Source organism: Oncorhynchus kisutch, linkage group LG18 (genome assembly GCF_002021735.2).
Source record: "Oncorhynchus kisutch isolate 150728-3 linkage group LG18, Okis_V2, whole genome shotgun sequence".
Taxonomy (NCBI): Eukaryota; Metazoa; Chordata; class Actinopteri; order Salmoniformes; family Salmonidae; genus Oncorhynchus; species Oncorhynchus kisutch.
The window spans coordinates 39,642,331-39,748,700 of record NC_034191.2 but is presented as its reverse complement, the minus strand read 5'-3'; the positions used below and the strand labels follow the sequence as shown (position 1 = coordinate 39,748,700).

Below are 106,370 nucleotides of genomic sequence, written 5' to 3'. Positions count from 1 at the left end.
AAAGAAAAGGGCTGGGTTTGTGTGAAAGAGCGGGAAGACTGAGGGACACGGGGAGAAGCTGTGCTATCGTAAATAAAGTATCTTATGCATTCTAAATTACCGCCCATTTGGAAAAGGAAAATGCAATAAATATTTACTCTGAGCTGCGCTTCAGTGGGTTGGTGGTAGATGGAAGGCCGTGTTGCCAAACCGAGTCCTTTATCCTTTGAAGAATGTCTCTGGTGGTCGATTGGATACGTTGTAGTAACATTGTTGTGTGGTAGATGGGATACTCTGTCTGTTCCTTCCTAACCCTCGTTTGCAGCGGCTGTTGCTAATTCAACGGCTAGGAGTTATGACTTCTGTAGTGAATAAGAGTTCAAAGTTCATACCATTCGCAACCAAAGCTCACGCTGATTCTGACATCGTCCTCATGTCCTCGGGAACAGGAGGTTCTATTGTCGTCAAGGGCTTATATAGGAAGGGAGAGGAGGGCGTGTTTGAAAAGTTTTATAGTCCATGTCCCTTCACAGGGCGGGCCACTGATTGAGCAGCCCTATCTTGTGAAAATCCAAATCTCTCATTTTAGAAGCTAAAATCACATTTCATCCCATCACAAATAATTTCATATTCAAACATTTAAATTTAACAACAATTCCATGTGAATCCGATAACTCTGATGTGTAGACTTTCCACTATAGAGTTTGTCATCTTATCCTTGATGAGAATGTCTCAGATGACAACCGAACTGACATCATATTCATTAAGTACCACCGCATATGTTCAATTGTTCAGATTACCAGAATATGGTTCATTTCCCCCCCACCTACTGATGTTCCCAGAATCTCTATGTTAACCAAGGGTTTTGCAAATGTAACCTCAGTAGGGTAGAGAGAGGAAAAAGGGGGGAAGAGGTATTTATGACTGTCATAAACCTATCCCCCAGGCCAACGTCATGACAGCCGAATACAGCTCATTCAATGCCATCTTGGTGCCAGCCTCTGACTGTGGTGGTGTGGAAACAGCTACCAAGAATATAGACACAACCTTTCTCTGTAGGTAATGTGGTCTGCTGCTTATCATGAGAAACTCTACATCCGGCGAGCAATGGCTCAAGACTTCCTTTGAGATCTGCACCAGTTGTTGTTTACAAAAATACATAGACCGCCACCCTGTCCCGTGAAGCATAAGATGTTACAGTTTTTAATGTCCCGTTGGTAGTTTAATCTTCCTAATAACTCATCCATTTTATTGTACAAAGATTGCATGTTTGCGAGCAGAATTGAGGGGAGTTCTTTTTTCGCCTCCTACTCCTCAGAAGGCAGTCCGCCCTCCGGCCTCTCTGTCTCCGGCAGATCACTCGGGTTGGGGCCTGTTCGCGAGGGAGCCAACCGTATGTCCTCCGCCTCGGGCTCGTCAGAGTAGTGAAAGAAGAAAAAGGATTCTGCTAGTCCATGGTGAGTAATCGCAGTCCTGATGTCTAGAAGTTATTTTCGGTCATAAGAGACAGTAGCGGCAACATTATGTACAAAAATAAGTGACAAACATCGCAGATAAACGAACCAAAAAACACAAATGGTTGGGGGCACGTAAAACCATTTTAGGTGGAGTTTCAGTGATCTCAATGTACGTTATGCAAAAATAGCAATAGACAAAACACTAAGTCAATCACACATGTTTTATACTACAGTATATGCAATCATTTGATATACAATTGCGTTGTTTATCTCAGTAAAAAGCTGTGGCTCCCGTCCGTACAGCAGGCGATAGGGTGAGTACTCTGGAGACCTGGACGCTGCCTGTCCTCCCACCATTCCTGGTACCCGTCAAGGCCAAGCTAACTAGTGCTTAAATTTGGTTAGCATCAAATTAGCGAACTGATAAACACTATTTTCGTGAATTCAGATGACATCTTAATCTCTTCTCTTAAAACGTTAATGTTACATGTAAACCATTAGCAATCTAGCCAAACTCCATTACTTACAATGGGGAAAATACCAAACAGTTTTTCACATCACATTAAAACTCCCTTCAATGGCCTTCAAACATCACCAACCTCATGAACTATGTAGTTAACCATGCTGCCTCAATATTTTGAGAGTCATATTGAACTTTTGTACATTACATACCTGAATTAATAGGTCAAATGTATAGTTAGTTTTCAGTAGTAGTCATTCTCCAAGACTGAAGAAGAAACCTCCAAGACCTGACAATCTCACTAACGATCTCACTATTGCATTTCTCACTAACGCATTTCAATTGATGTCACAGCTCCCCCTTAGTGACAGTAATCATATACATACATCAAATGTAAATACCTAGGAGGCCTAGAAAATGATACAAGGGTAATCTGAGAATTTACTCAAAATCAAGCAACGTTCCAACAAGGAAGAACACTAATATCGAGAGCACAAAATAACAAAACCACTTGACAACGACAATCACGCACAAAACAAAAAGGGAAGCCAGAGGGTTAAATAAGGAATGTTGATTATGGAATGGAAACCAGGTGTGTATAATGAAGACAAAACAAAACGAAAATGAAACATGGATCGGTGGTGAATAGAAAGCCGGTGACGCCGAACGCCGCCCGAACAAGGAGAGGGACCAACTTCGGCGGAAGTCGTAACAAAGGGATGGCTCCATAAAATAACAAACAAAATAAAACATAAAAAATATGACCATACATATTTGTGTGTGTCACATATACACATGGCATATGCTTGGGTACCACCTTGACATCTCTGATATGCTTGCTCAATAAATGAATGCTAGAACAGCCAGGATTAGCTGTTTGTATCTAGTCTCTTGCTGCTCTAGTCGCTCTTGCTGCTGGTGAGTCCCTGATCCACCTTTACGCAGACGACACCATTCTGTATACTTCTGGCCCTTCTTTGGACACTGTGTTAACAACCCTCCAGACAAGCTTCAATGACATACAACTCTCCTTCCGTGGACTCCAATTGCTCTTAAATACAAGTCAAACTAAATGCATGCTCTTCAACCGATCGCTGCCTGCAACTGCCCGCCCGCCCGCCCAACATCACTACTCTGGACGGTTCTGACTTAGAATATGTGGACAACTACAAATACCTAGGTGTCTGGTTAGACTGTAAACTCTCCTTCCAGACTCACATCAAACATCTCCAATCCAAAGTTTAATCTAGAATTGGCTTCCTATTTCGCAACAAAGCATCCTTCACTCGTGCTGCCAAACATACCTTTGTAAAACTGACCAGCCTACCGATCCTAGACTTCGGCGATGTCATTTACAAAATAGCCTCCAATACCCTACTCAATAAATTGGATGCAGTCTATCACAGTGCCATCAGTTTTGTCACCAAAGCCCCATATACTACCCACCACTGCGACCTGTACGCTCTCGTTGGCTGGCCCTCGCTTCATACTCGTCGCCAAATCCACTGGCTCCAGGTCATCTACAAGCCCCTGCTAGGTAAAGTCCCCCCTTATCTTAGCTTGCTGGTCAACATAGCAGCACCCACCTGTGGCACGCGCTTCAGCAGGTATATCTCTCTGGTCACCCCAAAATAATTTCTTCCTTTGGCCGCCTCTCCTTCCAGTTCTCTGCTGCCAATGACTGGAACAAACTACAAAAATCTCTGAAACTGGAAACACTTATCTCCCTCATTAGCTTTAAGCACCAGCTGTCAGAGCAGCTCACAGATGACTGCACCTGTACATAGCCCATCTATAATTTAGCCCAAACAACTACCTCCCCCCTACTGTATTTATTTATTTGGCTCCTTTGCACCCCATTATTTGAGCTAAACGACTACCGCAGCACTCACTTCCGTCATCATGAAGTGCTTTGAGAGACTAGTCAAGGACCATATCACCTCCACCCTACCCGACACCCTAGACCCACTCCAATTTGCTTACCGCCCAAATAGGTCCACAGACGATGCAATCTCAACCACACTGCACTAACCCATCTGGACAAGAGGAATACCTATGTGAGAATGCTGTTCATCGACTACAGCTCGGCATTTAACACCATAGTGCCCTCCAAGCTCGTCATCAAGCTCGAGACCCTGTGCAACTGGGTACTGGATAGGGTAGGCAACCACATTTCCACCCCGCTGATCCTCAACACTGGGGCCCCACAAGGGTGCGTTCTGAGCCCTCTCCTGTACTCCCTGTTCACCCACGACTGCGTGGCCACGCACGCCTCCAACTCAATCATCAAGTTTGCGGACGCCACAACAGTGGTAGGCTTGATTACCAACAACGATGAGACGGCCTACAGGGAGGAGGTGAGGGCCCTCGGAGTGTGGTGTCAGGAAAATAACCTCACACTCAACGTCAACAAAACTAAGGAGATGATTATGGACTTCAGGAAACAGCAGAGGGAACAACCCCCTATCCACATCGATGGAACAGTAGTGGAGAGGGTAGTAAGTTTTAAGTTCCTCGGCGTACACATCACAGACAAACTGAATTGGTCCACCCACACAGACAGCATCGTGAAGAAGGCGCAGCAGCGCCTCTTCAACCTCAGGAGGCCGAAGAAATTCGGCTTGTCACCATAAGCACTCACAAACTTCTACAGATGCACAATCGAGAGCATCCTGTCGGGCTGTATCACCGCCTGGTACGGCAACTGCTCCGCCCACAACCGTAAGGCTCTCCAGAGGGTAGTGAGGTCTGCACAACGCACCACCGGGGGCAAACTACCTGCCCTCCAGGACACCTACACCACCCGATGTCACAGGAAGGCCATAAAGATCATCAAGGACAACAACCACCCGAGCCACTGCCTGTTCACCCCGCTATCATCCAGAAGGCGAGGTCAGTACAGGTGCATCAAAGCTGGGACTGGGACTGAAAAACAGCTTCTATCTCAAGGCCATCAGACTGTTAAACAGCCACCACTAACATTGAGTGGCTGCTGCCAACACACTGACTCAACTCCAGCCACTTTAATAATGGGAATTGATGGGAATTATGTAAAATATATCACTAGCCACTTTAAACAATGCTACCTAATATAATGTTTACATACCCTACATTATTCATCTCATATGTATATACTGTACTCTATATCATCTACTGCATCTTTATGTAATACATGTATCACTAGCCACTTTAACTATGCCATTTTGTTTACATACTCATCTCATATGTATATACTGCACTCAATACCATCTACTGTATCTTGCCTATGCCGCTCTGTACCATCACTCATTCATTTATCTTATGTACATATTCTTTATCCCCTTACACTTGTGTCTATAAGGTAGTAGTTTTGGAATTGTTAGCTAGATTACTTGTTGGTTATTACTGCATTGTCGGAACTAGAAGCACAAGCATTTCGCTACACTCGCATTAACATCTGCTAACCATGTGTATGTGACAAATAAAATTTTATTTTATTTTTATTTCTATCTCTACCTTGCACATTCTTCCACTGCAAATCTACGATTCCAGTGTTTTACTTTCTATATTGTATTTACTTCGCCACCATGGCCTTTTTTTGCCTTTACCTCCCTTATCTTACCTCATTTGCTCACATTGTATATAGACTTACTTTTCTGCTGCATTATTGACTGTATGTTTGTTTTATTCCATGTGTAACTCTGTGTCGTTGTACGTGTCAAACTGCTTTGCTTTATCTTGGCCAGGTCAAAATTGTAAATGAGAACTTGTTCTCAACTTGCCTACCTGGTTAAATAAAGGTTAAATAAATTAAATAAATAAATAAAAATACAAAGAAGGTTACTTTGCCAGCTTGCAAATGTGTGCTAAAAGTGGGGATATTTTCGATTATCTTATCTCCCCACCACCAAAGAACAATTTTTTTAAATTTTGTTTTTACAGAAAACCACAGAACCACCACTGCAATATAGGCCTACACTCAGATAAAAAGGTGCAACCTAAAACAATTATTCCACTGTCCCCATAGGAGACCCCTTTTTAGTTCCAGGTAGAACCCATTCTGTGTCTAGGTAGAACCCTTTTGGGCTCCATTCCACAGAGGGTTCTACATAGAACCAAATAGACCTTTGAAGGTTTTGTCAACTTCTACTCAGACTTAAATAGCAGTGTTCCAAGAACCTCCACCAGGGGTGACTGTAGTGTCCTCAAACGGACAAAAAGGAGACACGAGGGCATATCACACTCATTTTAGATCCCAACGGGTCTTTATTTTCATACTATATGCCCTCACTCTCATCACTATCTCCATTTGCCATCTTCTAATGTATTTTCTTAGTTTGTCCTTGCCATATTTCAACAGCTGAAAAGCCTTTGTTAACATACTTCCAGAGATAGGCAGAGTTGCAAAGAAAAGCCATATCTTAGACTGGCCAAAGAAAAGATTAAGATGGGCAAAAAAAGCAAAAAAAACACAGACACTGGACAGAGGAACTCCCAGAGTCTCCTCTTCACTGTTGACGTTGAGACTGGTGTTTTGCGGGTACTATTTAATGAAGCTGCCAGTTGAGGACTTGTGAGGTGTCTGTTTCTCAAACTAGACACTCTAATGTACTTGTCCTGTTGCTCTGTTGTGCACTGGGGCCTCCCACTCCTCTTTCTATTATGGTTAGAGCCAGTTTACGCTGTTCTGTGAAGGGAGTAGTACACAGCGTTGTACGAGATCTTCAGTTTCTTGGCAATTTGTCACATGGAATAGTCTTCATTTCTCAGAGCAAGAATAGACTGACGAGTTTCAGAAGAAAGGTCTTTGTTTCTGGCCATTTTGAGCCTGTAATCGAACCCACAAATGCTGATTCTCCAGATACTCAACTAGTCTAAAGAAGGACAGTTTTATTGCTTCTTTAATCAGAACAACAGTTTTCAGCTGTGCTAACATAATTACCTCGTGAAGCTGGTTGAGAGAATGGCAAAATTGTGCAAAGCTGTCATCAAGGCAAAGGGTGGCTACTTTTAAGAATCTCAAAGATAAAATATATTTAGACTTCTAAAAACACTTTTTTGGTTACTACATGATTCCATATGTGTAATTTCATAGTTTTGATGTCTACACTGTTATTCTACAATGTAGAAAATGGTTCAAATAAATAAATAAAAACCCTTGAATGAGTAGGTGTGTCCAAACTTTTGACTGGTACTGTACGTGTTTGGTCTCATTGGTTTTTCTCTCCTGTTATGTCCGTGTGCAGGTTTCCCTCTCAACGACCAGCTCTTCCAGTTGATCGTTCGCAGGTACAGTGACGAACAGGGCAACATGGACTTTGACAACTTCATTGGGTGCCTGGTCAGACTGGACGCCATGCGTCATAAATGACTCCTCCTCAATACTCCCCTCAGTCCGATTATTTTCTTGTTTTCAGACGATTTACTTTTCATTACACTTCAGTAATAGTGTTTTGTGCATTTTCAGGAGCCTTCAAGACTCTGGACAAAGATGATAATGGAAGGATCAAAGTCAACATCCAGGAGGTAAATTCATTTTCACTATTTCCTCTATATTTAAATGGTGTGTTTAGGTTTAGGGACCATTTTTAAGATTAATGACTGGATATAGGGACTGAAATTAAACCTAAATAACCACACCACTTATTGTGTTCTGCTTTCTCCGCAGTGGCTTCACTTGACCATGCACTCATAAAGCATCAGGGAAAGCCTACAAAAAGACTGCATTCATCTCTTCATTCATCTCTCTCTCTCTCATTTAAAATGTGTATTTCATATTACCATTGTTAATATTGTTTACGTCATTCAGTTGTAAGATGGCATCGATAGAGATGGCAGCTTCTCTTCAAGTCCTTGGGAAACTGTGCAGTATTTTTTTATTTTATGTATTATTTCTTACATTGTTAGCCCAGAAAACCTTAAGTGTTATTTCATACAGGTAGAAACTAAAACAGGAAGCGCCCGTGCCTAGGTCTATCCAACGCTGGTCTGACAAATCGGATTCCACGCTTCAAGATTGCTTCGATCACATGGACTGGGATATGTTACGGGTAGCCTCAGACAATAACTTTGACATATATGCTGACTCGGTGAGCGAGTTTATAAGGAAGTGTATAGGAGATGTTGTACCCACTGTGACTATTAAAACCTTCCCTAACCAGAAACCGTGGATTGATGGCAGCATTTGCGCAAAACTGAAAGCACATACCGCATTTAATTATGGCAAGGCACCTGGTAAAATGGCAGAATACAAACAGTGTAATTATTCCCTCTGTTAGGCAATCAAACAAGCAAAGCGTCAGCATAGATACAAAGTGGAGTCGCAATTCAACAGCTCAAACAAAATATGTAGCAGGGTCTACAGACAATCACGGATTACAAAAGGAAAACCAGCCCTCTCGCAGACATTGACATCTTGCTCCCAGACAAATTAAACAACTTCTTTGCGCGCTTTGAGGACAATAAAGTGCCACCGACATAGCCCTCTACCAAAGACTGTGGGCTCTCCTTCTCAGTGGCTGACTTCAGTAAAGCATTTAAACGTGTTCACCCTCGCAAGGCTGCTGGCATAGGGCGGCATCCCTTGCCGCGTCCTCAGAGCATGTACAGACCAGCTGACTGGTGTGTTTACCAGCCCATCAATCCCAGCCAATCAATCCCTATCCCTGCTGTCCCCACATGCTTCAAGATGGTCACCATTGTTTCTGTTCCCAAGAAAGCAAAGGTAACTGAACTAAACGAATATCGCCCCTTAGCACTCACTTCTTCATTAAGTGATATCACCTCCACCCTACCTGTCACCCTAGACCCACTCCAATTTGCTTACCATCCGAATAGATCCACAGACGATGCAATCGCCATCACACTGCACACTGCCCTATACCATCTGGACAAGAGGAATACCTATTTAAGAATGCTTTTCATTGACTACAGCTCAGCATTCAACACCATGTACCCTCCAAACTCATCATTAAGCTTGAGACCCTGGGTCTCGACCCCGCCCTGTGCAACTGAGTCCTGGACTTCCTAACGGGCCGCCCCCAGGTGGTGAAGGTAGGAAACAACATCTCCACTCCGCTGATCCTCAACACTGGGGTCCCAGAATGTTTACATATCTCGCATTACTCATCTCATATCTATATACTGTATACTGTATCCTTCATTATCTATTGCATCTTCACGGCTCTGTCACTCCTCGTCCATATATTTTGCACAAACATATCCTCATCCCATTCCTTGTGTGTATTATGTTTTGTTGTAGAATTTGTTAGACATTACCTGTTAGATACTGCTGCACTGTCATTTCGCTACACTCGCAGTAACATCTGCTAACCGTGTGTATGTGACCAATAAGATTTGATTTGAATGTTAATTAAATTCATCACTAGATGGCAGAATTGTAGCAACACAGGGAAAACACAAAACGACTTTCTCTACAATAGGCCAAACTCAACTCCCTTTTTAGATTCCAAATATTTTAAAGTTTTGTGTTTTCCTTTTTTCCGGCAACACGCTTTTGGTCAAACATTCCATACTGCTATGTAATGTAATGTAAGATATAAATTATAGTGCTCAATATTGGCGTAATATTACCTAATACTTAAAGCTGTCATTTATTATAATTTAATAAAAGAAATGTTCTGTCATATGTTTGTAAATAACTTTAATATTTCTGTTTTATTGTACTTATTTGATTGAATTTTACAAACCAAGTCAATAATAAAGCTGATTGTTATTCAGTTGTTCATCAGCACCACTCTTGACTTCCTCCTCTGCCGACTAATAGCAAATCTTGGCTGCCTGTTAACTTTATTTACACACTGCATGGGAAAAAGGAGAAGGACACTGAAGAACAGCGGCTGATGATTTGCACAGGTACCAGGGCCGTTTCCAGAGCAACGAGAGAACGGCTGTTCAAAAGGGCGTGATCGAAGAAGGAGGACTTGGAGCAGAGCCAAGAGAATTAGAGAGTCCCTTGTCGGGGTGTAAAGTCGTAGACAGGGCCACCAATTGGGTGAGCGGATGGTAATCGGGGCGTGTCATTGGACTTACCTCCGGGCAGAGCCGACTTGGAAGGAAGGAACAAAAACCTCAGAGATGATGCTGAGGGACCTTGTAGATCAATGAACAAACAGGTGACGGATGTTCCAGTTGATTGTTGGGCAAATTCGAGGCCAACACGACCTCTCATTTAAGTGAAAGGTAAGTTTAGAGGTGTGTTTAACTGTGTTTATCACTTTATAGACTTTATAGTTTTGCGTGATTTTATATTATAATATAGGCTATGTGGAGGCTAAGCTTGACCCATCGCATTGACACTGTTTAGCTATTTATTTATAGCCTAAAATTGTTACAACAAAGTAATGGCAAAATCTATTGTTTGATAAATTTGATAAAGGGAAAATCATATAGAAAATCAAAAATATCAGTATCTAGTATTGATGTAAACAAACATGCAGGTTACTTGATACTATGTAAACATTACAGTAATAGGTCTTGCACAAGACAATGTGCTGAATCCTCCCATGCCTTGTAGCTGCACACCATCCTGTTATCAATGCTCTTCCTGAAAAAACAGGTTTTGATAACATAATATTCTCTTATTAGTGTTTTAGTATAGGGGGTAGATTATTAGTCTAGTTGAGATGTACAATGAATGGTATTTACTCATCAGTGGTAATTACTGTGGCAGAGCATTTTCAATGCGCCCTCCACTGGCAGTCCTCTTCAGTGGGTAACCATGATCCATGATGTCAGAAAACAGGTCATGCTGTGACCAATCATCTCTGCCCTTTTCAGGGGCCATGCAGGTTGACATTTACAGCAGGTTAACGTTGGATGACTATATCTCTCCGAGCGTGTCGGCAAACACACATGTTGGCAAACAAACACACACGTTGTGATCAGAATCAGACACGGTATGATACTTTCACAAGTGTGTCAGCTGTTGAATTTGAGGGAAATCAAATATTCCGATACGTCCCTTCTGATAGGTTATGCGCTGGTTATGTAATGTTCATTGGCTATGCATCCATAGTTGTCACTCAGTTTATAGAGCATGGCTAGGGGTCTCCCTGGGTGTAGGTTACAGGAGGATGGTGGGTGGTATGACATCTTGCACTTCATCAAGCAACTGTGCACTCATGGAAGATGATAGTACACGCTACACCACCAATGAATCAGCCTTTTAAAAAGCATCAAAAGCGTGCCCTCCGAATGGTAGCAATTTTCCACATTTCCCCATATGAATCGGCGTGCTTGTCTCATTTCAATCCTTCTGTTGTATTCATTCGTCAAACGTGTTATGAGAACACGCTAACTTTACACACTGTGCTGTTGTCTGTGCCCAATCATGTTTGTACCATGTTTTGTTTTTTTGCCGCTACCACGTTGTGTTGCTACCATGTTGTTGTCATGTGTTGCTGCCGTGCTATGTTGTTGTCTTAGGTCTCTCAATACATTTGTATTTTTAACCCCAGCCCCCGTCCCACAGGAGGCCTGTTGCCCTTTGATAAGCCATCATTGTAAATAAGAATTTGATCTTAACTGACTTGTCTAGTTAAATAAGGTTAAATAAATCTAATTTAAAAAAGAACTACCTCTGCTTGTCATATAACTGTGCTGCTTGTGACTGTGACTTTTCTTTTATATTCGTTATTTTCTTCTATTAAAGGCATACAAAAACAGGCACGTTACACCCAATACGTCCCAGCTTATTTAATGGAGTAAGTTCTGTGTCTGAAAGATAGGCAACCCCGTTATGTCTCCTTCATGAGTTGTGGAAATGGCTGCCATTACCATCAACGATGTGATGCGTAGGTGGTGCAGTAGGAGTGCAACGGGAAAGCCTTTGATTAAGATGTATTGTATGTCTCACTCTCATCTGTCTATCTGGTACAGCAGATAGCGTTCTCATTGAATCGTGGCAGGAGACGGGGAATCTGCGTCGAGATAAAAGAGCTCTGGTTTTTCTTTGGCAATGAAGTTCTTAAAGTCTCATTCCAGGTGTGACTCCCCAGAAAACCAGCTTTTCCTGTGGGTCTCCTTATACAACAACTTCTAGCCGTCATCATATATACAGTACGTGTTGCAATCTTTACAGCCCTTCATTCCCAGACAAAACATACTGTTGTTAGTTCTGGTTGTCTCTTTTCTTTCCTTCGGTCTTTCTTCCTCCCCCACATCTCTCCCTCTTCTTCTCTCTCCATTTCTTTCCCTCCCTCTCCTCTTGCCTCTCAGCGTGTTGCCTGGGTGAGGCAGGTGGTGATTAATGGTAATTATAAGGATGCTGCTCCGTGGTGCACTGTCAACTCCCTCACAACAGAATGGAAGGAGTGTAGGTGGGATGCATGTAGGTGTGAGGGTCTGAGGAACAAGAGAGGTTTTGTGAAATGAGCAGTAATTATGTTCAGCAATGAATGGAATATGATCTGAAAGGATAGGCAATAGAGGCACAGGGTCGAGTAGGGATGGGAGGGGTGAGGAGAAAACAAGCAGGGTAGAAAATTCAGTAATCAAACTGATATGCCAGGTGAAAATGTTCAGGTTTTCAGAACTATGGGGCTCCAATTGAGCCTGACAGAAAGACTGTGTAGCCACAGGGTTGAACCAACAGACCATGTTGAAATCATGATTGATCCCATGTGTCCTTAATAGTACTGTTCCATGTCCCCGAGCTCACTCAAAGAGCAATGGGTAATTAGAGGGCAAATTTCATTCAGTTAACGGCATTCCCTTCCTGAGTCAATGTTAAACCACATTACTGGGTGTAAGTTTCTGGATAATACTGCCTAGATCTTCTATTTACTGCACTCTGTACTGTTGCACTATTTTCATTGTCTTAACCAGGACTGTTGTCAAAGCCACCTGATGCACTAGCCTTGCCTCTTGGGAAAGAGGCTACTGAGCAAACCAGACTGTGCTGTCCTCCCGCGGCTGCTGTAGATGTCAGGCAAGATGGCTGCCGACTCACCCGTGAGGACAGAGCATGAGGAGCTGCAGAGGAGGGCCAACCAGGTGGCAGATGAGGTACTGTCACATATCGTCTAAAGAGCACAAACTCATTTAACTTTGAAATATCAACAACAGAAGGTTCAGTTGAACTTTTAAGATCAATACACAATGTCCCCATAGCCGTTGGATGTTGACCATTGGCCCCCACAATAAAGGGTAAATCATGCCAGGAGCTATAGAAAAGGTTACCTGCCATTACCGGGCATTGTTTTCAGAGTTGGAACATTCAGAGATTACACAGTGACATCACCCTAAGCCTCTCTCCCAGAGGGTTTCCCCTTGGGTAAAGGTTACATACTGCACGTCACAGCCATTTTCCCAGTCCCATTACCTCAGCATCAGGAAATACCGTAGAGAAAGTCCCCAGCTATCTGTACAAACACATTCTTGGCACACAGACCACTGAAATTAGTATGTTTGTTTATAGCGTAAGCCTTGTTGTGTGGAAATATAACAGGCCATTGGATCAGTACAGGATGTTTCAATCTCCATTGCAGTTCTATGAAAAACAGCGGAAGGGGCAGAATTCAATGAGATGATGTCACCGTGTGTCTTCTAAGATGGATTACCACTGGAAATAGTTTCACAGAGAGAATAGTGTTGTAATTTGTTTACTGTTCCATATTTGGGCAATACAAATACTGTTGTACCTATAAAGACAGAGCCCTAAGACAGTGCAACATGTATAGTATTAAACATGACACACACTGAGTGATCTTGATTAGTGCCTTTCATCTGTGGAAGTGGACAGGTTTTCAGCCTCACCCTCAGGATTTGAAATGTTTTCCGTCCTGTATCTAAGGTAACTCAATCCCCTAATGGTGTCCTGTCTCTCTGTCCCTTCTCATCCAGTCCCTGGAGAGTACCCGTCGTATGATGCAGCTAGTAGAGGAGGTATGGGAGTCTCAGCACCTGCCACTCACTCTGCCTCTGTTGACCAAATCCCTAATAATGACACGTCATCGTCATTATAATCACATTATCTCTGGTTGATTTTTGTTGTTGTTGTTGTTGGGGGGGGGGGGGCTGCCTATTGATAATGAACTACATTTTAACTGAAGAGTCTTCATTTGATTCAGTTGAAATTCAAAATCATGAACAGCAACATTATGGTGAATCTAATGCCATTTCTGACCCCAACAGAGCAAAGATTCAGGAATCCGGGCCCTGGTCATGCTGGATGAACAAGGAGGTAATGGAATGGACGTTATATAATAGTTTTCTCTCATTGGAAGATGTGGACATAACATCAAGGTCAATCATACAACAGCAACCTTAGATGGTCCTTGTTCTTGTATATATATCCATAAGTGAGTGCTCATGTTTTTGTCAGTATACTAGATGTGCGTAAGCTATGTGTGTGTATGTACTGTATGTGTGTGTTCCCTTCTGTGTCTCTCCTATCCACCCTGCTCATGCTCCCCACCTTCCCCATATGGCCAGAGCAACTGGACCGCATCGATGAGGGAATGGATCAAATCAACAATGATATGAAAGAGGCTGACATGGCCAAATGTTGTGTCCTGTGCATCTGGCCCCGCATCAAGTAGGTCTGGCCTGCTCGGGGGACATCTGTCATCTGTGTGTCACCTGAGTGCCCGCCAGGCCAACCGGCAACTAGACCGCCTGTCTGTCTGTCCATCCATCCATCCGGCCTCTGGTCCAGGCCATGTTTTATTTTGTTTTGTGTTTTGCTCCATTGTGAGATTGGGTGACTAGAAGTCTGCACCAAAGTTAACCACAGGAAAATGATGGTCATGTCCCAAAATATGTGTGTTTTACAAACGGTTCATCTTCTACCCACACAATACCAGGCATTTTATGGACTTGTGCGGACCATTATTAAATCATTTGTGTCCTGTTCTCAGTTTTGGGGTTTGCACCATATTTGCTCAATTGCATTATATTTGACCGGCGGCTTTTGTCAGTTGGGGGCTTTGGTGATAGAACAGTTTTATGTTATATTACGTTCTCCCTCATTCTCCTGACTTTCCTCCACCTCTCCCATTCCTACCCTTCCCTCACGTTTTGCGTTGTCCAGAGCAACTGGAGCGGATTGAGGAGGGCCTGGACCAGATCAACTCGGATATGAAGGAGGCTGAGAAGAACCTCACAGACCTGGGCCAATGCTGCGGTCTGTGCTCCTGTGATAAGTAGGTGTTGGCAGGTGGGAGGGGTCATGAGTGTCAGGAGCAGATTGGGAATCCATGGTTCCTTCCTCAAGTATTAATGCGCATGTTAGTGTGCCAGTCTTTACACTTTGTTTGCCAGTTGCCACGCATCAGACTCCTACTCGCTTTCCTTCCTCAACATACCAGGCCTTAGGTCAAGAGTTTGTTTATTTCATGCAGGTGACCCTTTGCTGTACTCTGAGTTAACACAATGTACTGTGATATGAAGCTCTGTGTGATGTGCTCTATCCTGTCTGCCTCTGCCTCTGCATAGGCTGAAGGACTTTGAGGAGAGTGGGGCCTATAAGAAGGTGTGGGGGAACAACCAGGATGGGGTGGTGTCCGGCCAGCCGTCCTCACGCGTGGTGGATGAGAGAGAGCAGATGATCATGAGCGGAGGCTACATACGCAAGTAATAATGGTCAATGGCATGACGAACCCAACAGCAAGGCAACAAATCCCAACCAATGGAATATACTCAGAGACGTGCTCGTGCCCTCACAATTCCTAAGAGAACGACAGCTTATTGTTGTTGTGCACACACAGTAGGCATATATCACACCATTATGGATATGGGCTAATAATTCCTGGGTTTCTTTGCATAGAAAAGCCTTTTTTGGGACGCTAATTCCAAACCGTGTTTAAAAAAGTAATCTAGACAAAAACAATGAATTCAGGAGTATTGATTTTTTTTTGTAATGTTTGAGCATAAGAACACACAAATGTGCTTTAAATCTGCTAAATTTCTCTCAAGTCCACGGAAAAATGTGTAGAATCGCTGGAGAGTGGCTTTTAAAACACCAAAATCCTTTCCGCCACAAAGATAGCCTAACAACAATTCTTGCACAGGGCCTTGACCGATCGGCTGACCGCACCCATTGCCATGCCCCACCATACCCACCACCAAAGCCCCTTTTTGATGCAGAAAAAACCCTGAACTGTCTGCACATATTTATTTGGTTTACAAATATTTTATGATGAATCTGGCCATTGCATTGATTTGAGATAATCCAGCTATGCCCAAAACAGGTTTGAATCTCTGAAACTACTACTTGCTCATTTTACTGTATAGCTTCAATGACTATGTACATAACAGAGGCTGTGTGTGGCAGCCAGGGGATATTTACTCTTGTCTATAACACATTGGCATGTAGAACCAATCACTGGTCATGTTTTGTAGGAGCACCTGGCCAAACAGAGGACATTTATAAAAACCTAGCGCACCTCCCTGGATGCAGGGAGAATACTCGTTGCAAAAACAACGTCCCTTAAACTTTTGTTAAATGTACAAACTGATGACTGCAAATTATACATTCTGTTGATGTGTTTTCTCTTTATCTATATCTATATCTGTCTGTCTGTCTATCTATCTATCAGGGTGACAAATGATGCATGTGAGGGTGAGATGGAGGAGAATCTGGGACATGTAGGCAGCATCATAGGCAACCTGAAGAGCATGGCACTGGACATGGGCAATGAGATCGACACTCAGAATGTCCAGATTAACCGTATTCAGGGCAAGGTCAGTCCTATAGTACCTGCCATACAGCCATTTATTCAATAACAGTAGATGACCAATTCTGTATTGAACATTAATCGAATGTGTTGTTTTTACAGGCCATCCACAATGTATACCGCATTGATGCTGCCAATCAGAAAGCTAACAATCTAATGAAAAGATAAAGAGGAAGATTGTCCTTCTCTGCTGTGCGATCTTATCTACTCCCTGTCTGTCTTTCTGTGCCAATATGCGTCCAGTGACCATCCACCCACATAGAAAACCTGCCAAATGATTGTGTATGCCGTATCATAAATCCGGAGCAGCAGGGTACACATCATTATTCATACCTGGCTCTAGATTGACCCTAGCCTGTTTGCCAGTCTCTGCCACATGACGAAGAGTACAAGGAGTGGAATGCTACCGAGACTTGTACCCAGATAGCCTGGAGACCACACTGCTGCCATCTGTTGGCTAGATTGTTTTCTGAAAACTAGAAGCACACCCTCTCCGCTCTTTCACCATCCTCCGCTATCCTTCCTCCTTCGATGGAGAATGGAGCACCAGTGGAATTGGGTTGCTATGCTTGTTGTCACCAGGAAGACTAAAGTAAATAGGAAAGGAATCAACATTCGGTGTCTGCTTTGCTTTTAACACGTGAATGAGGTTTGCCTGTCAATGATGACTATAGTTTTTAAAACTGCACTTTATAGCTCAGTTTTCGTTTTTATTTATTTAACTCAACAGTTGCATGACGGTAAACATATTCTCCCATGTAGGCTGTGTTGAGATTGTTAACTGGATTTAACATCTACATGTGTCTAGCAATTGATATGTTTTAGTTTTGATTAGACTATATTAGCGCTTCAATATAGCTGATGTCAAACTTGGTTTCCATCACACAATTTCCTAATTGTCATAACATCAAGTAGACTCACACCCCCTCCCCCTATTACATCCCTCTGATGTTGTGGTGTTCAACTATATAATTTTGTATACAAGATAATATGGACTTATATTGTAATTCTGTACATAAAATATTAAAATGCATAATTATTTATGTTAACACAGGTATGTTTTTGTTACATAGCTAGCTACGGTTAATTTGAGAGTAAAGAAACCAGATTACATAGACCGCGTGGCCTAATGGATAAGGCGTCTGACTTCGAATCAGAAGATTGAGGGTTCGAGTCCCTTCGTGGTCGTTTAATTTCTTAAGTCTTACTTATTGAAACAGGTTCCCAATGTGATTACATAGGTAACGTGTCGTGTTTCTTGTAGCCCAGGAAAGGAAGTATCTCTGACATATAACGTATACTTTGTTTTAGATTGACTAGTATACGATTTCCGCTCCTGTACGCTATTTTCTTATAATTAAGTAGCCTAGTATTGAAAGCCGTCGTGTGTTTTAGTAGCAACATGACTTGGTTGAGAAATGTCACCACGGGTTGTGTACTCGTTCAACCCATGAATGTCGCAATTCCGTAACAACTGTAACAGTGATTGATGCACGTTGAACTGTAATGTGGCCATTCCTGGCGTCATACCAAATTCCTGTTCTGGTAAGAGTTCGTACATGTTGCGCTCGTGGCCGCCGTGGGTCATGGAAAAAGCGCGATCAGAGTCTGCGCAACTCAGCATTCTTCTCGTCGCCTGTGCGAAGTTTATGAAGCTACACTGCAAGAGGAGGAAAAAAAAAAAAAACATTCGTCAATATTGGTAATTCCTGCTATATCCAATGAAACACAACTTCACACTTGTTATTGTTAATTACTAAGCTAGTTAAAGTTATACATATATATAAACAATATGCAAACAAACGCGGACGACCTAGCTAGCCAGCCAACGTTAGCTAGCTAGCGACCGACATTAGCCAACGTTCCTTCAAAATGTTAGCTGCTATAGTTAGGTAGAATGCATAAAACGCTCGCAATTGTCTTATCAGTTTATCTATAACACATTGGTAAAGAGCTGCGTTCGTTTTCTAATTTGTATTTTGTCCCCTTCGTTGCATGGCAGGATGCACGTTTAAGGTGGTTGGAAACACTGGCCTTCGACGTTGTTCCGCAAAACATCAAAGCAAAATAGCTAACGTTACTGTAGCTGGTTAGAAGGGGGCTCAACAAAGAACCAGGAAGCATAATGCTCATTGGCCTAGCAAAAGAGTGTAAGATTGAAGCTACTAATTATACAAATAGTTAATTTAAAGACAAATGGACACATTTATTTCCCATGCAGAGTTGTATTTTTTTTTATTTTTTTTTTTACAATGAACTGTTGTCAGGTATTCTCGTCAATAGTAAATCATGGTGTCCTCACTACTGAAATGTATGCCTAGCATAATTTTTTTAATAAAGTGATTGATTCATTGCAGAAGTATTGTTTTCGGCACGGATCCCTGGAATACCCGTTGGATTACGGCATATTCTTTTCCCAAATAATAAAATCTCCCCCAAACCATTCTATATATGCCATTTAGCAGATGCTTTTATCCTTAGCAACTTACAGTCATGCGTGCATACATTTTTACAAAGGCATGGTCCTGGGAATCAAACCCACAACCCTGGTGTTGTAAGCACCATGCTCTACCAAGTGAGCTACATGGTCTTTTTATAACCATAACGTCTTTACACAGCGATTCCCTCAAGTGGAGTGCAGTGTGGTTTACATTTTGTTCTCCTGCAGGCTGGCAGTGCCAGGGGTGGTGCCCTCACAGGTATAGGTGGCTATCTCTTGTGCGTGTAAACAGGCCTAGGGGTGCAACATGAATTTCAAATTCACCTATAGCGAAATAGAGGAACTTGGGGGCAACTTGCCCATGAAGAAAAGGAAGTCGCGCTTCACCTTCGATGAAGTCCATCTGCTGCTGTCTGAGGTCAAAAGAAACAGGCACATCCTCGTAAGTAAGTACCTCCACTCAGTGTGTACTGTGCATGAAGCACTTAATAGACATGTTCACTTTGCATTTGTTTGTCTCTTATTCTCTGCTTGCCTTTTATTCCTTGGAGTGCTATTATCTGCATTTTTCACCGCCACAGGCAAGTTCAACCAAGGCGCCTCGTCAGACCTGAGGAAGCGAACATGGGCGGACATCGCGATTTGCATCAACAAAATCAGCGAGTGCCAACGGGAGGTCATGGAGATCGTCAAGAAGTGGGCGGACCTAAAGTGTGACGCCAAGCGCAGGATGGTGGCCATGCGAGGGCCTAATGGTGTCCGTATCTCCCAGAACCTGTCGCCGGTGGAGAAAATGGTGCACGAAATACTAGCCATGTCCCCTCCGAACAAGGCCACTATGGGCAGTATGAATCATGAACCTGAGGAGAAGGACTTTGGTGACATGTCAGAGATGTCGACTCGCTCCTCTGGCACCTCTAATGGTATGGCTGGCCTTCATCTTCATCATATGGGTATGCCTGGCACCAGCCCCCACGCCATAGGCTCGTCTATGTCACCTTTCTCAACTCGAGATAAAGATATTGGCATGTTTTCTCGGATGCCATTTGGCCGTGAGTCTTTCCTATATTCAGAACAACATTTCTCCTCTTCTCTTCGCACTCAACACAATATGTTGTATTGATTTTTATTATCTCCCTTGTCATATTTAAAAAAAAAAAAAAATTGTCCTTTTAGAGGATCCTTCTCATTCGTCTCATGATTTTTCATTCATGACACCAGTCGATGAAGGTAACTATTTTCTCTCTCGCTTTATTGTTGGTAAATGTGTTTGCACCCATGTTTCTGTGTGTATCACATTGTTTGTGTATTACCCGTAGACAACAGTCTGGGATTTGAGGACCTAGAAGAGGAGCCGCGGCACATGGGCTCCTTCCGCCCTCCTGCTGAGCCTCGTCGCAGCTACTCCAGATTCGTCGCCGCTTCCACCGCTGTGTCTTCCTCCATGGCTACTTCCTCATCCTCCCTCCCAGCTCCCTCCTCTTCCTTTCTCCCTGCTCCTCCCTCCTCTTCTACCTCTCCAGGGTCAGTCATGGGACAGGGGGCAATCCGGAAGCAGCTAGCCCACAGTGCCTCCCTCAGTCTCAAGGAGCAGCAGGCCACTACTGCCCTGCTAGGGGCCGTGTCGGGGTCGCTGGGGGCCCTGGCCCAGTCCGTGCAGCAGCTGGTGGAGTCGCAGCAGGAGTTTGTACGCGACTCCCTGGAGATGCAGCGAGAGACTGTGAGCGTCCTGCGAGACTTCTCCACCAATGCCCTGGCTCTCCTGCGGGACAAGGTCAACGGCCACCCGCCTTCTTAACTCCCAGTTCACCTACAGAACCCAACACAACATACACACGGACCCTACCTGTGAAGTGCTTGCCTGTGGACTGAGATCATGTCATTAATACTGTTTGCAGATTCACATTGAGAATGAGTATGCTGCCACTAGTATAGAGTACTGAATAGCAGGAAGCCAAAATAAAATTATGAATATCTTTATATACTGGAGATGAGCTTTCTAACTAGTGACTGTTTTGTGAAACTTTTGATGATAAAGAGATCCACGTGTCATGGTTCCAGAACTATGGTAAATCACTTTTTTTTAACTGAATGGAACAAGAGTAGACATAGCAAGGATGTCTGTCAAAGAAAAACTTGTGCAATACTCTAAAAATGATTTTTGAGGGTAAGCGAACTGTTTATCTGAGCCTGTTTTGTTTTACATGGTCTCATTTATAGGTTTCCTCTAACAAGTATGCAAAGACTGGTCATCCAAACACTTCAAGCATAACCAGCCACATTTCTAGATTAATTTGGGTCAAATCGATTAGATTACACACAAAAAAAAGAGCGGCACATGTGGAAAGTATGAATGAGTTTTCATCTGCCAACCTCATTACTATCCAACGGTCAGGTGGTTTGGTTTTTAAAATGGCAATAAATCCCACTACAACTACGAGACGACTAAATAGAAACTGGCCATATTTGTAGCATTTGCACTTCAATTTAATGTATTTTCATTTTGTATTGAGTTTAAATTATATTGAGTGTCCAACTTTTTAGGAAAGTTTTGAGAATGTTTTAGATATATTTTGTCAATGCTGAAGAAATGTTTTTATGAAAAGTAACCTTTTCACTGAACTTCAATTAACTTTTGTTTTTCCAGACTGAATGATTTTTAAAACATTCTCTAGACTACTGTACTGTGACATGTAATATGTGACTCCTTCAACCAAATCTTAAGAATAAAACAACCTGTTTTGAACTTATTTGTTCCTGGAGGCAGTAAATGAATGTATGGGTTCTGTGATCAGTCAGTTCCCAAGCTAAACCAGGCAACAGCTTTAAGACTCAGGTAATGACGGCATTGAAACATGATCTTAGGTTTTAATAAATGATAGGACTCCCGGCTCATCATACAAGGTGCTGTCTGAAGAACATCAACACAAAGCATCTGTGAAAGGCCCAAGATAACAGGCATTCTGTTCACAGTTGTTTTTCTTTTCTTTTACATTCTGCTCTCTGGATCCAGCTATCTGGTCATGAATCCTGAATAGTAAGTAGTGATGAGTTGTGAGTGACAATGGTGTAGTATTATTTGTACAGTTGTCGAAGCATGATGTGTCATGTTTAAGTAGGCTATTGTCTTGGATAACATTGTAACTACATTTAAAGGCCCTTTTAGGTTTGAGGGACAATAAAAGGCTCTCTGAATTTGGGACACATTTTCCCACTTAGAGCAATGGATGTGGTGCAATGGGAGTCAACCCAAACAAATGTTTTATTTTGTTGCTTTGGAAAAGCACAAAGAAACTCTTCGGCCCTCGATAACTTGGCCGAACCAACCAATACTAAAGAGATGGGAGGCCGACAGCTGTGTGTGTGTGTGTTTCTGCAGAGCTTGTATGCAATAACAATAGTGCATCTTCCATTTATCAATGGTGTGTTTCTTTATCCTACTTGATGATATATAACCAACCTGAATAATAATGTAATGTATTCCTCAGCGACTACCTGTTCAAACTGCTTCTTATTGGAGACTCTGGTGTCGGCAAGTCTTGCCTGCTCTTGCGGTTTGCGGTAGGCAAAGCTTTTCGCTACACCCGCAATAACATCTGCCAAACGTGTATGTGACCACTAAAAATTGTATTTGATTGTGTTAAAACAGAATACACACAATCCTTTGTGTTGTCCCATATGGCAAGGAGTCTAGAGTAAACAGAAAGCGAAGGCCATTTCCTTTATGGAAAGGACACTGCAAAATGTCATCCAACCCACTAATTAACCACTGTTTGAAGGTTTGTTCAGCCATTCTCCCATTGTAAATAATAACACTGCTCAGTTGTCTCTACACCTCAGGATGACACCTACACAGAGAGCTACATCAGCACAATCGGGGTCGACTTTAAGATCAGAACCATTGAAAAGGATGGGAAGACTGTCAAACTACAAATTGTAAGTACATGTTTATATGACAAACTGCATAGCTCTGTAAAATCAAATCAAATTTTATTTGTCACATACACATGGTTAGCAGATGTTAATGCGAGTGTAGCGAAATGCTTGTGCTTCTAGTTCCGACAATGCAGTAATAACCAACAAGTAATCTAGCTAACAATTCCAAAACTACTACCTTATAGACACAAGTGTAAGGAGATAAAAAATATGTACATAAGATATATGAATGAGTGATGGTACAGAGCGGCATAGGCAAGATACAGTAGATGGTATTGAGTGCAGTATATACATATGAGATGAGTATGTAAACAAAGTGGCATAGTTAAAGTGGCTAGTGATACATGTATTACATAAAGATGCAGTAGATGATATAGAGTACAGTATATACATATACAGTGCCTTGCGAAAGTATTCAGCCCCCTTGAACTTTGCGACCTTTTGCCATATTTCAGGCTTCAAACATAAAGATATAAAACTGTATTTTTTTGTGAAGAATCAACAACAAGTGGGACACAATCATGAAGTGGAACGACATTTATTGGATATTTCAAACTTTTTTAACAAATCAAAAACTGAACAATTGGCCGTGCAAAATTATTCAGCCCCTTTACTTTCAGTGCAGCAAACTCTCTCCAGAAGTTCAGTGAGGATCTCTGAATGATCCAATGTTGACCTAAATGACTAATGATGATAAATACAATCCGCCTGTGTGTAATCAAGTCTCCGTATAAATGCACCTGCACTGTGATAGTCTCAGAGGTCTGTTAAAAGTGCAGAGAGCATCATGAAGAACAAGGAACACACCAGGCAGGTCCGAGATACTGTTGTGAAGAAGTTTAAAGCCGGATTTGGATACAAAAAGATTTCCCAAGCTTTAAACATCCCAAGGAGCACTGTGCAAGCGATAATATTGAAATGGAAGGAGTATCAGACCACTGCAAATCTACCAAGACCTGGCCGTCCCTCTAAACTTTCAGCTCATACAAGGAGAAGACTGATCAGAGATGCAGCCAAGAGGCCCATGATCACTCTGGATGAACTGCAGAGATCTACAGCTGAGGTGGGAGACTCTGTCCATAGGACAACAATCAGTCGAATATTGCACAAATCTGGCCTTTATGGAAGAGTGGCAAGAAGAAAGCCATTCCTTAAAGATATCCATAAAAAGTGTTGTTTAAAGTTTGCCACAAGCCACCTGGGAGACACACCAAACATGTGGAAGAAGGTGCTCTGGTCAGATGAAACCAAAATTGAACTTTTTGGCAACAATGCAAAACGTTATGTTTGGCGTAAAAGCAACACAGCTCATCACCCTGAACACACCATCCCCACTGTCAAACATGGTGGTGGCAGCATCATGGTTTGGGCCTGCTTTTCTTCAGCAGGGATGGGAAGATGGATGGAGCCAAATACAGGACCATTCTGGAAGAAAACCTGATGGAGTCTGCAAAAGACCTGAGACTGGGACGGAGATTTGTCTTCCAACAAGACAATGATCCAAAACATAAAGCAAAATCTACAATGGAATGGTTCAAAAATAAACATATCCAGGTGTTAGAATGGCCAAGTCAAAGTCCAGACCTGAATCCAATCGAGAATCTGTGGAAAGAACTGAAAACTGCTGTTCACAAATGCTCTCCATCCAACCTCACTGAGCTCGAGCTGTTTTGCAAGGAGGAATGGGAAAAAATGTCAGTCTCTCGATGTGCAAAACTGATAGAGACATACCCCAAGCGACTTACAGCTGTAATCGCAGCAAAAGGTGGCGCTACAAAGTATTGACTTAAGGGGGCTGAATAATTTTGCACGCCCAATTTTTCAGTTTTTGATTTGTTAAAAAAGTTTGAAATATCCAATAAATGTCGTTCCACTTCATGATTGTGTCCCACTTGTTGTTGATTCTTCACAAAAAAATTAATTTTTATATCTTTATGTTTGAAGCCTGAAATGTGGCAAAAGGTCGCAAAGTTCAAGGGGGCCGAATACTTTCGCAAGGCACTGTACATATGAGATGAATAATGTAGGGTATGTAAACATTATATTAGGTAGCATTGTTTAAAGTGGCTAGTGATATATTTGACATAATTTCCCATCAATTCCCATTATTAAAGTGGCTGGAGTTGAGTCAGTGTGTTGGCAGCAGCCACTCAATGTTAGTGGTGGCTGTTTAACAGTCTGATGGCCTTGAGATAGAAGCTGTTTTTCAGTCTCTCGGTCCCAGCTTTGATGCACCTGTACTGACCTCGCCTTCTGGATGATAGCGGGGTGAACAGGCAGTGGCTCGGGTGGTTGTTGTCCTTGACGATCTTTATGGCCTTCCTGTGACATCGGGTGGTGTAGGTGTCCTGGAGGGCAGGTAGTTTGCCCCCGGTGATGCGTTGTGCAGACCTCACTACCCTCTGGAGAGCCTTACGGTTGTGGGCGGAGCAGTTGCCGTACCAGGCGGTGATACAGCCCGACAGGATGCTCTCGATTGTGCATCTGTAGAAGTTTGTGAGTGCTTTTGGTGACAAGCCGAATTTCTTCGGCCTCCTGAGGTTGAAGAGGCGCTGCTGCGCCTTCTTCACGATGCTGTCTGTGTGGGTGGACCAATTCAGTTTGTCTGTGATGTGTACGCCGAGGAACTTAAAACTTACTACCCTCTCCACTACTGTTCCATCGATGTGGATAGGGGGGTGTTCCCTCTGCTGTTTCCTGAAGTCCACAATCATCTCCTTAGTTTTGTTGACGTTGAGTGTGAGGTTATTTTCCTGACACCACAAAATGTATAGTTGTACATTTTGGTAATGGGGATGTGGTAAGGCTTGTTTGTAATTTCTATCTGTTTGATCTATCTCTCCTAGTGGGACACAGCCGGACAAGAGAGGTTCCGGACCATCACATCCAGCTACTACAGAGGAGCACATGGGATCATCATTGTGTATGATGTCACTGATCAGGTAATACAGTGTATTTGAACTCCTCCTGTCTATGGGCTGGATTGACCGTCTATTGCATCAAAATGTACTGGAGTTAGAGATAAAACTACATGTACGAGATTTCAACTATTTTGCCAGGAGTCCTTTAACAACGTGAAGCAGTGGTTGGAGGAGATTGACCGCTATGCGTGTGAAAATGTCTCCAAATTGCTTGTGGGAAACAAGTGTGACTTGGTCTCTAAAAAGGTAGTGGACTCTGCCACTGGTCAAGTAAGTGTCTGTTCTCACTCATAAAATACTTGTGCCACCAATGCACAATCGATTCTTCATCAACTACAAATCATTGTTAATCATAGATAGACATGCTAATCACATGTTATTGTGCTTTTGTTCTGGTGTGTCATGATAAATGTCATACAATTCTGCTCTCTTTTTTTCTTGGTACAATTGCTTCAGAAATTTGCTTCATCCCTGAAGATTCCATTCCTGGAGACCAGTGCGAAGAATGCTGATAATGTAGAGAAATCATTTTTAACCATGGCCTCTGAAATACAGAAGCGTGTTGGAAGTGATGGTGTTCAAAGTGAGGCTGCTAAAGTGGGCAACAAGATAAACAGTGCACCCCTTTGGCCCGGGGGGAAAGACGAGGCTGCTGCAGAGGAGGGGAATTCTTGTTGCTAGTGCCATACACAAATTACAGCATATGAGAATCAATGAGTTTGGCCACTATATGCATTTCCTTTTGTTTTGTTCAGAGATGGTAGTTGATCCTTGTGAGAACAGCTATGCAATAGTTATGCGGTAGCCTGTTCCAACAGTGCAGAGAATGTGACCCGCTGAAAGGCACCCTTTGAATTAGTCTGGGTACTAGTCTATGTAACATTCCACTCCTTGTTATATTCCAAAGAGTGTTTGGCAAGGAGTGGAATGTAATATCTGAACAGAGACAGCAAACATGCTATCTTTGAATGGCCTGGGTATCGGACATGTGACAAAAAACAACAGTTGATTTACCCATGTGGGGATAGGTGAATGTTTTTTTTATGCTTTGAACTTGTAAGGTAGGGTGTCATTTTATCTGTAACATTTGTGAAGAACTGATTGTTTTGGTTACCATCGGTGGTCAACAAGTAATTCATTCTTATGTTAAACACTTTTTGATTAACATTTGTTGTTTAATGATGACAATAAATTATATATTTGTGTCTTCATTTGTTTTCCTGATTGTTTTTATGCATAATGGATGCACTGTTGTTGCATGAAATTTAAAACTTGTTCATGTATATGAACAATTTGATCAACTGAACACTTAAAATAATATGATGAGTAATGTGTAATGTCCGCAAATAGAGTGGTGCACAGGTACAACTGTGGCAAGTCACTGGTACCGTCGGTCCAACCGTAGAAATAGAATCGTTCTAGTCTAGCGGCTGCAACTCCCAAAATCTGAAGCAGATGCTGTGTGTTATGGCTGCCCTCTAGTGGTCATTAATATTAGATATAGAAAAGCAAAATAACCAACATGAAAGGATGGAATTATGATAATCATTGTTGCTATGCTCTACGAAAATCATAATTTATTTCATAGGGGCCTAAAGGTTTAACATTTGAAAGACAAATCAGTGCAAACTAAGTTTGCCATGTCTTATAAAATAACAAATTAATTTAATACAATTCAGACTGGTCGAAGTTGTGTGTATTAGGCTACAGTAAAAACCTACAGGGCAGGTGATATATTTTTAACATACTTTGGGCATTGCCATCAGTAATGATGGACATTTTGGGGTGCATTCGAAGGTCAATGAAATCTTAGTTTCGATTGGAGAAAAAGCTGCACGTACCGCCCTATTTTGTTCCACATGACCGTTAACGATTTTTATTGCACCTTATGGATGTTGCTCAGAGTAACATAAGCCAATCAGGCGCCTTTGTCCTTTTCACTCGCGCTATGTTCACCGGCTCTTTCCCATTCAAGATGTCGGCGACGTCGATGTTCCCCATGTGTGTCCGGGCGAGTAGGGGCCTCCTCACGCTCAGGAACTGGAGCAGACGTGGTTCAACCCCTGCAGTGGTGGACTTGATTCGGGCAGTTTCTACGGAGAAGACAACAGGAGAGGGCAGTGCTACAGGTGGACTCGCTCAATCAATCTTGCAAGAGAGGCTTAAGCAGCAACAGAATAGTCAGGTGAGTCAAGCGGGCTAGGTAACGTTAACTAGCCAACTGACATCCCCCCCCCCCCCCCCCCCCTGCCTGGTTGGGTAACGTTAACTAGACAGCCATAATCATGCAAGGCTACAGAAAAACAAAAGAGACATTCAATGAATCAGCTGGTTTGGTTTTCATGTTGTCATTTCCAGTTTGTTGAACCTCCGGGTCTCTCACGAGACTCCATTTACACCCTATTATTTGGCTGAATGAATGAACTCGTTCGATTAGCACGTTGAGCTAGGCTAGTCTGTCATCCAGGTCAGTGCAGTCCGGGATCATTGACCATACCCTTAGCTAAAACATTTGAATTTCACCTTCAATTGGCTAGTGACGCCCGGAGGATCCTGGATAGCACGGTCCCTGTCAGTCAGCTAGCTAGCCAACTAGCAGTGTCTTTGCTACTCGCCGTAATAATTAGCTAACTGCATATCTTTTATCAATTGCCAGTGAGTTAGTTTTACCTAACTAGTTAGCTTACTTTCACATGTCACGCACCGAGGCATATTTCAGTAGATGTACTAGCCAGCCAGCTACCAAGGAGTTAGATGATTCATCCCCTAGCCAAGTAGATAACTAGCTTTACCTCGATATCCAGCTAGCTAGCACTTATACTCCCATGTTCAGCCACCGTTTACTATTTATTTATTACACATCAAGGCTAACATTACAATATATATATATATATGGTAACATTATCTGTCAAGGTTTTTCTAGATTTTTGAAGGTCAGGTAGACTCTCAACACCCTCAATGCATTTCCTGCAGACACACTGATTAATCTTATTGTCACAGTTTAATAACAGTGCAGGCTATTTTACTTTAAATTGAATGTCAATCTTTTGAATCTATGACCACGGTCTTACATCACTGAGTGTGTTTTTATTGATTTGGCAGTGTGTGTGTGCGCGCGTGTGCACGTAATCTCATTTCCCTTTAAATTATCTATATTCCTTATTTTCCAATCTGTTCTGTATTCCCAAAATAATGTCTAGCTGACTTGTGGTGAGGAAGTAAAAGGGAATCTGACCTGACTATTTGCTCTGACAGGGCCAGCCCCCTCCAGAAGGGGATGGGGACTCGGAGCAAAAGCAGGACCAGGGAGAGGACAAGAAACAGAAGGAGAACACAGCCTATGCCAAGAAGATGGTGATGCGGTTAGCAGGCCTGATGGGGATAGGGGGTGCGGTCGGCATGGTGTACGTATTCGGTGAGTCCGCCTGGTCCCTCCAATCTGTCAGCGCAGCAGCGTGTCAAGGACTGACACTGAACCAGCAGCACTAGTGAAGGTCATACTGAAGATAGTAGAGTGATTTGGGGCACCCTCTCCTTGCTCGGTGGAAAATTTCCTTTTAGGAGGTCATTCTTGGTAACTTGTTTTGAGCTTCAGGTGAATGGGCAGATTGGTATATTTACTCGCCTTTCATCTCAATGGTGTAGAATTTTGATTGGCTGTTTACTTGCACTCGCGTCTTTCTCAAACGTGTTTTCTCAAAATATGTCGGACTGTCATTGTGGTCAGCCTAGATGGATGGTTGAATTGTAGAAGACATGACCGTACTTGTCAAAAGCAATGGTTGAATGTTTCATGAGAATGTCTCTTTTCTGAAACGCTTGACACTGCAGTGCCATATGCCTTTCAGAAGCAATTTGAATTGTGAGTACATGGCATCTGATGCATGTAATGCAATAAATGTGCATGTTTTTTCAAAGCAAATAGATGTGTAATATTATCATAAGTAATGTTTTTCTCCCTGTCTACAGGTAGCAATTCAGTGGATGAACAAGGAAACACGGTATGTTTTCATTAAAACATGTTTCGGTGCATGTGGTTTATTGCTTTGTAGGACCAATTATTGAAAGTAGAGGTGAAAGATTGCCAGATGAAGTTCTGTACAACTTCTAAGCAGACTGGCTTGTGCCAGTGCGTTTTAAAATGTGCAAAATGAAAGGTGGTTACTTCAAGTGACACTCTCATCACACTTCTCAGGTAGATCCCATGTAGCTCTTTAATTGTTTCAAGCTAGTGCTTGCGGTGTGAATTGTTTCCCACAAGGCACATCGGGGACGGGAGGTGTGAGTCTGGCAAGGTGGCTACTTAAAAGAGCACACTTCTTTAAACTTTCAGGTGTGGTCCTGTTGTCCACTTCAAAGGGCACACTTGTCAGCCTACTGTAAAGGGTCTGCTAACTATCAGAGGTTTAAGGTATGGGGTTGGGAAGGTGGGCATTTTGAAAAAGCACACTTCTCTCACTTCAAAGGGCACACTTGTCAGGCTGCTGTGAGTGGAGTGTGCCAGGCCTCTTGGTGCTGGATTCTACACTTGTCCCCCTCAGACTGGAGGAGCTGTGTTAATTTGAGGTGTTTGGGTGTCCCTGTGAGAGAAGGAGCTGGATCCTGTTCTCATCTCTATGGCTTCCCCTCGGGAACCCGAGGAGCCTAATGTCTGGAACACTTGTCCGAGGTTCGAGTGCAAAGGTAGATTAATGCAGCGACATTTCAAGGCCAATTTTGTACATCAGCATATATTTTGTCTTTGAATTAATGCAGTTGCCTCAAGGTTCTAAGGCTGAACATCAAATCAAATTGTTTGTCGCATACACATGGTCAGCAGATGTTAATGCGAGTGTAGCGAAATGCTTGTGCTTCTAGTTCCGACAATGCAGTAATAACCAACGAGTAATCTAACCTAACAATTCCACTACCGTATACACACACAAGTGTATAGTAAAAGCATGACTAGACTAGTCATCTTCACTGAGTTTCTGGGGGGATAAAATAAGGAGGCACTAATTTTTGCACTGAGTGACATCAGTATCTCTAAAACCTTATCGCAGGTCAAGTAGCATTTCGATTGGGTTCTGTTTCGCTCCCTTGTTCCCCTGTTTCAAATTACATTAAATTATTATCTTGGAATATGAGAACAATTTTGTCGTTCCAGGGCAGTGGTCACCAACCGGTCGATCACGTTCTTCAAGGCATTCCTTGTTTTAAAATAAATAAATAACTAAAAATGATTATGATCCCTATTAGCCGAGGCCAATGACCAGAGATTGTCAAATACAGCAAAGAGCTGCTGTTTTAATGAGTGATTTCATGTCTAAGTTTTTATTCAGCAGTGTCATCACTGTTTTTGTTCAACACTATTACAAAACATAAGTGCTTGTCCCTACTACAAGGGTATTGATAGCCCTGCAGTTTTTATTAATTGTAGCTCGTCATATCTTAATATCGAGGAATATTTCACTTTCTCTGGTCATAGGAACAACATGAATTTGTGCATGAGGCTGATGTGGTGCGATTTTGAGTTTCGCCATCAGGTGGAAGACAGTGTCCCCTCTCTCTGGTCAGTCGACCTCTGTTTAGACTAATGCCATGTTCAAAACAACTGGGAAGTCGGAGATCTCCCACTTCAGTGCATTCAAGACAACTGGGTATTCCGAGGAAAGAAAAAAAGATCAGACTGGGGGGGGAAATCTTTTGGAACGGTCATCAAACTTGAAATTTCAAGTTTGAAACTCGCATCTTTCTAGAGCTCTGAAGATCACGGATGTCATGATTTGACCTAGGTTTTTGTTATATATATATATATATTTTTTTTAATCGTGTTCCCAGTTGTCTTGAAAGCACCATGACCATCAGCTGCAGGTACCATCAGTCCAGCAAATTATTTGCAGATTTCAATTTATCCTCCGCTGTGCCTCAAGTGCTATACCAACTGATCTACTTTATCAAAGCTTGAGTTTTGAAATATAATATGGTCTAAAATGAACAATATTGGTAGGCCAGGCATATAGCCAATATGCTGCAATCTATTAGGCTTACTGCACAAACCTCATTCCTACAGAACTGTTTATATTAGGTTTATGTTAAGTCATGTTTTAATAATAATTCTGAGCAGTAGATCTCTGCTTGCTTTTTGATTGCAAAATTAATCTTGACTTGGTTACCACTGCTCTAGAGGTTGGACTAGGTTGTGCTGCATTTCCAAAACAGATGAGTGCATTTTGGAACTTGGTAGTGACAACAAATTCTCATTAATTTCACTAGCTAGAGCAACATCTCTTATAATGGGATTTGCCCCTCACCAGTGTGTTGCTGTGAGGGTCTATGTTCTCATGCATCAATATTGTACACGGCTATCAGTGTGGGAACTATTTTCATCTCTCGGCGCAATGAGTGGCCACCTCTGTTTGGTGAGAGTTCCCGTGGCCAACCTGTAGCTGGTTTGGGAACGGGGCCTGCCCCTGGTTTCCGGGGCCTCTGCCCCATTGTTGTGACGAGGTGTGAATTACCCCTAAATGAGCATTCGCACACCCCGTACCCTCTCAACCTCTTCTGAAAGACCAATTTGGAAGACCCAAGTCTTATAAGTTAATTCACTGCTCTGTGTTGTAAGAAGTGGTTCTTGAGAGTGACGGTTTAATGGGCAAAACAATCTGTACTAGCAAGATTCTGTTTTTATTTTTTATAGTTCCATATTTCGTTTTTTGAGATTAACCATGACTATCATGCAATTACATTAATTATATTATCCGAGACAGGGCACTGAAATAAGATTAATTAATTCATGATTTGTTCATGAATTTCAACAAATTTCCTGAACTGACTCAAACCTTGACTAGCTTACGTGACACTATTGGTTTAGGAAAGGAGACCGGAGATGCTGGACGCTGTACTAGACACTACCGGCATAGGGGTTGATACGACTCAGTCATTTGCCTGCCTTCCTTTCCTAAGCATAAGCTTATGTCTGACTGAGATGTCTAGTGTTTTAAGAGGATAGCACCCGATTCCAAGGTTGGCTGCCAGCAAAGTACATCTTAAGGGCTCTACACAGTCTACGCAAATGGCGCTGAATGAGACCCGTTTGCGTCACATTTCAAAGATTCTGTCAGCAGCCAACCTTGGAATCCGAGGCAATCCTCTTAAAACAACTCTAGGCCTATTTCATTCTCCTTACACCGCCACAAGAGGGCACACTTGGCCGACTTCATGGCTGTGTTTACCTTTTCCCCACTGGCCCATCCCCTTACCTTTGCCCTAATATACAGGTTTACCTGGCACATTATGAAACTAATCTGATAGGCAGTGTGCTTTATCAGCTATTATCTTTAGTTAATTTCACCTTTTTATTTAACTAGGCAAGTTACTTAAGGACATTCTTATTTACCAAAAGGCCTCATGCGAGGACGGGGGCCTGGGATTAAAATAAATAACTAAATACAATATAAATATAGGACAAAACACACATCGCAACAAGAGAGACAACACTACATAGAGACCTAAGTCAACAACATAGCAAGGCAGCAAGACATGACAACACAGCATGGTAGCAACACAACAGGGTACAAACATATTGGGCACAGTCAACAGCACAAAGGTCAAGAAGGTAAAGACAACAATACATCACACAAAGCAGCCACACCTGTCAGAATGTCTTTGAAAGAAGAGATTGAGATAAAACTGTCCAGTTTGAGTGTTGCAGCTCGTTCCAGTCACTAGCTGCAGTGAACTGAAAAAATGAGCGACCCAGGGATGTGTGCTTTGGGGACATTTAACAGAATGTGACTGGCAGAACGGGTGTTGTATGTGGAGGATGAGGGCTGCAGTAGATATCTCAGATAAGGGGGAGTGAGGCCTAAGAGGGTTTAAAAAAATAAGCAACAACCAGTGGGTCTTGCAACGGCAATAAAGAGATGCCAGTTTACAGAGGTGAATAGAGTGCAGTGATGTGTCCTATAAGGAGCTTTGGTGGCAAATCTGATGGCCGAATGGTAAAGAACATCTAGCAGCTCGAGAGCACCCTTCCCTGTCGATCTATAAATTATGATTCTGTAATCTAGCATGGGTAGGATGGTCATTTGAATCAGGGTTAGTTTGGCAGCTGGGGTGAAAGAGGAGTGATTTATGATAGAGGAAACCAAGTCTAATTTTATTCTGCAGCTTGGATATGTGCTGAGAGAAGAACAGTGCACCATCTAGCCATACTCGAACAGTGCACCGTCTAGCCATACTCCCAAGTACTTGTATGAGGTGACTACCTCGAGGTCTAAACCATCCGAGGTAGTAATGACTCCTGTAGGAAGAGGGGCATTCTTCTTACCAAACCATATGACCTTTGTTTTGGAGTTGTTCAGCACAAGGTAAAGGTTAGAGAGAGCCTTGTTGTAGAGCATTTAACACAACATCCTGGGAGGGGCCAGCTGAGTATAGACTATCTGCATATAAATGGATGAGAGCTTCCTACTGCCTGAGCTATGTTGTTGATGTAAATTGAGAAGATCGTGGGGCCTAGGATTGAGCCTTGGGGTACTGTGGCTGAGACAGCAGATTTTCTGACTTTATACACTGTACTCTTTTAGGTGTAGTTAGCAAACCAGGGCGAAACCCCTCAGACACCAATACTCCTTAGCCGGCCCACAAGAATGGAATGGTCTACCGTATCAAAAGCTTTGGCCAAGTCAATAGAAATAGCAGCACAATATTGCTTAGAATCAAGGGCAATTGTGACATCATTGAGGACCTTTTAAGGTTGCAGTGACGCCTCCATAACCTGAGCGGAAACTAGATTGCATTCCGGAGAGAATACCATAAGCATCACGAAAGCAAGCGGGTTGATTATTGACCAGTTTTTCCAACACTTTTGATAAACGGGGCAAAATAGAAATGGGCCTATAACAGTTAGGATCATCTTGATCTCCCCTTTAAATAAAGGATGAACTGTGGCTGCCTTACAAGCAATGGGAACCTCCCCAGAAAGTAGAGGGGCTTGGCGATGATAGGGGCAGCAACCTTAAAGAAAGGATCTAAATCATCTGACCAATATGTTTGGGGGGGGTCAAGTTTTAACCTCTCTGGGATATGTGGGACGGTAGCGTCCCACCTCGCCAACAGCCAGTGAAAGTGCAGGGCGCCAAATTCAAAACAACAAACAAACAAAAAATCCTCAAGCATACAAGTATTTTACACAATTTTAAAGATAAAATCTCATTAATCCAGCCACAGTGTCTGATTTCAAAAAGGCTTTGCAGCGAAAGCACCACAAACGATTATGTTAGGTCACCATCAAGTCACAGAAAAACACAGCCATTTTTCCCAGCCAAAGAGAGGAGTCGAAGCACAGAGGTCAAATTAATCACTAACCTTGGATGATCTTCATCAGATGACACTCATAGGACCTCATGTTACACAATGCATGTATGTTTTGTTTGCGGAAGTGCATATTTGTATTAAAAAAAATCTAATTTTACATTGGCGCGTTACGTTCAGGAGTTCTAAAACATGAGGTGATTGTGCAGAGTGCCACATCAATTTACAGAAATACTCATAAATGTTGATGAAAATACAATTGTTATACATGGAATTAGAGAGATATTTCTCCTTAATGCAACCGCTGTGTCAGATTTTTTTTAAACGTTGCGGAAAAAGCAAACCATGCAATAATCTGAGTACAGCATTCAGACAACAAAGCAGCCAAAAAGATATCCGCCATATTGTGTAGTCAACATTAGTCAGAAATAGCATTATAAATATTCACTTACCTTTGATCTTCATCAGAATGCACTCCCAGGAATCCCAGTTCCACAAATGTTTGATTTGTTAAATGAACTTTATCTATGTCCAAATGGCTTCTTTTCTTAGGGCATTTAGTAAACAAATCCAAACGCGCGTTCAGGTCCAGCCGAACGTCAGACGAAAAGTTAGTTATATTACAGGTCTTAGAAACTTGTCAAACTAAGTATAGAATCTTTATGATGTTTTTATCATAAATCTTCAATAATGTTCCAACTGGAGAATTCCATTGTCTGTAGAAAAGCAATGGAACGAGAGCTAACTCTCATGACCTCTCCTCACGAGCATGTGGCACTCTGCCAGACACCTGGCTCAATCCCCGCTCATTCGCCTCCACTTCATAGTAGAAGCCTCAAACAAAGTTCTAAAACCTGTTGACATCTAGTGGAAGCCCCATTTACACTGTATATTGGAATGGCAAAGAGTTAAACTACAAACCTCAGATTTCCCACTTCTTGGTTGGATTTGTCTCAGGTTTTCGCCTGCCATATGAGTTCTGTTATACTCACATCATTCAAACAGTTTTAGAAACTTCAGTGTGTTTTCTATCCAATACTACTAATAATATGCATATATTTGCATCTGGGACAGAGTAGCAGGCAGTTTACTCTGGGCACCTTATTTGATACTTAGTACTGCCCCCCTGTCACCAATAAGTTTTAAGGAGCTCCTTTAGCACCTCGGACTCAGTGACTGCCTGCAGGGAGAAACTTTGTAGCGGGGCAGGGGAAAAAAGAGAAGCATCTGGGATAGTCGCATTAGAAGGGGTGGGAGATGAGGAAATGTTGGACGGGCACGGAGGCATGGCTGAGACAAATAGGAATCCTGACTTAATAAAGTGGTGATTTAAAGAGCACAGCCATGTGCTTCTTGTCAGTAACAACCACATCAACATTAAGGAACATGGGGTCCTCCCCCGGCCAAACCCTAACCCGGATGACGCTGAGCCAGTTGTGCGCAGCCCGATCACAGCCGGTTGTTATACAGCCTGGAATCGAACCAGGGTCTGTAGTGACACCTCTAGCACTGAATCTCAGTGCTAGAGGTGTCGGCCTTCCCCAACGCAGTAATGACCAACACAGTGAACTGTATCACTGGTCAAATGATCTACGTTATATAAAGAAAACTCATAACCTTGCACAGGCAGCAGGGGGCGGAGTTGAGCAGTGTTTCTTCAACCACTGCAACCCCCTCAGGACAGCCTTGATAGGGAGGGAGGGGTGTTGAGGAGGATGAAACAGCTCCAGCCTACCCCATCGGTTCCCATGTAGTGGCCCCAGCGTGCAGCATGTGGTGTCCCACTCGGCCCCCGGCTGGCTCTCTCTCTCCCTCTGTCTCTCTGTCTTTGGCAGGCAGACCCCCAGGTGGGCCAGGCCAGGGACCTGCTGGCAGATGCAGCTGAATATTCATCAGCTGGGAGATTAATTGGTGGGCTGGTGTGGGTCCGCTGCGTAAAGTTTCACCGCGAGGGAGGGGCCAGGTCTAACACTTAAGCATGACGGCACGTAATGCACAGAGACGAGCAACAGGGGCTCCCGAGACGGGCAGCGGTCTAAGGCACTGAATCTCAGTGCTAGTGGTGTCACTACAGACCCTGGTTCGATTCCAGGCTGTATCACAACCGGCCGTGATCGGGCGGCGCACAATTGGCCCGGCGTCATCCGGGTTAGGCTGTCATTGTAAATAAGAATTTGTTGTTACCTGACTTGCCTAGTTAAATAAAAAATATATATACTGGACACTACTACACAGTGCACGATGCCTGGACAGCCCAGTATCTGTATGAAAAGTAGAACGTGAGTGGTTTGGACGGTCTTGGTGTCTGTGCTCTCAAGGAGAAAACGGTGGTCTTTTTATTTATTTTTTATTTTGGTACCTTAGTCCCTGCTTAAGAACTGTTTATAAGAGAGTATGTCAAACATGGGTACAGTATTGATGTTCAGTTTACATCAGGGGTTGACAACAGGTGACCACTGGGCCGAAACCGGTCTGCGAATGATTTTTAAAAACTTGCTTTTAATTGAGGTAATCTGTTCCCAAGTATCCCCACAAACAAAATGTGATTGTGTTTCAAGGTATGAAGTTATTATTTTCAAATACTCTCTATTTTGGCTTAGTTGTGGTCAATTTGCAGTGTACAAATGATTGTAATTTTCAGGCACCCTCGACCATTTGCCCTGAGAAATCGACCTGTGTCTGAATCTAGTTGCCTACCCCTGGTGTAGATGCATAGAGAGATGAAATGCTAACTAGCCTGGAAGGCTATCGACTTCAATAAAGGAATATTCTGTAGTATTTGCGAGGTGTCGTGGCTGTTTGGACCTAAACACCAACAGCTGAATTGGCTGACACTGACGTTTGACCGTAAACACAACCACAAAATGTCATGTTATTTACCTTATGCGTTAGGCCATAGTGTAATTCATGATAAGTTCTGTCAACAGTGCCATCTGACATTGACCTTGCATTCACAAGTGTGTGTGACCTGGACTATTTCTCACCTTCCTTCTGTCTTTTACAGATTCCAGATGAGTTTGATAACGGTGAGTTGTTTTCCTTTTTCTGTTTGACACTACCTGTGGTATTTTGGGGAGGTTTTCTTTTCTCGGAGTTGAGTTCGCTTAGAGATGAGCGTTTTATTAATGTCCCCTTGTTCTCCAAGGCTTTTGGCACACCTCTGCCTTCCCATAAATCTGGTCATGGGCTGTAAATGGATCTCGATTCACATAACTGATGTAGTCTTTTATAGCTGATGGAAAGGCTACGTAAACATGGAAAAACAAGGTTCAGACAGCTGTTGGTGGTTAACTTGTGAAGTCTTGGCCTCATTTAGTTTGATCTTAGATTTGTCATTAAAAAGGTGTGATGTTGGCCTCCCGGGTGGCGCAGTGGTTAAGGGCGCTGTACTGCTGCGCCAGCTGTGCCACCAGAGACTCTGCTCTGTCGCAACCGACCGTGGAGGTCCGTGGGGCGATGCACAATTGGCCCAGCGTCGTCCAGGTTAGGGAGGGCTTGGCCGGTAGGGATATCCTTGACTCATCGCACACCAGCGACTCCTGTGGCGGGCCGGTGCGCAGTGCGCACTAACCAAGGTTGCCAGGTGCACAGTGTTTCCTCCGACACGTTGGTGTATCGGAGGACACATGACTTTCAACCTTTGTCTCTCCCAAGCCCGTACGGTAGTTGTAGCGATGAGACAAGATAGTAGCTACTAAAACAATTGGATACCACGAAATTGGGGAGGAAAAGGGGTAAAATTCAACAACAAAAAAACAACAAAGTGTGATGTTGAGTGCTGTTTGTTTGCACCCTCAGGCAGACCTCTAGCATTCTAATACCCATCCATACCACGTTTACAACTTGACCACCCATTTTCACCCATTCACTGACAGTGGTCCAGATGAGTCTCTCCCCCCCCCCCAATTCTGGGGGGCGTATGATCAATCAACCCACTGAGAAATGCCACCTTGCAGGCGTCCTACACCCAACAATGCCAAACCCCCCCCCCAAAAAAAATCTGTGTGTGACTACCACCCTGTACCCACCCAGCTGGTAACCAACCACCCCCCCACCCCATATGCCTCTCAGCCATCAGTCATCCCTATAAACTGCCAGGCTGACAACCTGGTGAAAAGGGCCTCATAAGACCGACAAACAGGAAAGTTGACATTTTGCTTGTTTCTCTCCATTTTTAATTTAATAGTATTTAAACACATTGGTTTCCCCAATAGATTTGTTGTCCTAGCTGTGTGTTTCATTGGTGTTTTGATTGGCATCTTCTCTCTCCCCTCTGAGTGCACGTTTGGCCAGTGTGGAGCTGAGCGGGAATGTGTCGCGTTCTAGAACTGGCTATGCTGTTGAAATGACAGAGGACTGAGTCGCGAGGTGCCTCCCCTCCCCGCTTCAAAGCTATGCTAATGCCAGGGACAGCTGTGTCCATTTCCAGTAGTGTTGATTTTATAAACGCTTAACAATCACCCTGTTATACCAATAATTGCTTCATTAATTTTTCACGCTGTCACGCTCCCCAAAGTCCTTTATCTGGCACTGCTGCTGTGTCCCTTTTATTTCCGTCAGTGTCCAGGGTGCTGCTTCGGCTGCTGCTGTTATTGGCCAGCCCTGATGCACCCACAGCGTTCAATATCCCTAATGAAGGCCATTGATGGTCTAAGGGGCCCACGGGGGAGCGTAGAGGGAGCATTCCAGCCCCCTGCCCACGCGCCCCTCCACCCCAAGTAGCAGAAGGCTAGTGGAGGGGATTGGGGGGTGGGGGGGGGCAGCCTGGACGCCTCCGCTGGATGGGTCCTCAGGGACCCGAGGCGATGAGGTCAGGCGTGCTCGTCCAGATCCGTGTCGCCATGCCAAGTGATGGTTTTCAGAGCCAGGGGCGTTATGCTGAGGAGGAGCGTTGGACGCTGTGGCAGTGATGACCTCTCCAAAGACCGCACTGTTGAGGTCAAACTGGGGTGTGACAAGTGCAGGACTGCTTTCAAAATACTCGCTGAGGTTGGAAGTTGTTGCTTTCTCCTAGTGTGTACTGTGGGTCTATGAAACGGTCTTGATGCAGTATGGAATCAATCAGTACACACACCAGATGTTTAGTGTTTAGGGGGAGAGAAAATACATTTTTATCTTCAAGCACTATTATTAGGCTTAAATAACTGACTTGTAATTTTGGGAGGCGTATCAAGACTTGGAAGACCTCATCTCTTTCGGTCCATTTTATCACATCATTCATCCTCCCATGTGTCCCAGTTAGTATCCTGCAGCTAGGATCCTCAGAGCCCGTATTTGGCTTTGACTTGATGAGGGGCCGTTCCATGTTTGCTCGCTCTGACAGACTTATAGCCCCTAGGAGGATAGAGACCACCAGTACTCCAAACAAACAAGCTAACCAATCCAGCATGCCTCTTACACCTACCGGCCCAACCAATAGCCTATGTCCCTAAACAGACACTCCAATAGAACCCCCCTCTAGCCCCACCGCAAAGAGCGAGGCCGGACGACCGTTTGTCACGGCCCAAGAAAGAAGCGATTGACAGCGCAGGCCAAAAGAAAAGCAAGAGCTCCCCCCCCCCCCCAAAAAAAAGAGAACAGGGAGAATAAAGGCAATTGAGTAATAATGGCCTTAAGCAAACTAACGGAGCATATGCCACCCCAGTTGTGGATTAAAGGAGGCCTTTGTTGTGTCCGGAGGCACCACCATCGATCTTTCTTGCCTTTCCTCCCTCGTTCCCTCCCTACTTCTCGCCTGTTTAAATGGACATCCCTTCCGAGAGCAACGTAGCCTTTCCACTGGCCGCAATGGCCTGCCTCTATTACACTGGCAAACAAGTTTAGGACGAGGCTGCTTGTCAAAGCCTTCTTTTCTGGGGGCCTTTGTTTTTCTTTAGTTTGTAATGGTTTTCCTTTCAGAGTCGATGTCAGTCCCAAATGTTTTTACCATAATGGGAGTTGTGCTTTTGATAAGACTGAATAAGCCAACAGTTACCAATGGAGAAAATGGAATGCCTATGTCCCTGACTATATGGCTAGATCCTTTGCCCCTTAGTGGTAGCTTCCCCACCTCTCACATCACTGGAGGACCCACTGTGGCCTGGCTGACACATTAATCCCATCACCATCCTTTACCTGTCATCCTCCTTTCGATCTCATCCCACCACTACCCATCCCCTTTAGTACCATAAAAGCGTGCCTTGATCCATCCTATCCTCAGTGACTCTCACAGAGGCACAAACACAGGGGCATGCGCACAGACACGAACGTATTACACATTTTGCGCACACATACTCGCATGCATACACATACACACGCCTCGGCAACCCCCGTCCCTCTCCAGGGGGTTGTAACGATCACCACCCACCCCCAGCCTGGCTTGGCTCTGCTTTCCCAAGGGAGAGGTTTGTCAACAGGGCCGGTCACAGTCCCACGCTCTCTGGAAGAGTATGTTCCGCCCAGGCCTTATAAAACACACATACGCAGGCAGGCCGGAGGGGTAGGGGGTGTTTCACCAGCTTACCCACTCCCAGGCCTGCTATTACTGGGCTGGGGGACCCAAAGGGGCCTGCCTGGTTATACACACTGGCCGGACGCTATAGGCCCATAGAGAGCCACTCCATCTCTCTCACTCCGTCTCTGTCCCAAAGGACTTCACATCCCAGAGGCCCCTGGCTGCATGCTTTATCTGAGTGGAGAACTAGCCTAGGAGCATCTGCCATCAAATTGCTGAGATGTTATCTGTTGGGACCAATGCTGCGGTTCCCTACAGAGATGCCTCTCTTAAAGCGGCAATCAGCTGTATAAACAATAAAGCGGTCTCCCTGGTTCGTTTAAAAAGCTGGAGAAATTTAACTACTCTCAAATTCAACTATGGATGTGAGGACTAATCATCCATGATATTAAAATGATAGCCTCAAAACATGGTTAAAACTATGTCGTTTTAGATTTTGTTTACAAACATTGGAGTAAAACAAGCTTATTTTAGATTCTGATGGGAAATGACTGAACTTAGCTCCTGATGTATGTTATATTCCAAAGAATCAATGGGTATATATAATTCATGTCTAAAAATGTATACTGCACAAATATGAACGCCACAATTTCAGACTTTTACTGGGTTTCAGTTCATATGAGGAAATCAGTCAATTTTAAATAAATTCATTATGCCCTAATCTATGGATTTCACATGACAGGGTAACACCCCCTGGGCTCCCGCGTGGTGCAGCGGTCTAAGGCTCTGCATCTCTGTGCTAGATGCGTCACTACAGACACCCTGGTTCGAATCTAGGATGTATCACAACCGGCCGTGATTGGAAGTCCTATAGGGTGGTTCAGCGTTGTCCGGGTTTGGCCAGTGTAGGCCGTCATTGTAAATAAGAATTTGTTCTTAACTGACTTGCCTAGTTAAATAAAGGTAAATAAATAAATAAAAATCTGTTGGTCACAGATACTTAAAAGAAATGGCCCTCAGGGTCTCGTCATTGTATTTTTATGCATTCAAATTGCCATTAATCAAATGCTATTGTGTTCGTTGTCCATAGCTTATGCCTGCCAATACCATAACCCCACTTGCCATCATGGGGCACTCTGTTCACAACATTGACATCCGCAAACCACTCGCCCACACGTGGTCTCCAGTTGTGAGGCCGGTTAGATGTACTGCCAAATTCTCTAAAATGACAGAGGTGGCTTATGACAGAGAAATGAACTTTCAATTCTCTAGCAATATCTCTGGTGGACATTCCTGCAATCAGCATGCCAACTGCACGCTCCCTCAACTTGAGACATCTGTGTCATTGTGTTTTGTGACATGCACATTTTAGTGGCCTTTTATTGTCCCCAGCTCAAGGTGCACTTGTGTAATGATCATGCTGTCTAGTCTACTTCTTGATATGCCACATCTGTCAGGTGGGTGGATTATCTTGGCGAAGGAGACATGCTCATTACCAGGGATGTAATCTAATTTGTGCATCAAATTTCAGAGAAATAAGATTTTTGTGTGTATGGAACATTTTCTTAGATTTATTTTGTATTTCAGTGCATGAAAGATGGGACCAACACTTTATATTTTGGTTCCATGTATGTAGAAACTGCTGATTGCCCCCTATAAAATAAAAAGTAATTCATTAGGACTACAGCCATGTACATTCTACCAGCACCGGAGTTGGCTTGAGATGCTTAGTAACTCCTATATCCTATACATACGTGCACCACAACTCCCCTTAGGCTTGAGTATGGCGTGTTGAGAAACGATACTCGCTCCACACTGTTTATAGCTGATCTCTCTTACAGACGCACCGGTTATCCAGCAGTTGAGAAGGACGTTGAAGTATTTCCAGGACTACAGACAGGTGGGTGATAAGAAACGAACACGAGACAGTTAAAACGGCCTTTGCCACTCCCACTGTTCAATGTAACCTGATCAATGGATGGCTCCACTCTACAGTTGGTAGTATTTGATATGTGGTTGATCTAGTCAGCATTTTCCTCCTGTGGCTGGTTCAGGGTGGTAGAATAGAAGGTCCTTGTCCACTAAACCCCTGGGTTAACCACTGGATTGGGATATTTACACTGGGAGCCATGTTAGGCTGCTTGTCTGTCTTTACTGAAACAGAGGCAGGTGCAGCCAGACTGCTTTGAGCAGGAAGGCCTCTCTGCATGGGCCTGCAGCTGCCGTTCAGTTAGACCCCCCCCCCCCCCCCCCCCCCTCCACCCACACACCAAAATCCATCTCCCTCTTAGCGCTTTGATCTCTTCAATGGAGTGTGAACAGCCCCCTGTCTCCTTCGTGTGTATACACACGAGCGCACACCCCTTTTCCACCCTGCATATTGACAACACACACCCTCTCCTCCCTGGCCTCTGGTCTCTTGAACATGTCAGTTCTCTCTTCTACGCGTTCCATCTCCCTCTTGCAGCTGGTTCTTACAGGATTCTTTTTTTTTTGAGTTTGCAGTGATGAGGCTAGCTAAGAGCAAACAAATGAAATAAGGAAGCGGACCACCATCTTTTCACGCTCCTGCATTCCCACATAAGCAGCCAAATGCAATCCCCTCCAGTTTTACTCCTGCGAGCCGGGAGTGATGGCCTCCGTGTGTTTTACTGCAACTTGCTTGTGACCATGTTGACATTAGACTAGTCTTCAACTCTTAGGAAATCACCCTTATGAAGGACCTCAAGTATTAAAGGGATAGGCCTCGTTCACCACAAAATACAAATTGCATACTTATTTTTATTGGAGTTTGGCTGTTGTCAGTTGACCCACATAGTTCTGATGTGCCACTTGTTCCTCCCTACTGCAGCATCGTGTTTTTGTGTAGTTGTGTGACGACGTCATATCTGTGCGTCCCCAGATGATCATTGAGCCCACGAGCCCCAAGCTGCTTCCTGACCCCCTGAGGGAGCCCTACTACCAGCCTCCCTACACCCTGGTCCTGGAGCTCACAGACGTTCTGCTGCACCCCGAGTGGTCGGTACGTACCACCTCCCTCTCACCCAGCACCTCACCCTGGCCTTCTGGTACCAGTAACCTGCTGGGTGGCCTGGATGCCTTCTCTCAGTGTAGCCAAGAACACAACAAGAGAAAAGCTGTATCGTCTCATTCCTTGGGTTTGATAGTACATTAATCATTCATAAGTAGAATAGTTTTTTAAAATGTGTTTACTTAGGATTTTACCTCAGCCTCCCCCGTCCCTCTGTGGGTGGCCATCTGGCCTGTGGGTCGCTGGGGGCCCACCACCTGTTTACCTCCACTATCTGTAAAGACCCTCCCATTACCTGTGGCTTCCACCTGGCCCCCTCGAAGCCTGTCCCAACCCCTACTCTAACACCACCTGCCCCTCCTACCTGAGATCCTACCTACTTGTCCTTACCTGAGTGGTAACATGCTCCCTCCCCCTATGACTCCCCCCTACGAGTGGCGCGTGCATAGACAGGTGAGGTGTGGACGTAACCCAACACCAGCCCTCAGCAGACAGCCACCTGGCGGCCCTGCTCAGGCTTTGATTTCTGAAGAAAAGACTACAAGTGGTCCAAGAGGTCATCCAAACGCTTCATCTGCCATAAGCTGCTCCGTTTAGGCTGTGGAAAAAGCAAAAATGTATGCCAGTGAATATACCACTTTATAACGTGATGACAAACTAATGAATCAATCGATCACTGGTTATTTGTGCATTTATGTAGTTTGGATAGTGGCTGTCAAGAGATGCTCTATAACATGATAAACTGATTTTTAAATGGGTTATTCACTGACTATATTTGTGGATAGCTTTCAGTGAGAATTCTAGCCAGAATACATGTGAAGTGGACTGGTTTGTTCTCCCCACAGCTGGCTACAGGCTGGCGCTTCAAGAAGAGGCCAGGCATCGACTACCTGTTCCAGCAGCTAGCCCCTCTCTACGAGATAGTCATCTTCACTGCAGAAACAGGCATGGTGAGTGACATCTCTGCAACACGAGGGGTTGAGCGCTGTTCTGGCCCGGGCCAATGAGGACTTTTACAACATCTTGTCACAGTGTTATTGTACCGTCATTGTTTCAAGTAAAACTTTGCAAGTCCTATGTTGACGAATAGTCTTCTTTGAGCCAGAATTTCCCTTAAATCCCCCACTCACCCTTTTGTACCTTTTCTGAACTTGTCTCGTGCCAATCAACACTGCAATTCTATAGGTGTCGCAACGGACAAATCATTAACTGCTACCATATGTCACATTTCAGTGAAGAAGCATTTTGGATTGGTTAAGGCTTAGACCTGCCTGCCTCACTTACCTACCAGACACCTGCCACAGCCTCTCTCCACCACAGCCATTCAGGGCCACTCTTACCGCTGGGTGTAGCTTAGAATGTTTGTTGGGACTGCACCTGTCACCTCCACGATTCCCCTGTAGACCTTTGTTCTAATGGTCACTTCAAAACAAATCCATGACGTTTGAATGTGTTATGCCACTCCAGACTTGATCTCAAACAACATCCCTAGTGTTGTTGTTTACTTTTTGTTTTGTTTTGGCCCCAATATGCCTCGCCCCTATTGTTTGTCCTAATAACCTACGTCATGGCCGACAGGCAAGCTCAGAATGGGTTTCCTTTTGGCCTCCAAAGGCCCCTTTTTTATTCATGCCGACATGTATATGCAAATGAGCCATGCTCCGCTCAGGGTCTAATTGGCCCCTTGTTTAGACGTGGGACTGTGTTTTGTTTTCTCTGGGTGAAGGTCAGCCTCAGTGTTGTGTTGACCTGCAGCAGTGACCGTGCCAAGTCAAATTGAAGCCTGGTCTGTACCTCCGCTAGCTGCAGGTTGCCCTCCGGAGTATGGATCATTAACCCATCAAGGTTTCCTGTGCTTCACATTGGCACATGTCTTCTCCACCTGCCCACTGCATTAGTGCTGACTAAACCATGTGGTTCAATGAGAAGCTGTTAGTTCAGATTTTCTAATGCGAAGAGATTTTAAGTGGGCTTTTATGAGCAGTAACCAGGAAGCTCGACCCCATACAAAACAAAAGTCTGTCCCAGTCCTCAGCCCAACTCTAGCCATGTAACCGATGGCCATCATGCATATGCAGAAGCATCTAGCATGTCAATGCTGTGTGAGGTTGTGATGCGGGTTTTCTCTCACCAGACGGCATACCCTCTGATTGACAGCATCGACCCCCAGGGCTTTGTCATGTACCGCCTCTTCAGGGACGCCACGCGTTACGTGGAGGGACATCACGTCAAGGTAAACAAATCATCAGGCTGACATTCCACCATGGCCAACTGTGTGTGAGTACACAGTTTAATGTACACTGCATAAGCCTCCAATAACACAGCATTCTGTGAATTGAATGTTTTCCATATTTCTGAATTTAAACAAATGTCATGTTAGTGTATAAAATCCATAATTTTTCAGACAAATGCCCTGTTTATTGTTGGATTTGCTTTAGTTTGGCTAGATCAGTATATGCGCTTTCACTTTCTCTCACTCTTTCACTGTCTCTGTTTCTTTGTTTAAGACGTGAGTTGAGTTTAAGACTCTGAGACGTTAGTGTGCTCCTTTTCAACCCTGCTCCTCTTGGGCCAAGCCCCCAGCCCAGATCCCCCGGTGCTCCCCTCTCCACTGTGACCCAGTCGGCACAATGGCGCCATACCCCCCGTGTCTCCGCTGCATAGCCGCCTTCTGCTCCAGCATTGATTCTCCTATGCTCCGAATCCATCCCTCTTTCTTTCTCTCGTCCTCGCCCCCTGACAATAGGGCCACCCCCACCTTTCTGGGCCTCATTAACCTTATGCCTGCCTCTCTCCAACAGCCAGAGTCTGTCTCCATGCATGGCTGAAGTACAGCAGCGTTAACGACTTTGCTAACCTAAGTTAACCTAATTTGTCATCTGAGGGAACTTCTAACGCAATGCTTTCTAAGATGGCAACTGTTGCTTTACTCCTATCCAGCATCTATTAAATGGTTGTATATTACTGGCTGTATCAGACCATAACCTGGCTAGCCTACATCACCATGTTTCAGTGGAGTACTTAATGTAATGCATGGGGAAACTAGATTGGCTTGGTAGTGAAAGTGGTTATCCTAGGTGGCCTAGCTGTTGTGATGTGTATGACTGAAGTAGTGGGTAGGTTTAAAGGTGTTCCTTTTCTATGTGATGATGCATGGACATGGGTCATTCATCGGGGTCAGTTCTTTCCATGTTAATCACTTCTAACGTTACGTAGAGGATCTTCTTCTCCTGTGTACTCACCTGAATTCACGTGCCTCCTGTCCTCATTCCCTTCCTTTGGTGACCTTCTGCCCATCTCTGTCTCTCTTCACCCCCTCTCTCCTCCCCCTTCCTTTCCCCTCCTTCGCCTCCCATCTGGCCCTCTGAAGAGCAACAGGGAGGCAGAAAGAGAGTGAGGGAGCGAGAGAAAAGGAGGTCTGAATAGAGAGCCGAGTCCCCTGAGGCCCCAGGCGTCTGTCCAATGGTGAATTTCGATGGTGTTTTTTTTTCTCCCCCAAAAAAGTTTTCAAACAATGTGGAGCCACAGATGCGAGGTGCCAATAAAATCAGCGGGCTTATCTGACGACTCACATTATCGGCCGGTCTGTCTAATTAACTGTGATAGAACCAGGCTGCGGTAGAATCAGCCATTGATGTTGATGACAAGTTCAACTTTGAGGGAACCCTTGAAGACCGAGGGCAGTTAGTGGAGGGCACGACCTTCTGTCACAGGTGGACCGACTGGATGGAGTTGAACAAGACTGTTGAGAGCTCGCCTGCCCTGCCAAATTTGCGTTTCGGAGATCCGTTTAAAAAAAATGTATTTCTTTTATTTTCAGTTCAAATTGTCGTTCCATTCTCCACGGGAGAGTCAGATTTAAGTTGTCATACTAGTGCACAGTGTGTTTATCTGCACACCAAACATAGGAGTGTGTAGGAGTGTGTCACCCTGTGAGGGTGTGTGGGGGTTGGACACATGCCTACTCTGGCTTACAGCCTGTTGCTTTGTTATGGGATCACAGAGCATGGCTGGCTGTGAAACCGGAGCCCTACAATGCCTTTAGAAAGTATTCATACCCCTTGACTTACTCCAAATGTTGTTTTACAGGCTGAATTCAAAATGTTAAAAAAATAGCACTCATTTAAACACACTATTCCCCATAATGACAAAGTGAAAACAAACATGTTTTTAGAGGGTTTTTTTTGTGCTAATTTATTGAAAAATGGAATACAGAAATGTATATTACCGGTCAAAAGTTTTAGAACATCTACTCATTCAAGGGTTTTAATTTTATTTTACTATTTTCTACATTGTAGAATAATAGTGAAGATATCAAAACTATAAAAACACATATATAATCATGTAGTAACCAATATACACTGCTCAAAAAAATAAAGGGAACACTAAAATAACACATCCTAGATCTGAATGAATGAAATATTTTTATTAAATACCTTTTTCTTTACATAGTTGAATGTGCTGACAACAAAATCACACAAATTATCAATGGAAATCAAATTTATCAACCCATGGAGGTCTGGATTTGGAGTCACACAAAATTAATGTGGAAAACCACACTACAGGCTGATCCAACTTTGATGTAATGTCCTTAAAACAAGTCAAAATGAGGCTCAGTAGTGTGTGTGTGGCCTCCACGGGCCTGTATGACCTCCCTACAACGCCTGGGCATGCTCCTGATGAGGTGGCGGATGGTCTCCTGAGGGATCTCCTCCCAGACCTGGACTAAAGCATTGGTGCAACGTGGCATTAGTGGATGGAGCGAGAAATGATGTCCCAGATGTGCTCAATTGGATTCAGGTCTGGGGAACGGGCGGGCCAGTCCATAGCATCAATGCCTTCCTCTTGCAGGAACTGCTGACACACTCCAGCCACATGAGGTCTAGCATTGTCTTGCATTAGGAGGAACCCAGGGCCAACCTTACCAGCATATGCTCTCACAAGGGGTCTGAGGATCTCATCTCGGTACCTAATGGCAGTCAGGCTACCTCTGGCGAGCACATGGAGGGCTGTGCGGCCCCCCCCCCCCCAAAGAAATGCCACCCCACACCATGACTGACCAACCGCCAAACCGGTCATGCTGGAGGATGTTGCAGGCAGCAGAAAGTTCTCCACGGTGTCTCCAGACTGTCACGTCTATCACGTGCTTATCTGTGAAGAGCACACCACGTGCCCGTGGTGAATTTGCCAATCTTGGTGTTCTCTGGCAAATTCCAAACGTACTGCACAGTGTTGGGCTGTAAGGACAACCCCCACCTGTGGACGTCGGGCCCTCGTACCACCCTCGTGGAGTCTGTTGCACAAAGGCGGAGGTAGCGGTCCTGCTGCTGGGTTGTTGCCCTCTTATGGCCTCCTCCACGTCTCCTGATGTACTGGCCTGTCTCCTGGTAGCGCCTCCATGCTCTGGACACTACGCTGACAGACACAGCAAACCTTCTTGCCATAGCTCGCATTGATGTTCCATCCTGGATGAGCTGCACTACCTGAGACACTTGTGTGGGTTGTAGACTCCATCTCATGCTACCACTATAGTGAAAGCACCGCCAGCATTCAAGTGACCAAAACATCAGCCAGGAATCATAGGAACTGAGAAGTGGTCTGTGGTCACCACCTGCAGAACCACTCCTTTATTGGGGGTGTCTTTCTAATTGCCTATTTCCACCTGTTGTCTATTCCATTTGCATAACAGCATGTGAAATTTATTGTCAATCAGTGTTGCTTCCTAAGTGTTCCCTTTATTTTTTTGAGCAGTGTATTTTATCTTTGAGATTCTTCAAATAGCCACCCTTTTCCTTGATGACAGCTTGGCATTCTCTCAACCAGTTATGAGGTAGTCACCTGGAATGCATTTCAATTAACAGGTGTACTTTTTTTTTTACAGTTCATTTTGTGGGATTTCTTTCCTTCTTCGGGATCATTGTCCTTTCCATGGGACGGTTGAGCTAACGTAGGCTAATGCGATTAGCATGAGGTTGTAAGTAACAAGAACATTTCCCAGGACATAGATATGTCTATTGGCAGAAAGCTTCCATTCTTGTTAATCTAACTGCACTGTCCAATTTAGAGTAGTTATTACAGTGAAAGAATACCATGCTATTGCTTGAGGTGAGTGCACAATTTTGAACATGAAAAGTTATTAATAAACAAATTCGGCACATTTGGGCAGTCTTGACAACAACAAAAAACATACATGCACAGGTTAACTGGGTCAGTCTAAAACGTTGCACATACACTGATCCCATCTAGTGGCCAAAATCTAAATTGCACCTGGCCTGGAAAAATACATTATGGCCTCTATTGCATTTCAAAGATGGTACAACAAAAATACAAAAGAACGGTTGTATCTTTTACCAGATCTAGTGTGTTATATTCTACTTAATTCCTTTCACATTTCCATGAACTTCAAAGTGTTTCCTTTCAAATGGTACCACTAATATGCATATCCTTGCTTCAGGGCCTGAGCTATAGGCCGTTAGATATGGGTATGTCATTTTAGGCGCAAATTGTGGGGGGGGGGGGCTAATCCTTAAGAGGTGTTTTTATTAGATTCAAACGTCACAACACAACTGATAATGCAAGGTAGGGGGGTATACAGAATATAGCCCTATTTGGTAAAATACCAAATAGACATGAAGATCAGTCAATATAGGGCATTTCAAGAACTTTGAAAGTTTCTTCAAGTGCAGTCGCAAAAACCAAGCGCTATGATGAAACTGGCTCTCATGAAGACCACAGGAATGGAAGACCCAGTTACCTCTGCTGCAGAGTATAAGTTCATTAGTTACCAGCCTCAGAAATTGCAGCCCAAATAAATGCTTCACAGAGTTCAAGTAACAGACATCTCAACATAAACTGTTCAGAGGAGACTGTGTGAGTCAGGCCTTCATGGTCTAATTGCTGCAAAGAAACCACTATTAAAGGACACCAATAAGAACAGACCTACCTGGGCCAAGAAACACAAGCCAAGGACACTAGACCGGTGGAAAATTGTCCTTTGGTCTGGTCCAAATGTGCGATTTTTGGTTCCAACCGCTGTGTCTTTGTCAGATGTGGTGTGGGTGAACGGATGATCTGCGCATGTGCATTTCCCACCGTAAAGCATGGAGGAGGTGATGTTATAGTGTCAGCAGCAAAGCGCCCCCACACTCTGTGATTTATTTGATTTCAATGCACACTTAACCAGCATGGCTTCAACAGCATTCTGCAGCGATACACCATCCCATCTGGTTTGGGCTTAGTGGGACTCATTTGTTTTTCAACAGGACAATGACCCAACACTCCTCCAGGCTGTGTAAGGGCTATTTTACCAAGGAGAAAGATGAAGTGATGCATCAGATGACCTGGCCTAAACAATCACATTCTTGTTCTGAAGCCATTCCAGTGTTAATTTGGCTGTATGCTTGGGGGTCATTGTCCTGTTGGAACAAATCTTTGCCCCAGTCTATGGTCGTTTGCAATCCGAAGCTGGTCCTCATCAAGGATTTACCTGTATTTGTCGCCATTTATTGTTCCCTCTATCCTTACCAGTCGCCCCGTACCTGCCGCTGAAAAGCATCCCCATAGCATGATGATGCCACAACCATGCTTCACGGTAAGGAAGATGAGCTGTGTCTGGGTTTTCTCCAGACATGGCGCTTTGCATTCAGGACATTTTTTGTGTTCTCAAACCACACTCTTTTGGCTTGTGATCTGTCTTTCTGTCACGTTCCTTTTTGCAAACTCCAGGTGTGTTGTCGTGCCTTTTTCTCAGGAGTGACTTCCGTCTGGTCACTCTCCCAGATGGTGAAGTGCTGTAGAGACTTGTCCTGGCAGGTTCTCTCATCTTGGCCAAGGAACTCTGTATTTCTGTCAGAGTGGTCATTAGGTTCTTGGTCACCTCCCTGACCAAGGTCCTTCTTGCCCAGTTGCTCAATTTGGTCAGACGGCCAGCTCTAGACAGAGTCTGGGTAGTACGATTTTATTTATTTCCCAATGATGGAGAACACTGCGCTCTTGGAAACTTTCAACACTCTAGAATTATCTTTTTTTTTACCCTCCACCAAATACAGTGGGGCAAAAAAGTATTTATTCAGCCACCAATTGCAAGTTCTCCCACTTAAAAAGATGATACGGGCCTGTAATTTTCATCATAGGTACACTTCAACTATGACAGACAAAATGAGAAAAAAATCCAGAAAATCACATTGTAGGATTTTTTTTTTAAATGAATTTATTTGCAAATTATGGTGGAAAATAAGTATTTGGTCACCTACTAACAAGCAAGATTTCTGGCTCTCACAGACCTGTAACTTTAAGAGGCTCCTCTTTCCTCCACTCGTTACCTGTATTAATGGCACCTGTTTGAACTTGTTATCAGTATAAAAGACACCTGTCCACAACCTCAGTCACACTCCAAACTCCACTATGGCCAAGACCAAAGAGCTGTCAAAGGACACCAGAAACAAAATTGTAGATCTGCACCAGGCTGGGAAGACTGAATCTGCAATAGGTAAGCAGCTTGGTTTGAAGAAATCAACTGTGGGAGCAATTATTAGGAAATGGAAGACATACAAGATCACTGATAATCTCCCTCGATCTGGGGCTCCACGCAAGATTTCACCCGTGGGGTCAAAATGATCACAGGAACGGTGAGCAAAAATCCCAGAACCACACGGGGGGACCTAGTGAATGACCTGCAGAGAGCTGGGACCAAAGTAACAAAGCCTACCATCAGTAACACACTACGCAGCCAGGGACTCAAATCCTGCAGTGCCAGATGTGTCCCCCTGCTTAAGCCAGTACATGTCCAGGCCCGTCTGAAGTTTGCTAGAGAGCATTTGGATGATCCAGAAGAAGATTGGGAGAATGTCAGATGAAACCAAAATATAACTTTTTGGTAAAAACTCAACTCCTTGTGTTTGGAGGACAAAGAATGCTGAGTTGCATCCAAAGAACACCATACCTACTGTGAAGCATGGGGGTGGAAACATCATGCTTTGGGGCTGTTTTTCTGCAAAGGAACCAGGACGACTGATCCTTGTAAAGGAAAGAATGAATGGGGCCATATATCGTGAGATTTTGAGTGAAAACCTCCTTCCATCAGCAAGGGCATTGAAGATGAAATGTGGCTGGGCCTTTCAGCATGACAATGATCCCAAACACACCACCCGGGCAACGAAGGAGTGGCTTCGTAAGAAGCATTTCAAGGTCCTGGAGTGGCCTAGCCAGTCTCAACCCCATAGAAAATCTTTGGAGGGAGTTGAAAGTCCATGTTGCCCAGCAACAGCCCCAAAACATCACTGCTCTAGAGGAGATCTGCATGGAGGAATGGGCCAAAATACCAGCAACAGTGTGAAAAACTTGTGAAGACCTCTGTCATTGCCAACAAAGGGTATATAACAAAGTATTGAAACTTTTGTTATTGACCAAATACTTATTTTCCACCATAATTTGCAAATAAATTCATAAAAAATCCTACAGTGTGGTTTTTTTTTCCTTTTCATTTTGTCTGTCATAGTTAAATTACAGGCCTCATCTTTTTAAGTGGGAGAACTTGCACAATTGGTGGCTGACTAAATACTTTATTGCCCCACTGTATATGCCTCATCACAATTCTTTCTCTGAAATCCAGACAGTTCCTTGGAATTCATGGTCTAGTTTCTGCTCTGACATACATTGTCATTGTTATTTTAACTTAATATATAATACATCAATAAAATCAATTTGGCCTCAAATAAATAATGAAACATGTTCCATTTGGTTTAAATGATGCAAAAACAAAGTGTTGGAGAAGAAAGTAAAAGTGCAATATGTGCTAACGTTCCTTGCTCAGAACATGAGAACATATGAAAGCTGGTGGTTCCTTTTAACATGAGTCTTCAATATTCCCAGGTAAAAAGTTTTAGGTTGTAGTTATTATAGGACTATTTCCTTCTATACCATTTGTATTTCATTAACCTTTGACTATTGGATGTTCTTATAGGCACTTTATTGCCAGTGTAACAGTATAGCGTCCGTCCCTCTCCTCGCTCCTCCCTGGGCACGAACCAGCAACACAACGACAACAGCCACCATCGAAGCAGCGTTACCCATGCAGAGCGAGGGGAACAACTACTAGAAGGCTCCGAGCAAGTGACGTTTGAAACGCTATTAGCGCGCGCTAACTAGCTAGCCATTTCACTTCGGTTACACCAGCCTCATCTCGGGAGTTGATAGGCTTGAAGTCATAAACGGCGCAATGCTTGACACACAACGAAGAGCTGCTGGTAAAACGCAAAGAAAGTGCTGTTTGAATGTTTGTGCCTGCTTCTGCTTACCACCGCTCAGTCAGATACTTGTATGCTCAGTCAGATTATATGCAACGCAGGACACTCTAGATAATATCTAGTAATATCATCAAGCATGTGTAGTTAACTAGTGATTTATGATTGATTGTTTTTTATAAGTTAATGCTAGCTAAACTTACCTTGGCTTACTGCATTCTCGTAACAGGCAGTCTCCTTGTGGAGTGCAACGAGAGAGAGGCAGGTCATTATTGCATTGGACTAAGTAACTATAAGGTTGCAAGATTGGATCCCCCGAGCTGACAAGGTGAAAATCTGTCGTTCTGCCCCTGAACGAGGCAGTTAACCCACCGTTCCTAGGGCGTCATTGAAAATAAGAATTTGTTCTTAACTGACTTGCCTAGTTTAATAAAAGTATAAAAAGATATCTATTCAAAAAATTTATCGGCGCCCAAAAATACAGATCTCCGATTGTTATAAACTTGAAATCGGCCCTAATTAATCGGCCATTCAGATTAATCGGTCGACCTCGAATCCACACACATTCTCTTGGGGATTGGGCCCCATCACAGAAAGCAGGTAGATGCTGATTTATTTATTGGGAGTAAGGAGAGTGTGCTGGTTCTTTCCCATACCTCTCGAGACACACACACACACACACACACACACACACACACACACACACACACACACACACACTGCGGGCGCCTCCCACTGCTCTGCCAGGCTAGTCAGCACCTCAGGGGGATCCAGAATACCTCAGTGAGATGGAGTGTTCCTCTCCATCTGCTCCCCAGGTCCACCACTGAGACTGACTGCACAGGGCATGCCAGCGGAAGAGGGTGTGTTCTCCCCTCTACAATGTGTGTACAGTGCATTTGGAAAGTATTCAGACCCCTTGACTTTTTCCACATTTTTGGTATGTTACAGCCTCATTCTAAAATGGATTAAATTGTTTATTTCCCTCATCAGACTACACACTACCCCATAATGACAAAGCAAAAACAGGTTTTTAAAGTTACATTTACATAAAAATTCAGACCTTTTACTATGTGCTTTGTTGAAGCACCTTTGGCAGAGATTACAGCCTCCAGTCTAATTGGGGAGTTTCTCCCATTCTTCTCTGCAGATCCTCCATTTCTGTCAGGTTGAATGAGGAGTGTTGCTACACAGTTATTTTCAGGTCTCCCAGAGATGTTCGATCGCGTTCAAGTCCGAGCTTTGGCTTGGTGACTCAAGGACATTCGGAGACTTGTCCCGACGCCACTGCTGCGTTGTCTTGGCTGTGTGCTTATGGTCGTTGTAAGTTGAACCTTCGCCCCAGTCCGAGATCCTGAGCACTCTTCATCAAGGATCTCTCTGTACTTTGCTCCGTTCATCTTTCCCTCGATCCTGATTAGTCTCCCAGTCCCTGCTGCTGAATAACATCCCCACAGCATAATGCTTCCACCACCATGCTTCATCGTAAGGGATAGTGCCAGGTTTCCTCCAGACGTGATGCTTGGCATTCAGGCCAAAGAGTTAAAACTTGGTTTCATCAGACCAGAGAATCTTGTTTATGGTCTGAGTCCTTTAGGTGCCTTTTGGCAAACTCCAACGGGCTGTCATGCTTTTTACTGAGGAGTGGTTTCCGTCTGGCCTGATTTGGTAGAGTATTGCAAAGATGGTTGTCCTTCTGGAAGGTACTCCCATCTCTACAGAGGAACTCTAGAGCTCTGTCAGAGTGACCATTGGGTTCTTGGTCACCTCTGACCAAGGCCCTTCTCCCCTGATTGCTCAGTTTGGCCAGGCGGCCAACTCTATGAAGAGTCTTGGTGGTTCCAAACTTCTTCCATTCAAGAATGATGGAGGCCACGATGTTCTTGGGGACCTTCAATGCTGTAGAAATATATTGGCACCCTTCCCCAGAACTGTGCCTCGACACCATCCTGTCTCGGAGCTCTATGGACAATTCCTTCAACCTCATGGCTTTGTTTTTGCTCTGACATACACTGTGTCTGCCTTTCCAAATCCTGTCCAATCAATTGAATTTATCACCAGTGGACGATCAATGGAAACAGGATGCACCTGAGCTCAATTTTGAGTATCAGGGGTCTAAATGCTTATGTAAATAAGGTATTTGTTATTTTTAATACGTTTGCAAATATGTCTAAACCTGTTTCACTTTGTTGTTATTGTGTGTAGATTGATGGGGAAGAAATGTTTTAATACATTTTAGAATAAGGCTGTAACACATTTTGGGGGGGAAAAGTCAAGGCTCCTGAATACTTTCCAAATGCTCTGAATCATCATCAATATACAATATATGCAAACATTACATTCATTGATTAAAAAAAAGATGATTGCAACCCATTTGTATTTCTTCCAATTGTCACAATTACCATTTTTAAACCATGAAAGGGATAGATTTAATTTTTAAATCAAATTTATTTGTGGTTAGCAGATGTTAATGCGAGTGTAGCGAAATGCTTGTGCTTCTAGTTCCGACAATGCAGTAATAACCAACGAGTAATCTAACCTAACAATTCCAAAACTACTACCTTATACACACAAGTGTAAAGGGATAAAGAATATGTACATAAAGATATATGAATGAGTGATGGTAAAGAACGGCATAGATGGTATCGAGTACAGTATATACATATGAGATGAGTAATGTAGCGTATGTAAACATTATATTAAGTACCATTGTTTAAAGTGGCTAGTGATATATTTTCCATCAATTCCCATTGTTAAAGTGGCTGGAGTTGAGTCAGTGTTGGCAGCAGCCACTCAATGTTAGTGGTGGCTGTTTAACTGACTGATGGCCTTGAGATTGAAAAACAGCTTCTGTCTCTCGATCCCTGCTTTGATGTACCTGTACTGACCTCGCCTTCTGGATGATAGCGGGGTGAACAGGCAGTGGCTCGGGTGGTTGTTGTCTTTGATCTTTATGGCCTTCCTGTGACATCGGGTGGTGTAGGTGTCCTGGAGGGCAGGTAGTTTGCCCCCGGTGAAATCGAAACTTTAGATAAATTCCTCAGTGTCTTGTAACTCAACTCTTCCACCCCCTGTAGGACGTGTCGTGTCTCAACCGGGACACTTCCAAGGTGATAGTGGTGGACTGTAAGAGGGAAGCCTTCAGCCTGCAGCCTTTCAACGGCATGGCTCTGACGAAATGGGACGGCAACTCAGAGGACCGAACACTCTACGACCTAGCTCATTTTCTCAAGAGTAAGTGTGTGTGCGCACGCAGTGGCGTGTGTGTCGACCAACCTGTTCCTTCCCAGACACCCTATTCACTCGTGTTTCTCTCTGGCAGCCATTGCTCTCAGTGGAGTGGATGACGTCCGCTCTGTCCTGGAGAACTATGCACTGGAAGATGACCCCGTAGAGGCCTTCAAACGCAGACAAGCGCAGCTAGCACAGGTACAGTCTAAACAAACCCAATGTATATGGAGGACGACTCACAAATACATTAACATTATTAACATGAGAGAAGTGTCCTCATCCTCAACAAACATGACATTTTCTGTAGGAAAAACGTTTTTTACTGTTGATAGCTTGATGCCCTTTCTCCAACTGTTTTGCGAGCGCTTTGGTGCAATAGTCCATTGTACTGATGTAAATGTAGATACTGTTTGTGTGTGGGGACAGGAGGAGGAGCAGAGGTTGGCAGAGCTGACCAAGCAGAAGAAGCAGGGCATGTCCTTAGGCTCCATTGCCGGAAGGTTCTGGCGTTCCAAACAAGAGTGAGTGGCGCTCTCACTCGCACCCACCAATCGCAGCCCACCCCTCCACAGTGACAGGCCAAAAGGATGGTGGGCCACAGTCACTCGGTGGGGTGGGCGGCGGGCGTCTCTGGACACGTGGGCGAGGAGACGAGGAGGAGAGACCATCCAATCACCTGGACTTTTGACTGTCGCAAGCATGTCTTTGGGGGGGGGGATCACTTCCTGGATCTCAGATGCTCTGGTGTAGGTAGTGTAGCACCCCCCCCATCGAATTGTCTGTTGGCACTGACGTATACAAAATCGGCTGAGTGGTTAGACATTATTGATTGAACCATTTCAGTCCACATTAGTTCATCCACTTCTACCCACCAGCCAGTCATACAGGGAACAGACCAGAGAACAGTGCTCTTATCTACAACTTCCATGCACTTGGATTTGGTGCTCTGGGAGTTTGATCAGCTTTGAACAACAGTGAATGATTGGTTTTGCTTTGTGCATATCTAAGACTGAGCTGGTCAGGGTAAAGGATATTAATGTTGCACTCTGAGACTCTCTAAGCTTCTCTCCACCAATGAGAAGTCATGCCTTGGACAGGTACTGCCGATGCCAAGGGGACTGTGTGCAACAGAGGCTTGTGCTGTAGGAATGAGTGGGAGAGGCATTTTCAGCAAATCAAGCCAAGCCAAGGCAAGCCATGTGAAATTGGGCCGATGCCAGACACTGAGTGAAAAATGGATCGACATGTCTGAATATATGCTTATTGAATGTTCTATTAGATTCACAAAGTCCCAAATTAAAGAAAATAAAAATCAATCTAGCATCTTGTGTGATTTGGCACAAATGAACATGTCATGTGCACTAAGTCGGTTTAGGTGTTTTCATGGCAATGTGTTGAATATCCTCTAAATACCCTGGAATCTATACTGAACAAAAATATAAACACAACATGTAAAGTGTTGGTTTCATGAGCTGAAATAAAAGATCCAAGAAATGTTCCATACGCACACAAAGCTTTTCTCTCAAATTTTGTGAGCATTTATCCTTTGCCAAGATAATCCATCCACCTGACAGGTGTGGGATATCAAGAAGCTGATTAAACGGCATGCTCATTACATAGGTGCACCTTGTGCTATGGACAATAAGGCCACTAAAATGTGTTTTGTCACAAAACACAATGCTGCAGATGTCTCAAGTTTTGAGGGAGTGTTAAATTATCATGCTGACTGCAGGAATACAACAAAACTGTCGCCAGATAATTGAATGTTCGTTTGACGAAGTGTATTGTTTTATTGTATCAAAACATATTTTCTGTAGCCTGTAAAATAGCATTGTGCATAGTGTGGGCAATTAATAGAAAATTCAAGAGGGAGAAATTCGTTTGAATAGATTTTACAGAAACACATGACTTTGATGCCAATTGGAATAAAACTAGACGATAAAGCCACCGTTTGAGAGTAAGGTGTGAAGGGAGCAGCATGTGATGGCTCAATTCACAAATGCCTGCAAATTGTGAGGTGTTGGGGATTTCTAGTTTCCCCCCCCCCCAGTCAGACGCACACGTGCCAAAATACAAATGGCCACAGGCTTTCTTGTGAAAATGAAGTTAATCTTTATTTTAATACCATAGTTATTGAGTTATATATTTAACGAATTATTGATTTAATCTGCATATTTTAATAGAATAATATCTTAATTAGTAGAATTATCAGAAGTAGGCTACTTTGGTTGGAAGAAAACGAAATTCGATTTGAATGTGTCACATTTTAAATTGAATTACACTTTCCCATGCGTTATAGTTCAAGTAATAAAAGAACTAGTACTACCACTGAAATGACTATAGTGACATATTGTTTTGTTTTGTTTACTAAGCATGTGACAAATACAATTTAATTTGAAGTGACAATTACGTAATGCACTAGGTAGGTTATTTACATAGATCTGGACAAAAGTGAGCTTCTTTTTTTTTGTCTGTCTGCTTTAGTGAGGTCATTTTTATTACCGGCAGAGTTTGGCCTTATTTGAGTAGGCTGGGACAAGTTGGGGGGTAAAGAAATGAATAGGTGTCCTGCAAAGGGCAATGTGCCATTTCATTTGGACCAAGCAAAATCTGCTCGTGGAAAGGTGCGACCAAACTCTACGAACAAAGTGCCACCTTAAACTGCTATTTAATGAACATGCACGCGGCAGAAAGCCTGGGAATCGGCCTGTGGTGTTGCACTTGACACCTCTACAGAATGAGCAAATTCACATTTATAGGCGCCCTACGCCTTCTGCCACCGAGTAACACCTCTCCAAATGTTCAAGGAGTGCGTCTTTCCGCTCCTCCTGGTTGTTCCCTCTTTTTCTCCTCCCAGTTTTAGCACCACAGGTCAGACACACGCCACACTATGGCAAAAGCGACGAGTCCTACACCATTTGGACATTGGGCACGTGTGGCGAGTTCGAGTGGCAAGTGCTAGAACATTTGCCCAAAAGCTGTTCCAGTATGGTTGAAGAAATAGCACAACATTTAGATGCAAATCGACCAAATATTTTAAATTTCATAACATTCACATTTCTGACAAGCTCGTTCCACGGACATTATGCATGCTAAATACTTGTTAAATGCGTGCTGTGTCATGTCCTGTCGAATATCTGCCTCTGCAAACACAGGCAAATTACAATTATGCACATTCGATCGTGGCATCCGGTCATCGACTTCTTTCTCCCTTCGTCGAATTCCTCTCATTACAAGCCACGCGGCGACACCTGCGTAGGCCTATCCCTAACAATTGTATCTGATATTAATTTGTATAATACTAGTGCTTGACTTGGGATGGAAGAAGTGCAGGAGTCTTTCCAAGTCGGTCCATTTGTTCACCGAAATTCACAAATTACATTATGGTATAGAGAGAGAGACCTCTGATTATTCAATGTTAACGGTTTATACACATTTTCCATGACCTCCATGGCTTTTAACCAAATGTCCATGACTATTATTATAGCCTACATGAAAGTTAAGAATTATTGATACTGGAAAGCTGCTGTGTCTGATCCCATGTAGTCCTATTACCTCCTGCCGTTGTGTCCTTGATCAAGGCACTTTAGTCCCCCACAGAACTGCACAGTTATAGTCACATGTTGTTAACCTGTGGTCAACCCTCCATCTAGAGAGCTGGGTGTGCAGGATTTTTCAACATTAAGGTAGGCTATTTCAAATCAAGGTATCTATCTAGACATGTTTATGTATAAGGCTGAAATATTAATGTTTCAGGGAAGATCTATGCACAGCAGGTTTTGTCCATTAGGCTATTCTTAGAATATGTTTAACGTTGCCGCAATTGCATGGCTACTGTTTAATCTTGGGAATCCCAGTTTTCCAACGGTGCAGATTTATTTAGGCTCTACAGTGCTGGTGGAAAGGCAACAACCAAATGAATGCTTAATTAGCTATAGTTATCTACCGCGATAACTGCTACAAATTATGTTTTGAATTTATTTTTAAAAAATGGATTGATCGTATTTTAAAAGTGTGCTTTTATGAATGACAATTATCAAACTAATTTCCTTGACTTTTCATGACCTTACAACCCCTCAATTGGCAATTTGTAACGGCGCATCATGCCATTCATGCGGGCACATTTTCAATCTGCGCAATCTCGAACAGTCTATACTCAGTCACTCACACATTCACAGAATAGCGGCAAATAAACTTGAAACAAAGCGGAATCAGGAAATTAATATCCATCCTCCATTGCTATTCCATGAAGAGCCAGTACTCAATACCCCCAAAAAGGGAAGTGCCGATACGACGTTCCGGACAGTTTCCGCCGAAGTCAAGCACTGCAACAAAATCAATAAGTGTCAACAATTGGGCGCAAAAGTGTTTGACGCATTTGACTATAGGTCCCATGAGAGCGTAAATACGCCAAACAAAATGTGCATTGGATGTTACATATGTTGTCATTGTTTCAGGCAATTATCTGCTTTCACTGACTCAAATGTGTATTGGATAGAAGGCTTAGTGCCATGGACCTAATAAAAAGGTCATAGTTGACATTCATATCCTATCAAACGTGTCATAACACAACATGCTGTCGTTAAAACCACACAACTTGCATTGTTGTTTTGGTTAAAACAATCTCATACAAAGGAAGCGTTCCGTCCGGTTGTGGATACGCATGATGGCGACTTTTATTGTTTACAGAGAACAGTTCATATTTATTTATCCAGTCTTTTGTCCCGAGTTGGAACTCAAGCCGCGAAAGCATCCAGTCTGGATAATTATCCAACAAAATAATGACAATAGAGGTTCATCGTTACTCTTTTTTTTTTTTGACGCGCTTCAGCTGAAGCGTGCCCGGGGTAGTCAGGGCCAGCCGAGGCACGCGCGGCCCTCATTAGCATTACAATAGACGAGCGCCGAAGATGAGCAACAGTTTGCAAAGCTGCCCATTGTCTCTGTAGATCCCCGCAACAGCAAGCACACGCAGTCTACTGACACACATTAGATTGTAGGCTACAGATAATGTCGCTGTCGTGTGGAATTCAGATTTATGGTTATTCCTTTACGTTTTTAATTGCGCCTTTAAATGTTTTTTTTTTTTTAACTTTTATTTAACTAGGCAATACAGCACCAACAAGGAAATGCTCTAGGCTAAAGCTATTAGACTACACTCCCTTTATCCGATTATTTAGTAGTTATTCCATTGCCATAGCCTTCCTTCAGAGGTTTGGATAGAACGAACGATCGGGCAGTTGCTCATGTTTTCGCAGAGAGAATATGGCGGACACGCTCCACTTGACTGGAAGCCACTCGAGGGCCATCGGCATCATTACAGAGATACATAAACAGACAGCCGTACCAAAAACGGTATAACACAGAATCTACATGCCTACCTGCTATGTGTAGTTGAAGCTGAAACAGTTATAATAAAATAAAATGTATTGGTCACATACACATACAATATATACAGTACCAGTCAAAAGTTTGGACACACCTACTCATTCCACGGTTTTTCTTTATTTTTTACTATTTTCTACATGGTAGAATAGTGAAAACATCAAAACGAAGAAATTACACATATGGAATCATGTCGTAAACAAAAAATATATTTTATATTTGAGATTCTTCAAAGTAGCCACCCTTTGCCTTGATGAAAGCTTCGGATACTCTTGACATTTTGTTAACCAGCTTCATGAGGTAGTCACCTGAAATTAATTTAAATTAACAGGTGTGCCTTGTTAAAAGTTAATTTTGTGGAATTTCTTTCCTTAATGCATTTGAGCCAATCAGTTGTGTTGTGACAAGGTAAGGGTGGTATACAGAAGATAGCCCTATTTGGTAAAAGACCAGGTCCATTTTATGGCAAGAACAGCTCAAATAAGCAAAGAGAAATGACAGTCCATCACTACTTTCAGACATGAAGGTCAGTCAATCCAGAAAATGTCAAGAACTTTGAAAGTTTCTTCAAGTGCAATTGCAAAAACCATCAAGTGCTATGATGAAACTGGCTCTCATGAAGACCACCACAGGAAACCTCTGCTGTAGAGGATAAGTTCATTAGAGTTAACTGCACCTCAGACTGCAGCCCAAATAAATGCTTCACCGAGTTCAAGTAACAGACACATCTCAACATAAACTGTTCAGAGGAGACTGTGTGAATCAGGCCTTAATGTTTGAATTGCTGCAAAGAAACCACTATTAAAGGACACCAATAAGAAGAGACTTGCTTGGGCCAGGAAAAAAAGAGCAATTAACAGTAGACCGGTGTATATACAGTACCAGTCAAACGTTTGGACACCTTTATTTTTAGGAATGTTTGCAAATGTAGTCAAAATAAAAACCAGAAATACCTTATCTACATAAGTATCCAGACCTTTTGCTATGATACTCGAAATTGAGTTCAGGTGCATCCTGATTACATTCATCATCCTTAAGATGTATCTACAACTTGATTGGAGTCCACCTGTGGTAAATTCAATTGATTGGACATGATTTGGAAAGGCACACACCTGTCTATATAAGGTCCCACGATTGACAGTGGATGTCAGAGCAAAAACCAAGGCATGAGGTCGAAGGAATTGTCTCTAGAGAGCCGAGACAGAATTGTCGAGGCACAGATCTGGGGAAGGGCACCAAAAAATGTCCGCAGCACCAAAGGTTGCCAAGAACACAGTGGCCTCCATCATTCTTAAATGGAAGAAGTCTGGAACCACCAAGACTCTTCCTAGAGCTAGCAGCCCCGCCAAACTGTGCAATCAGGGAGAAGGGACTTGGTCAGGGAGGTGACCAAGAACCCAATGGTCACTCTGACAGAGCTCCAGAGTTCCTCTGTGGAGAAGGGAGAACCTTCTATGACACCCATCTCTGCAGCACTCCACCAATCAGGCCTTTATGGTAGAGTGGCCAGACGGAAGCCACTCCGTGAATGCACATGACAGCCCGGTTAGAGTTTGCCAAAAGGCACCTAAAGGACTCTCAGACCATGAGAAACGAGAGTCTTTGGTCTGATGAAATCAAGATTGAACTCTTTGGCCTGAATGCTAAGCGCCAAGCCTGGAGGAAACCTGGCACCATCCCTACGGTGAAGCATGGTGGTGGAAGCAAGCTGTGGGGATGATTTTCAGCGGCAGGGACTGGGAGACTAATCAGGATTGAGTGAAGGATAAACGGAGCAAGTACATAAAGACCGTTGATGAAAACCTGCTCCGTAGCACTCAGGACCTCAGACTGGGGTGAAGGTTCACCTTCCAACAGGACAACGACCCTAAGCACACAGCCAAGACAATGCAGAAGTGGCTTCGGGAAAAGTCTCTGAATGTCCTTGAGTGGCCCAACCAGAGCCCGGACTTGAACCTGATCCAACATCTCTGGAGAAAATAGCTCTGCAGCAACGCTCCCCATCCAATCTGACAGAGATTGAGAGGATCTGCAGAGAGGAATGGGAGAAACTCCACAAATACAGTATATACATATGAAGTGGGTAAAACACTATGTAAACATTATTTAAAGTGACCAGTGTTCCATTATTAAAGTGACCAGTGTTTCATGAATATGTACATAGGGCAGCAGCCTCAACGGTGCCGGGTGGTAGTCATCTAGTGACAGTAACTAAAGTTCAAGACAGGTTACTGGGCAGGGGCCGGCTAGTGTCGACTATTTAACTGTCTGATGGCCTTGAGATAGACGCTGTTTTTCAGTCTCTCGGTCCCAGCTTTGGTGCACCTGTACTGACCTAATGAGGGACAGGATTTATTCATATTGACTGATATCATGCTCATCTCCTGCCTGCACGCACGCACGTAGACATGATTGTGGCGATATTTATGGGCCTACATTTTAAATATACAAAAGTGGAATGGATTGTATGCTACTTACTCTGCCTGGACCGGAGCAGCATGAGATATGGTAGCCTATCCTACATCATTAGCTGTGTTGTGGTGTAGGATAGGCTATCCCCTAATCTGTCCAGCCAAAACAATGCTATTTAGACTATTAAAATGCCTACCTATGGAAATTATTCACTTTTCCCTTCTCTGACATTGGGGGCTTATTGCGTGCTTAATACGCAGTGAAGACGTTGTGTAGCCCAGCCTATGGAAGGAGAAGGTGGGTTGCATAGCCAGGTGCCGTTGATTATCATACAGCTGTAGTCATGACCCCCCTCCTCATACAAAAGCAATTATCTGACATTTCCAGTGCTACTCCTCCGAATCTTTCGATGACACAATAAAATATCTCGCTCCGAAGTCTGCCGGTTTGAGGCCTCACACGCGTCAGAACAATTACAATTCTGGGGCTGAATTAAAGTGGTGTGCGCGAAGCCCCCTCCTCCGTACACGGTCATTGTCCTCCCTCCCAGGAGAAAGGGATGAAAACATCCATGAAGAATAGGGTGGCACGCGGCACGCTGAAGAAAACAAAAAGAAGAGAAAACTAACCACTGCTTAATAATAGAAGTAAAGTCACTGGGGATGTTTCATGGCCAATCACATTATGACCCCATCACGCTTACACAGCAAACCTACATTTCCCCATCGATAAAGTGTATTCAACATTGCATGTATCCAGTCATGTAATTTACTACGTCTTGAAATGAATGTCTAATCATAGATCAACATATGTTTGTTTTTTTAAATCACACGAGTGTAGGTTAGGTCTCTTCGCAATCAAGGTGCGCAGTTCTTTCAACGTGTGTGTATATATATAGCTTATTTCTTCACATTTTCGTTCAGGTATGTGGCTGAAGTATCCATAGAGCCTTAAACTTTGCATTTTGTTATATTACCCTATCCAATTTGGTGACACAGAATCAAAGCACATCGTAAACAGTCCCCAAATTGCATCCAAGTCTGCACAGCCTTTGACACACTCCCCTCATTCGCGCCCACTTCCTCCCCCCTCTGATGCTGGAAGGCGGTATAAAATCCCTTGTGCACGTTCCACTTCACGTAACTAAAGGTAGAAGTCCAGAGTGCAACTGCTCCGCAGAGCAAAGGGATTTTATTTTCGTTGTGAGCTCCATTTCTATTAAGTATCGTCTGAAGACTAAACAAATCTGACAAGAAGTGCGCTCTATTTTTACATTTCGCACATGATATTTCTCTTGTTTTGGGATACAATACATTTCCCCTCTATATTGGATATCTGGCGCTGTCTGCTAAAATTTCATAGCAGACGAAGAAATACTTCCCAGAATGGCTCGTTTGTTATTAACGTGTTTTTTGGCGTTGATATCAACGCAACTGGTGAGTACACATAAAATATTCATAGAGTTGTGTTATGAGTTGGTAACCTGTGCAGTCGCGCCTTTTACGCACTGATATGTACTTATTCTTTCCTGTAGGTCGAGTCGTCCGGTGTGTTTGAGTTGAAAGTACACTCCTTCAGTAGTACCCGTAGTGTCTGTAAACGGTCTAGGGACTGCCAGATATTCTTCCGAGTCTGTCTTAAACATTCCCAAGATGTCATCTCACCTGAGCCCCCCTGCACTTATGGCATGGGACTGACCGAAATCTTCAGTGTCGACCCGAGCTCCATCTCCAGTAGCGCACCCATCAGAGTGCCTTTCCATTTCAAGTGGCCGGTAAGTAGCCTACTGTACACATACTCAATATACCATAGAGCTGATGGGAAACTAAAGGTGCAATGCAGTCGTTTTTATCTCAATATCAAATCCTTTCTGGGTAACAATTAAGTGCCTTCCTGTGATTGTTTTCAAATAAATGGCCAAGAAGAAACAAAAAATGGCTTCTTAGTAAAGAGCAATTTCGCATGTGAGAATTTTGCTAGGACTGACTGTGAGTGGGAAATTCTCTTATTAGTCTATTAACTAATGTACCACCTGGTGATGTCGTCAGGCAGGCCAAAACTCCATCTCACCAATACAGGCGGAAATTTCAGGCAGTCTTTACGAACACCTCTTACACAAATAATTTTCACAATGTCATTGTATTATGGAAATATATTTAAAACATAGGAAAATCACGTTTTTTACTGCACTGGGCCTTTAATGGTTAATGCCTGGTGGTACATTTCATAGATTGGGTAATGGCATATAGATTTTCATGAAGAGTTTACACTTTAAATAATCTCGCCTTTTACAGCTTTTTCACAAAGTATATATTTTTTCCTGTGTGGCTTGTAGGGTACATTCTCGCTCATTGTTGAAGCCTGGAACGCAGAGTCCTCCGACGGCCAGTCCACAGGTAGGTGGCCTTCAGTGCACACTACCTCTAGGGGGCGGAAAGTGGCTTGGATATTCCTCTAACAGTCATTCCCAGCACAAGCGTTTGAGTATAGACACGTTTTAGTTATTTGCAAAAATGCGATAATATTTTATTAGAAAATACATATAGATTTTTAAAAAGTGATTACCTCACAAGATTGGATTTTAGGAATGTATTTTATTTTTCGTCTGCTCAATGTCTCTCTCTTTAATAGAAAACCAGAATAACTTGATCAGCCGCTTGGCCACCCGTAGACGACTCGACATTGGCGAGGATTGGTCACAGGATGTGCATTTTGAAGAGCAAAGTGAACTTCGTTTTTCTTACCACGTTGTCTGTGATGAACATTACCACGGTGACAGCTGCTCAGACTACTGCCGTCCCCGTGACGACCCATTCGGACACTATACTTGTGATGCCGCGGGCACCAGAATGTGCCTGTCGGGTTGGAAAGGAGAATACTGCTCAGAACGTAAGTGTACAGAAGGACTACAACGTTTTTTGACAAGACCAAATCTTTTTAAGGTTGTTCTTCAGAATTCTCGAAATAGTTAATTCAGACATTTCAACGAAATATTCCGGTAAAAAAAAAACTGCTTCTGTCTATTCAAATATAGAGTTTGCATCCTTTGTTCGGGCCAACAATGGGAGCTGAGTGTATGGTTTAACAGGGACACGCGTTGGAACTTAATGTGCGCTCCCTTGCGTGAACAAATATGGCATGTGTTCCTTTTGTGTGCGTACCAGCTGCTTAGTTTAGTACTTAACAAATACTTGATGTGTCTGAGCTCAGTGACGGGGTGGTTGTTTTGTGATTAGAAAGGGGAACACTCATTCAACTTTTCCCCCCTATCTCTAAAGCCATCTGCTGGTCTGGCTGTAGTGAGAAGCATGGTTATTGTGAGGCCCCTGGCGAGTGCAAGTGCCGCCTTGGGTGGCAGGGACCCCTCTGTGACGAGTGTGTCCGCTATCCTGGCTGCTTGCATGGCACCTGCGGCCAGCCGTGGCAGTGCGACTGTAAAGAGGGCTGGGGAGGACTGTTCTGCAACCAGGACCTCAACTACTGCACCAACCACAAGCCCTGCATGAACGATGCTCCCTGCACCAACACAGGCCAGGGCAGCTACACCTGTACATGCAGGCCGGGCTTCAGTGGGAACAATTGTGAGATCGAAACCAACGAGTGTGACAGCAACCCCTGCAAGAACGGAGGCAGCTGCAATGTGAGTTCCGTGTTGCATTTATCTCTCAGGATTAAATGTTGCTACCCACAGTCCAAGTCTTTTATTGTCCAATATGAAACGCCACCTTTTTAAATTACCAGGATCGGGAGAATGACTACACCTGCACCTGCCCCCAAGGCTTCTACGGGAAGAACTGTGAGATCAGTGCGATGACCTGTGCCGACGGGCCCTGCTTCAACGGTGGCACCTGCATGGAGCAGGTGACCGGTGGTTACTCCTGCCGCTGTCCTGCCGGCTACATGGGTTCCAACTGCGAGAAGAAGATTGACCGCTGCAGCAACAGCCCCTGTGCTAACGGTAAGCATCCCCCTCACAGCACATCCACTGTCTTGGTGAGAGGAAACCTACCAGGACTTCTGATTGTTATGTTGGAGCCGCTCACAAACTCTTATCTGTCCGCCTGACCACAAAACTCAACCGACTGTGCTGCGGACACATTCTTTGGCAGTTACCATCAGGAGTTTTTAGAAATGATTTTCTTCTTTGCACAATCTGTTTTGTTTTGACATGCATCCAGTCCGAGCCTAAAATGTAAAAAATGCAGCATAGGCATGGTACAAAAGAATCTTGGCTCAGACTGATATAAGGGGTGAGCTATAGCTGTCATTATGAGGTGGAAAAAAAACCTAGTCTTAGAATGTTGTGGGCTATTTTGCCCACTCCCCCCTGGGTCCTCATTAGCTACACTGTAACTGTACATCATGTGGGAATGAGCACAAGCTTATCTGTAATTGGCTAAATTCCTGTTGGTGTAGGAAGAAAATATACACAGTATATATTTGCCTTCCATAAGAAGCTTTGCCACTCATACCTGCACTTCAAGTTTTGATAAACATGCTGAGTGTGCGTCTGTCTCTGTAATAGGTGGTCAGTGCCTGGATCTGGGCCACAGCCTGATGTGCCGTTGTCGTCCTGGCTTCACTGGGCCGCGCTGCGAGATCAACATCGATGACTGCGCCCGCAACCCCTGCCACAACGCCGGGACCTGCGTGGACGGCGTCAACGACTTTACCTGCACCTGCACCCTGGGCTTCACCAGGAAGGACTGCAGCGTCCGCGCCGACGCCTGCTCTGTCTTCCCCTGCCAGAATGGAGGCACCTGCTACACACACTTCTCCGGACCTGTGTGCCAGTGCCCGGCCGGCTTCATGGGCTCCCGATGCGAGTTTAGCCTCAAACCCACCGCCAAGCCCAAGGCTGATGGCTTACCCGCAGTCCTGGTTGTCTCCTTTGCCCTGGGCCTGGTCACCCTCACCCTGGTGGTGTGTGCTGCCATCGTGGTCCTAAGCCAGATAAGGCGCGGGCGGAAGGCCATGGCGTCTTCTGTCCGTAACGACCTGGAGACGGTCAACAACCATCCCATAGGTGGTTCCAACCCCTTGTCCAGCCTCCGAGAGAAGGAAGCCTTCCTCATCCCTGGCGGCCATTACAAGGTGTCCAATAAGGACGCAGCGCTGACCTCTGGCCCCGCAGACAAAAACGGAGGCAAGGCCTACAAGCAGAAGATGATTGACTACAACTTGGCCAAGGAGGAGGACCGTCATGCCAAGAACAAATTTGACCAGTAAGTATACCTCGTCAAACTCAAACGGCATTGTGCCAATGAAGCAGAGAGTCACCAGTGCCCTTGTATTGAACCCAGCAAGATGTTACAACTTGATTTCTCACTATGTGACGCTCAGGCTTTATCAGATTTTTGAAACCCTCAACTTTGTATTGAAGATCATGGGATCCACTGTTTTTGCTGTTGCATGATTCCATTGTGCCTATGGAACCTGACCTCCTTTCCCTCCATCTCTTTTCAACAGGAAATCAGAAGGCAGCATATTGGTTCCACCAATGAGCTTCCCTAAAGAAGGCTTGTACCACCCAGTTTTCATCATCCAGACAGAACAGCAAGCTGAACAGTGTGTCTTTGCTACTGAGGTAAGCAGATCCTCCTCTTCAAACTGGTTATTATTAAGAGTTTCGGAAGTTTGTCAACTAACTTTTTCAAGATTTGATTGGTAACTTTCTCCCTCTCTCTATAATTTTCCCACCTTTAGGTTTAACATAGTATTCTGACACCAAGAGTACGGTGACCAACAAGGGCTTTGCCTGATCATGTTTACAATCTTTCAAAGACAATTCAAAGAATTGAAGAGGATATATTAAATCAACATGTATTATTTAATATTTATTCATGCTGCTCATTAAAAATGAACTTTTTGACAACAATTTTGGATACAATACGTGAAAAGTGGGGGTGGAGAGTAGAAAGAATGTTCCGGCATAATTTGCACTACATTTTTAATTCTAATATAATGTGCTTTCTGTTAAATTTTAACAAAAAGAACTTTCTTCTGAAGAGTGCCAAGGATTCACCAATCACAGAGAAGCAGGACCTTTTTCTCTCCTGATGCCTTATCGAAAAGAAAACGACATCTCAAATAAACTAGAGGCCTTTTATTTTTTTTAATTTTTTTTACAAACTATGAATAAGATATCACTGCAATCCACTTGAGAATCAAAATTAACACCAAGGACATTTTCGTGGCCTATCTGGGCTAGTTTTTTTTGGTGTCAAGGTGGGGAACAATGTTGAAGCTATCAAAGAACTGAAGATGAAGGTTTACTGAAACATTAGCTGGACAGTTGTCTATTAATATCTGTGAGTTTGTAGTGGCCGTATGTAATATCTAGGCCTTCTGGTCCCTAAACTGGACACCCTTTCCCTATGGAAATAAATCACCAATGTGCCCTATCTTTCAGAGCATTACATGTACAGTATACTTAGGAAACTCAATCTTATCAAGTGCCTGATCTTTAAATTATGCTATGACTTAAGGAAAAATGGTACTGATCTTACACACTGACATTTTGTATGTGTTCTTTTATGTGTTTGTTTGATGCTGTACATGTTTTTGTCCGTCTCTTTCGGAGTGTGTATATATATATATATATATTTTTACAAACACACCAGAAAGTCTTATTCGAAACAGTTGAAAGTCGTAGTACATGTCATTTGTACAGTTTGATTTTCTCACTGTCTTTCAATTTACAGCATCCATCTTGCCAAACACCCAGTGATTTAACAAAAAAAATGTTATGGCATTCCCTTGACTTGAATGAAGTGCATAAAGTCTGCTTCCCCGATTTTATAAAAATATCCTCTTTTTTTATATTTTTATTTTAAACCGACAGTGCTGGATCTTTAAAAATATGTTTATTTTTTTACAGAGTGAAGGACTCCAAAGAGGTTGTTCTTTTTAATTTGAAACCAAATAGTTTTTTTGTTTTAATATTTGTATTATTGTCCTCTTTAATTTAACAATGCAATGTGTACATAACCATGAGATATTCTTTTCTATTTAATTTTTTTTGTACATCATTTGTATTTATGAAGAGAATTGTATATATGTCTATGTCCCAAAAAATATATTTTTTTCATAATAAATCAGAGAACAGTAATTCATGTGTTGTCTTCCACTGGGGGTTGGGGTCTTTGGGCTGCTCGCTTGATATTTATGGTAAGTAGATGGGACATGGGGCTCAAGTCGATGGGGCCCATTTACTTTTGTTGCTGGGCCCCCTGAACCCTCCTAGATAGCAGGGGTTGGCCTATCACAGAAAGGGAGTCACGTGGATGACACTAGCTAGCAGATTGTTGCCTAGGAGGAGGCTGCGGTGCTGTTTGGAGATATATCATCTAGGGATTCATATGCCAGGCTAGAAAAGGGAGAGATCCTACAGGGTCTAAAGCCTGGGGCGTAGTTCCCACAGCATACATTATCTGGCTCTAAAGACCAGCTCTAATCCATCTCACTGATGCCTGTGTATATATATGCTAATTCTCTATCACTTTCACGCCCCCCTCCCTTCAATGAGACCCTGTGTTGTGCAAAATAGATTCAAGGAGAAGCGTATGTTAACAAATCTGCACCACTGCTCCTAGTGTCATGTGCACACCTGCTGACCTCATGACATCAGAGTTCTGAAATCGGTTTTATTTTCTGTATTTTACTTAAGCAATAAGCATCATGAGAAACTGAAATTGAGTGTTCCTGTGTTGGAAGATCCGTTGAGAATAACCTGCCTCTCTAGTACCACCTCCCTCTCTTTCAGAAAAAAGTGATGGTTAGGGAGAAGAAATTGTATAAATGGGGGGAGGGGAGCACTTCTGCTGAGAGCTGGGAGGGCCACTGGCCCCCCATGGGGAGCATGGGTCCCACTCAGCACCTGACCCTGTGGGCCCCTATCCTACCCCTACTCTGTCTGGTTCTGCTAGCCTCCATGTGCCAGCCCAAACATCCAAACCAGGATGCTAAGCTACGCTAGTTCATGCTAGTCCACCGCTCTGAACCTTAGACTTGGGGGATACATCCCCATTGTCCATGTTTTTTATCAAATGTGAAGGATCTCAACCCACTGGGAACAAACTGGTTGAATCAACATAATATGTCAACCTATTGTGATGTGGAAAATATACTGACTATGAAAAAAAGTCATCAACATAAACTGTTTTTGAGAGTGAAATTTCAACCTCAGGATTATGTCAGTGTAACCCATTTTCAATATAGACAAACCTTGTATAAAATATGTTGAATTTGTGCCTTTGAAACAACGTCAGATCTTCAACGTTCGGAAAGTATTCTAACCCCTTGAGTAATTCTAAGCCTTATTTTAAAATTGATTTTGTTTTTTAATCATCAATTTACACGCAATACCCCATAATGCAAAAGCAAAAACAGGTTTGTAGAAAACTTTGCAAATGTATTAAAAATTTAAAACAGAAACACCTTATTTGGATAAGTATTCAGACCCTTTGCTATGAGACTGGAAATTGAGCACCTTCTACAAAGGTTCTTCAACAAAGTACTGAGTAAAGGGTCGGGAATACTTATGTAAATGTGATATTTCAGTCGCGGGTCTGTGGAGATCTTCACAATTGCTATAATAATCTGCACAGAATCTTGCATTTGAGAAATTTAGCAAAGTGGTTCCCAAAATTTCCCTCAGTCTCTTTCGGCATTGGGGAACATCCCGCACCCTACGTCTACTTCTACGGGCACTATTTATGACAAAATGTTCACACCCTTCCTGTTGGTGGAGAGAACATTTTGCAGGTTTAAAGGTTATTTCCTGCAATTCTACACATTTTGTCATGGGGTGCAGAGAATTTTTCAATTTGAAAGCAAATTTTTGTGAAATTCTGTCCCATCTTGCCATGTCTAATTTGTGTGACATTTTGAGTAACTCAAACGTTACAACAAAGTCTATGGGCTAAAAAACGTTAGCTGACATGGGCTAGTTGATCTGACAAGTCATAAATAGTGCTCTAAGGTATGCAATGACTGACATGTCAAGAGGAAAACTGACTATTTTGAAATTGCACCTTGTGCATTCTACTACTACAACTTTCAAGGGTAATTGAAAGCCCCCCCCCCCCCCAAAAAAAACTCTGCTCCCCCCACAGTTAGTGAACCACTGATTTAGCAGATGCTCTCATTCAGAGAGACTTACAGGAGCAAGTTGGGTTAAGTGCCTTGCTCAAGCGCACATCAACAGATCTTTCACCTAGTTGGCTCAGGAATTCGAGCCAGCGAATCAACCGCTAGGCTGCCTGATCACTTGCAGTATGTACAATGTAGTCTAAACTGCCATCCAGGTCATTTGGCTGTGCTATTAGAGGAAGTGCAGCGATAGCACATAAACAAATAAATAATCTGACCTTGTGTTCCCATTTGAACTTTGTTGTGTGTTTTAAATGGTTGAAAGCGCAGTGATAACCCATTTGGATGACAACTCAACCAAAAATCTGACATCGTTTTTCTGTTGGAACTTGGTTGTGCTTTCAGATGGTTGAAAGCACAGTGATAACACATTGGGTATACAACAAACTTCTGGCTGTCTTTTTGAGTGGGTGAATAAAGGTTGAAATCTCATTGATCAGCGTCTCAACCAAATATGACCCACATTTCCACGTTGAAATGACGTGGTGTGCCCGGGGGGAAATAACCAGATCTAAACATGGTCCAATGAACTATTACTGATCTGAAGCCTGATACTCTCCTTCTCTCTCTTTTATCACAACACCCCTCCCCTCCTTCCTTTTTCTCCCTCTTCCTGCAGCTGTCCAGCCTGAGTAAAATCTTAACAAATCCTCTTGTTCGTTGGTGCTAAAAGTGTGGGTTAAGATGAGCAAGCTGCTAAGCTCGTTGGACATGGTGTCGTTGAGTACACTCTGAACTGTGAGCGAGTGTGTGTGTGTGTTTGTGTGTGTGGCATGGGCGAGGGGGGTATTGCAAAGGGGCATGTGGCTCCTTTCATCGCACTCTGCGAGCGGAACCAAAACAGAAAGCAACATGACTGTGTATCAAAATGACAGCAAGTCGCAGTCATGCCACTAAACTTCAGACCTCAGGCCTACCCGCTGTTCACCTGACTTTATTTTTTTTAAACAATCTTGCACTCAACTTTGAACTTTGAGCATTTGTCATGTCATCTGGGGAGCGAGGAAGACCAACCAACTCTTTCCCATTGACACTGCCTGCCCCTGGAGTGGAAGAGAGAGGGTTTGACTGAGTGGTGGCCGTCTAAAGATGGCTGCTCTGGATTGGCCAGAGTGCTGGGTCAAAACAGGATGTGGTTGTATACACAGGTCTGGGAGTGGCTGAGACGCGCAGCTGGAGTCACAGAGTAACTCTGCGTCCTGTTTACCCCGCCAAGCAGAGGCTGCAGAGAGGGGGCCTGCCTGCACCCCTCAAAAGTGTCCTTCCCTAGTTTCCTGTGGCTGATTGCGCCCTGTGCCAACTGATTGTGGCGCTACTTGTCAAAAGCCATCTCTTCAGAAAACAAACAGAGCCCTCTGCTTGTGATTCTCTACTTCCCTTATGTTCATCCTGGGACGGGGCGAATGCTGTCAATGGGCTACTCAAGCTCCTTCCTATCAATTAAATGGAGATGTTTTCTAGACAGGTGCTAAGATAATCAGCGATTCCTATCAACATACTAAAAGCTCTTTCGATTTCACCCTGTTTTTAGCCATCTATTTATTTAGTGTTTATGTTTGTTCAACATTCTTTCAAATGCTCCTCAGAAAGTGGTTGAAATCTGGTTGGTGGTTGGTGAGTCAGCTAAACACTGGTGAAAAACCATCTCTCTGTGCTCCTGGCTTCGGGTGACACCAGGCACCAGGGCCGGAGCTCTATTGTTGCCACTGTTGTCAGTTCCCTTGTATCCTCTTCCACGGTCAGAGGAGGAGAATGAGGAAGAGGGAGCTACACCCCATCCTCATTTGTTCCTGTTGTATTACTGCCATGGTGCGGAGTGGCCTTTAGCTCAGCAGGCTAAGACACAGAGTGGTCAGGGCTTTAATATAAAGTGAATGTCCAATCCGAGGAGTAGCTTTCCAGGTACGTTGTTTTATGTCTCACAAGAATGCCCGTGACACTACAACATGCCGTGACACTGTCGTGCATAGTATGATATCTTCTCCTTTAACTTTCACACATTTCCTAACAAATGAGTGTAACCACAATGAAGACAACTGTACTTCACAACAGCAATTAACAGAAACACAGTTACTGTAAAGGTTTTGAAAGGACAATAAAGCGATGCAAGATTTCACATGTACATTTCTCTTTTCACCAAGGCTTCTCCCGGTAGCGACTGTGACGTTGGTTGTAGTAGAAGGTTCTGTTTCCTCTTTTCCAACACATCCTTTAGTTTGATGTGTTTTTTTGTAGGGCCTCTTAGAGTTGTGTGTTTTTTTGTATGGGATTGACCTGTAGCACAGGAGAACAACCAGCAGGTCTTTCTGCTTTAGAATCTTCTATCGTGGTCTGCACCTACCCTGAGGGTGGTGCGTGCTTAAAGTCAAGCTGCTTTGCCATTTCTCAGTTACTCGAGAATTTGGGCCCATTGTCAATAATGACTCATCTGCAATGTCATACCCTGTGGAGGTTCCCTTCATCTTCATGGTGACCTGTGTGCTTGTAGTTGTGTAGTATCTTGATTAACCTTGTGTAGCATATGATTATTTATTTTTAAATGTACCTTTATTTAACTAGGCAAGTCAGTTAAGAACAAATTCTTATTTTCAATGACAGCCTAGGAACACTGCCTTGTTCAAGGGCAGAATGACAGATTTTGTCAGCTGGGGACATGATCCTGCAACCTTCCGGTTACTAGTCCAACGCTCTAACCACTAGGCTACCTGCCGCCCCTCATGATCAGATAGTGTTGTTTGTCACGCTCACGTAGATCCAGAGCAACTCCTTTCCATGGTCTGTCAGGGAGTGACAGAGATTAGTGGCTTGTTTTGTTGTGCCTTTCTAAGCTCACAACAAGACTGATAAGACGGGATCTTTGTCTTTACCACTGATGAGATCCCCGGCCACCATACTGAGGCTTTAGTCAGACCCAGTGGTGTAAAGTACTTCATAAAAAATACTTTAAAGAGCTACTTAAGTAGTTTTTGGAGGTATCTGTACTTTATTTGACTATTTCTTTAAGAAAATAAGGTGCTTTTTACTCCATACATTTCCCCTACATTTTGAAGGCTTAGCAGGACAGGATAATGGTTCAATTTACGCGCATATCTGATCTGTCAGACTCACTAAATGCTTCATTTGTAAATTATGTGTGTTGGAGTGTTGGAGTGTGCCCCTGGCTATCCGTAAGTAAAATAAAAAACATAAATTGTGCCTTCTGGCTTGCGTAACATAAGGAATTTGAAATGATTTATACTTTTACTTTTGATACTTAGGTATATTTTAGCAATTACATGTCCTTTTATTACTTAAGCATATTAAAAAAACAATTTCAGACTTTTACTCAAGTAGTATTTTACTGGATGACTTTCACTTTTACTTGAGTCATTTTCTATTAAGGTATATTTACTCTTACTGAAGTATGGCAATTGGGTACCTTTTCCACCCCTGGTCAGACCTTGATGTCCATTATGTATTCTATCAACAATGTCTGCCCTCTTTGTCTGTGGTACTACTATGCGGTTCCCACAGGAGATTTGGTGGCACCTTAATTGGGGACAACGGGCTCATGGTAATGGCTGGAACGGAATGTGTGGAATGGTATCCAATACATCAAAAAACCTGGTTTCCAGATGTTTGATGCCATTCAATTTGTTCCGTTCTGGCCATTTATAATGAGCTGCTTTCCCCTCAGCAGCCTCCTGTGGCGGTTCCCCCCTGGGACTTCACCATTGTACTCTGACAGTTCTGTTTCACTGGGGAAAACTCTGACTGTGACTGGGGTTTTACTCACATGCTCAGACCAGTCTGACCTGATTTACTTGATCATCTGCTCCGAGGGCAACTCTGATGTTTTCCATTTCTCTCTGTGTAGCAGGTATGTTGTTGATGTTTAGCTGCGGCGTAACGCTCAGCGTGTCTGTGTCTGTCCTTTTTTTTTGTGCGTGTCAACGGACTCCTTGACAGTGTCCGCCACGACCAAGGTTTTTCCTGGTGCATACTCTGCTGTGGGTTTGACCCGCATGAGTAGTCTCTGGCATGGTAAAGCCACATTATCCAAGTCTTTGCTGTTCATTAGTGGGACCAAGGCCTTGTGGTCTGTCACTAACTTGAAGTGCTCCAGGCCGTACGTGTATTTCTCAAACTTCAGACAGGGCCAAACGGTCGCCAGACGCTACTTTTCGATTGGCACGTATCTGGTTTCTGCCTTTGTGAGCCACCTAGAGCAGTATGCCACTGGCTTCCCCTCCCCATGGCGCTATAGTAGTACACTGCCAAGCCCATAGCTACTTGCGTCTGCTGAGACTGTGGTGGCTCTGTTGCTGTCGTAGAACGTCAGGACGGGGGAAACGCTGAGGCACTGGAACGCCACCTGCTGTGTGTAGTCCCATGTCCACGCTGTCTTTGACTTCAGGAGCTCATGCAGTGGTTGGCCCGGGGTGGAACGGTTGGGGATATACTTCCCTAGGTAGTTAACCATCCAAATAACTCCTGCACGTTCTCTGGTGGGGATAGCTGCCTGATGACCTCCACTTTCTCTGGATCAGGCCTGACTTCTGATGGATCGATGAGGTGTCCCAGGAAGCGTAGCTGTGTTTCCCTGCGGAAACACTGTTCCTGTTCAACGCCCATCGTGCACCTCCATGGTATTTGCATATACTAAAATGTTATCCATAAAAATGGCAATTCCCTCTAGGCCTTGCAACATCTCCATGGTTTTCCTCTCACCAGCTTGAACATGTTTAGAAATACAATGCTTTGTGCAACATCTTGCTCTCAGTGGATGACATCAGAACGTTGGACATTTTGGTTGGTAGGGAGCAGAGGCAGAACAGGAGGGAGAGAGAGAAGGAAAAGGAGAAACATGGAAGAGTGCATTGAGAGGGGAGGAGGAACAAGGAGAGAGGGAGAGTGAAGAACACACACAGATGAAAGACACACCTGCCATCACTACATCATTACTTGCCTGACCCTTCTTCCTCTCTCCGCCTATTTTGGCTACACCGAGTCTGGCTACAGTCCTGTCTGACCGAGAAAAGGAAGCGGAGCAGGATGGCTAAAAGACATGAATCAAGACCTCCATGTTGTATACACACTTACTTTCTCAGCACCAAATGAGATTTCGTCCATGCATTCACATGCTATGCTCCATTCCAGACAGACACCGTTATATGGGATGGTACTAAGGTGCTCAGGGACTGTCATCTCATCTCCTACGCTAAGACATGTTTGCCGCATAGGAGTAAGAAGGCCAAACATTTATCAGGTATCTCAGTTTCCCGGACACAGACTAAGCCTAATCATGGACTAAAAAGCATGATCAAGTTGTAAGTGTCAAGTTTTAATGCACAAGTACATTGGAATTCCTTTCGTGCAAGCTCTAACCCCAACAATGCAGTAATCAATAACAATGTAATACTCAAAATAACAAGGTAGAACAAAAACACACAAGTGTTACTATACTATATACAGGGATAGTTCCAGTACCATATTCACAATGTGGATTGGAAGATTGGTACTGGATTAGTAGAGGTGTATATACAGTGCATTCGGAAAGTATTCAGACCCCTTGACTTTTTCCACATTCTGTTATGTTACAGCCTTATTCTAAAATTGATTAAATCATTTTTTCCCTCATCAATCTACACACAATACCCCACAATGACAAAGCAAAAACATTTTTTCAAAACTGAAATCACATTTGCATAAGTGTTCAGACCCTTTACTCAGTACTTTGTTGAAGAACCTTTGGCAGCGATTTCAGGATTGAGTCTTCTTGGGTATGATGCTACAAGCTTAGCACACCTGTATTTGGGGAGTTTCTCCCATTTTCTCTGCAGATCCTCTCAGGCTCTGTCAGGTTGGATGGGGAGCGTCACTGCACAGCTATTTTCAGGTCTCTTCAGAGATGTTGGATATGGTTCAAGTCCGGGCTTTGGCTTGACCACTCGAGGACACTCAGACTTGTCTCGAAGTCACTCCTGCATTGTCTTGGCTGTGTGCTTAGGGTCGTTGTCCTGTTGGAAGGTTAATCTTTGCACCAGTCTGAGGTTGTGAGCGCTCTGGAGCAGGTTTTCATCAAGGATCTCTCTGTACTTGCTCCGTTCACCTTTCCCTCAATTCTGACTAGTCTCCTAGTCCCTGCCAGTTTGTCATAAATAGTACCTGTGCCCGGAGATGTAGACGTAGGGTGCGGATGTTCCCCAATGCTGAAAGAGACTGAGTGAAAACGTTTGGGAACCACTTTGCTAAATTACTAAAATGCAAGATTCTGTGCAGATTATTATAGCAATTGTGAAGATCTCCACAGACCTGCGACTGAAATATCACATTTACATAAGTATTCCGACCCTTTACTCAGTACTTTGTTGAAGCACCTTTGGCAGCAATTACAGCTGCGGGTGTTCTTGGGTATGATGCTACAAGCTTGGCACACCACGCTTCACTGTAGGGATGGTGCCAGATTTCCTCCAGACGTGATGCTTGGCATTCAGGCCAGAGATTTCAATCTTGGTTTCATTAGACCAGAGAATCTTGTTTCTTTTGGTCTGAGAGTCGTTTACGTGCCTTTTGGCAAACTCTAAGCGGGTTGTCATGTGCCCTTTACTGAGGAGTGGCTTCCGTCTTGCCACCCTACCATAATGGCCTGATTGATGGAGTGCTGCAGAGATGGTTGTCCTTCTGGAAGGTTCTCCCATCTCCATAGAGGAACTCTGAAGCTCTGTCAGAGTGACCATCGGGTTCTTGGTCACCTCCCTGATCAGGGCCCTTATCCTCTGATTGCTCAGTTTGGCCGGTCGGCCAGCTCTAGGAAGAGTCTTGGTGGTTCCAAACTTCTTCCATTTAAGAATGATGGAGGCCACTGTGTTCTTGGGGACCGTCAATAAAGCAGAATTTTTTTGGTGCATTTTCCCAGATCTGTGCCTTGACACAATCCTGTCTCGGAGCTCCATGGACAATTCCTTCAACCTCATGGCTTGGTTTTTGCTCTGACATACACTGTCAACTGTGGGACCATTATATAGACCGGTGTGTGCCTTTCCAAATCCTGTCCAATCAATTGAATTTACCACAGGTGGACTCCAATCAAGTTGTAGAAACATCTCAAGGATGATCAATGGAAACAGGATGCACCTGAGCTAAATTGAGTCTCATAGCAACGGGTCTGAATACTTATGCAAATGTTTTTTATTTGTAATAAAATTGCAAACATTTCTAAAAACCAGTTTTGGCTTTGTCATTATGGGGTATTGTGTGTAGATTGAGGAAAATGTTTTATTTAATCCATTTTAGAATAAGGCTGTAACGTAACAAAATGTGGAAAAATGAAAGGAGTCTGAATACTTTCCCGAATGCACTGTATGTATAGCCAGCAGCTTATATAGTGATTGTATGTGAGTGGGTGTGTGTAGAGTCAGTATACATGTACAATGGCAAGAAAAAGTATGTGAACCCTTTGGAATTACCTGGATTTCTCAATAAATTGGTCATAACTTAAAAAATTTTTTTTTTAAGTTAACCAGGTAGGCTAGTTGAGAACAAGTTCTCATTTTTGCAACTGCGACCTGGGCAAGATAAAGCATAGCAGTTCAACATATACAACAACACAGAGTTACACATGGAATAAACAAAACATACAGTCAATAATACAGTAGGGGAAAAAAGAAAATAAAGTCTATATATAGTGAGTGCATAAAATTTGATCTTCATCTTCAAGTCACAATAGTCAAACACAGTCTGCTTAAACTAAGAACACACAAACAATTAGACATGTTCATGTCTTTATTGAACACACCCTGTAAACATTCACAGTGCAGGGTGGGAAAAGTATGTGAACCCTTGAATTTATAACTGGTTGACTCTCCTTTGGCAGCAATAACCTCGACCAAATTTCTGTAGTTGCGGATCAGAGCTGCACAACGGTCAGGAGGAATTTTGGACAATTCTTCTTTACAAAACTGTTTCAGTTCTGCAATATTCTTGGGATGTCTGGTGTGAACCACTCTCAAGGTCATGCCACAACATCTCAAATCGGGTTTAGGTCAGGACTCTGACTGGGCCACTCCAGAAGGCGTATTTTCTTCTGTTGAAGCCATTCTTTTGTTGATTTACTTCTGTGTTTTGGGTTGTTGTCCTGTTGGATCACCCAACTTCTATGGAGCTTCAAATGGCAGACAGAAAGCCTTACATTCTCCTGCAAAATGTCTTGATACACTTGAGAATTCATTTTTCTGTCGACGATAGCAAGCTGTCCAGGCCCTGAGGCAGCAAATCAACCCTAAACCATGATGCTCCCTCCACCATAATTTACAGTTGGGATGAGGTTTTGATGTTGGTGTGCTGTCTTTTTTTTCTCCACACATAGTGTTGTGTGTTCCTTCCAAACAACTCAACTGTAGTTTCATCTGTCCACAGAATATATTGCCAGTAGTGCTGTGGAACTTCCAGGTGCTCTTTCGCAAACTTCTGACATGCAGCAATGCTTTTTTTGGACAGTAGTGGCTTCTTCTGTGGTGTCCATGAAAACCAATCTTGTTTAGTGTTTTACGTATCGCAGACTCGTCAACAGAGATGTTAGAATTCTTTAGCTGACACTCTAAGATTCTTCTTAACCTTATTGAGCATTCTGTGCTGTGCTCTTGCAGTCATATTTGCAGGACGGCCACTCCTAGGGAGAGTAGCAACAGTGCTGAACTTTCTCCATTTATGGACAATTTGTCTTACCGTGGACTGATCAACATCAAGGCTTTTAGAGATACTTTTGTAACACTTTCCAGCTTTATGCAAGTCAACAATTCTTCTGACATCTCTTTTGTTCGAGTCATGGTTCACATCAGGCAATGCTTCTTGTGAATAGCAAACTCAAATTTTGTGAGTGTTTTTTATAGGGCAGGGCAGCTCAAACCAACAACTCAAATATCGTCTCATTGATTGGACTCCAGGTTAGGTAACTCCTGATTCCAATTAGCTTTTGGAGAAGACAATAGTCTAGGGGTTGACATACTTTTCCCAACCTACACTGTGAATGTTTAAATTATGTATTCAATGTAGACAAGAAAAATACAGTTATTTGTGTGTTATTAGTTAAAGCACACTGTGTTTGTCTATTGTTGTGACTTAGATGAAGATCAGATCAAATTTGATGACCAATTTATTCAGAAATCCAGGTAATTCCAAAGGGTTCACATACTTTTTCTTGCCACTGTATGTGCATATTCTGTGTGTGAGCAGATGATGGAGTGAGTGTCCGTATGTGTGTTGGAGTATCAGTTTGTAGGGCCCTGTGAGTGTGCATAGAGACAGTGTGTTAGTGTGTAGGGCCCTGTGAGTGTGCATAGAGACAGTGTGTTAGTGTGTAGGGCCCTGTGAGTGTGCATAGAGACAGTGTGTTAGTGTGTAGGGCCCTGTGAGTGTGCATAGAGACAGTGTGTTAGTGTGTAGGGCCCTGTGAGTGTGCATAGACTAAAATACAAAGGTCAACACAGATAGTCTGTGTAGCCATTTTGTTAGCTATTTAGTTAGCTATTTAGCAGTCTGTGGCATGGTGATAGAAGCTATTCAGAAGCCTGTTGGGGTCAGACTTCATCCACCTGTATTGCTTGCTGTGCGGAAGAAGAGAGAACATTCTATGGCTCGGGTGGTTGGAGTCTTTAGCGATTTTCCGGACGTTCATGAAGCTCCCGACGAACAGTCCCGTGGTGTTTCCATAGATAGGGCTAGGTGTTCCTTATTCAGTTAAGCCATGACACAGCCCACATCTTCTAAACGTGTGACAACCAGGTCTCTGAAGTGCGACCAATTTGGTCACATATGCGATGAAATATTTTGCTATGCGACCTGGAGTTTTATTTTGGGAGAACCAGTGCGACTAAAAGAAAATCCAATAAAACATCAATTCACATGTGATTTTTAGTAGTAGTATTGATTAGTATCCCTAATTAGCTGCTGCAGAGGCAGTGGCTACTCTTCCTGGGGCCCAAACAGGAAACTAAACACAACAAATAAAATACATAGAATACACATCATGACAAAAAGTATGTGGGCATCTGCTCGTTGAACATCTCATTTCAAAATCATGGGCATTAATATGGAGTTGGTCCCGCGTTTGTTGCTATAACAACCTCCACTCTTCTGGGAGGTGCATGGGGGCATTGTCATGCTGAAACAGGAAAAAGCCTAACCCAAACTGTTGCCACAAAGTTGGAAGCACAGAATCGTCTAGGATGTCATTGTATCCTGTAGCGTTAAGATTTCCCTCCACTGAACTAAGCGGCCTAGCCCGAACAATGAAAAACAGCCCCAGACCATTATTCCAACTTTACAGTTGGCACAATGAATTGGGGCAGGTAGCGTTCTCCTGGCATCCGCCAAACCCAGATTTGTCCGTAGGCCTGCCAGATGGGGATGAGTGATTCATCACTGCAGAGAATGCATTTCCGCTGCTCCAGAGTCCATTGGTGGCGAGCTTTACACCCCTCCAGCCGATGCTTGGCATTGCACATGGTGATCTTAGGCTTGTGTGCGGCTGCTTAGCTATGGAAACCATATTTCACGAAGCTCCCGATAAACAGTTATTGTGCTGATGTTGCTTCCAGAGGCAGTTTGGAACTCAGTAGTGAGTGTTACAACCGAGGACAGACAATTTTTATGTGCCTCAGCACTCAGCATTCCCGTTCTGTGAGCTTGTGTGGCCTACCACTTCGCGGTTGAGCCATTGTTGCTCCTAGACATTTCCATTTCCATTTGTGGCTGAAAAAGCCAAAGCCACTAATTTGAAGTGGTGTCCACATACTTTCTTATTTATAGTGTGTATAATATACATAGCACTACATTTACATCACAATTTAGTCATTTAGCAGATGTTCCCATCCAGAGCGACCCACAGCTAGTGAGTTCATCTCACGATAACGAGGCGATTTAAGGCCCCTGTTAAACACTGACCAAAAATTCAGCATTCCTACCTGGCTTTTTAATTTCTTATCATGCCAAATTACAATCATAGAATTTAGAATAATCGTTACATTTTTGGGGCCATATCTTGCAGCGCTACTGACAATTATTTGTATTTATCAAGAGCCCTGCACATAACACTGGTGAAGTAGCTTAATATTTTGACACACTCACTCTAAGTACCTCTGTGGTCATGCTCGTGCCCTGCGGGCCCTCTGTTGGGGCATTGGCTTTACTTTGGACTTAAAGACAAGTGGAAAGAGGCATGAGACGCCACCTGTTCCTCTGGTCCTAAATCTGATGGGTATCTGACAAGTACACCTCTTCTGCTGCCTACTGCCATGCATAGGAGGGATTTGTCACAGGCCATCCAATGCAGACATCAGACCAGTTTACTTTCATGTTAGATACGACCTTACAATGAGAAATACTCTGAAGTAAAAACATTTTTGCAACTGAAATGGCTGAGGATAGAGTGTGTATGTTTTAGAATGCTTCAGTTTGTTGGAGGTCGGTTAGTTGTGTTAGGAGCCTGCATGTGTTTTTGTTTTGTTGTTTGATAGGGGCATCGGGTGTATATCTGTATTTGTATGATGTGAATGTTAGGTGTCAGTGTTGAGGTAAAGGTATCTAGGATCGAAGTTGGCCCACTATTTCATCCCGGTTAGCTTCCTGTTTTCCCTGTATTTATAGGCCCTGACATGGGAAGGGAAGTGAACCCTGTTCTGACACACGCGTCACTCCTCAGCCTCTATTCTTTATTTTCAAGTCAAAAGGAAATGGAACGTCTTCCTGGCCACATACACACACAAAGTTTTGTGTGCATAGGTTTGCGTGTGTGTGGCCAGGCAGGAAGATGTTCCATATCCTTTTGACTTATCACTGGTATGTAATATACATGTGCTGAAATTCCTTCATACAGCATCATCATTGTGATAAACAACATTTCATAATAAACAGCACGTTTCCAAGGGTGCTTCTTGTAGTCTGGGTGGTAGGTTGGTGGGGCAATGCGTAGAGCCGGGGCCCCACCAACTCACACTCTCTCTCTCTCTTTCTCTCTCTCTCTCTCTCTCTCTCTCTCTCTCTCTCTCTCAGTTACTCAATGGGATTCAGTTACTCAATGGTGATCTCTCTCTCTCTCTCTCTCTCTCTCTCTCTCTCTCTCTCTCTCTCTCTCTCTCTCTCTCTCTCCTTCCAAGCTATTTAAGAGGTCAGGCCCTGACACCACCCTCCGCCCCTCAACTGCTGAGGACCGGTAGGTCAAAGGTCAAGACAAATAGGAAGTGACCAACACAAATATAGATATAACAGACAGGGGTGATTCTCAATGTGGATGTAACCGGGGGGAGTTTTTCAAGCGAAGGCTATGAAGGAGACAAGGCAGTTGCAACAACAAAACAGCAACAAAAAAAACAACAAAAAAAAACCCAGCAAAAATCAATTAGAGGGAAAACAAGCTAATCGGAGCATCTTCTCTCCTCCCCCTCTCCTCTCTGATTGCATTCTTTTGTACTGAGCTGAGATCCCTGGGCTTTCCAGACTGTTTGTCTCGTGAAATCGACAGAAGAAATGAAAACAAAACAGCCTTTAGACTACTATTGTATGCACGGCTGAACGTTTGTCTCTGTGTGTGCGTGCGAGGTATGTAGCCTCCACGTTTACGTGCTTTTGTTTTTGTGCATGTCCATGTGAATTTCTTTATTTCTGTCTGTGTGGTTATGGAGCCCAAAAATAGAGTATCTGCTTCTAACACATACTGTTATGTTTGTGGAAGATTTATCAAAGCCTGGTGGTATATGCCACATGAGAGACCACACATAAAGAAGAACGCCATTCAACCTAGTGCCGTTTGCCAAGTGGTTTGCATATTTGAAAAGAACGAGTGGTGGCTGCATCGTTAGCTTGTAACCTGCTTGTTCACCACGTTGAGTTTCTACTTGGTGCTAAGTAGGATGCATTGATGAATCCCCTAACCATAGAGGCATGTTCATAGGCCTCAGCCTATTGTTGGGGCTGTAGGAAAAAGCATCTCCCAGCACTTCCATCAATCATAGAGAACATGAGAGGTTTGTGTTTGGACTAATGGGGGTTTCTCAAGTCACGTAGCTGGAAAATAAACACTTCTCCTCCTTCCCCTGTGTAACAGATGGGAGATTCTTGTCTCCTGGGCTCTCCTCCTTCGCTCTCCCTAGAAAAACAATAGCAGCATGAACTGCTCACACACACAAAACAAAACCTAAACAGCAGGATAACACCGTAGCAGCCCCCCTTCAACCCAGCCCTAACCTTAGAGACGCACTTTCACTGCGAAAGAAAGGGGCATACATTGACATGTGCCACTGAACACTTACCTAAGGCCAAAGCAGAGCAACACAATGGCAGCAAGATGTGCTCTCTAACCGTTTTAAATGACTGTTTCAATCCCACACCACCACGCACACCCACAACACACTGTGTAGAATGTCCTCACTGGTTTATGAGACAGGAAGCAAATATGAGTGAAGTACATTTGGAGACTTGAAAACATCCATAAGAGATGGTCTAAGCCACGTTCCCCAACCTGCAACCCGTGGTTTTATTTGTGCAAAACACCCCCAAAAAATAAAAATAAAATTTTGTATAAATTTTGTTTTTGGACATAAAAGACTGTAAAAACACAAGGAGATCAACTCCAAGTGACAAACATTTTTGTAAATCTGTTTCCAAGTACTGCCACACATAATTAATAGATACCTGATCGTATACAAAGTAAACAAGGTTTGAAATGATTCAGTTTTAGTCAGAGATTATATCTGTTTGGGCTTCCTTGGTCAATTTTCAGTCTATAAATTATTTCTATATTATGTTCCGGGCCCTGATAATCCACTCAAGACAAAATGGTCCCCGCATCTCAATCTAGTTGATGATCCCTGGTCTAAGTGGACTGACATGACATATTACGTAGTGGTTCATGTGGTGGGGCTCAGAAAGTTCCCTATACGGAGGTTAGTATGACTGTAGAGGCCAGTGTCTGGTGTTTGGGGGCTTTAGTCTGGGAACCCCACATCCGGCTAAGCACTCCCCTTTGACCCTAGGCAGCGTGGGAAAGGGTGCGAGGAGAGAACCTGCGTGACCATTGGGCATTAGTGCAGATGACTCTAGCAGACCTGCCCCACACCTGTCCCCACCCCCTGCTCGAACAGGACTCTTCTCACTAAGGCTTCCCAAGGAGGGGGAGGGCGGGATGGGCAGAGGATGGGCTACTGCTGGGGTAAAGACCCACACAGTCCCCATTGCCTCCTGTCTCCCACCCATCTCTCTTACAGAAGCTTCACTGGTGAAACCTGACACCCCTGATAGGAACAGGAGATGACAAGGTGGATTTGTTGTGGGTAATCAATCATATGCCCTGGGAAATGGTGAGTGCCCATTTTTAGCTGGTCACAGGGGTTTAGAGATGTGCAGACAAGGCTCAGGGCAAACCCGGACAAGCAAGAAATCACATAGGAGTATTGGGTAACATTGCTTCAGTTTAGGGCCTATATAGAGAGCACCCATCCGCAGCTGATTAAACTACCAGCCATTGTTACTGTACTTGACATGACATCATATATTGTATCTGTACTGTTATGAGTCTTATTTGGTTGGAAAATGACTTCCAACAGATAGAGTTGATTCTCAAGCAATTCCTCCATTTTGATCCATTATGAATTTCAACATTTCATTGAGTCACGGTGAACAACAGTGTTTATAATATTATGTAAGAGTGCTAGGAGAATGCTGCTTGTGGTGGTGATGGAATTGCCTGCTGCAATGGGTCCAGCTGCTTTATGTACAGGATACTCGGTGACACTCAACAACAGAGCACTCAATGGCACTCGCCATTTCCACACACCACTCACAGACCGACTGTTCCAATATTTCATTGGCCGTTTTTTGTATCAGCTCTTTGAAACCAGCTCTGGAGTTTGTCATGTAAATAATTGTATTGTACTCCCATGTGACAACCCCGTGTACCAGCCAGGCTGCCCCAGTCAGAGATGGCGGTAGTGAGTCTGACCCGCTCCACATCTACCTCTGCTGACCGTATCCTGCTGGTCGAGTAGACTAGCAGACTGACCGCCCGACCTTTGATAAATTTTGTCGACGGGCAGTCGGTTCGATGATGGACAGCTCCGTCTCGCAGCACAATAGGAGCCAAAGTGTGGGAAAGGAGGAAGAGGAAGGAAGTTGGTTTCATTCGCGCTGGGAGAGGGTGGTGATAAAGATCTGCAGAAAGGGGCAGGAGTCTTTTCCCAGGGGGAAACGCACAGTGGGACAGGGAGGACTGACCTCCCTCACATCACATCAGACCAGACCAGGGCTCAGGAACCAGGAACAAACCCAGGCATTCTTAACTGGGTGACTTATAGCCAACCCCCTCGTTGGTCTGCTCCACTTCAGTTAAGGTGCTGACGACCTTGTCGTTTCAAGGGAAAGTTATTTTTGATTTCCTTAGTTTGATTAGACTCTTGCCATTTGTTTTGTTTCTATTAAGTCTACATCGAAACAAGTCTATTCACAAGCAATTAGGAAATGTGTAACAGCATATTGAGTCGTCAATGTTCAGTAGATCTGATGGCTATTGTTTCAGAAACATATATATATATATATATATACTCTCTTCATTTCCGGTCACAGGGGATTCAGTTACTCAATGGTGACCTCTCGCTCTCACTCTCTCTCTCACTCTCTCTCTCTCTCTCTCTCTCTCTCCATCCATCCAGAGGCTGGTCTATGAAGGCCACTCTTGACAGCCCACACGCCAGGGTGAGAGGTCACTTCCTGTACAAGGCCAAGCTCGGCCTCAGACCATTCTCTACTGGAGAATGCGGCCTCTCTCACTGAGTGATGATGGCCACCATTTTCTTTGTTGTCCATGAGAGGATGACAGGTGTGGTGGTAGCATATTTTATCATGTCCATGAAAGCAATGTTCGTTGTTGTGTTCAACAACATCTGTCAATCCCAGGTCAGATTAAGGCAGAGTTGGTTAAGGCAGAGTTTCACATGGGCAGGCAATGGGGGATTGCTATGTGATTAGGGCAGGCGAACTTATCTCCATAGAGTTTTACCAGTAGGAAAAAGTACAACTTTCAACAAAAATAGTCAAGTAATTTTGTAATGAGGCATTAGTTTAAATGATGTAATTTCTTATGCAATTGGACGAATAAAGGAAAGGCATATCGTATCATGACACTGATTGGACAGTGAATCTGTAAACATCAGGGGCCATACTGTAGATTTGGCCTGTAAGGGAGCACTGCACCCCACTTCCTCTGCTATGGCAGAGGAGTTCGGTTTTACTGTATGTAGGTGAAAGGGGACAGCAGCCCATCACTCATAGACATTTTGTCCAGCAGGCGGGTTACGGTCAGACGGGAGTGTGTCCCGTGGCTGTATAGCAGCCCGATGGGGAAGTGGTGGAGAAGTTCCCACAGTGGCAGCCCCTTGTTCTCCATCTGCCTGTCTGTCCCCAGTCCCACACTCACACATCACAGAGGAGGTAGGCTACCTCTTGGCCCTGAGCCTGAGGAAGGAGAGGTTTGAGCAACGTGTGCCACCACCGCTCCTCCTCTCCTTCTGAAACTTCAAAGGGCCCCACCACTGAGTCTGGGGGCCTCCTGCTAGCCACAGCCAGTCATCAACAGCACTGTGTGAAAGTGTGCCAGTCTGTGTCTCTGTCCTTCCTTCTGGAGGCCAGCCAGATGGCAACACCCAAACAGAAAGGCCTCTTGTGAGTGGACAAGTCACCTTCTACAAGAGCGCAAGTTTAAAACTTTTTGAGTGTTGTGGGTTTGTCCCATAAATTGGCAGACTTTTCAACAAAGAATAGCCTGCCAGTTGTGGTTAACAGGAAGCAAACTGTGGTTATTTGTTCACCAGAATCAACACAGTCTGTGCTGGTAAGAGTACACTTCACATTTTCAGTGACATGCTTCCTTCTGTCTTGGGACAATACAATCATTTGAGGTTTTACATGCAACTGACCAAGTGGTTACCGGAAGGCCAATAGAAACTAATTTCCTATTTTCTGTACAGTATGTGATTGAATCTGGGCTTCTGAGCAGTGGAATAAAGTACTTCAGTAAAAATACTTTAAAGTACTACTTAAGTACTTTACTATTTATATCTTTGCCAACTTTTACTTCTACTTCACTACATTCCTAAAGAAAATAATGAAGTGTGCCTGCTGTCAACCCACTCCTGCCAGCTCTCTCACGCTGAGTTCTCCTGAGCCAGGCCCAAAAGCCTCGGTCCTAAGGTGAGGACTGAGGAGCTCCTTTTATGTAACAGGGGCATAGAGTAAGGGGAGGTAGTAAGAGGTAGTAAGAGGGGGGGTTAGTGAGTCTCATAGATGATGGGAAAAGGGGAGAGAATGGGGGTTAGGGGGGGCGCGAATCACCTCTTGTCCACATCAAAGGGCTCCATCCAGTATTCTGCTTTAGCCACAACTGGTTTCCCAGGCCAACACACCTCCTTTATGGAGGAAAGACCTGCAACTTCAAAGGCAGCAGAGCCTGTGTGAAGAAATACAAAAGGCTATTCAAATGAGAAGTAATGGCGAAGTTTAGCTAAGATATTTAAAGAGGGTCTTTTAAAACACATACAAGTCATGGTAATGGATGTTAATTTAGATGCGAACTAATCCCATCCTTTGCTGCTGCTATTTAAGACCCTTTCCCTTTCTTGCCTACCTGATTGTGTTCAAAGGTTTGGTTGGGCTCTAAATGTCGAGTATTGAAACACTTGCAGCAAGGACTTGATTGTATACCATCAACGAAGGAGAAAGAAGAGAGAGAGAGGGATTATTGAGGTTGTCAGTTGTACATTCCCAACACATATTAGACCATGAGAAAGAGGAAGAAACCGATATAGAGAGAGAAAGAGAGAGACATTATTTTTTATTGAAGGGACTTTGCAGAGTGATATGGCTCCTCAATCCTTTTAACAAGCTGTTGCTAGGGAAAGTTCAGGGCTCCCAGAGGATATCCTGCTATGGTCATTGTTCATGGGAGGAAAGCACAGCCAAGCACTTCAGCTATGAACCCACACGTTCCGTGTCGTCTGGAATCTGTACCATAAAACATTATTACAGGGCAAGTCCACAATGTTAAAGAATCCCAATGCTCACGGCTTCAATTGTGTTCCTCTCAATGTACAGTACAAGTCAAAAGTTTGGACACACCTACTCATTCTTTATTTTTACTATTTTCTACATTGTAGAATAATAGTGAAGACGTCACAACTATGAAATAACACATATGGAATCATGTAGTAACCAAAAAAGTGTTAAACAAATCAAAATATATTTTATATTTGAGATTCTTCAAAGTAGCCATGCTTTGCCTTGATGACAGCTTTGTACACACTTGGCATTCTCTCAACCAGCTTCATGAGGTAGTAACCTGGAATGCATTTCAATTAACAGGTGTGCCTTGTTAAAAGTTCATTTGTGGAATATCTTTCCTTCTTAATGCGTTCGAGCCAATCAGTTGTGTTGTGACAAGGTAAGTGTGGTATACAGAAGATAGCCCTATTTGGTAAAAGACCAAGTTAATATAATGGCAAGAACAGCTCAAATAAGCAAAGAGAAATGACAGTCCAACTTTACTTTAAGACATGAAGGTCAGTCAATCTGGAAAATGTCATGAACTTTGAAAGTTTCTTCAAGTGCAATTGCAAAAACCATCAAGCACTAGGATGAAACTGTCTCCCATGAAGCCCGCCACAGGAATGGAAGACCGAGTTACCTCTGCTGCAGAGGATACATTCATTAGAGTTACCAGCCTCAGAAACAGACACATCTCAACATCAACTGTTCAGAGGAGACTGTGTGAATCATGCCTTCATGGTCAAATTGCTGTAAAGAAACCACAACTATTTTATTTATTAATTTTTATTTAACTAGGCAAGTCAGTTAAGAACAAATTCTTATTTACAATGACAGCCTAGGAACATTGGGTTAACTGTCTTGTTCAGGGGCAGAACAACAGATTTTTACCTTGTCAGCTCGGGGATTCAATCTAGCAACCTTTCAGTTACTAGCCCAATGCTCTAACCACTAGGCTACCTGCCACCCCAAAAGGACTAAAGGACACCAATAATAAGAAGAGACTTGCTTAGGCCAAGAAACACGAGCAATTGACAGTAGACTGGTGGAAATCTGTCCTTTGGTCTGATGAGTCCAAATTTGAGATTTTTGTGTATGTTCCCACCGTGAAGCATGGAGGAGGAGGTGTGAGGGTGTGGGGTGCTTGCTGGTGACACTCTCAGTGATTAATTTAGAATTCAAGGTGCACTTGACCAGCATGGCTACCACAGAATTCTGCAGTGATATGCCATCCCATCTGGTTTGCACTTAGTGGGTCTATCATTAATTTACAACATGACAATGACCCAACACACCCCCAGGCTGTGTAAGGGCTATTTGACCAAGAAGGAGAGTGATGGAGTGCTGCATCAGATGACCTGGCCTCCACAATCATCCAACCTCAACCCAATTGAGATGGTTTGGGATGAGTTGGACCGCAGAGTGAAGAAAAAGCAACCAACAAGTGCTCAGCATATGTGGGAACTCCTTCAAGACTGTTCGAAAAGCCTTCCAGGTGAAACTTGTTGAGAGAATGTCAAGCGTGTGCAAATATGTCATCATGGCAAAGGGTGGCTACTATGAAGAATTTAAAATCTAAAATATATTTTGATTTGTTTAACACTTTTTTTGTTTACTACATGATTCCATATGTGTTATTTCATAGTTTTGATGTCTTCACTATTATTCTACAATGTAGAAAATAGTAAAAATAAGAAAAAACCTTTGAATGAGTAGGTGTGTCCAAACTTTTGACTGGTACTGTACGTGAAAATGATGTCTGGTCTCTGGTGCCACTAATCAATGACAGTTAAGAGCATTGGGCCAGTAACCAAAAGGTTGCTGGTTCAAATCCCAAAGCTGACCAGGTGATAAATCTGTCGATGTTCCCTTAGCAAGGCACTTTACCCTAATTGCTCCTTTAAGTCACTCTGGATAGGAGCGTCTGCTAAATGACTAAATTGAATTAAACCTTTTTTTATGTAAAACCATGCTTCAGAATTCCCATTCTCATCCCCGACCCATTTAAAAAAAACATATTAGTCATTTAGCAGACACGATTATCCACTCTCCCCTGTCAACCCCTCCCTAGGGGGTGCACCCCGCATTTTGGGAACCACTGATTTTAGTAGATCTTCTTATCCACAGCGACTTATAGGAGCAATTAGGGTTAAGTACCTTGCTCAAGGACACATCAATAGATTTTTCACCTAGTCTGTTTAGGGATTCGAACTCATCAACCTGTTCTTAACCGCTAGGCTATCTGCCACCTAGATCACAGAAATCTAATCCTGTGGTCTCTAACCTATCAAATGTAAGTTATCCTTTGTATTTAGGGCACGTAGGAAACGGAAAGGCTCCTATTTCCCCAGTCTCTGTCTAAGCCATTAGGGGGTGTAGACACTGACCCGGTGCTATGGAGCCTCCTCCCATAATCCACTCCTCTGAACCCTTCCTGTACCTCACAGGAGGTAGTGATGACATCATCTCCTCCAGCAGCAGTATGATGGTAACCTGTCTGGTTCAAATCGCAGGTTGGTTCAGTCTCTAGCTGCTTGTGAAACTGGAAGAGGAAATCACACTGACAGCTATTTGACATCATGCAAATTACCCAAGAAGGTGTTCAAGTATAAGAAACGTAATTATATTACAGTAATTCCATACGAAATACAACGTTCACTCCTTTTTTCACCATTACAGTGAGAGTGGATGAGATGTCAGTCATGACACTTGATTTGCTGTATGGCCATGACTTTGGTAGCAGAGCTTGGCCAGATCATCTTTTACAGTCTATGATACTCAGGACATGGCTAAGTTCTGATAAGTCAGGCCTGTTTGGTGGCTCATAGTGTTAGTGCAGCAACAGAGTTTAGGTGGCCTCTCTCTCTCCAATACAGAACCAGGCAGCCTAGTCTCTTATCTGTGAGATTAATAGCAGGAAAAGCAGGGGTCATTTCCACCACTGCTGGGGGGTTCAGGCCCGAAACAGGCCGTTCTCGCTCAGTAAAAATCTAATGGGAGTCCTGACAGCTGCTTCTCTCTCACTGCGCTGTGATTGGCCAGTCCAGGGCCATACAGAGAGCCCTGTGACCTCTGACCTCTCTCCAGGGTGCTAAGCTGCCAACTTTCGTCGGGAGTCAGAGGAAGCGATTTATCCTCCTGGGGTTCAAGATCCTGCACACACAGCAGCTAGAAAGAGAAAGGTGAGAAAGGGGACTCCATCTTCAGTTTCCAGAGTAAACATAAAATAAAGGGGGATTTCAACATAATGGGCTTGTTTTTGGGCGTTACGACACCCATTATTTAAAGCCAGTATTCTTTAGACTCAATACGAAACTAACATGATAGGTCAATGACCTTAGGAAATGAACAGGACATGGTCACACAAGCACATTATAAGCTTCAATGTCAAAACAAAAGTGAGTTCACGATCAACAGGTTTGAAGTGAATGGGTGTAGGTGAAAGAAAGTGACTTTGTTAGATCCAATGAGGGTTGAAGTGGGAATTCAACTTCCATACGGTTGGGCTTGTCTGGTGACACACGGAAGGAACCACATCTGCCCTCTACCCCGATTAGAATTGAAATGACATTTAGACATACAGTATATCCTACAGTAACCTTGCCTGCCTTTGATTATGGCCTCTTTGAAACTGGTTTGGCTGCTGGCAATCCCCCTCGTCTTTGACAGGTGCATAGATATCAGAACACAGGAAGCCATTGTTCGTCACGTCTGATATGAGTGTTACATATTTCCGTTGGGATAGAATATAAAATTCCACGGGCTTGCAGAGATGGCAACTCTGATTAAAATCCTCTCCCAGTGCGTTTCTCAGCTTGTCCATAGCATGCACAGAAACATACAGTACGCACCCACGTAGCGAAGGTGCACACACACACACCACCAGGACTGTCCCAACATCTAAGTGATCTTTGACAAAACACACGGTTTATCTCAGGAGCCTCTGCACAGCGGATTAGGCAACACGTATTTCTCTTTGAAAATAAACTGGAAATCTACCAGCAATCAGTGTTTCACTGCTTGAGAAACACATGTTGGGAAAGCAGACAGTGAGTTCTCCATATTTGGGATGTTTTTGGCACTTATGGTGCCAGTTTACCTTGAATACACACAGAACGTTTGACTACTAGCCCTTTCAAATGACCTAGTGTCCTCAGGGGTGGAATGTCGTTCATATTTTTCAGAATTTGAGAATTAAAAAACATCTTTTATTTTTTTACTCCGAAAATCCAATGCTTCTATTTTGTTATATTTCAGTCTTCTGTGATGTATAAAGTATTATATTGGGATGCAAACTCCAAATTGAATACATTTCAACTCTTATCTGGTACAGGTATTTTATATGATTTAAGCCCATAACCATGTGTGTGAGGTGTATACTTTTATTTCAAAGTAGATTTGTTGGAGACTACTAAGAAACACTTTGTGTGACCCTGATTTAGCCCACTGCAGTGAAAAGGTTAAGTAGCCTCTCTCTTCCAAAACGGATAAGGTAGGACACACTGTACAGTATTATTGTTATTTATTTAACTAGGCAAGTCAGTTAAGAACAAATTCTTATTTTCAATGACAGCCTAGGAACAGTGGGTTAACTGCCTGTTCAGGGGTAGAATGACAGAATAGTACCTTGTCAGCTCGGAGGATTTGAACTTGCAACCTTCCGGGTTACTAGTCCAACGCTCTAACCACTAGGCTACCCTGCCCCCCACCTAAGCCGACTATTATGAAGCTGTTGAAGCCTCACAATCATCATGCCCTTGCTATTGCTACAGTAACGGTCCCTGTCCCCACCTGTAGGGTAGCAGCAGCCCCACTTGGCCTTGACCTTCAGTCATTTCAGCACAAACAAGACAGGAATTCAGAGAATGCGCTCGTGGAGCAAAGGCTCCGGCGGCTGCTGTGTTGGCCACTGGCCATCTCCCCAGACGCAACTGAAGACCACCAGCAAGACGGGAGAAAAGCGTTCCCAATCCGACAACTTCCTGCATGAATGTGTATAGCCTCGGCGCACGCAGGCAAAACAGGATGCATGTTGAAAAATAACAAGAGGCAGTGGAGGCTGGAGGACAGAAAAGTGGTCCGGGAAGTGGGAAGTGGTCCGCACGAATGGATAGGAGTTAATGACGCTGCTGTTGAGTGGGTTTCCTTAGAAATAGAACCATTAGAACCATGGAAATTTGACTACATCGTCATGGGTGGTACACTCAATATGGCCGCCCACCCAACCATCATGAAATGTTGACTTGAAAGTGGATATCCATTAGAGTAATACAATTTCTATGATTTCAGCTACTTGGTTGGAATGCCCTGAGATGGTATGCCATGGGAAGGAGGTATCCTACAATAGATTTGATGCGATTTCATCACTGAACAAGGATATCGAATCCTTTTTGACTTCCTTTGCATATTCATCTCTCACACTGATCGTTATGTGGGATGAGCACCTACATTTCCAATAGCCATGTTCCTGCTGTATTTCAGAAAGAAATATATACCACGTGAATGTGACGTTCAAGGGTGGAAACAAGGGACCGAGTAGGCGTTTGTTCTCTGATCCACTGAGATACTGTGCTGCTTGTTCCAGACATAAGGTGGGTACATATCTGAGAGATTTATAAGCATATCCACTCAGTTTTGAGAACTCTCATATATACATTTTTTTATGCTATTGTGGCGATAATTTAACATGGCTATGCAGCTCAATGCAGTAACTTGCTTCACTATACCTCTACGGTAGAACACAGAAGAATGCGACACTATTTGTTTTCACTCCCATGCCAATAGGAAGTGTCATTTTCTTTGTCTCCTATCTCCTCTCGTCCTTTTCTCCTCCACCAAAGGGGCTTACTTTCTTTTCCACCTCTGCTGAAACAACCTGCTCCCGAGTGGTGCCGTGCTCCAAAGCACTGCATCTCAGTGCTAGAGGCGTCACTACAGACCCTGGTTCAATTCCAGGCTGTATCACAACCAGCTGTTATTGGGAGTCCCATAGGGCGGCACACGATTGGCCCAGCTTTGCCTGGATTATGGTTTGGCCTGTGTAGCCTGTCATTGTCAATAAGAATTTGTTCTTAACTGACTTTCCTAGTTAAATAAATTCAAATAAAAACAGTCAGAAAAAGGAAGCTGGAGACTTGCTCTCTCTAGGAGGGGGACTACGGGAAAGAGTTTTTACCTGTCTCTATCCTGTCACTGCAGAGGGGGCCTAAAATAGGATTGGAAGAATAACTGGGAAGCGGTCTCTTCCTGTTGACTCGTTTCCTGTCAGTGATAGAGGGCAACTCGGTACCCTGCACCAGCCCAGCCATCTTCTCTGGCCCTATAGACCCACAGACATGGCAGATGATCATGGGCCATCCTGTGACCTAGTACAACATCCTTTGACATCAGTATTGGGCCTATGACATCACACTACATCCCCCATGTCCTCTTTTGTGTGGTCATCTTATGACATGAACCGGTAGGTCCCGTGACATCATGTATCACCCAGCTGTGTTGGAAATCGATGGACATCAACGATCAGCCTGTGACAGCAAATGATTTAAGTGGAATTATTATGCATTGCCACAATACAGATACCTATGCTGAAAATCCGAGCCTTGCATATTTCTGTTCTACTTTGCCACTATGTCCTTGGTAACAGCTTAAATGGGCAAAGTGTCAAAGTGAAAGTGGTTCTTCTGAATAAAGGCCAAAAGATGAACAATTATTAACCCTGCGTCACTGTGTGGCTCCCGGTTTCCGTCTGTTAACAATAAAATGACCATACAGTTATTATACTGGTTCTTGAGAACAAAGGAAATCACAAGCAGGTATAGTAACCGCTATGTAGAGTAAATCATTCCCTCGTAGCTCGCAGGGTGGATATGTTCAGTAAGTGGATTACTGCTCCACTGCTCCTCAGTTGGCACCAATCTCCATATTTCCACGTGCCTTAAGTCTGGGAACCAGTGAACAGGATGAGTGACAGTGGACGGAGCGAGAACCTCCACTCTCGCCCTAGGGTCCCTAATCTGATTGTTGTAATTGAACACAAGGGATTTGCGACAGTGGCCATGTGTCCAGAGCTTTAGTTAGGATCCCAGCTAAGGATAACCTCTGTTCTCACAGAAGCAGTCTGTAGAGCCACATACTGATGTTGGTCTTAAGTGGGCACAGTATGTAGACAATGACATACAACACTAGGTGATCATCTCCAGGTATCACTCATTGATGCAACTCCTGTCGGTAGAAGCTTTCAGGTCTGAGCCATTGGAACATTATACTGCACTGCCCCTTTCTGTGGCCTACTTATACACTGAGTGTACAAAACATTAGGAACACCTGCTCTTTCCATGACATAAACTGACTAGGTGAATCCAGGTGAAAGCTATGATCCCTCTTGACGTCACTTGTAAATCCACTTCAATCATGGTATACGAAGGGGAGGAGACAGGTTAAAGAAGGATTTGTAAGCCTTGAGACAATTGACACATGGATTGTGTATGAGTGCCATTCAGAGAGTCAATGTGTAGGACAAAAGATTTAAGTGCCGTTGAACGGGGAAGTACGTGCCAGGCGCACCGGTTTCTGTGTGTCAAGAACTGCAACGGTGCTGTGCTTTTCACACCTCAACAGTTTTCCGTGTGTATGAAGAATGGTCCACCGCCCAAAGGACATCCAGCCAACTTGACACAACTGTGCAAAGCATTGCAGTCAACATGGGCCAGCATCCCTGTAGAACGCTTGTGACACCTTGTCCATGCCTCGACGAATTGAGGCTGTTCTGAGGGCAAAAGGGGTTGCAACTCAATGTTAATAGATGTCCCTTATATTTTGTACACTCAGCATTGACAGGTGCCCATGCTTTTATTTTTCCTTTACAGGTCTAGGAAGAGGGTGATGGTGTTGCTTGTTAATTGATTACCTGTTCAAACTTATTAAGTATTTATTGAACCACATTATATCCTTATGAACCCTATCATTATCAATATTTACCTAATCTAATGAGATAAAAGGCTAAAAGGAAAGGTCAGAAGAAATATGTACCGCGTGTCAATCATAGCAATGTATGTGTTTGCTGCTGTTGAAATCCCATTAATCCAAAAAGCATTGGATTCTAGAAAAATAGCGGTCTGTATTGAGGAACACTGAATTTAACCTGCATGCGCTCTTTAAAGAAACAATTACACACGGTTGTTTATACAGCAACATTCCTTATCGCTGCTTTGTTTGGTCATTCCGTACTCCAAGCAATCTCTTATTGCAATGGCACTGCTATCGAAGGTGTAACCCGGGGTTTTGTTTAAATATCTCAGTAGTGTTCGCATGCAGCCATGAGACCCTCTATGTGTCGGAATGTTGTTTGCAAACTTTGTATCTACAGGTCTGTTGATTTGATAAGATTAGATTTTTCAAATAAGGCCTAACACATGAAATGGTGTAACCGATTTTATTGAACTATTCAATTATTATTGCACCAATCATTTTTAGCTTCTCGGTCTTTATGAACCCTCTGAACACAGATGTCACGACTTGGCACTTTTGGGTGTATATCGTGGCTCTTCCACCTCAGGTGTTACAATGGTCATAAATTCCTGGTAGAAACTCCCTTTTCTGCCATGGAATATGGGGGGAAAGAAAACTCTGGGTGAACAAAGAGCTTATCTTGCCTAATCCCCAAAATGGGAAAATTAAACAATATTTCTATTTTTGAGAATGTGGGAATGGTCCGTGGACACTTAAGGGACAGTCATGCCAAGTGTGTTTCATTTGGTGATATCATGAAGGACAGGAAACACACACAGCTGTATCTCTTAAAGTGGACATTTCCCAGCAGTCAGGTTTACATCTGAATGTTGTATAAGATGAATGAATAAATATAAGAATACTTTTGAAAAGATAACAATGTGATTTAGACTTCTAAATGAGAATTGGTTGTTTTATGGTAACTTATGCACAGTCAGTAGCCACGCCCAGGTGTGCACAAACATGATGAGACGGCCCCTTTTCTACCCAAGTATAAAAGCCCCCGTGACGCAATTCACACCAGACCACGCAAACCCCGGTGTAAGCTAAGGTTGCAAATAGTTGAATTTCTAAGACCAGACAGCGTGAGGTGGTGGCTACACGGCTGACACATGGTTTAAAACTACAAGATCAGAAAAGTATGGAGCTGACACTCCATGTTGAAATGGTTAAGAACTACAACTCCTCCAAAGGACAAGGCCAGAGAACGTGGAGATCATTCCCACGTTGAAATGGCGAAGAAATCTACAAACTAAAGAATAATTATTCAGACTGCAGCTGTTTAAATACTTTAGTCTGGTAAAAACATCTGATTCTAAGGACAATTCCAGATGGTTCTCTGAAGTATCCATTCTAACTACGACAGACTGTGACTTCTGGGGAACACAACCAGATACTTTTCGGTCGAATCTCTCCAGCAGATGAACCGGCAACCACAGAGAGAGGCAACAAGACATACGCTCGTAAATATGTAAATTGCAATTTATTTTCAAATGAGCGGTTGTTTATATTCAAAGTATTAGCAATTTCTGTGAGTGTAGTTATCAGCTACGCTCTTGAACTGTCCCCACCCCCTTTCCTTTGTCTACCAAGCCGTCATATCGGTTTCGTCCACTAGGGACTTTTTCTTTGTATCATGTAGCACCCAATGTATAACTAATTTTGTGTGTAATTATGTAATTCTGTGATTGATTAAGTTAGTCAGTAAATAAATAATTTAACAAATTTGTATATCGCTGATTCATGATTTAGGCTAGGGTTTGTGTAGACATCCAAGGGTTTGCGATGTCTACAATAATATGACTGATGAGGTAATAATAATACATTAACACAAGACTGTCCTCGATAAGATAAGAAAATATCTGAAGAGTTATATTCGGGAATTGAAACTCTATAAACAACATATTAACTTCCTAGTTAATGAAAGTTACATAATTAGTTTAATCATGTAATTAAATTACACGTAAGGAATTGATTTGATAAAATACAGTATTCACATTTAATGATAGTCAACGACACAACACTGATAAAGCAAGGACTTGGACACAACCCGATTATTTAAACGTAGGCTGTTGATGGTGCTGCTTATAGCCCTGCCAGTAGCCCTGCCATTATAGTTCCCAACACAACTCAATGTGTCTGTTATTACTCCGAACACTACCAACAGGTTCTCTTGTATGTAGAGCAGTCTTTGCTTGGTGTTTCAATAGTGTTTGCTTGGTGTTTCAATGTATGCTTTTGTGATTGTTAAACAATTCCAACAAACATGTTTGAATAGTTACTTCCTAGATGCAGGGAAGCTGCCGCAGGTGTAGCACACAGGCCCTCTCCTTGGTATGGTCTGGATGGACCATAGCTCTGGTCCAGGGCGTTAGTGCACGTTCCTTTACTAACAGTTAGTAGAGGAATGCACATGGTCACACTTTATTTGGATGGTCTGAAGATGGACTATCCGGATGGTGCGTCCTTTATTTAAAGGGTCGAGATCAAGCTGATCCTAACTGTTACATACCAATTTATATCTTGCCCTGTTTATCAAAAGTGTTGGAAAAACTTGTAAATAATCAATTGACTGGCTTTCTTGATGTCTATAGTAATCTCTGGTATGCAATCTGGTTTCCTCTCAGGTTATGGCTGTATCACTGCAACCTTAAAGGTCCTAAATGATGTCACCATTGCCCTTGATTCTAAGCAATGTCGTGCTGCTATTTTTATTAACTTGGCAAAGCTTTTGATACGGTAGACCATTCCATTCTTGTGAGTCGGGTAAGGAATATTGGTGTCTCTGAGGAGTCTTTGGCATGGTTTACAAACTACCTCTCCCAAAGACTGCAGTGTGTAGTCAGAACATCTGCTGTCTCAGCCACTGCCTGTCACCAAAGGAGTACCCCAAGGCTCAAACATAGGCCTCACACTCTTCTTCAACAACAAGCTCTCTCATCCATTTATATGCAGATGTTACAGTCTTATTGTCACGACTTACACCGAAGGTGGCTCCGTTCCCTGTTCGGGCAACGCTCGGCAGTCGTCGTGACCGGTCTACTAGCTGCCACCGATTACTTTTCCCTTTTCTGTTGGTTTTGTCTTTATTGTTTTCACCTGTACCTTGTTTGTGGTTAATTCTGGGCTATTTAAGCCTTCAGGCCCGCCTGCTTTTGTGCGGGCTTATTTTCTTTTCTGTCAGTGGAGGTTTGTTCCATTACGGATTGTTTGGTGTCCCGTTTTGTGGTCATTTGTGCCTGTTGTTTTTGGCTTGACCATTTTTGGAATAAATTACATTCTTTCTGGAACCTCTGCTCTCTGCGCCTGACTCCACACCTACTACTCCTAGCTAACATGATTGAAGCCCGCACCGAAAGCTGGAGTCAGCAGGATCAGCTGCGCCCCCCCTCCCATCTATGGAAGAGCCTGTCCTCCATCACACGGCCATCCTACACTGAATAGGGACGGCGATGGACCAGATGATGGAGAGAATGGACCGATGGGAGAGGAGTGGCCTTCCTACCTCGTCTCTAGCTCCTCCTCCGCCTGCTCTACCTACTTCTCCGGCGGCGTCCGGACCCAGCGCTCTTCTGCTCGCGCCCCCGAGGGAGTACGATGGAACGGCTGCCGGGTGCAAGGGATTCTTGCTCCAGCTAGAGCTGTACCTGGCTACTGTTCGCCCGACTTCTTCTGGAGAGGAGAGTGTGAGTGTCCTCGTCTCCAGTCTGACGGGCAGAGCCCTGGAGTGGGCCAACACAGTCTGGGAGAGTCTACTGGACCAGTTGTGGTCGGAGAGGGCACACTGCAGATCGGTGCTGGAGGAGCTCGTCTGGGAGTCGAGAGGGCAGACAGAGCACTTCTCGGATACCCCAGGTGAGTCAGCACCAGACTCACCCAGAGCTCCCTGTTGGTCACATGTTCATACTAATCTATTTTCCTGAGTTTTCCCCCTCTTTCCAGCATAAGGCGCTAGTCGATTCAGGTGCAGCTGGGAACTTTATGGATCACGGACTCGCTCTTGGTTTAGGGATTCCTCTGATGCCGATAGGCGAACCCTTCCCTGTGCACTCCCTAGATAGCTGACCGTTAGGGTCAGGGCTGGTCAGGGAGGCCACGGTTCCACTGGACATGGTAACGCAGGGGGGTCATAGGGAGCAGATTAGTCTCTTCCTTATTGATTTTTTCGAGGAAGCTTGGTCCGGTGGAGAGAAACTATGACGTGGTGGACTGAGAGCAGTTGGCTGTGGTAAAAGCTCTAAAGGTGTGGAGACATTGGCTTGAGGGGGCTAAACACCCTTTTCTCATCTGGACTGACCACCGTAATCTGGAGTACATCCGGGCAGCGAGGAGACTGAATCCTCGTCAGGTAAGGTGGGCCATGTTTTTCACCAGATTTAGGTTCACCATCTCCTATAGACCAGGTTCCCTTAACACTAAGGCCAGCGCGCTGTCCCGTCTCTATGACACAGAGGAGCGGTCCATCGATCCTACTCCCATACTTCCAGCTTCATGTCTGGTGGCACCGGTGGTATTGGAGGTGGACGCGGACATCGAGCGGGCGTTACGGTTGGAACCAGCGCCCCCACAGTGTCCAGCGGATCTTCAGTACGTGCCGCTTGGTGTTCATGACAAATTGATTCGGTGGGCCCAAACACTACCCTCTTCGGGACATCTGGGAATTGGGAAGACAGTGCAGGGTCTTAGGGGGAGGTACTGGTGGCCCACTTTAGCGAAGGACGTGAGGTTTTATGTCTCTTCCTGTTCGGTGTGCGCTCAGAGTAAGGCTCCTAGACACCTGCCTAGAGGGAAGTTACAGCCCCTCCCCGTTCCACAACGGCCTTGTTCACATCTGTCGGTGGATTTTCTCACCGACCTTCCCCCGTCTCAGGGGAACACTACGATCCTGGTCGTTGTGGATCGGTTTTCGATGTCCTGCCGTCTCCTCCCGTTGCCCAGTCTTCCTACGGCCCTGCAGACTGCGGAGGACCTGTTTACCCACGTCTTCCGGCACTACGGGGTGCCCGAAGACATCGTTTCTGATCTGGGTCCCCAGTTCTCGTCCCGAGTTTGGAGGGCGTTCATGGAGCATTGGGGGTCTTGATCAGCCTGACCTCGGGTTTTCACCCTGAGAGCAATGCGCAGGTGGAGAGAGTGAACCAGGATGTGGGTAGGTTTCTGCGGTCGTATTGCCAGGACCGGCCAGGAGAATGGGCGAGGTAGGTCCCATGGCCGGAGGTGGCTCAAAGCTCACTCCGCCACTC

At 43.8% G+C, this 106,370-nt stretch overlaps 4 protein-coding genes and 1 non-coding gene across 12 annotated transcripts; all 5 read left to right on the top strand.

Moving 5' to 3' along the window:
* Positions 1–9,766: 9,766 nt before the first annotated feature.
* LOC109908924 (synaptosomal-associated protein 25) lies at positions 9,767–21,764 on the top strand. 8 transcript variants are annotated; one of them, XM_020507723.2, is made up of 10 exons: positions 9,767–10,077; positions 11,870–11,955; positions 12,724–12,903; positions 13,741–13,782; positions 14,032–14,080; positions 14,930–15,041; positions 15,334–15,471; positions 16,437–16,581; positions 16,677–18,276; positions 18,577–18,821. In XM_020507723.2, exons 3-9 carry the CDS (start codon positions 12,820–12,822, stop codon positions 16,740–16,742), a joined length of 636 nt encoding a protein of 211 aa, XP_020363312.1. In that variant the 5' UTR covers positions 9,767–10,077; positions 11,870–11,955; positions 12,724–12,819; the 3' UTR covers positions 16,743–18,276; positions 18,577–18,821. The 8 variants fall into 8 exon arrangements, with proteins under 8 accessions (XP_020363312.1, XP_020363313.1, XP_031651890.1 ...); XM_020507724.2 differs by having other exon boundaries at positions 9,814–10,077; positions 11,881–11,955; XM_031796027.1 differs by lacking the exons at positions 9,767–10,077; positions 11,870–11,955; positions 12,724–12,903; ... (3 more) ...; positions 15,334–15,471; positions 16,437–16,581 and adding exons at positions 19,243–19,460; positions 19,596–20,066; positions 20,191–20,244; positions 20,334–21,764 and having other exon boundaries at positions 17,782–18,276; positions 18,577–18,724.
* Positions 17,690–17,762, top strand: trnar-ucg (transfer RNA arginine (anticodon UCG)). The gene has a single exon. It is a non-coding gene; the product is annotated as a tRNA-Arg (tRNA).
* A 1,063-nt stretch (positions 21,765–22,827) lies between the features above and the next one.
* LOC109909584 (ras-related protein Rab-1A-like) lies at positions 22,828–27,081 on the top strand (the record flags this gene model as incomplete). The annotated part of the gene is made up of 4 exons (XM_031795283.1): positions 22,828–22,950; positions 25,797–25,892; positions 26,010–26,141; positions 26,328–27,081. Coding segments are annotated over 4 exons (576 nt in total), but the record flags the coding sequence as incomplete, so codon positions are not given.
* A 697-nt stretch (positions 27,082–27,778) lies between these two features.
* On the top strand, positions 27,779–59,607 carry LOC109908925 (mitochondrial import inner membrane translocase subunit TIM50). The gene is made up of 11 exons (XM_020507725.2): positions 27,779–28,056; positions 29,127–29,286; positions 29,841–29,872; positions 38,173–38,194; positions 43,443–43,501; positions 44,504–44,623; positions 45,478–45,582; positions 46,767–46,865; positions 57,951–58,107; positions 58,196–58,302; positions 58,531–59,607. The coding sequence occupies exons 1-11, from the start codon at positions 27,820–27,822 to the stop codon at positions 58,627–58,629; spliced, it is 1,197 nt and encodes a 398-aa protein (XP_020363314.2). The 5' UTR covers positions 27,779–27,819; the 3' UTR covers positions 58,630–59,607.
* A 7,421-nt stretch (positions 59,608–67,028) lies between these two features.
* Positions 67,029–73,012, top strand: LOC109908926 (delta-like protein C). Its single transcript, XM_020507726.2, has 9 exons — positions 67,029–67,337; positions 67,436–67,675; positions 68,237–68,297; positions 68,533–68,790; positions 69,180–69,541; positions 69,643–69,859; positions 70,427–71,126; positions 71,371–71,488; positions 71,608–73,012. The coding sequence occupies exons 1-9, from the start codon at positions 67,287–67,289 to the stop codon at positions 71,611–71,613; spliced, it is 2,013 nt and encodes a 670-aa protein (XP_020363315.1). The 5' UTR covers positions 67,029–67,286; the 3' UTR covers positions 71,614–73,012.
* The last annotated feature ends 33,358 nt before the right edge of the window (positions 73,013–106,370 follow it).

Bases quoted from the DNA above. Each gene is read 5' to 3' on its own strand.
- LOC109908924 (XM_031796027.1), top strand. From the start codon at position 19,322: ATGAATTTCAAATTCACCTATAGCGAAATAGAGGAACTTGGGGGCAAC. The intron at 20,067-20,190 runs GTGAGTCTTTCC...TTGTCCTTTTAG, and splicing joins TTCTCGGATGCCATTTGGCC to AGGATCCTTCTCATTCGTCT. The intron at 20,245-20,333 runs GTAACTATTTTC...TATTACCCGTAG, and splicing joins CATGACACCAGTCGATGAAG to ACAACAGTCTGGGATTTGAG.
- LOC109908925 (XM_020507725.2), top strand. From the start codon at position 27,820: ATGTTCACCGGCTCTTTCCCATTCAAGATGTCGGCGACGTCGATGTTC. The intron at 38,195-43,442 runs GTGAGTTGTTTT...TCTCTCTTACAG, and splicing joins TCCAGATGAGTTTGATAACG to ACGCACCGGTTATCCAGCAG. The intron at 46,866-57,950 runs GTAAACAAATCA...CACCCCCTGTAG, and splicing joins TGGAGGGACATCACGTCAAG to GACGTGTCGTGTCTCAACCG.
- LOC109908926 (XM_020507726.2), top strand. From the start codon at position 67,287: ATGGCTCGTTTGTTATTAACGTGTTTTTTGGCGTTGATATCAACGCAA. The intron at 67,676-68,236 runs GTAAGTAGCCTA...TGTGGCTTGTAG, and splicing joins CTTTCCATTTCAAGTGGCCG to GGTACATTCTCGCTCATTGT. The intron at 71,127-71,370 runs GTAAGTATACCT...TCTTTTCAACAG, and splicing joins GCCAAGAACAAATTTGACCA to GAAATCAGAAGGCAGCATAT.